Below are 144179 nucleotides of genomic sequence, written 5' to 3'. Positions count from 1 at the left end.
AGCATGACCTTTCCTGGAATTTCAGTGTATGCACTTCAAAACAGGACACACATTTTATGTTATGTCCAGGTAAGGGCCCTAGAAGCACATATAGAAACATATACATTCAACTGTCCCCCCCACTTACACCCAAGCTCCCCATGTTATTTACTACAAAATATTTCTCACCAATGAAGACTTGAGGTGTCTGATATGAGGACAAAGGTGATAATGGTGGTCTTCCCTGAACTCTTTGGAGCCTCAGGTTTTCCCCAGTCTAACCTCAGTATTTTCTGACCCACAGGGCTGAAGCTGGAAAGTGGGGAATTCAAAACAGATGGGCTTAACCTGCTTCTTTAAAGCTCAATATGAAATAATGAAAAGAAACAAGTGTGGTGGGGTAAACCCATAGTTTCTAATTTTCTTCCTGCTCCTTTTTCTTCCAGACATGGTTAGTGGCTCCACTTCAGGGAACTTCTGTGGTTTTTGGGAGCTCTGGGCTTATCCCATAAATTAAATAAATTGGATAGACCCACAATCAGAGTCCAGATTGGAGTGGAGACTCATGTAATTACTTACTTCACCAGACAGAGCTCTGGCATTTGTATTTTTGTGACTTGGATCCAATATTGACTTCAAAACACTCAGTAAATAAAGCTACTGTTTTCGAAGTACAACTTCTTCACTTGATGCAAACAGAAATACCTTTTAGGGGTGTCTCGGAAGAGGTAGCTGCTAATTTCAGCTCCATCTGGGATGACTGATGAATCATGAAAAAACGCTTTGTCCCGGATCTGCATTTGGAAGAGCTCCTCATCTCTGGTAGGTAACTTCTGGGGCCTCGAGCTGAGCGGCAGCAGCAGCAGCAGCAGCGGCAGTGGTGGGCAGCGCAGCAGGAGCATCCTACAGCAACGACAGGGAGTCCCACCTGAGGAGAGCTGCACCATGGGCAGCAGGAGCTGCCACCAACCACTCTCATGCTGGTGGGCAAGAGCCTGGACAAGCACCCACTTATTTGTGACCCGTGGTCACTGACTCGGCTGGCTGCACACTCATGAAGCTCCTGCCAGCAGATCTACTGCTGCTGGAGAGTTTACCACCACCTCCAGCAAACCTTCATACCTAGATGCATTTCAAAGCTGTAGAGCACAGGGACAGTTTAGAAAGGAGATAGGAGCCTGGCAAGTCTGCTCCACTGCCAAAATGCAGGCATAACTACAATAACACAGCATGCACTTTGTGCTTGTATGGCACCTTCACTGTACTGCCATACAAGCACTGGGAATACATAAGGACTAAGCTTGCGTCATCACAGCACATGCACAAAGTATGCAAATAAGATTTTTCCGTCTTGAACTGTAATTGAAAGCAAGCTTATGCACTGGTTTCAGATTGGTATCTCTCCCTCTCATGAACAAAGAGCAAAAGTTTTCCACATACTTCGCTAGAGCTACAGTTGGATGTTTTGCCATAGCAGAAATATTAATAGAACTCGCTGGACATGGGAGCTCTAGTAAGCACAGAGCAGATGGAGGCTACATTGCCTTCACTCTCCTAAGGAGATTTTGGTTGGACCTCCAAAAATCCTTTGAAAAGTAAATATTTCCAGTGAAATTGTTCTTTATAAAAGATAGTGAATTAGGAAAACGTGATATAAACACACATATTCAAAGCACATTGGTATTAGCATGCAATTCAGCAGGGTTTAATCCTCAAGTCTGATGGGAATTGCAAAACACAAAAGCAGAGAATCCTTTACAAATTAGGCACAATAATTCATAATCTCAACCTTTTATTATTATGTCTACAACTAGGTCAGTAATTACTACCCTAAGATATACAGTGGGACAGGCTAGAAATCTCCTTTCAGTACAGTAGATGATCTCATACATAATGGCTCTAGCTGGGGGGTTGGGAGGGAAACAAAGCCCATTTCTGGTATGAGTATTGTGAGTTTAAACTGCCAAATGATAACATTTTTTAAAATTAGAAAAAATATTTTAAGACCACTGCCTAAACTGTGTTAGCCACTGGCTTTGAGGAGAAGCACAATAAAAGCTGAGTTGGCAGGAACAGTTTTATCTTGTTACTTGGCTGAATGTGAAGTCATGCACCAGTCCTTATACTGCAGTATAAGTTGAGTATGGCTTTATAACAAATCATTTCTTTCTGCCTTTAAGATTAAATCTGCTGTTGAGATTGTTGGCTTTGTTTTATCTTCCACTCTGCTTGACCTTTCTCTAATCTTTTATGTAGAAATAGTAAATAGAAAGCTCCTTGAGAAGTGGCATGATGTAGTATAAGACAATAAAATTGCTCTTCCACTTCAGGCAGCTCATGAAAATATAACCAGGTGCTCCTGAGGGAAGCCCCAGCAGCCTTCTCCTTCCCTCTCCTGTGGCTTTACTTTCCAAAAACCCAATAGGAGCCACCTGCAGCAACCTGCTGGAGGCCAGTGTGGTCACAGGTTGGGACCTTCCTTCCCACCCCAGTTTAAGCCCTCCAGCCCTTCAGGATCTTGCAGCAAGATCCCCTCCTCAGCAGCCACAAAATTCTCGCGTGCTCTCTCACACCCTTCTCTTTCTGGCGGCAAGTTGCCAGCAGCCTGTCAGCCCCTGCCCCTCTCATCATCACTGTGTCCCCACCAAAACTCACTGTGGGTGCTGGTATTCCAAACGTGGGAATACGCTGCATGGGGTCCCATCTACTTTTTCACCCCAAATTTCTGACAAAAATATTCCCAAATCCCCCCTCTGCTGTCTCCAGCTCCCCTTCCACCATGTGCAGAGAAGAGGTCACAGCATCTGTCTGTCCCACAGCCCATCCTGCGCCCCACATGTCTAAACACAGCTGTTCAGGTGCAGGACAGCAGGTCTCCTGACACCAGCAAGGCCCACTGAGAGCTAGTTTCACCCTCTATTGCTTCCTTTGCCTATAACATCATCATTATTTAATTGCTTCTACCATCAGTGGGACAGGTTCCCCCACACTCACCCCCTTCCCTCCTCTCCTACCATCCCTGGCCCCGTTACTTCAGTTCATTCCCATCCCACTTTTGACTGTTACCTCCCAATCTTCTGTCCAGCTTGGCCCCTGTCCTTCAGCTCTGTATTTTCCCACACAAACAAGAAACTGCCAATGCAAGAGGGCAGAGAAAATATGTAGCAAATCCCGACAACTATAAGCCACCAGTGACACATACTGAAAACTCCCTTGCCAGAATGCAATTTTATCTTCACCTCCTTTTGCTTTCACCTTCCCTCACAACAAGGGCTGCTACACCTTCCTGAGCTTTCTCACTCCCTTACTCACTGCACATTTGCATCCAGATCCTTCCCTTCCTGAGTGGAAAACCACAGGAAAGATGGAAGCGAATGCCTGAGGTTCACCTGGCAGAGTTTCCCCTGCAGCCATGTCTCAGGTGGGCAGGTGACTGTGGAAAAGCCCCATGTCCCTAAGAGTGTGCAGCAAGCATGCCAGGGAGCCCCACAGCCAGCTCACTGGTCCCCATAGCACACCCGGCCCTGCTGTCTCCTCAGGTTTCCAAAAGTTATTTTGCAGTTCGAAAAGGCTGCATCCTTATTTATTCTGCAACAACCTCGCAACAGCAACATACAGCCGTATTCCCTCATTCATAGGGTTTGTAGTGCCTCATGTCTGGCACTCACAGGTCTCAAATTGTGCGTTTCATCGGTGTTTGGGATGTTTTAATAACAGGTTAGTGCAGTGCTCTGCCCTAAGGAAGGGAAAGGAGTAAAGGGATTTACCTAAGACATGCAATTGTTAGTTAGAGTTAAATACTGACTTGGCTCTCCCAGCGTTTGTCAAAACTTATCCCAACCAGGTCCTGGCTTAGCTTTTGATGACAACAGGCATATTTCCTCAAATTCAGACTGAAGTGTTGATACTTATCAGCAAAGTTAATGACATTTGACCTTTTGGAGCAAAGATCAAAATACTTGCTGACTTGAGTCACTGAAATCAGCAGAAACCTCCTCTCACATAAGGCAGGATGAGTTTTGTGTGCTGTAACACAATGTTTATTGACTTTTCAGGTATTATTGTTGGCCAACAGGGAAGAAATTCTTTCCAACTTAATCACAACAGTTACAGGAGATTATTTGGTTAGGTAAGAAGCACTGACACTTTCAGCAGACAGCATCCTCCACATGAACCCCTTGAAACTGCAATCTTGTATATTCCCATAGTCTGGTCCAGCACGATGTAACCTCTATTAAAATAAACGATTTTTGATTACGGGACTATCAAGGCTAAACTTCATTTCTTAAATAATTTCACTAGCTAATCCACTTTAAAAACTCTTGTAGACAGCATTTCTGTCCCCAGTAACAACTGCAGTGTAGCAACAAGGTACAGATGTGTCTCTGATTCCTGAATCTAATTGTAAAAACAGTTAAGCTTAAAAATAACCACAAAAGATGCATGAAGGTTTGTTCTGAGATCCCTGCCCAGCACCCCCAGCCCACTCCATACATTAAACAGCTTGCAAAATTGTCAGATGTTAACACAAAAGTTTTATAATCTTTGTTCCTTTACGAATTAATAGGATTTTGAGTGTTTTCATTTTCACACATCCAACCTCAGAGGCTTAAAATGGGTCCAATTTTCATGCACGACACTTCCCAAAGTGAGACACCTCAACAGCAAAGAGGCATCTAAAACTGACTCACAGGTTTTGAAAACCATGCTGTCAGTGTCACAACACCCTTTCACGGCAGTTAATAAACAGGCTTTTTTTTAGGTTTGGTTTTTTTTTTTCAGTGCACTGATTATAATTTGGCTGAGTTTTAATCTAAATCCTCTATAGTCTACTCACACAAAACACCAAGAGGAAAGCAAAAAAATAATTTATGTGTCCCATGTTCTTTTCTGGGCAAAGACTTTGACAGAGTCTGCCAGAAATGCCCTTGCTGGCTGTGAGCATATGAATTCATACTCTGCCACCCAGCCTTCGGAAACTTCCAACAAGCGATTTGTTGTCTCAGTGTGTCGTGGTCCAAGCTGGTTTTATTCTAGAAGCCAGGTACAAGCTGAGGCCTAAGCGCTGCCCTGTAAAGCCATACAAATTACGTGAAATATGCGGTGTGATTTTTTGTTCTCCAGACTATGCCACCTCCTAAATGCCTTTTACTCCCCTTTCTACAAGTTTGTCTTGTTTTCTTTTCTTTTAAACTCAGAGTCAATATTTTATTGATATATTCCTGCTGACTGGAGGGATTTGCCTGTTGTTTATCACTGAATTCTAGAGAGCGCCAAAGTAAACAGTCCTAAGTGAAATAATAAGCACCGTTTTCCTTCTCCAGGATTGCAAAAGTGCCCTCTAATGGCACATCTTTACCTCTCACTTTTTCCCCAAACTCTAAACCGAGTCTTAAACCTGAGCGGCAAAGGTAAACCTCCTGCCCTGTCCTACTGGGTGAGGCTGGCGCTTGCTTCAGGGTAAGGAGAGGGGGAAGAGCGGAGGATAAGGGACAAAGCTGGCAGTGCTACTGGTGACACCTGGCATGAGGAGAGGGACAGCTTCTCAACCTGACCATACCAGGACAGCGACCTTTCCTGTGCCGCTGAAGAGGAGGGAGATAATCGGCAGCAACCACAAGTGCATCACGAAGAGAAAGGTAAAAACCCGCCACAGCTTGGAGAGCCCAGGATGGGACCGCAGGCACAAACCCGCCACAGCTTAGAGAGCTCAGGATGGCACCGCAGGCACAGCAGCTCTCGACCAGCAACAAGGGCTACACTGAAAAACATCCTTGAGAAAATATGACTTGCTTGCATATTCTTCTGTTTCAAAAAGAAAGGAAAAAAGGGGGCTCTATTTTCTTCCTTTTCTACCTTTTCTATTTTTTCCCCATTCTCCTCCTCCCTCCTGCAGACAGACTGACTCACTTTGGGAAGCCAGGCTGTGAGCAGGGAGCACCCAGGGGTCCCCCTCTCCTCCCTGGCAGGGCTGCTCCCAGGCTGGCTTCCAGCGGGACAGGACACCTGGTTTTGCCCCACTGGGCACAGGGCCACTGAGCCTGGATAGGCTGCATGATGCTGGGGCAGCAACAGCCATGGCAAGCAGCCAGGGCTTCCCATCATTTTAACCTGGAAGGTGGTGGCACTGCCCCAGGGGAGCAGCTCCTGGGCTGCACTGCTCCTCTGGACACACACACCAGTAGCAACAGCCACACTTCGGAAAACGGTTACTTAATAAACCTACTTGTATTCATCTAAGAAGATCAACAGATCAAAAATGCATGCTGTACTTTTGGAGTGGGATACAAATTACTTTCAATACCTGAAAATTTACCACCTTGCCAGAAGTTGGTTTTGTCCTTCAGAAAATATAAACAAAAGCAGCAATCTGGTCATTTTTAAAATTTGAGCTATAAGTGTGTATGTGAAAATTATCATTAAATTGGATCATAGATTTGATGATGATTGCAGTTCATTCCTTCCTTCTGAAGGATTTATACTGGGGTAGTGAGCCTTCCTGACCCTTCCAAAATCCCAAGTACACAACCACTCTGTCTGGTCTTCAAGACCTTTGTGTAGCTGCAATTATAAGGAGAAATGGTGAATAGAAAGGCATTTGCAACTTGCTTAGTTTCCAAGCTGTGGGACAGGCAAATCAGCTGGAGCTGCAGCAGCACTTCACACCCTCCTCCCACAGGCTGTGGGATCAGGGAGGTGGGTGAATCCTCAACCACAGCCAGAAAAGGGGTGGCCTCAGAGAGAGCCTGCGGGGTGCAGGGTCTGCAGCAGCCATCAGGCAGGAGCACCCCAGCACATCACAGCACTGCCTGTGCACGCTGCCATTAGACCTGACCAGCAATACATACCTGGGAGTTCTGCTGCACTGTTTTGTTTGAGATAACATAACTTAATTTTTATTTTACCAATCAAGTCTTGGGTATTTTCTCTCTACTCTAAGCAAGCAGCTTTTTTTCCAGCAAAATACAGTACACCAAAGCTGATAAATTAAATTTAGTAGAAGAAGCTGACCTGTCAGCAGTTGCACAGGGTGTACCCCATGACATATCCGAGCCTCCTCACTTGCATCCCATCACAGAAATCCCACCCAGAAAGTTGAGAATCCATTGTTTGGCTGCTTGGAAAACCAGGAATTGAGTACTCCTGTTCAGATCTCATTCTGCACTTATTTCATGCACAGATGCATGTACTCACACAAAGGCTTCACGTCACTGAATATACCCACACTCTGTAAAAAAGGAGCAAGAATATTAGATTCACCCCTCGCAATGCCAGTACTATTCACAAGTCATCTTCAAGTGCCTTGATCTGTGGAAATAATTTACTTCTCAGCTGTCTGCAGGTCACAGAGACCTGTAAAGGATTTACAATAACAAATAATAATAATAATAATAATAAAAAAATCTGAATTTCCTTGAAGTAAATGCATCTGGAATAAATAAACCCTAATGTTTAATTACAGAGAGTGGAAAGTGCATGACTGTAATTTAGTGAGGATAATTTCAAGGCACTGCCTGTGACAGTGTTTTTGTGTTACATGTCTTCTATTTTTACTGTATGGATGGTTAACTTCTTTTCTTCTTTACATCCTGTTTTTAAACTCTGGTCTATTGGGGAGGTTTTGCGTTGTTCACATTACCTATGCTGCATCTCATAATAAGTCTGTAGAATTGTCGATGTGATTTAAGTCCAGCTTCAGAAATAAAACAGCACTGTGTGACTTCTTTGACTTATTATAGGAACACTATGAGTAAAGAAACTGTGAGATTTTCCATCATAGCCTTCATTTCTGGGGATATATAACACAAATATATGCACCTTGGCATAGAGTTATCACCTCAGCAACAGAGGAGTTTGAAAGCACCCTCCAATTTCAACTGTAAGATAATTAGTTATTTTTAACGTGTAAAGAAGTAAAAATAATGCCTTTGAAATTTTACATATTTACCAGGAGCTGCTCAGTTTGTTTGTTTAGAGGGAGGCCAGAGAGGAAAAGTGAAGGTCTGCCATTCAATATTTAATATTCCCTAAGGGATCTGGAAAACATTTGGTATGCCTTGCAGCCCACTTGAAAACTTCGTATCTGGTCCTGCAGCATGCCTGGGGAAAAGCATGGATGACGCTCAGCTGCGGGAGCCTTGCCAGGAGCCCTGGCAGCCCCTCCACACCAGCCCAAAGGCTTCCCCTATGGAAAGGGGGGATGAGGAGGAACGTAGCTGCGACAGGGACACAGGGGTGTTTTGCTGTCTCTGTGGACTTTAAGGAAATATTTTGGTGTAGCACCACAGCTGGTTTGACATGGCAGCTCCCACTGGCAAGACGCTAGGAGGACAGGAGCATTTATACCCCATCATGCCTGTAATCTGTGGATTACAGCCCCCTAAATACGCACAGACACGATGGACTATAATGGTGTCTTTGAAGTTTTAAGGTCCACCATGTCAGTAATCTGTGGATTAACTGACCGCCTCTTGCAATTCCAATTCAACCCGTGATTTTTCCTTGCTGGGGGTATTGTTTTAGCAAAGTAAATCTCAGTAGTATGGAGAAAAAATCCAACTACGTAAAAATAAGACAGTATGAAGAAATAAGGGTTCATTTCTACCAAATCTTAATGATGAGTAGTGGCAACTTGGGGAGAGGTTAAATCTGAAGGGATAACATTGTAAAATGTAAAACCACCTCAAGTTAGATATGTCCAAAAGTAAACATACTTGGGGAGATACGGTATCAAAAATCAAATTTTACATGGACTATTTTGTTTCTAAACTGAGCCTTATTTATTTTTCTACTTTTAGTGGAAACAGATTCAACTCTGATTACACCGAAATGGCTATCCTGGAGCTGGTGGTAGCTGGATGCTTCAAAAAAACAGCTGAGCCAGGAGATGCCATTTGGGACACTTGAGGAAATGCCAAGTAGATTTTCTTCTTTTAATCGAAGACCACACATCAGCACTTGTCTCCTTCACAGCCATCTCGACCCATGCATCTCGTCGGTGAGTGTCAAAACCAAACAAACAGCAAGCCCCCAGCAGTCTCCATTACAATGCTCAGTTGTTCTCTTGCAAGGGGATGGCAGTGGCACAGGAAGGGATGATGCGCTTGAACCCTGGGTGGCAGCCAGCTGCCGGCTCATCCCCCATGGCGTGCTCCGCTACCCTCTATTGCTCTGGCACAGGCTGGCCTGTGTCCTTACCATCATACCTATTCACCCTCCCAAGCCCCTACAAAATCCCTGGGAGACTGGACATTTGCTCATAGAGATGGCAAGCGTCACAGCATGGGTGACTGGTTTCAGCTCTACCACAGGAAACACTGATTTCAGATGCCTGACTCAAAGCCCAGCTCAGAGAAGGGGAATGTTTTCCATAGTTTCAGCAGGGTTTGAGCCCCAGTAGGAGAAATAAGATAAAAGGCAGAGAAATCTTAGTTTGCACAACTGCAGGCCATTTAAGATAACCAACCCTGAATGCCACGCAGCTCTACCACAAATCTTTCATCACAAGATCTGGAGGTGTTTTATAGTGGAGAGTAATTATTACCCCCTTGTTACAAGCAATAAAAGTGGGGCAGCGACTTTCCTTGTTCAAGGAAATCCCAATATAATCCCTTCCTTTAATCATAAAACAATAGCTACTTTCCTCGGCCAAGTCACTCCGCCTTCAGCACAGGTCTCTGAGTGCGTGTTGCTCTCTCTCCATAATGAATTTCAGCAAGGGGATTAGCAGGGAGGAAAATGTATGAACAATTAGAAATTACAACCAACACAAGTATGTTGGTATTTGCTATGAAGTTTCCCACTGTTTCCCTGGAATACTTTTGAATGACATTATGAGCAACTGCCCTTGCCAAAACCCACGAGGGACAGGGATGACTGAAGTGTCAGGGTCTGATGAAGAGCAGAACGGTGGTGTAAGAGTAGAATTGGGGTCCTCACATCCTGCTGTCACATCCTCAGACCACCAGGGCTTACAGCTGGAGGTCAGAAAGACCTTTGTAAAGTGCTAAACATAACAACAAAGTCATTAACTGCATTAACTACCACAAGAGTTTAAGTTGCTTGAGCAATTCCTAAGGCCTGGGGAATACCCCAGGTCTGGCAGCTGCTTGTGGCAGACAAGGTGTTTGTTACAGAGGAGAAAAGCCGGGGCTGGCACAGGGCAGGGAGCTGGGGAAGAGGCAGCAACAGGCAAGGGGCTGTGGGTCACCTGCGCACAGGCAGGCGCATGGGGGAGCTGAGCCCTCAGTGGCCCCAGCAACAACCACAGCACTCACATTCTGTGGAAAGCTGTGCTCTGAGCACGCTGGAATTGTTTGCATGCTTCTTCCCTTCTGCTTTTTGGTGTACAACTGAAAAAGGGAAAATTGCTGACTACTCTGGAACCCGTTTAAGCACGCAGAGGCTGTTTCCCTCAGCTTCCATCAGACATGCAGTTTTCTTCAGCGTCAGAAACACCACCACACATGTACATAGGATTACAAGCCACAGCCAGCCAAAATACATTAGTATTCACACCAGCTTCCCTACCTCTACACAAAGTTTTCCTGCAATGGGTGCTCAGAAATTCTCAATTTTACCATATCTTTCTTTTTACTGCAAAGTGTTTCTCAGTGCTCCCAGTCAAACCAGTAACGACCACCACCGCCAATGCCTGCAGCATCACGGAGGTAACAGCAGCTCTCCAGAAAGCCACACTGCAGCTGTGTGAGCAAAGCAGGACAGCTGCACCAGTAATAACCCCTATGATGGTGTTTGCACCCAACAGGCAAATCTCTAAGTTCATTCCTGCGCTGCTGGCAGGAGGGTGTCCCACAGGCACTTATAGTGCTGGGAGATATGTCGGAGCAAAGATACAGCAACAGGAACTCACATAGAAACTAGCAGACATCCATCACCAGAGGCAATTGTAAGGCTGGATTCTAGGCTTTTTCAATCCAGGAACATTCGTAGTTAACTAGACAATTTAGATAAACAGAGGAAAAACTTTTTTTCTGTTGTATTCTGTTCTTTCCTATATTTCTTCGATCTTAAACTTATTTCCCCTGCATTGCTTTCAGTTACATCCCAATCATGTAAAACACATCCTCAGCTGACTTCAAAGGAGCTATGTCTTTTTCTGCTAAATTGGGAGTCTAGTCCATATTACCTATGACTGCAGTAATACATGTAATGCTGACACATGATCCCCTAAAATTTCTACTTTCTTAATTATCATCAGAATTCATTTTTTTCTGATTGAATTTACTGTCCAAAATTAGATTCAGTTTTGACATTATCTACCTTCAGCTTTGAAGGCGTGCAAGGGTAATCTTGGGCCCTACAAGTCCCTAATGAAGCCTTAAGGTGCTCCCTCATAATGATTTGTTATGTATCACAGTAATTCACAGATGTTGGGTCTAATTTTCCCTAGTTGGAAAAGGGTTGCTGAAAACATGTAAACATTTGTCAAGTGTTTGAAAATGGAAAGTATCAAATGTAGTGCTAAAGATATTGATATTTACATATTTCTACTCGCACAGTGTGAGTTAGAGCTAGCAGACCTTATCCACAATTACAGCACCAAAGACTTTCTGAGACCCAGCATGAGTATCATCCCCCACGCTGATCTCCACCGTTCCTAGAAAGCAGCACACAAAGTTCCTTAGTCGCAGCATTAGCTTTGGTGACTTCCCCAGAGGCTGTGGCAGCTGAGAATACACAAGTGAACCACTTCACAGTGGGACGATCAGCCTCACCATGACTTCTGAATCTCACTGAGAAAATCAGCTCTTTCACACACTCACTTCTATACACTGCATGGGTTGGGAAAGGAAAAAGCAGGAATGTTCATGCCAGTTATATTTTGCCTACTGGCATTTATTTCCTTAGCATCCTGATCTAAAAGACACAGATTCCTGTAGAGGGCAACTCAGTAGATTAGTAAAAATTGTTAGCAAAAGATGTTAGCTGCTCCAAATTTCTCGATGTATCTACCTGCAGTGACCCCCTGCAGTGCCTGTCACTTCCCACCAGCTTGAGAGAAAATCTGAACTTCTCCTTCCCCCAACAGCCTGACCTTTACACAGAGAATTGGGCAGGATTCATCCTGCCCAAATCTGTGCATGGAGGCTCTGGCCCTCATTCCCTAATCCTCCCACTAGCCACAGGGACAAATGACAGCAGCAAGTGTGGCCCACACTGATGAGAGAGTGGGGCCCCTTGCAGGAGGAGAGCATCTATATGGTGTGGGATGGCTCCCAATGTTACTCAAGGCTGTTGTAGCTGCTGAGAAGCAGATGACAGATTTGCAACAAGCATGGCCAGGCACTCGAAGAGCTATGGACCCACACAGCCCATGTTCCTGCCCTGAGCTGCCCAGTAGGCACGGCAAGGGAGCGGTCAGCCAGAACCGTTGAACATCTCCAGAGCAAATGAACCACACAATGGAGAAAGGATTTGCCTCCAAAGGACGAGATCATACATGCACAGAAAGACGGCGAAGCATGGCCACAGAGATTAGCTTCTTATTGATTGCTGCCACAGGTGAGCCTATGGTCAGAGTGACACATGCATCTGTCTGAAGGGCTTGCAAGACATTGTGAATCCAACCACAGCTCGCCAGCCACCAGTCCATCATATTGAAGCAGGATAAGAGCGCATTTGGGAGCTGCCAGCCTGCAGGGTGGCTTTCTAATACTTTGAGGGATTTCTAAGTGGTGGACTTCTGCATGACAAAGCTGAAAAGTCTCTCCCAAGTGTGAAAAGATGGGTGCCCTGAAGGGAAGTGCCGCAAGGGTTTCAAACCTGCCAGGATCAACTGCTGAGCTGTGGTAAGGGACTTCAAACATCAGATTATTGAAAGGGTCAGTTTCAGCTCCACTCTACTGCTGGGCTGGTGTTTATTTGTCCAGACTGGCAGGTGAAAGGTTAGTCCTTTATCTAGTTACAGCGAACAAAAGCAGAGGGAACACATACAGGCACACAGGTCAGACTGTTATGGGTGAGTGGACATCCAAACAACCCCAAAGCCTTCAGACCTTCTTATGGTAACGATACCTCCTTGCTTGGCAGCAGGGAAAAGAAGGGAAAAGCAAGGAATTTCTGCACTGAGAGATGGCTGAAACACGTGCCAACGGCATTGCCTTTCCCAAAGCGGGGAGATGTGGTGAGAGCTGTGGTGTGGGACCCAGCGCTGCCTTCTGGGGCTGTCCCTTCACTAGTGACTGGAAATGCCTGTGAGATCCTTGGATAAAAGCTACTATTAGAGCACCAAGTGTCATTTCAGTATCACTGTTAATGTTGCATTATAAAGTCCAAAAAGCTGCAAATTCAGAAAAGTATCAGCTTTTCGGTGTTTTACCAATCAAGGCGTTTCAGTGAGCACAAAGGGTTTGGGCTGGAGCCAGGCCCAGGGTCTCTGCTCATGGACATGAAGCTCTTGGGTCTCACTTCACTCTGTGCATATGTGTTTCACCAAGGGACGCAAGTCGGAGTCTGCACAGTCCCCAGCTACACAAAACCACACTGAGCCCATAGTGTCTAGTGGGGGACAGCCACGAACCCAGTGAGCAAAAGATTGAGCCAGAGGCATGTTTTGGTCTCCTGGAAGAACATGTCACTGGCATGTTCAAATTTTGCATTTTCTAGTTCAAGCACTAATTGCCTGGATTTTCTCATAAACATCTTGCAGCTACTTCTGCCTAAATGAGTGGAAATTGGAACATGCTCCATAAATTAACACAGCACAGTTCTTTCCCTGAGCCTACCACCCTGCTATCACACACTTACAAGAGTTCTCTTATCTTCTGCTTTAAAATACCTGCTTAATTCAAATGCTAAATTAAGTTAAAACTTGTTCACATTATATGAAAGGCTCTTAAGACCTGCTCCTTTTTCCTGATATCTTTTTTTCACCAATTGTACTATAACAGGATTATAAAAGTTTTAATTGATTGACTCTAAATCTTCTCCACAAAATTATAACTTTCATACCTCCTAGGACTATTAAATTTTTATTTGTTTTTTCTCATTACTGAAAAATCAGTTTGAGAGGCCCTAGGGTCTTCCCCAAATAAGGATAAGATCCTATTAGCCCTACAAATCATACTCAAGTAAGTAATTCTTACTCAGGAGAAAAAGCCTGCGGGGAATTAAATGCAGATTTAGTAGCCAGAGGAAGAGAAAGACTGGGGACTAGAAACAGTTAATGCTGCTCACTAATGTTTTTCTTTGCATCCAGAGACCAGCTGGCAGCTCTGAGATACTTGGCTTTCCTGGACCATCATCATCTTGATCTGTAAACTGCTTAATTTCCATCAGGTTTCTGGATTTCAAAATGCTGAGACTGTTTGAACATAAACACATTTGCGGTAAATCTTCTGCACCTAAACAAAGTAGCGAGAGAGGGAGAGCGAGCTCACGTCTTCACGATATTCGGGTTGATTTGTAAAAGCCGTCTACCCTGGCCAGTCCCTGCAGACGTGTGCGAAGAGCCTGCAATCCCGTTGTGCCTCCCGTCTCCCCACCAACCTCGGCAGCAGCTGCTGATCTAGCACTGCTCTATTTTGATATTGAAAAAGTTAAAAGTGAGAAAGATTAAAAGCATCATTTTTCTCACACCCTAATAAAGTTTCAACCCCTTTAAAGTTACTTTTACATACACACCCCCAAAAAAAGTAATATGCTCAATTAGGAAAACAATGCTTTTCCCCTGTAAATCACAGCGGAAGTGTCAGCCTCAGTGGTGTGTCACGTTGTGAGTGTGCGAGGGTCACGCTGGAGGGGCACTCATATCCGGACTCGTGGAGGGGGAATGAAGTAGGAAAGATAAATTATTGCCTTTTGTTTTTCAGGTTTCCAGGTGCTCGCAGTAAGTACCACTGCTTCTTATCTCAGCTGTCACGCAAGCAACAAACATCTCTCCAACTACTGAATTTAATTACCCTAAAACCAGAACGGTCTCATTTGGTGTGCAACATAATGGGCCAAATCCAGGTCAAAACCCCAACAATCCTGTGCACTCCTGAGTAATGTGGGAAAAACACTGAAAATGTTGTGGTTACCTGAGCATTCGCCCCTGCTCAGGTGGAAGGACACGGCCCACTGAAAGACACCTGGCACAGGATTCACCTCCGTCCTTCTGATAACACAGGTACGTTTTTTGTTTATTGAAGCAGCCATGGACTGGGGGGCTGGGTTCTCAGAGCACTTGAATTGCCAATCACTCAAACAGCATTTAAAACCTATCCAGAAAAATGCCCCTGAGACAATCATCGCATTTTTGGTGAAGTCACAATACCAGCTATCATGCATACGAACTGAAAAAGACGACACTTTGCCTGCTTCTGACATGTCCTGTGCAACCAACATGTCCCTGGGGTGCAATCAAAGCTATCTATGCAGTCATGAGATTTTTGGTTGGTTCCTATTACAGCCCTGTGTTAGTATTTCTCTTTCTCCAGTTCAGTGGGTGTCCTCATATACTGCAAATTAGAAAATTAATTCTGAAGGAATAAACTTCTTTTTAATATTTGCTCTTAGTTTATTTCCAGTTTTAAGCACTTTCTTCTGCAGTTATGATTTATTACCCTGACCCATTTCCCAATGTGAGGGCAAATACTTCCTCTCCTAATGACATCTTGTTAAAGTTTTCAAACCTAACACGTCCTCAGCCTTCGAAGCTCCATCCATCCAAATTAGCTTGAGTCATTTTCTCAGGCAGAAACTATCCCCGTTCGATTTAACAAAGATTTTTGTCATAGAAGTAGTGTATTCTTGGTTGTAACATAAACATCTCCCATTATTTTAGCTATCACAAGGGGTTGAACTGGTAGCCCAGAGCAGCTATATAGTTTTCCACATTAATATCAGCAGTCCCTTTGAACACACTGAATAAGAAACGTGCAGTTTTCATTAGACTGCCCTTAATGCAGAAAACATGCATGTTCGGCAAGGTCGAATAGAAACCTGCCATCTCTAGTGTGGTCATCAGTATCGATTAGTAAATTTCTCTCCTGTGAAGGAAAGCCGGGGAGTGAAAAGATAAAAACCCATTTAGTAAAACAAAATAAAACCAGCTCTGGAAAGATGCAAGACCCTGAAGAAGGACTGAAATAGCCCCTTGAAAACAGTGAAGTAATGGGCTTATGGTTTTATTATTCGTATAAAGTTTAGCGACTTCAAAATGAACACGAAGCCATACAACACTTGTTATCCCACTAAAATCCATGCTGTAACTGAAGCCAGTACCCAGATGTTCTCTGGTAAAAATCCGCCACTCGCCTGCATGAAAGCAGCACATACCCTGACGTACAGTCCTGGCTTGCCTTTATCCAAACCTATTTAGGTTCTGGATTATTTTTCTAGCAATATTTTAAACTGTCATGGGAAGCATAAAAGGTGGTCTCCTACAAAACCATTTGATACCAGCTTGAAATGTAACCATTTGCAGAAATAAATCAGGATTTCTTTGTAATAAACTGTTTATTACCAGCCTTTTGGAACATAAATTTTATAAGAAAAAGCAGGGTCTGAGTTTAATAAACATCTCATCCTTTTCTACATATTTAGGCAGAAGACCCTGACACACTTCAGAGTGGAACGTCCGGCAAGCAGGCTCTATCCAGCCCTACCAAAGCCACGGGATGGGGAGTGGAAAGCCACTGCACGTCTGGAAGGCTCAAAACCACATTGAGCAGCCAAGGTGAACCCCTGCTCCTCTGGCTCCAGTAACCCACCCAACACTGGCTCCAGCTCTCAGGGCATCTCCCAGAAAAGGGCTTATTGTTTTGTTTCCTGAGGATTTCTAAGGCATTTTACATGCCTATTTTGTACATGCCAATTAAATTTAATTTAATATAAACTATCACCCCTTCCCATTACAAGGTAAGACAGATGACCCCCAAAGCTTCCAGCAAGCCCACACCACAGCTGAGGACAAACCAGACTTGAAGATACCGTTTCTGCCTCTACGCGCGGTTTTGGCTGATGAGCCGGGACGCTTTGGGGCAGCCGGGCTCTCAATCGCCTGCCTCCGAGCAGCACAGTGCTGAACAAGACCCAGGGCTCCAATTAACGGGTTACGGCACAAGCAGAGCCCCAGCACTGATCCTGCCTGCACCACCACATCCCCAGCCCAGCTCGCAGGAGGATGAGAGACGTGCTGGACAAATTGTGGCAGATGGGTCGTAGCTGCATGCCAAGAGCTTTAAACGTCGCGTGAACACCGAGTATGTGGTGAAGGCATTCGAGCCGAACAGGGAAGGCAGCATAGGCGTTACGTGATTTTGAACAGCTTGCTTGACAGTTTGCACCATATTGTATTTATAAACATTTTTGAAACCTAAACTCTTTTCCTTGGTGTATCCAAAGTAGTCATCCACAACAAAACAGGCACGCAGGGCAATCCTGCACAACTCTGCCTGACCTCTGTGACAACCTACTTAAAATCTGAAAAAAAAAAAAGGGCACCTGTTTTAATCTCTGCAGGATCATTCACGTGAGTAGCTGGTCAGCATCCTACGTGGTATTCTAATTCCCTCTGAAATTATGTATCTGATCACCAAACCCTGAACTCCCCCGGTGGGCTGTGGTGCGAGGTAACCCGCGGGCCGATGGTGCCAGCAGCACTTCACACGTGTGCCATTGCCTGTCACCAGGGAAGAACTGTCTGCTCTCACAGGCACCTCAAAGCATGATGCATCCCCAGGCAGGTGCAGGACACACACATCACCTTGCTGGCCGAATCGCAATAACACATTGAGGTGCCCACCCTCAACAGCAGAAAAATCAATGGATTTTCTGTCTGGGGCCACGCAGAAACAGGCACAGTGTGATGCACCCACAGTCCTCATCACAGAAATATGACAAGGCTGAAGTAGTTTTTCAGATGTATTACAAAGCTCTTTCAAATTAAGAGGGGGTCATTATCTGCTGATGCAGAAAGTCAGTCTGCAAGGAACAGGTATCGCTCTCCTCACAACAGGATGACACACAGCCACAGGACCCCAAATACATCCATACAGCACACACACACGATACACCACTGCACATTGTTGCTTCATCACATTCTTAATGGTCAAATAGAACATAAAATCTCTCAGTGTTTTTAAAAAGTCTTCTCTTTCAAATATTAACAAGCTTTACATTCTCAACATTACTCTAAGTACTCACAGAAACTTTTAGTGGTACTAGAAGGCTGACCTGGGCAGCTCTCCTCTTGCAGGTATGTGTTTTGCTACGAGGTAGGAAAGCGGGGCCAGGAGGACGAAGCATTCCTGACAAGAAGCAATCCAAAATGCCATTCCTAAAATAGCTAAGAATCAGCGATTTTCAAAGTAGGCTGAATAGAATCATAAAGTTCTCCTCACTGCCTTACAGCACGGCCAAGAGTGCTGCGGATGTCTAATGCCCAAGTGCTATTTTTATGGAAACCGGGTTATGGCCAAGCCAGCAGTGCCTTGCCAGGGTTACTAGCGTATAAATCACTCACCATCAGCTGCCCAGAGAGGAATTCACCCTCAAATTGCTCTCCTTTCTTCCAGTTTTACACAGATACAACTCCACCAGCTTGAACAAGCATGAAAACAGCGCACTTAAGCTGGAAGCCCATCGGAAGACAGTTCTGGGTGGGGCTGCCAACACAGCCTGGCTGTAGGATGCCCTGATGGCGACAGGCTGCCACGTTTATGTCACCGAATGTCACCTGGTATCTGTTCACAGACAGACAGCTGGGCCAGGGAGATCCGTGTATTTACACTGGCCTCCCCTCTGAGCTCGACTCCCGCAGCTCAGTCAAGCCACAAGAACAGCAATACCGTTTGTTTTAATTAATTATTGTAACTAAATGCTAACCAGATCCTTTGGTGGGGAGGGAAAGTCCAAGAGATGCTAAAAGCTTCACAGCCCACTCTCCAAAACCAGCCTCACAGAGTTTGTCTTGTTCACTTAGGTGCCCACCAGGATGATTTCCAGAGCAGTCCCGGGCAGCACGGCAGTGGCAAGGTCACGCTTATCCCTGGCACCAAGCTAACTGGCCAGAGGAAAGCCTGGCATATTAAAACTCAAGTGCTAAATATATCCAGGACAAAAACGCTCAGAGAATCACTGTTTTCCAAAAATCTGCACTAATCTACTAACCTACAAAGGTTTAAATACATAAAAGTTATATATCTGCAAGCGATTAAAGAACACTCTGAAACTATTGTCTCTGCACAGTTGAAATAAAAACACGACTCAAGCCACACGTAGCAAGTCTCGGCACTTACATCCCACTGCTGAGGTTTTCATCTACTTTTTCTGGTAGCCACTTTTTCCTTCTCCCTCCACTAAAACGAAGTGTGAAGCTAACGAAGACGGAACCGTCGCCTGCCTGGCACGCACCCGCTCAGCGGCAGCGCCCGAGCGCTGGAGGACGAGCCGGAGCTCCCGGCGGCAGCCCGGGCACTGGGCACGGGCAGCCGCTGGCTGCAAAAGGGCAAAAACGAGGAGGAAAAAAACAAACCTCGAAGGGAAGGGGAGTATCCAAGAGGAGGCTGAGGTCCTACAGACAGCATCCCGCAGACGCGCGGCAAAACAGCGCCGGGACGAGGGAGTCGGTGCTGGAGCCGCGGCCGAAGGGACCGTGCGGAGGACCGCGCGGCTGCTCCCCCGCCCCGTTTGGCCGCGTCTCGCGGAGAGGTCCCGCACCCGCAGAGGACACCGCGCCCCTCCGCCTGCACCCACCGCCCCGACGGGGCTGCCCCAGCGGAGCCCAGGAAGGGCTACGCGGGCGGCCCCGCTCCCGCGCCCCAGTATCGGTGACTTACCTTGTGGCGGCCGGTCCGGTCCGGTCCCGTCCCGTTCTGTCTCTCCCGCGGCGGGGGAGATGGGGAGAGAGCTTTTTTCTAGGAGAGCGGGTGTTTACCTAAGCCCCCGCTCCAGCGGGGACGGGCTGCAACACGGACTATGTCACGCACGTCCCTTAGCGCTTTATAGCTTCTTCCCTTCCCCACCCCTCCGCGCAAAAGAAAAATGAAAAAAAAAAAAAAGAGGAAAAAACAGGGCAAAGGAGCCGGACCCTCCCCGAGGGCACCCGCCGCCGCTCGGGGCGAAGGCACGGCCCCGACTTCGTCTCCCGGGAGGAACCGCGGCGCAGCTGAGCGCCGGCAAAAGTTGGCAGCAGCTGCGCGGAGCGGCGGCACCCAGCGCGTCTCGCTGCTGCCGCCGGACCGGGCGGCGAGGGGAGCCCCGCGGGCGCGGCCGCCCCGCCCCGCCACCGCGCCTCTCCGCGGGGGGCGGAGGGGCGGGCCCGCGGGGGAGCCCCGGCCCCAGGGGCGCCCCCGCCCCGCGCTGCCCCCCGGCGGCGGCAGCAGCAGCCCCGGCAGAGCCGCCCGGTGTGGTGCCGCGCTTGCCTCCGCTGCTGCGCTGCACGGCGAGAAGCGGCTCAACATCCATCTTGGAAGTGTTCTCCTGCCCGGCAGTCGGGACGGGTGACACGAAACCGCGTACGCAACCTCGCCCCTTCTTCCTTCTTGCGGAAAGAGGTAGCTTTCAGGCTCGGGCAGCGAGGGACTCTTTTCTTACTCTTACCTGGGAGCTGCAACGAAAAGGTGGAAAGTATCCTTTGCCGTTAAAAACAAACCCTTCTCTCTTTTCGTGTCTTTTTTGGTACATCAGTCATAAAACCGTCAGGTGCCACATAAGCTTTAAACAAGTTATTACCGGTTGCAGCTGATGGATAATTTCCCAGAAGGTAATCATTCCTTCCCTACTACTTCAACAAATCGGCAGAGGCACATATAAAATAAACCGCTCTTGTTTTGCGAGTCTGCTGAGCAAATCTGACAATGAAGCCTCGATGGACGGATGGAAATTGTCATATTCTGTAGGGTGACAATCAGTTTCACTGCGTGAAGACGCAACCCCCAAAACAGCTCATGTCTTCAGGGACGCGTAACTGTCCAGACCTCTGCTAATTGCCATTAGTTACTGCCACTTACCTCCCACTCTCAACTCACAACAGAGTAGCTGGTATATTCATTGCAAGTCAGTGAGCACTCTGCCCGAGGATCTGCACAAAGATATAAATTCACCAAAAAACCAAAAAAAAAACCAAACAAACAAAACAACCAAGATTAAGAATAAAAACCCCATGGGAGCCCACACCCAGTCATCCTTCTGTTTCCATGTCCCTAATGTTACACATTTCACAACTATATTTCTAATTTTCTGATACATTCAAGAGTAGGAGTTTGGGGAATGGAGGAAACACGCGGAAGTTTTGAACTAATTTATGCATATTTAAGGAGAACCTAAAAATACCTGGTATTTGCACACAGCATCCCAACTTCTTCCTCTCTCAACCTCCAACTGCAACACCTCAATTAAAAAAAAAAAAAACTGCAGCAAGCTACACGTGCTCTCTTCTGCTGCAGAAGACACAGAGGTTCAATCTTCCAGAAATGCAAGAATCTGACTACTTAAGAAAGCCAAAATTAGTAAAGTATATCCAGTGCAACATCACCAGTTTTTCCCCAAGCCTTTGGAGAGAGCGAGAGCTAGCAGAGAGGGATGTGCTCAGGTGAAGGGAGGCAGCTGTGAGGTCCTATTCCTGGCACAATGGTGTTCTGTAGAGCCTGCAGAAATGGTTGGCTTCGGTTTGAGGTCATTAGAGGTAAAATATTGCTACCCAGCCAAAGAGCTCTTGAGACTGTGTGCTTTACACACAGGCAAACCGATTATTTTTAACCCGAGGACAGTTTTAGTGCTATTGTTCTTAGAGGGTATTACTGTTTATGATTTCAAGGGAAGCGAGATGACATCCTTGGGATATTATTTACTGAGGTATGTGAATACTGACTCCTCTGCATACAGATAACTCTCTTTTGGATGCTTGCAATTCCAACTCTATCACACCTGTAAATCTCTATCATGATTTAAAGCAAAGCACAAAGCAACTCCCAGCCAGAGGAACCATTAAAACGCTTTAAGAACAACGTTCACCAGTCTTAAAATTTACAAGGTATAAAAATATTAAACACAGATATGGAAGGTGGATTTGGGATTTAAATGCTAAAAATTACATGAATAGCTGGGAGGCAGTAGGACAGCCAGTTAAAAGGAAACCAAACAATGAACGCCCAAAATATGGAAAAGTAACATGGTAGGTGACTCCTTTTAAATCCATTTATCTGTCTCAGGTTCTATCCCAGCACCTGAGAAATGGGTATTTAAATGCTGATCCCTGAATCCAGAGACGGTCCATGCAGGTCTCAGGCATGGCAGCATGCAACACTCCGGGCAAAAAGTCTTAGACTGTAAAATGCCATTCCCTATGCCAATGCAGCAAAACTGAGAAACTAAAGGACAAGGACAAAACGTCTAGATGATCTGGCTTTAGGCACTCTTCATCTCCCTGCGCTCCCCAAAGGCTTCCAGGAAATGGAGTTTTACCAGCAAAAATGGTCACAAGAACAAATTTCAAAAGCTGCATGCTAAATACTGATGAGAACCAAATTATTCATTTACATGTAGTTGCAATCTTGTTCTGTAGCTGTGGATCATTTACTTGGGGGCTGAAACTGTTTTAACTTCAGTGAGCAAACAAATATTCAAAATTTGGAACATCTGTAGCTGGTTCACAAAGGTGACTGTAAACTGTCTCGGCAACAATTGCGCTTTTCACAATTTCACCATGCTGGGAGACCCTATTAGCGTGAATGGATAGGTGCTACCAGAAAACAAGATGCATATTATGGAGAAAAAGAGGAGGAAATGTTTAATAAGCTATCCAGTTAATAAATCTGAATAACAAATCTTTCTAAAGCAAAATGGGCAATTGGATATTCTAGGAGCAGAGAGAGAGGGATAATTCATCATATAAATAATTCATCGCAAATTTTAGCACCCAGTGTTACTGTGCATTTGGCATGGAGGACAGATGACACTGTGTGCATGCATGTGTGTGTTTAATTGTGTGTATATACAATTTTTTTCACCCAATTATGTGGGTCGCATTTTGATGCAGATCTGAAGATCTGTTATTAGTAATCCATCAATTAACATTTGTTGCTAGGAGAAGGGTATTGTTATCTATTAACCTCAGAAATCGAGATGCTAAACCAGACTTATAAATCAATTGTGCCTAATAGTCTATGATGGGTTTTAGTTATGCAGCGTCACACAGTGACCACTCTCGGAAGAGGAATAGGCTGGGCAGCAGGGACCTCCAGAGGCATGTAGGAAGCATCTGGCTCAGTAGCTGCCGCCACCATCCCCAGTGGGGCAATAAATGAACATCCAGGTGGAGTCTCAGCAGATACAAAGATTTCAGGGACAGCGTGCTGGTAAGTGATAAAACAAAAATCACCTGTAAAAGCAGAGAAATGACCTTCCTACCATCTGCACGCTGATGTGGCTTACTAGGTTTTGCTTGCCTGAGGCCAGGCCACAGATTTCATCTGAGCAAGTGGTCAAGTTTTAACTCTGCCTGTTGGGCAGCACAGGGGTGCTGCCTGAAGCAGAGTGACTTGTGCGTGGGACATGACGGCCTTTCAGGGCTGGGCAAAGCAGGAGCCTGTGAGAACATCTTTCCCGGTGTATTGCTACTTCAGCAAGAGCAGCCCAGGCAGGTGGGGAGCGGTGTGCCCAGCACGCTTCCACCAAAACCCCAGAGTTACTGCGACCAGCAGCAGGGCGGTGAACATCCTGCAGGCACTCCACTGGCTCCCTTCTCGCCTCAATTACAGTTTCTTGTTTTAATAAGAGACATTTTCTCTACCCTACCTGGAGAAAAATCAAAAGCACATGCAGCATTTGGCTTGCAGCTCACAATTTAACTCAGTGTTTCCCCTGCATCACTTAAAAGCGCTGGTGGGAGGAGGGTAAAACAAGACAACTCAACAGCAGAGCACGGTGAGCACAACTTCACAGCACCCTGTTACCTGCCCTCCAGGCGCTACCCAGCTGGCGTGAACCGACACATTGCCACTGACCCCAAGAAAGTACACATTTGGGCTGCCCTTAACTCATTACTTGCCTGTTTTATCCAATTATGTTTTATTTATTAAACTAATATTTAAAATCTCTTGGTGTTGGCTGTTTTACACCCCCAGTGCATTCTTTTTAATCCTACTGTTTTATGAACTGATTAACAAGACATTTTGCTCCAACAGCATAAAAATAAAACACAAATCTAAAATATGGTGCTATTGAATGGAGTAGCCAGCATTGGCATTTCCCACATCATCGTTGGAAAACACCTGCTGTTAGACACCACTGTAGTACTTGTTTTATTTTGCCAAATTAGATATAATATTACAAAACCATACTAAAGATGAATGATTTTCCTGTAAAATCACAAATGTCCATGTGAAAACAAATGACAAGCAGAGCTCTCATGCTCCAAACATTATTTCTTAATCATAATTTTATTCTACTGACAAAAGAAAAATGATGTTATTTCACAAAATTTAAATAATCCAATCTATTTCCCAGATAAAATTGTTAACAAGCCACTGATTTAACCTCAGGTGCCCAATAGACCCCTTAAACTCTGATGCAAAATATCTACTCCACTAATTAAAACAAATTAATTTCATAAAGGAGAATCACAATATTACACACTCACATAACAGAACAACAAATTCTTTCCTTGGCAATAGGAATCAGCAGTTCAAAAATGATACTTACAACTAAAAGTTTTGGTTTGTGGGTTTTTTTTGCATTTAATGCTTCATGTGTCCTAAACTTCAGCTGAACATAAAGCTTGTGCAGGCACATGGACAAATAGAATGTTCTGCTCCTCATAAAACTTCATTGCAGAAGTAGTAATTGCAATTTTTAGGGCCAGTTTGAGGGTTCCATAAGTACTTATCTATCGAACACAGAAGATTGCAACTTACATGGCAGAAACTTAGAACTGGTTTGCAGAACTGACCTTGGATCAGACGCCTAACTGAGAAGGATTTACCTTCACACAGGACAGGTGAAGGGAGTCTGTAGTGTCCTAATTCTTTTCAGGACTCTGAAAATATCCATGGCATCAATTTCCTCCTCCTCTTCTTCTCCTTCCTCCTGCTAGGTGAGGACCAGCTCCCATTTCAAGACTGAGACTTCTCTTCTAGTTAGCTAGTGATAAGTAAAAAAAATTAAAACTCTACTGAGCAAAAACACCCAAATCATCCTCATGACAACATTTTTCCTTTCAGACTTTCCCAGCAGATCCAAGATCCCAGGATGAGCCTAACATGAAGATGCTCAGAATTCTTAACGTTTTTGTACATCTGTGGCACATAACATGGGTGTGTGCAGTAGGCATGGCTCTCCCTGAGTAGAATAGTCCTGAGTGAACATTGGCTCATGTCACCCAGTGTATTTAGTCAGCAGACAGCCATCATTCCTAGGATATCAAAAGATGCAATTTACTTAGTAGACAGAAACACTGAGAAAGAAGGAGCAAAATGGAAATTGTTGGTCATTGACCAGATGACACCTCTGCTGGAAGAATCTGAGGTATATCTGAGCTAAGATTTGATTCTCTGTAATTACTGATACAGACCAACAAGGAAATGAACTCTTAAGCTTCCTCCTCTGTGGAGCCCCAGGTTCCAACTTGATCCATTTTCAAAGTCCACACTACACACTTTTACAATACAAAAAGAGGTTAAATTAAGCATGGTACAACATCTGGCTACTATAAAACTACAGCTAGCCACCACAGAGCACTTAGAGTATACATTTAGCTACATTAGCTCATGTATGCTCTGTTTTTCTTATCTAAGTGTATCCAAAAGCACCTAGCAATTAGCAGCCTTGTTTTGTGTTGGCATTTGCCTACACAGAGGGAAGGAAAGCTCCAGGCAACAACACAGTGGGATGGTGAGCTACAAAATGGTTCCTCTGAAGGCATTATTGAAGGGAAGCTCATCCTACATGATTTAGAATAAAAGATCATCTGACCGTTTGCTTTTGCTCTCACAAACCCAGAAATACCATGGTACAAGGCAGTAGGCCCGCTTCACGTTGTCTGAAACTAGAGACCATTTGGTGTTTTTTGGTTTGTTGGTGAAGTTTAAATTCAATAGCAAGTGAGTCAAATTCAGCTTACGTTACCCTGGGATGTCCTCTGTGTCGTCAGGACAGCTATCTTGTGTTACAGAGAACAGAGGTGCCTGCAGTGACTCTGCTGCCTCGTTAGGAGGTGAAATTAGTTATATCTGTGCATTTCACTTTCCACGAAGAACATGGCTTATTACTACCTCACACTGCAAGGAGCAGGGTCTAAATCTCATCATTGCTCGTACCACCCATGTTGAAGATAAGCATAATGTCCTCATAGGCGGCATGTTTACATTGCTCTGTGATGTATTAGGGGAGTTGTTTGATTATATGAATAACAAATGTGCTTCTAAAAATGTTTTTTTAAAAGCTTTTGAGGCACAAATCTGAGAGGTGATGTGCATACCAAACTAGCGCGGTCCTGGTGGCAATGACGTGTAGCTCGACCTCTGAATTCACCGATTACGTCTTTCAAAAAACTTCACAGACTACAACATGCTTAATTCTGCTTTCTTTGCCACACTCCAAAGTTTTATTAGCTGTCTTTTAGGTAATTGAGTTTAAGGTTGAATACTTTTCATTCTCACACCCAAATCAAAAGGTTTTTTCCCTCTAAACTATTAGGCAAGTTTTCCAGTGCTTTGATTTTATATGGATTTAATAGCCAAAAGGTATAATTATTATAATTAAATATGGGGAGTATAAAAAGGGACAGAAAGATTTGAAGGAAAGAGTGCTAAAACAGTTCTACAAAACAAGTCGGCGACAAGAAAATGAAAACATCAACGAAAGCTTCAAGAACTTCTAACCACAAAAACACATTTCCTTTTTACACATCTTTAGCGTTGGATGTTCTCTGTTAAAAGCAAGTGCTTGGGAAGACCAGCTTGCTCAATTCAACCTCGCTACGTGAAAAAATCCAACAGAATCGAGGTCTATGCCCTGTTTTCCCAGGTTCTGCAGCAGCCTGCCGGAGCTCTATCCCTCAAACAAGAGCTCCATCTGGTGGACTTTCCCAAAACGTTGAAGCACCCATCCAGCCCTCGCGGGGCCAAATTCAGATGCACCAACGACACGTGGGAATTTCTGCCATGACCTGTATCAGGGGATTAATTTTGGTCCTCTGGGTCAAACCAGAGTACAGACCCCTCCAATGAGAACTGAGAGGACTGGCCAGCCGGTGTCCGTGCTTTGGCATAGAGTTGGTCTTGCTTTGGTCCACCCTGACTCCGTGTTCAAAGGACAACTAACCGAAAGCTCACCTTGGCTGGCTGTTCAGCTATCGCAAAGTCATAAGCAGACTTGTGTTACAGAGCATCTCTCACTTTCTGTGCTCCCAAAATATCTTATGTAGTTGTCTTAAATGCACTTTCCAATGTCAAACCTTTAAACATCCCTGTGCAATTAGTATCGTGGTCTTTACTGACAGAGAAAAGACACAGGGACAATAAAGGCTACTTCATTTTCCTGAAGAGAGGCACATAACACCCTCTGAGATGTCTCTGGGTGCCCTCTTTGGCAATAGCTGCCCATGCTGAAGGTCATAAACCTTCTATTACCCAGTATCGTACCTGCAGATGTTTTGGTTACCCAGTGGCATCTCCAACGGCACTAAGTGACTGCCTTTAGAGGACAAACTGAGGCAAGTGTGACTTATTCCTGGTCACATGGCAGACCAGTGACAGGAGTCCCAATCCCTAGACACCTTCTCCAGCTACCGCACTCAGCCACATCAATGAGAGACAGCACAGCTCAGGAACTATGAAGTTCCCAAATTTACATTTGAGGATGTTGCCATAGTTTTTAATCCTCTCTTATTAAACACCAGATCCTGTTAAAGATATGTTGCTAAGTAGGACATCTATTTCAAAGATCTATAATTGCTTCCTGTCTCAAGTGAATAGATGATAAAGACCAATATATAAGATTAAAAGTTAACAGTAATAAATCACATTGGTCAGGAATGCAAAATTTAAAACCACACAACCACGCAATTATGAGAAGCTTGAAAACCAACATCTTATATAACAGCAGAAATTTGTCTCTGACTAAAGCATACAGCATGTGGGAACACACGTGACTTGTTTGCTTTCAGAAGCACTTTCTGTGTTGTCTCCTGTAGGTGCCTCCACAAATTGGGCAGGGTAGCAGGATTCATACGACTATGTGAACAGCTTGCACGTAGCTGCAGATGCGTGTGTGCAGTCCACAAGCCCAACTAGTTTGTCTGTTTTTTCATAGGGATTACACGTGGTGAGGAGCAAAAGGCACAACAGAGAGCTTTCTATTTAGAATTTCCCTGTAGCTAAGCACATCAGAGCTATTCAAAAAAAGTTGTTTGTGATTCTTGATAAGCCCAAGGAGTGCTTGTTAGAAGATGGGCAATTAACAGAAAACTACAAGAAGAGAACTGATTGTGTGTGGTCCTAGGAAAAGCCCATGGGAAGAGTTTGCCTCAAGACATTAAGAAATCTGTGTAGATGAGCTTACTACTGAAACCATAACAGCCAAGGAGGAATTGATGGGATACATTTATTTACTCTTTCTTCTCATTTCTATAACACCATCTGTAGGAACACAGGGAATCAACTAAACGGGAGAGTTAAGAGTAGAAAAGGGCACTCCTGAAGTGAGTGGCTGGAAATACATTTGGGGTATTACTATTCAAAACGGAATTGTTTAAAGATAATTATTTTTCTCAGCAGCAGCTTTAAGGTTTTCATACAAGCCAATGAAAAATATTTTCCAATGCCAGTTTCTTCTACCACCCCTCCACACAGAACCAGCATTTATTGCCTGTAAACACCATGACCTGCTGTGTCGAAGGGCTCTGAGGCATATTACTAAGATTACCACTTAGAAAACTCTTAAACTAAATACAAGAAACATGCAGGCAAAAAAATTCACAAGCCCTCAGCTTCTTATTGGAATCTACTTTCTCCTGGGGTCCACAGGCAGCTCATTTTTTTTCCTTCCTCTTTTGCTGTGGCTCTGGGGATAATCAGAATCCAAATTTGCAAAAGGAGTTCCCTGTGGCAAACAGGTTTCCCCTAGGAGAGGAACGCTCTCCATCACACTGTCTAGTGAGTAGCCACACAGTGCTGACCAGCTAACCCAGGCAGAGAGGGCAAAGCCTTACCCGAGCCCACACCAGCACCGCATGAGCTGACTGTGCACTGGAGCACGTACCACTCCTTGAGGAATGCTCCTTAAACCTGGGGTACAAGAAACTGCACACACGGTCTGCAACAGCCCTGTCCAAGGGCGGTGCACTGTGCTGAGGCCTGAGGAGTTACTCCTGGGAGTGAGGCAGAAGCCATACTGGTTAACAAAGCAATGCCTTCCCCTACAACAAGCAGTTGATGCTACCAGTTGTCCCAAGGACATCTCCTACCTGGCAATATCACCAGCTTTGCTAAGAGAATAGGTCTTTCAAGGGTGCAGAGTTGCCTCCTAGTATTTAGGAGGAGAAAGGGAAAGGAAACAACATTTTAAAACCAAGCAAAAGCCAAATAAGGAAATGAACAGCTTCAAAGCCACTCATTTTCCCCATCACTATCATAATCTTTGAAAGCAGGATGAGATGAGATATATTTGTTTTCAAATGGTATTTTTCTCCTGCTAAGGAATAGATGGGATAATGGAGAACTAAAGAGGAAGACAGAATTAGCATCATTTGCAGCGGTGCAATGCTCCTTCAGTAAAGCTCCGTCACTATACAGGCAGGGCAGAATCCTTATGTACTACTTATTATGTCCAACTTTTCCAGAGGAGATAGCATTGTTTTTCTGTGAAACCATTACAATGATGGTGACCATGTCATGGCAGTAACTTGACAAAAATCCCATCGTCAAATAGCAGGAAGACCAGCATCGAACTGCTTCAGCTGTGCAAACTTCAGCCTACTGTCTAGAACAACATTTCAATTTTTTGTCCAGACTCACCACCAGCATGCCATGCAGTCATTTATAACATTCTCCTGCGTCGTTGACAGCATTACAGATTTCCTCTGAATTGGCCTGGATTTGGATTACAAATGTTCTACATTTCACATGCTTATTCCCTCTGAAGTCAATACAGCTACTTTCTAGCATAAAATTGCATTTGCAGCTGTTTGAAGAATTTTATGATTTCAAAAGCAAAGATGAATCTGTACAGCACTGACCATATTTTGACATTCCTACTCAAAGTTCCCACTGATGAAAATGGACAGGTTGGACTCCACCTTCTGAAACCACAATGCATATGGAATTATACTTCCTGACCTGACTTTTATCTATACATACATGAATATGCACATATATTACTGACGTTTTATGTTCTTATTTTACTGTTCTGTTGACATAAAATTTCATCAATAAATGACTGCTAAAAATAGAAAATATTAAACATAAAGCCTCCGTTCCCTAAATAGAGGAATGCACTGGGCTTAATTTTATGCCTGAGGTTACTTGTGATATACCTTCAGTGCTGAATACAGATGGAGATTTCCTTCACTGAAACACCAGTCCACTGGAAACACTGGAAAATGAACCTCTCATGTTACATGAGTGTAACCTTATGTGACCCTATCTTCTGTTCTATGACCATAATGGAAATAAAGATTGATCAACCTTACCCACATATCTGCCTTTTATGGCTTTATCAGACAGCCTTCTGAAAGACAACTGTCTCTACACAAAATGAAGAGTATGAAACAAAATACTCTAGTGGAAACAATATGTATATCAGAAAAACGCCCATACAGTCTGTAGCATAACCACTCAGGCAGAAGTTGATCACATGCCTAACTGTGCAAGATTCAGATCATGCAGACTGTAATATCAAGAGAAACATCACACTAATGCCATAATTATCTGAGTGTCCATAGTGCACAGTATTTACATCTGACATAATGTATGTCCCACATGTATTCATTATGGCCTGCCACTCAGAAAAATCTCACCAGCTCTGTGACCTGCAGGATCAGGGATGGAGATCAAACAGGCAGTGTGGTCCCGGGTTGCTGAAGTCATGTTCCCTCAGGACTGGCCTCACCTGGCTGAGGGCTTGTTTGGATTACCTGATGTCTATTAAGCCCTGAGTTCATGCTGTGATTTCCTTGAGCTAAGAGGTTCCCCTATCTTCAACCTGCCCACCGCTAGGAAGCTAACACCTTTGAGACCTCCCAGCTTTCTATCAAATTTGACCGGAACTGGTAAATGTGACATTTAATGGGCATTACAAAGTCACTTGGAAGGCCTGGTGGGCACATGCATGCACTCTAAGGTATCTGCATGCACACGGTCATCACAGCTTCATAAGCACTGCTCCGTAGGAAATCTGGCAAAGAGCACAGACCTGTTCTGTCTGGGTCTCTTCCGCTCTGTGCAAGGGTCAGGTGGACTTGGAGTTGTGTTCCGGAACTCCTAGAAATAATCCACTCCCTGTAATGAAGCTTGTGCCTTGCACCTTGGAATCCAGGTCTGTGAAGTGGCAGAATGGCCTGGGAAGCTTTTGGGAAAGCCAGTTTTTATACCATACTTTGTCTCACTACAAAGAAAAGGTGTTTAAATTGCCACAAGTGTTTTTTCAGCCTTGTCTAAAATTACATGATTTCAGACAGGTCTGACCTTCCTCTTGGCTGCAAGCACAGCCATGTTACACCAGCTCTGCTCAAGAGGCACCGACCTTCTCCATCCTGCTGAAACACCTCACACCGCTGGGTGAAAGAGTCTGAAGAGAGGAAAGGTGTCTGCTGCCCATCGCCCAGTGCAACTCCAGCAATGCTCACAGAGGTGCACAACAAGCCTTTCTGCAGCCTGTGGGCAAAGAGGAGACTGCTCTTTAGCTCTGGAGACCCCTAATCCTGAAAAGAAAAACAGAAATAGAACAATAGTACACTTTTGTGAGCAGGACAGCCTGATTTGGAGCCCAATTAAATTTGGAGCCCAGTAAAATCAGAATACTCTCATAAAAGAGTAAAAAAAATCAATGGATTATGCATTTTCCCCTCACTAGGGTGTAAATAAAGCACCAGTGCTGAAAAAGCAAGCATGGTGGCAGGGAGCGGACTCTGCCAGCCATGAATACAATGGATTTTTAACACAGGTGAAGCTTCTCAGGCTGGGAAGAGCTTAAAGTAGAGCCTGGTGAAGCTTGAACTCCAGGTCGAAAAAACATCTTCATTTTCTCTTACTGGAACGCTTTCTGCAGGGGACATCACATACTGACTCTGATGTGGCCAGGTTAAAAATTTAAGCAATCCTGCTACACTTCTTTCCTAGAGGAAGGAGTGTGTATATTTACATTTTTAGCTCTTACACTCAAACCTTCATAACTGAATAATTATTTTCTACGCTTATAATGTAAACAGGCATGTATGCACCTGAACACAAACTGGGATGTGTTAACAGGTACATGAACTTCACCGCTGGCATGTACAGTCCTTGAGCCACCTGGAAGAACACAAGTTATCTACACACATTTTCCTGCAGATCAACCTGTGCAGTTCAGCAAAGCCAGAATCAGTCAGGCTCTGTCAGAGCTGCACCAGGTTTCTGTGGATTTCAGAGGCAGAAAATTTCTAGAATTTCAGGGAATAATCTGGAGAAGTTTAAGTAGCCTGAAGAATGTAATGAGATTTATATGCCTGCAACTGAAATATTTTTGAGAATGACTGACCAAGATAAATGACAGCTGCTTAGTATTCATGGAACATCATGTCAGTGTTACACCATCTAGCATACATAAATTGAGGTACAATGTCTGTATCATTTTCTTTTCAGATGAAGAAAGGCTCACAGTCTTCATAAAATTAAGCTGTTCTAAACCAAAATTAAATGCTGCTTATAAACAGTAGCGACATTTATATACAGAAACTAAACAAAATTGGGCAGAGGAGGCTGAATAAATCAGAAGAAACATGAAACTCAGAAGGGATGCTCTTTTCTTCTTAATATCCTCCTCCTCCCCGGTACTACTGAGAGGGTTTTGTTTGCCTTTCCCACATCTCTTATCTGTGCTTTCAGACAGAAAGCCTCCCAACATGCTATAGCTTGAATGTTTGCATTCATCAGCGCAAAAATTTCTATTAATAAGAATTCAATTATTTGGAAAACTTTCCCGTTGGTACAACACCACCTTTTTAAGTTTTCTTCCAATGGGAATTCTACTTTCCACAAGCCTTGTTTGACTCATGAAATGCAAATAGATGCTTTGCTGTGACTCCAAACTAAAGGACTTCAGAGGAATGAGCATGAAAAGTAGAGCCTGTCACAAGCATCTGTGGAACAGTAGGAAGTTACAGTAAGCTTGTGAATAGTAGCACTGTCTAATGCTCTCCATGGGAATACTATTAAATTAACAGCACATTCAGATTAATTGTGCTTTTTTTTCCTGGGGATTTTTTTTCTGTTGCCCAACAGGTATCTTGTAATGCAAAATTGTGGTTCACAAAGGTCACCCTGTAATGAAGAGGGTTTGATTTGGTGGTGAGGTTTTCTGGTTTTGCAGCTTTTTCTTAGCTATGTTTCGAAGTCCTAAGTTATTAATTTGTCAGACAGAAATAGAAAAGCAACTACAGTGCTCTGGCCCAACCCCACCCAAATCCTCAGGGGAGTCAGATGTTTCTTCAGAAGTCATCATTAGTGAGAGCAACATCACACATACACTTTGAATTTTAATTGTCATTATTAAGGATTAGGAACAAACCCTGTGAGCAACCAATAGTAGGCCAGACTCAAGCCTGCTTTTCACTAACTATAAGGCAATATTCCTGCCTCAAACCTGATTTTAGTGAGTTATGTTCCCTCCTAGAGCAAGTACATCACTGGAGTTTCTGAGTTCCCTGTTTGGTATCCCCACTCTCATTAACTCTTGACCACAGGGGAATTATCAAAGGGAATAAAGTAATCCCGCCCTTGCTCCTGCAAATGTAAAGAGCATTGTTATAGTAGTTCATAAGTGACAGGTTTTCTCCTGTGTGGCCACAACATCCCTTCCTAAAAGAAAGCTGAAAGTATGGGGAAATTGACTATCCCTCCAAAGCTGTTTTGGTCTGAACAGGTAATTTATGCAGAAATAATTTTATTTGAAATATCCTGCTCTTTGTTATCGATGACCATGTTTTTTCTCATATCTCTGCTAGTCCTTCTGTTCAGCACAACTAGGATTGTTTCTTCTGACAATTTATTTCTACAGTTTAGATGTTGGATCAAAACTAGAAAGGACAGGCTGCTAATATGGCATTGTGGAGACAGGGAAAAAGAACACAAATTACAAAAAGACCAATTCATATCTCAATCTTCAGCAGGTACAGTTTTGTTCCAAATTTTATTGTAGGGAAGTAATCTAGCTGGTGCTTTCTGCCTAGCCTTCAGTAACAGTTTTAAGTGACGGCTACATTTAGTCAAAGAGATATCTGGTTTTGTGAATAACTTGCCGAGGAACTAAGCATGTGCCAGCTCTACAGGGTAATGTTATTTCTTTGAATGGATTAACTTGGGATTTACAGGACGAAGAACTAAGATACAGGGTGCCTGAACACAGAAAGGCACAAAATGAAAACTCCTTCCAAGAAAATCAAAACATCTTCCTTTATCTTCTCAACTAAACCAAATAATTAAGTGAAAGAAACCAAGAGAATGTCAACAAAGGAGCTTTACTCTTCCTTAAAGCTGTAACTTCCCTCTTAATCTATTTATGCTGTATAAGCATTAGCAACACACATCTTGCTTTCACTCCACAAGATTTCCCTTCTCCAAACCCTTTCCCTTAGCCATAGAAAGATCATCAAGCTCCCTCTGATCTGACACCTCCCGTTAGACCAACAAAGCTGCAATCTACAGTCTCACTCTTGCAAGACCTTAACTTCTTCAGCCATCAACAGATTGTTTCAGTCACCGTGCCCCATCATGTGTCCTTGTTGTCCTCAGCCCTGCACTCACCACCACCAGCTCATCACACAGCTGGTGGTGAGCGTGAGCCCTTTGCTCTCACATGAGGAGCCCTTGGTCAGGAAGCACCTGGGTGTTCCCTATTTACAGGGCAGGTGGAAGCCAGGCTGTTGCTGCCGTAAGTGAAAACACAGCATTAGCCAGCATCCTGGCTCCTGGGGGGAAAGTGTTTTATTAATCAGAAAAATACTTTCCACCCTGTGGTGTCTTATAGACCTTTCAACTTGCATCTGCAAAAATCAGAGAAATTCTTCCGTCATTCTCATAACAAAGTTAAAATACAGAAACCATTTTCAAATCTTGAGGTTTTGTTTTTTGGTTTTTTTTTTTTTTTTTTAACAAGAGAGAACTTCAACCTGAGTAGAAATACTCTCTAAGCTCAGCACAAGGTGGTACAGGTAAGGCAATGCCAGCAGAATTTCCAGCTCACTAGGGTAAGGCTGCCTTCCTAGCCTATTACGGGGGGAAAACAGGGGGAGCTGGAACAGCTGAGCTTGGCTTGACCAAAGGGTGTCACCATACACCACCAGCTTCTTCTAATTCTATTCTAGACTATAGAAAAGGAGAAGGGGATGAAGACTGGAAATTTTGGGTATCCCATGATCCTAATTCCCTCAAAACACATTGTAATGGAAAGTGAAATGCTGACAGAGCAATGATTGGCAGGAGTCTGGGAGCAGGACATGGAGCTAATAAAGTGCAAGTCTTTGGGTATGGGGAACCAGAGCCAATGCATTCCTTCACCTACAGAATTCACAATGCATTTGTAGTTCTACTATTTACATAATTCTTTTAATCTCAGAAGAAAATATTTTTGTAGATGATGTGTTCTAAATTTAATTAATGAGATTATATATAGAACAATGTAACACTTTGCATTGCTGAGAGTAATACACTCATCCCTTTTAGGGGATTGTAGAATGGCATTCCTTGGCAGGAGATCCAGAAAAAAAGCCCTGAACTTCTCCCAGATATTATTAAAACACAAATAAGAATGGTGTACTAGAGGAGTGACTAGGCAGTCACCAGCCCCGGAGATGTTTAAAAGACATGTAGATGAGGTTCTTAAGGACATGGTTTAGAGGTGGACTTGGCAGTATTAGGTTAATGGTTGGACTTGACGATCTTTAAAAATCTTTTTCAATCTAAATGATTCTATACGTCAACATGCATGCTCCCATTGTAAGCAACAAGGCTTTCCAAGGGCTGAGCACTACCAGCACCTGGACCCCCTTGTCATTTTAACATGTTGAGTAATTAGCTTCATGATGGGTCAGTTCTTCTTGTCACGTTCCTAAAACTTCACCACCTTGCAAGCATTTTTAACATGGTAGGTGAGACCTTATAACACGGTAGCACAGGGATGCGAGCCAAGAACTGCTGTTACATCTCTCCTGGCCAGCAGACTGGCCAGCAGCAAGGTAGGACAAATGTGGTCAGGTCAAATTATTGGATCTCCCAAACAAGTGAAAAACAGTGGCTGGCATGGTAACCTGCATTCATCATTCAGCAGGATACAGTGGGCCACAGTCAGAGCCCCGTGGTGAAACAGAAAATCTTGGGGCTGGTAAACATCCATTCAAATTGCTGAGAGGATTTGACAGAAGATCACTTTGTGATTGTCTTGTTTCCCCAAGCCACCGTGAGAGACTGAAGGAGTCAGGAGGGCACAAGCAATGGGTGCAGCTCATTATTGCTGTTACATGTTTGGGTATTCAGACAAGTGTCTTCTCTAGCAATGTGCATAGTAATTCCAGTATTCCCAAACCCTGAGCAGTTGTTACAAGAAAAGGAAGGAAAACAGAAAAAGCATTTCACAAACATCTGAGATTAGCACTTACTGTAAAATTGGCTCATTTGCCACCCATACACAAAAATACTGGAAAAAGCCAACTAGAAATGCTCAGATCAAAAATTTGGCAGGTGTTCGGAAAATAAAATATGTAGCAAACATTGGAAAATGCCAGAAGGTTCTTTAAAAGGCCAGAAGAAGAACCAGGAGTGCTGATACTCAGTTTTGGCAAAGCTTGAGGAAGGAAAAAAAAGTCTGTTATGAGTACAACAGGTTGATTTTAACTGAAATAACTCACCCTCTCACACTTGTCTGGGTCACTGAAGAAAGCATATCCTTTGGGGCTGCTTGAGTCTGACAATGCTAATTCAAACAGATGACAGCACCTGCATTTGGGAAACATACATCATTATTAGAAAATTAAGAGGAAAAAACTATAGGGGCATTTTATATGCATTTTAAAAGATACAATTTCTCTATCGTATAATACAAGGAATACCCCACACTTAGCATGATTCTGATCTATGTAAGGCTAGGTTTACAGTGTTGTGTCTAAGCCAGTTAAACTTTAAAAGCCTGTGACTAAACCAAGAAAATAATAATTAAAAAAAATAGATCCCTGTAAACTCTATTTTCTTATGGTGAATGGCTTGCACTGAATCATCTGCTTGGGCCAGATAATGCCTGCACAAGTTGTCAAATAATGAGAAAAGCTCTACAAATGGAAGGCACAAACCTTTGCAGTTAGTTGGGGAAAACGGTGGAAATGAGTGAAACAGGGGTTTGTTGCCTCCCACACCAGCTACACAGAAGCTCATCTGTTTTGAGGATTCACAACATCTTTCAGTGCGGGGTGCTCTGCCCACAGCATTGGTCACCTGCTGAGAGCTCGCATTGAATTAGGTTACATTATAATTGGATTTTCCGAAGGCACCACATTAGCATTTTCCATGATCTCACCCTTATTAGCCAAATCAGTAATCAGGAATAGTACGGTTATATTGTTTGCTAGTCAAACTATCTGCTGCTATAGTGTCTGTAAGCCAGCTCCAAATTCACGCAGAGATAAAAACCTCCTGTCTCTCTAACAGAGACTTGGGAGTTTATTCTGTAGCTAATGTTGCAGTCAAACTCTAATTTTCAATAGTTCATGAAAAAGCAATTTCTCTCCAGAGGCTGGTTCACTCAGTGCTTTCCAAGTCCGTATCACAAGTTAGGAGCGCTGTTTATTTGATCAGTGTAGGCAAAAGCAGCATGGCTGTAAAATTTCACGGCAGAAAAATCCTTTCCCATGGACTGTTCCCTATTGTGTTCAAAAATCAAACGCTGAATATGTTTTATCTTGTAAGGGTATTATTTTAATGCACAGGCCTTTGTGTATTGATAGGAATGGAAATATCTATTCTGAAAGCAGAAATGATGCATGCAGGCAATCTCTAACTGATCACATTGTATAGCTCAAAAAGCTGTTTGTGTGAGAACTTAAAAGCACACAAACTACTTCTGAGCTATTAGGAAAGCACATAAGACATCTCACACAGCTTCTTATGGTACAAAAAAATCTCAGTTCCTTCTTTCAGGTGGGATACCTACCTGAAGGGAAGAGTCAATCTTGCAAGTAAATTATCAGATAACGTTGGCTGAACAACCGTTCACCACAATTTTCTGAAAAATTACATAGTCTAAACACAACTTCATTTTAAAAGCTCAGTTTTATTGCCAGGTTAGAGGTTACAGAACAATGTTCAGATTCATTACAGCTCGATTCATTACAAGAATCATTTGGAAATATAAAGCCATTTTCACTAACAAATTAAACCCATGAAATCTTTCTGCTAAAATTTTACTGATACAAATAAGTACATACAGGAAAAACTGGTTACATTTTTCATATAATTTTGGAGCCAAAACAGAAGGAAAACTGGCCTTGACTCAAAAAGGCAAGTAGGCACCCTCTACCTGGCCTGGTATCAGTGGTGCCCTGCTTACAATTACACAATGTGTTGAAACGGTGAAGCAGTTTTCCTTTTTACTAAACAACCAAGAGAAAGTGTACAGAATTCAAGATGATACATAAACAAATCATTCCATGGAATCAAATTAAAAAGACTATAATTCTCAAACAACAATAAAAAAAAAATCACAACCCTACTGGGCTTAAAAGTTCCTGAATTCAAACCAGATGTGACTGTTGCTGAATCCCCAGCAATAGCTGCATCTTTTATCATAAGGCTTTTTAACTAATTCTCACAGGCAACACAAACAGCATCTTCAGAACAAAGGGCAATAATGCTTCCCAGCAGAGTTTAACTGGATCCTGAGGATCACTAGCCTGTATGATCTGCTTTTTCTATTGTCCTCACAGGGATTTCAGCGGGCATAAATAATGTGCACTGAAGAGATAAGGAGCTAGGGGGGAAAAAAAAAAAAAGAAAAAGGAGAAGGCAGAGCAAAGCAATAATGAAGTTGCAAGACTAGCTTGTAGTCTTTGGTCTACACTCCTCCAGGCCATAGGCTGTCAGCGATGGGCTCCCTTCTCCGAGGATGAATCTGCAAAAGTAAATTAATACAAATTATTTTGACACTGAGAAACACAACTCACTTATGATTAATTTCCCTCTATATTGTAACACACAGGCACACAGAACCAATATTGTAATTTATTACAAACCTGTAACCAGCACAAATGGCAGTAAGAGTGAAGCAACAACAAATGGCAGGGAGATTATAGAGTGCACTAATAGTCTCTTGACTTTCACCTAATCCTGATTCTTGAGACAGAGAAAACAGCAGGTTCTAATAACCTAAAGCCCCCATGTAAAATCTTTCTAGACCTCTAAAAAGAATAGCTGACATTCAGCAGTGCTCATAGGTATAATTAGCATAAGGTGCACCCAAGAGAGTAGGTCAGTATGACAGAGGGAAGAATTAGGTCATAGTACCTACTGTTAAGTAGGTGTCTGTGGTTCACAGATGTGTTTGACAGTAACTCGCTCAAGCTAGGAAAACAAAATAAAATCAAAGAAAGGAAATATATTATTGCCAGTGTAACACATACTTCCTTCCTGAAGTTTCAGCAGATTCTGGAAATGTTGTTACGTGTTGCTAGTAGCACACACACAAGCGCACACAGTACTTCGCTTACGAGAGAAACATCAAGAGCGAAATATTTCCAGCAGGGTTTTGCATTTGCCTAGGAGAACTGCTGTGCAGCTGCTACACAGTAACCCCATCATTCACCTCCAAACCCACAGTGCTGCTGGTATCCAAATATATAGGAAAGAAAACCTGATTGAAAAGGACCACGTTTGTAGCAAGCAGTACAGTGAATCATCAATTTTGGTGACACCTTTTCCTTGCAGGCAGTAAAATTCCTGTTATTTGTTCACGAACACCAGGAAGAACAACAATCAGCAGACTGGTTCTTTGTGCAAGAAAAATAAATGTAGGTATTTGTGTTCATTTCATTTCAAATAAATTGCCCTCTCTAACAGCAAAGAGGGTGGAACAAAACATTTCTAACAAGAAATATGCTTCCAAGCTTCACATTAAACGTTGCTATTTGTATCACAATATAACTTGGGAAAAAAACTAAACACCACCAAAACCCACAACACAGAGGACTATTCAAACACCTCAGGCAGCTATACAGTGGCAATGTCCCACAATAATTTTTGTTCTTTCTTAGTCCCACTGAGACACACTGAGATCACCCTGCTTATGCCAAGATGCTTTTGGCTCCTTAAGTGCTTGCCCAGCTGGTACAAACCAGCAGATACCACAACACTGCAGGCATGGTCTGCCAGAGAGGAAAGATTAACATGATATAACACACAGTTCCCAAAAACAAAGAGTGTCTCTCACCTAGGATGGCACTAATAATTCAGAAAACCTTCCAGATATTCTGCAGTGTAAGCAGGCTTCAGAGCCCAATGCACAGTACTTTTACACTTAAAACACATGCAATAGGTAAAGAAAGGTAGACTCCACTTGCTGCAGTATTACTGCTAACTTTAACAAGCAAATGGGACAGAATTAATTTTTACATTGCTTCCTTGGATGATCAATGAGGAACCAAGGATATTTCCAGATAGCAGACACATGTTTCATCAAATCACCAGGAGAGAGAATGAGCTAATGAAAACATCCACCATGTCACCTGTCACCAGAAGATCACCCTCAAGGTCCCCTTTCAGGTAATTCCCCGTGAATATCTCGAGTTTTACCTATGTTTGCTCCTCGAAGGAAAAAAAAAAAAAAAAAGGTGCAAAAAAGCCAGTGTGTGTGTGTGTGAAACCATTTAAAATCTAACAGGTAGTCAATGATAAATCCTGGTATGTTGTTTCATAGAAATAAAATCATCAAATCATGCAGGTTTTTTTAAATTACATATCCTGTTCCTCTTTGCATGAGTCTTTTCTGCATGGTACCTTGAAAAACTACATTTTCTGTGTTCTTCAGTTCACGTTGACTTTTCAAAGCAATAACTTTCTAAAAAATATAACTTCTCATGCTCTGAAGTTAGAAATTAAAGGTGTGCTAGTGATCTTTGTGTTACATTGCAGTAGCTGACATCAATTCATATCAGTAAAAACCTTGAAAACAATCACATTTTCATTCCCAGGGGGAATGGCAAGCTGCTAATTAAATTGCTGTCTCAACTGCTTGGGAGCACAGATAATTTCTAGCGTAATGTATGCACTGAGGACAGGCTAATAGTAAAATTGTTTAGGGTTTGGGATTTTTTCCAGGAAAATTAAGATGTCGGTTAAATGATTTTTTTTTCTGTCTGGTTTTCATTTAAGACCTCCATAAATCCATTTTTCAATTTTTCAGTTTTCACATCTCCCTACAGATGTCATTATTTTCAGTGGAAAAGCCCACACTTCTACCTCTCCTTCCAATTAGCTGTAATTATAACAACATTAGCAGCAGAGTAGGTACCTTGAGGGTAAAAATCTGGAAAGCGGCTGAGTATGGAAGGGAATAAGAGACTGTATTATAATGAAAATAAGCAGACACATCGCACTTCATGTCCTGATCTGGGCATCCCTAGGGCTTTGCAGGTTGATTTCTGCTTTCCCTGGGCATCCCAAGACGAGGTGGTGATCAACTGCTCTCACCTCTCCCACAGGCCTCCAGAGCTACCCCTTGAACCAAGAGACAGGTGACAGGCTATGTTTTGGCTTCTCCCTCTGCCTGGCATAACTGGATCCAAAACAAAAATGTACTGTTTAGGTTCTGAAGGTAACAAGGGGCAACAGGCACAGACTGAAGCATAGGAGGTCCCATCTGAATGTGAGGAAAATCTTTCCTTTGAGGGTGCCAGAGCCCTGGAACAGGCTGCCCAGAGAGGCTGTGGAGTCTCCTTCTCTGGAGACATTTAAAACCTGCCTGGACACATTCCTGTGCAATCTACTCTAGGTTAACCTGCTTTAGCAAGTGAGTTGCACTAGATGATCTCCAGAGGTCCCTTCGAACGCCAACCATTCTGTGATTCTGTAACTGGGGCTCTTAAATGCGTGTACTGAGACTCTTTCTGCCAAGAAAACAAATACAGTAAGATAATTTTGAAAGTAAAAATGGCAATACATGCCAGTGGTGTGTAAAAAGGTTCTTGCTCTGAGTAGGCTTTGAGCAATAAACCTATTTTCCAGAGAATTTTTCATTAAAAACTATATTCAGGGAAAATCTCCAAAATTGATCTTTTTTTTTTTTCAACTGTCTTTCCAATTTTGCACAGTTGGATAAGGAAGGAAGTCAACACTGCTTGCCAAATAAAATGACACTAAGTACACTTGCTGGAAATCATTCTGCTTTGCTCCTTAAAGAAAACAAACAAACACACGTGCACCTAACCAACTGAGAACAAAAAGATCAGAAACTGGTTCAGATACCAGTTTCAACAATGCTGAGCGACACAGCACAGAAAGAGTTAGGAGCCAATGTCCCTCCAAAGAAAGCAAACTGGTCAAACAAAGCTAAGCTTGGAGAATTTAAGCACAGTTTAGGACCTGCACAGCAAAGTCCCAGGGGAAGGAACAGGCCAGAGACGGGCAGGAAGAGTTATCCTCTTGGAAATGCACTGCTGGTACAGTGAGACAACATCTCTCTTAATCTCTACCCACCTCCCATTGCTTACCTTTGCATGTTGCCCTTTTCTCTTTATTGTCACCTTCAAGGAAACCCCTTCACTTCTGTGGAAGCCTGGCGATTTCCCCCTGATCTTGCTTTGCAGACAAGTGGTTCCCTCGTGAGGACTACATGAGTGGTCTTGCCCTGGCAGCCTGATCTCCCTTGCAGCCTACCTACAGAGCGTGGCTGCACACAAAACGTTCCTATCTATCCATCTCTGTGCCCTGTCTGCTTTCAGCTGGAGAACTTCATGTTTGGGAAGGTATGGAGAAGAAACATTTATGTTCACAGAGAATCTGAGCTCTTGTATGACTTATCCGAGGTTTGTAAGCAGTTTAACAAGAGCTGCGACATGAAACTTTCTGCACACAAATGGTAAGAAAATGCCAGTAAAATCCAGTGAATAAACCTGAATACAGCCCACACCCTCCTATTTACATCTACATTGAGTATTTCTGGATTCAGTTGAGATTCCAGTGGTGGTATGGAAAACCAAACTCTTGAAAAGATAGCAGCGTGAAAGAGCGAGAGTAAAGGATCCAGGTTAAAGCCTCACCTTCCTGTGACCAGGCAGACACACAGATGGCAGGTAATCGTACCCTGCAGTGCAGCCTGGTGTGGAAGTCAACCCAACCTACAGATACGTCTTTAGTACCTGCTGCATTGCAAATGTGCAAGGGTGTGGAATACATCAAGTTAGTAAACACATCGTCAGAGACAGAAATTTTTTCCCACCCTTTTTGGAAAACTATGTATTCTGCTGTAATTCTTCACTGTCTCATGCCACCCTTGTCAGGTCAAACTGTCTCCAAGCTCCTCTGTTCACCAATGGAGAGGCTGTGCTTTTCGAACTATGAAGCCTATTAAAACCATTTCTAGGGTTCCAAGGCCAGAGGGGCCTGAATGGTTCTTTGTTAACTCCCTAAAGTAAACTCCCCAAAGCCAGAGACATTTTTAAAAGCAAGTTGAGTGGTCTATATTAAGCAGCCAGGGGGATCATCAACCTCTGGTTAAAGAAGGCAATTCAAAAATAACTGTGGGCAACTCTGGACAGATTAAAAAAAAAAGAAAAAAAAAACAAAAACAAAAACAAAAACAACTTGATTAATGAATCAAAAACGTAAAGAAAGGCTAAGTCTTATCCACAGAATTCCATCCTGGATCCCAGAATGTCTACGTACAGACAGTAGCTTTTATTTTACTTTTTAGGCATATGGAGAAGTAAAAATAGTAAGTGGAATTAAACACGCATACCAAGATTACTAGTTGTGTTTTGTCACCTCCACACACACTCCTGCCGTCACATTTCCCTGCCCTAGGTGAACTAAGGCAGGGATAAGATGCTCGTGCATGCTCTCACATCACACCCTGAACTCTGTGTTCAAGAAGATGCTGACGTGATGCAGCAAACCTGTGGCACCTCTGGGAATAACTGCCTCTCTTCATGGAGCATCTTCAGCCTTACATCCCACAAGGGCTACAGACCCTTCTTTTCATCCAGATTAAACACTAAAATGGCCCATAGGTACTTAACTGTATAACACAGAGGCAGAACACTAAAACCAACTCCTTATGCTCAAGTACTGCAAGGCCTACAGACCTTTCTTTTCAGTAAGATTAAATCCTTAAGTGATCTGTAGACACTTACCTGCAAAACACCAAGACAGGTTACTTCACTGACAAGAAGCATTGGATAGTTCTATGATGCTTTAGTCAAAGAACTGAGGACTACCCAGCACATCACTGAATGTCACTTAACTGACACATTTCTTGGGAAAGAGGGAGCTGAGGTAGCCGTGTTTAAGCAACAAGTGATGTTCGCAACTCCAAACTCTGCACAGACACATAAGGTTTCTGCAAATAGCCATGTTTCGTTGCTGTAATCTTAGTACCTTCCTTTAGCTTTGCTCTCCTCATAAAGCTAAAATGTATAGATTTCATTTAGATAATTAAAATTGTCTTCCTACTGTGGAACAATTCTTGTTCATTCTCATCTTGCAAAAAAGGGTAGAACAGAGGGGTTTGAGTGTTTTCTTAAAATCCTTTCCCAGCCTGTTCCTCCTCTCATATTTTCCGCATTCTGATGAAGTTATTTCTCAGTTAATTAGAAAGGGCTTATATAAAAAAGTGCCAGATCCAAACCATCATACCACTGTGAAAGTTCAGTGCTGGAGATAACACTGCTCCTCAGGCTAGTATATAACTGATCCTCTGCCAACTACCAAAACATAGATTTATGGGGAAAATAACATTCTGGAGTAGAAACTTTGGGAAATAGGATCAAGTAGGATTGATCATATTTCTGTAGTAGATTTTTTAAATTTTTAAAAAATATTTCCATGATTATCCTTTTATTGTAGATATAGGAAAAGATGAATTTATTACAGAAAACAGAAAGACAAGCTAAGTCTTCACCGAGGCTACAGTCCTTTAAGGAAGCCTTCTTTGAACAGGGCAGCAGCTAAGAGAAGTGGTGCCAGTCAGAAGAAAAGTACAGACATGGTTACATAAGAAGCAAATAACCATGAGATTATGCCTGGTTACAGAAGAACCTGGAGATCCTAAGTCAGAAGCCCAAAGTATCTGGGTGCAAATACCTTCCTGTCCCACAAAGGAGGAAAACACAAATCTAGATATATCTGTATGAAACCACACACACACACAAAGTTCCTCCTTGATAACAATATGTCTTTATGGTCCCAAAGACATAGCAAACTAGATATCAAATTTTCGTCCCAAAGCTAGGTAGAGTTGATGTAGAGAGTTTCATATATTTCAGATGTCTTTAAAACAGACTTTTTTGGATGGCATATAATAGAAAATAGCAGTTTTCTGGTTCATTTCACTTGTGTGCAGCTCTAAAGTTGCAACCTGTAACCCATGTTTTGTAATTACCCCTTAAGAAAAAACACCCAGTGTTAAAAGAAAATTTGTTCAGCTAAGGAAAATTTAAAGGTTTTCCCTAGAAGCATAAATCTACTGAAATAGAATTTCTAAAGGAAAATGTCTCATGCCTGGGAGTTGCTGCATGATGATTTGTTTTTCTATAATGAAGGCCTAACTCAGAAGAGATAAGATTTATTGGTGAGTTTATGCCCTACTGAGGAAATGAAAGATGAGAAATTAGACTCAGAAATGTTGCTACACATAGTAGCTCATTTAAACCCACCATTGTAATTAGCACTCAGACAAAATAGGACAAAGAAATTGGAAAGAAGATCAAGAATATTTTCAACACATATTCTTAGAGTTTCTATCCTTCAAACCTTTCTCAAAACGATTTCCTTAAATGTCGATTTTATATAGGTGACTATATCAAATACATAAACCCAGGCTAGTGCACTTTGATAGTAGAAGCTGGACTTCTCTGTGATCAATGGCTAATAAAATAATCTTTGTTTTATCAGCCAAATTAGAAAGAACAAGAGCCCTGAAGATGCTTAAGCAGCCATCCTACACAGCACTATGATGAGACTAGCTGAGAATTCCTCTTTATGGGAACTAAAGAAAAAAGAGAAGGGAAAACTCTGTAAGTGTTCTACTTACTGTCTCACTGAGAGGAGGTATTTGGATATTCTGGACAAGAACTAATAATAAAAAGACAGTGCATGGATCTTAAAAACAGGTTTTTTTCAAGGGAGACAGAAGTCAAGTCATATAACCTAGCCGGCTAAAAGAAGGATTTTCTTTTCTTCAGAGCCCCTCATTGTACTGCCCTGGATCACAGCTGCAGTTGGTGGCCGGACACATTTAGTTTACTATTATAAACATCCTCTCTGTATTCTCTGGTGCAATAAATCACTTTAAGTGGGAGGAACTATAAAATTAATCTTCTCTCTTACAGTCACAGCACTACTCTCCCTATGACCACATCAGAACCCTCCAAACAGTTGCCATGCAATTATGGGAAGCTCGTCCTCCATTTGGGAAGATATGTTCCTCAACCTCCCTCTCTTCTGTGTAAATGTGGACAACAATAAACAATGGAAGAGCTCCTCTGCAGCCATCTTCTTCTTCTAGATGGTACAAAACAGTTTTGGTGATGAGCCCCTGCCAGCCTATATGGTACCCACTCACACTGAAATGACAGACACATGAAGCACACACACTCCCGTCGTGCACACCAGCAAGTTTTGCTGGTCCCCTTATGCAGAGAAGGATGATGTATCATTCATCTGAGATGGTATCTCTAAAAATGGGCCACCAGACTTTAAACAGAACAAACACGAAACTCTAGGTGCCAGAATCCTCAACCACTTTTGAAGGGAAAGGGGTAGTTTAGGGGAGTTTCCAAAAGTCAAGATCCAGAGAGGCAGATTTCCACCCAGAACAATGTCCTTTCTTCCCTGTCCTCTCTGGTGTCCATCTTTCAAGTGGTCTGAACCAAGTACTTCAAAACATCCAAGAGCTTGGCATGGATTCAAATCCAGGCACAGATATTAAATACTCCTTCCACTTTCCAAAAGACAGTTTGCACTCACACTTCAGCAACTAATTAACTTTGTGCATTTAAATGGTTTTATTTTCAGACCTGGCACCTTAAACTATCAGAGCAGATCAAACATAGCAATGGGTATTTTGCCTTTAAAGTGAAACAACATCCTAAAACCTGTATTTTCTTATCAAGGACTTCTGCCCCATCTTGGCCCTCAGGTTCACCACTTCATTAAATTTAGTCTTAGCTGGAGCAATAGAAGCTCCAAGGACAACTCTGAGGATATATTTTCTTCAGGACTCTTAGAAGGTGTTTAATGAGGTAAATGTGTGATCTTACAGTGTGTAATGGAGACATTTTATGAATTGCAATGAAGCTGAAAACCGTAATGTAGATGATATTACATTAGAAACCTCATCTGTGTTGCACATACATCAGCCTCGGCTCTCTGAGGCAAAGCTGTCACATAAGCACTCTACAGATAAATAGTAAGGTTTATTCCACATCCCTCAAAGGCCCTCATTTTAAAAAAGTACATTTAAAATACGCTCTGTACAGCTGTTGTCTTACCATTTGCCTTGTGCTGCACATCTGGCGGAAACTGGTCAGGAACATACCACTGATAGTCTGGCTGCACAGAACAATAAAACATTATTACAGCAATATGGACTTCATAGACACTTCAAACAAAAGAACAGTGACATGTTAAAAATATAATTGTGCTGTAAAGTTTTTTACTAGTCATACAAAAGTAGTTTACAAAAAAACCCTTATATTTAGCTTTAAATTTCCACTGATTTAGTCTTTCAGCTTGCTTCCTTTTTTGTGGCATGTGGTTTAGATGCTGCACTCATCAGAAATATTGGTGTAAAAACCTTACTAGATCTCACAAATCAAAACAAACATTAACAGAAACAAAACAGATTTTAGAAGAGCTTTATAATAAACTGTGGCAAAGGAATTAAGCACACTGCAAGATATTAGCCGACATCGCATATTTAACTGGCTCCATCCCCTGTACTAAGGAAGCCCAGAGAAGCGTGGTACACATCAACCTGACAGGTTAAACCATTCTAGTTTGAATATGTATAACACATGTAATACGTTTCAGCGTGATAGGAATAACCCATTTAATAAAGTTCTCTCCCCTCCTCCCCTTCCCCACAGGTTAGCATTAGTGTTACAATTACATTAGCTGTTATTGCATAACTTCCTGAAAATACTGTGGGGTAGGAAAACTCCACATCTTTCTTATGAGAGGAAGTATTGGGAAGGTTGTGTCCACACAAACATAATTTTGTCCAGGGAAATCCTGGAAGAAAGAAATACTGCATTACAGTTTATACCACACACAGTGGTAAATGAATAGCAAAATACCACTACAGAAAACAATTTTGGGACCAGACAGTTCCGTTGAAGTTGTATTAAACTGTCTATGTGGTTTAAATAGCACATGCAAGCCTGCCAAATTCCAGGTAATTACGGCCTCAAATTAGTTAAACTGGGAAAATAATTATTGTTTTGCAGAAATTACTCTGACAAAATCCTGAGTAGTCCCAAGGAGCATCTTACAGATTTCATCTTGTGGGAAAGAAATTTCATTGACTTCTAAAGAAGCCTTGCCTAAATAATGATGGCAGGATGAAGCTGTAGATACAGAAAACAGATTTAACTTTTATGTATGCTGTCATCCATAGTTACATAGCAGTAACCACTATCATATGCTGTCAGGGGAAAAAAAAGGAACTGTCCTATATTCACTGAAATTATATCATCCACAGAAATTCTTAACTACTTCTATGCTTGTGGGCTAACAAATTAGGTTTTGATACAAAGCAAGACTCTACTGTAAGCACAGGTAGTTTTTCATCTGATGGCTCAAAATATATTTATTTGCTTTTTTTTTTTTAGTTTCCATTGAATTTTCTGCTCTCTGTTCAACTCTTCTCTTTCACAGGTGCTTACACTATGCAAACTTGAAAAAATTTCAGAGACTAGTGTGTATTTCACATCAGACTAAGCAAAATGCTTTGACTAACAATGTAAAAAGGAACAAAAAGTTGCAAAATATAACAAGAATGAAAAAGCAAAAGCATAGACTAAACACACAAGATTACGTATGTTAACTCAGGACACTCATTAAATTCTAACACCTTTCTTCATTGCTAGCAAATTGCTCAGGGAGGTATCAAAAGCTCAGAGCAGCAATGCTGCACTCACACAGAGAAAGAATTTGAAAGAAAACTCAAAATGAAACTGGGAGTTACAAAGCAACCAGTCAAACTGACCCTAGCACTCTGGCAGGAATGGCAAAGTTGTAAACCTGGTGATACCTCACAGAATTAGAAACCCAGATGATGAAAGTTTAGGGAGAAGAGCCAAATAATCTGGGACAGTGTCCAAATTGCCATGAAAAACATTGTGCAATACTTGCAACTGATAAATAGGCAGATAAGCACACTCGTGTGTGCTTAATGGAAATTACTTGTTTGACCACAGCTTTTCCGGTGGATTTCTGCAGTCTAAAAGCATTTTGCAAATTCAGCTACAATTTCTCTAATAATGAACATCTTTGATATGCAACAGCTTTAGAGCCAGAAACAGATATTGTGTATTTAGAATGACATCCACCATGTTTAAATGCATACTCACTGGATTTGAACAAGCACAGCCTACTTAGATACACTTCAAAAGATATTTTTTGAAGCATTATTTTTCTTGAAATAGATAACTCTGCCTCACATAGCCTGCCCTAGTGCAAAGTTATTCTTCTTCATGCTGAGGAAGACAGAACCCTGTTGTGTGCCAGGAAAAAAAGATATTCCTAAAACATTCACAGCCAGAGTGTCTCAGTCTCAGTAGAACCTTAACCTTCACGTAATCCTGTTTCATAGCAGAGTACCAGAGGGAAGGTACTACTCAGTACAAGCAACAGCACCTGGAATTTTGCACTTGCAGGTTAATAGCAGCACTGTGTAACCGGTTGATGGCTTGTCTGCCCACCCCAGAGTGCATACAGGGAATGTGAGATTGTGCAGCCTGTCTACAGTGGGATTGTCTGACAGTAGGACAGTTATATTACCTACGAATGCAGAAGCTGCAAGTAAAGAAAGCATTTTCCAAAGACAGGGCCGAAGAAAGAAATACCCAGTGTAAGACATGGAAATAAGACATATAAATCAATAAGCTTTCCTAGACTCAATAAAGGGAAGTGACCAGAATAACGCTGACTACAGACAGTTTCTCATTTTTGCCACTATCATGTATGTTGAAGGCCCAGAAGTGGGGTCTAGAGAGCATATCCATATTTACTATATGGCTAGACAGAGCTCTGAATATGTGTCATGGAAGTGAAGTAATCTAAGAAATTAGTGAGAGTCCAATCAACCAACCTTATTTTTTCAACTAAGGAATGACCATCTGTATCATTAAAAACAAATGTATAATAATCCTTTTTTTATTCTTGGTGATAGTATGAATAAATAGCATTTTCCAAAGTAAATTTAAAATACATGAGAACATATACAACTCATCAACCATGTATTTAAATTCCTGTAATTTTTCCTCTGTGGGCACAGGCTTCTGTTGGTTATGCACTGATTTGCAGATAGCCAGGGAAGAGAGACTGTACAGAGATTAGGAAGGCTGTTCCAGACCTAAGGCTAATTCTAAAACCAGTACAAAAGTCTTTATATGGAACCAATAACGAACTGGGAAACAACAGATTTATTTACTGGTGAGGATGGCACTGTGACAGCACCATGTTATTTTCCTGTGGTCATGATGCTGTGAGAAAAATCAGTGCCCTTGTGAAACGGGAGACAGTGGACACCTTACCAAGTGCTGCTGCTGCTCAGAGGGCCTATGAGATGCTGCGTGTACTTGAGGATCTTGATAGGGAAGAACGAGTCCACAGCTCCCATAATTAACACACGGTGAAAGAAAGAGCGAAGGTGGGTAGCTGGGCCTTTCAGACTGTACTGGGAGGTCTTTTGTCTGTTAAAAAATAAGAAATTCATTAGTAGTGGGAGATTATGACCAGCAGAATATTGATGTACAAATTCATCAGTAAAAAGTAATAGGGAAGAAACCCTCTTCTCTCAGCATATGTCGTAATGCTATTCATTTAGCTCCATCAGACTGTTCATGATTTAAAAATATATTTAAGAAAGCTGACTTATGCCATGCCAGAGTCTTGACACTTTTTATATGAGAAAATATTGGTTTTAAGATACAGCAAGCACTTTTCTGGGTGTTTTCTACATTCAAGAAACATTTTCGTGACACATAGTTGTTTTCAGTAGTTTGAAAGAGAACTACAGGGACAGGCACTTGCATAATAAGAAAAATTAATAATTTTGGTAAAGGACCAAAGTTGATGGCCTCAAGATTTGCATCTGCCTTTTCTTTGACCTTCTGTCTCCCAGCAGTCAATGGGAACTTGCCTGAGGACAGAGCAGGGAAGGGTAAAAGAAGTGTCACAACTAAATAATTTGACTTTAGAAAATAAACTGATAAATATGGCTCCTCTCACATTTAAAATCCTTCACAAGCTCTGCTTAATCAAATCCCAAGGCAGGAAAAGACAAACAAAATTTCCAGTGTAAACTCCCAGCACACCAACTACTCGGCAGCGACTGCCTGTGTGTGTGGTGGTAGAGGCAAGGCAGCGCTCCGTGAAAAAGGAGGAATTGCACAGCATTAAATGCCATGGAGCATCTGAGGCACTGCAAATTCACACCCTCCTTGTTCTCTCTCTTCTGTCCATAGCCACAGATAATCTGTGGAACAAGTTTAGATCAGCAACTGCAGTTAAACGTGCACAGAGGATAGTTAAAAAGCCTGCTACTGAGCCTCCTTGTGCAGGTGAGCCTTGGGCACAACTCCAGCATCCTCCATCTCCACAAGAACACACCAACAAGTCCCAGCATCTGTCCTGCAGCTAATTTCCAGTTACAGAGCTGCTCCTCTGGCAGGCTAAGAGAGGACGAAGGAAGGAAGAAGGGCGTTTGTTCTCAAGATGTAAAGAGCTCAAACCTTTCAGGTCTTCCCACCATATCTACCGCCAGTGGTTTTGGTGACTGACAAACAGAAGGAGGTGCCAGGAGCAGTAAGAAATTGAGATAATGCCTCAGTGCACCTGAGGACCAGCATTTCAGTGACATCCAACAAACAGACACGGGAAAATAAAAGCATATCAGCTGCTCTAACTGCTTTTCTAGTTGTTGTTTTGCTTTCAAACAGGTCTTAATCTGTGTAGAAATGAAATATTCAGCGCGATAAATCAACTTCTCAAAAGCCACATCCAAAGCTGTTCCTGTCAATGCGATGCGGGGACAGTCAAATGGTATGTACACATTACACAGCACTTGTACAGCCCTTTGGGTATGTCGTACATGTGCATTGCAGTTGGCATTTCTCCTGATCTAGAGCAGCTGGTGAGGAGTGGGAAAGGCCTTTTAGCCCCATTTTTAGTCCTGCTCTCCACTGTCACTGCTGTGAGAAGTTCTCACAGAGTGCATTGACCAGTTGGAGTTGTTCAAGAAATTCAATCTTTTGTAGTCTCTAGACAATGCAAAAATATAGAGGAAGAAGGCATCTTTGTGTACTCTATCCCCTACAAAAAAAATTCTTTACCTTATTGAACCACGCAGGAGTGGGCTGGTGGGTGGAGGAAATATACCTACAGGTTATTGTATGCAATACTAACTGTTTTGGGGAGGTATTTCTGCAAGACTGGGATGCCCTGAGTGGCAATCATGGCATTCCCTCTTGTACCGCTATTTGTGTACTTGCCATGTTTCCAAGTAGCCTTAAAGCACTGACTAGCCTGAGGCTGTACTGCAGCAGTACCCAGTGTCAGCCAGGACACTCAACCTACTCTGCACTCCAGCTGAAGGTGATGGGACAGAGGGGCCATTGTCAACACCTGGACTCTGATCTGGATTCTGCAAGACCCTACTCTTTTCAATGCATGGGTTGGTTGAGAATAAGTCAGTACTGAAGTTTCTGCTTAACAATGTTGGAGGGCACAATAAATCATCACAGAACACTTTGGGAATCAGTTGTTCTCTTAAAATATTGCACAATTTTGTCAAGACAGGAAACCTCAAAATTACATCATTTTTAAAGGGTATTGAGAAAGCTCGGAGTTTTGCACGCCGTGATTTTGCTTTGGCTTCCTGAATGTCTGTGAACAGAATCCTGACACTACTGCAAAGAGATAAAAAGGATGTCGCAACAAAAAAAAAAAAAAAAACAACTATTACAGAGGCTGCTCAGCCAATTTGGACGGAGACAAGTTGGTTTTTTTTCCTCAGTGATATTAGCATTACTCTGTAATCCCAAAGCAGAAGTCAGAATTCATTACAGAAGCTTTTTATTTCAAAAGCTGGTTTGATGTTACAACTCTTACATCAAGTGCCAGTGAAACAACCAACAATCTTCTGGATTTGTTTTTGGTTCCCACTCCATTTTAGAACGTGTTTGAAGAGTTTTTGCAATAAACACTCCCTTCATCTTCTTAATTTGGAAGTAGTCTCTAATAATTTCTTGTCTTCTTACTACATTGCTTCGGAATGATTTCACCCCAGGTGGTGACCTCATATAAAATCCAATGTCAATTAATAGAAGCCAGAAAGCCTTGAGTTGTGTGGAAAGTGAGAAAATAAACATAAAATACATATGTGCCAGCAATGGAAACTTTCTTTTGATTCATACCTGACAGTTTCGTTTACTCAGTTGAGACTGTAATCTCTCATTTATTTTCTGCAATTCTTCTTTCTCCTCATTAAGTCGTTCTCTGTCAGATCTCTCCTTTCTGAAGTCTTCTTCATATATTTGTACCTGCAATCATCATGATAGAGTATGTGAAATTCAGCAGAGGCACAATGGAAATTTTCATCCACTTTGTTGTTTGGTTGTTTTTTAAACACTGGCCAAGCAGTAGGGTACTTTGCAAAAGGATCCCTCCTCTTTACAATCCTGCAATTAAAAGCTTCCCTCATCTTTTTAACGACCAATAAATAGTGACAAGAAATGGCTGTTCTCCAATGGCACCTGTCAGTCAAAACAGTCCACACCTTCAGTATTTATAGACCCTTGTAATTTAAAAGGCTGTCTGGCAGACATCAGTTTTAAATATTCTTATAAATAAGATAGCAAATACTAAACATATAAATCTTTTACAGTGACAAACAGTAGTAGAACATTTTACTAACACTTTTTTCCAGTTTTCTTTTCAATTATGAGCACTTTAATCTCCCCTCTGTACCTTGGATGCAAGGAGTTAGCATCTGGTGGAGATGGCAGGTGCTGGCACAACATGAAAAACTGACTTGTAGCATGCAGTCTGACAGACATTATCACCTTATCCAACCTAACGACGAGCCAATATGATCAAATAATGTCCTGTCTTTTTATAGTCTATCAAATACCAATGTGACAAGACTGACTTTAAGCCTGCTTTGCTTTACATTTTTCCGTAGTTGTCTGCAGCTTTACCCTACCTACTGTGCTCACTGTCTAACTAAGATGTGGCCCAAAGCACTATTCTGTGGGGAAGAAGTGAGAGTATTTAGAGACATGGTCACATATGAATGACCAGAAGACTGAGACTTGTCAGTATGGTCAAGGAATTTAGACCTTGGCTGTGAAAAAAAAACAAAAACAACTGTAGGAGGCTATTGTGCCCCAGATGTTAGAAACTACATGTGGAAAAAAAAATAATTAGCCCATCTATCTCTTGTCTGCAATACAGGACTTTAAATCATTCTCTCAAACTGCAGCCCAAAGAGTCTATCCACTGCAGTTTAGAAGCAGAGGGAAACATTATATACACAATTCAAACTGGAAATATAAAGGTTTAACCCTGTCCCTGAAAGATAAGCTACCTTCCAAATACTGAAGGATGCAATGGCTTAGCTCTTATGTCACCAGGAATCATAGTGCTTCATCCCATTAAAAAAATATCTGACCACCAGAAGCACAGGCAGCAAGCACACAGATTCAGAAGCAAACTACAAATCTGTAAATTAATTGGTATTAAGCTGACAGGCTTAGTTCTTTAGCTAATGGGCAGGCATCCAGCTGCTAAGAAGCTGAAGGTTGATGGTGCTTCTACTGATAAATAACAGCAAAAGCACATTGGGGTTGGAACCACCACCAGAACTTTCAGAGGTCCTTTCCTGTCCTCTTAATTGGTCACTAAATCTCACCAAAGAACTTCCTTGCTGTGGGTCATGCTGTGCTCATCATACAGATACAGTTTTCTTTCGCTGGCAGCAGCACTGTGATTTCACAGGACTAGAGAAATATTAATACCTCAGGGGAAGAAAAAAGTCAACACAGGGTTCTACAAATTATTTTCACAACTTACCTGTCACAGCTATTCCTGAATAACGCTGTGTAAAATGAACAAAGACTTTCTGTGTGGCTGCATGGGGACTCGGCTCCACAGCCTGTGCCTGAAGGAGACATGAGTGCCCCGACCCTTTGCAGAGGCAAAGCTGTTTGCCGAAATCCAGGTCTCTTGCATCCCTGTCCACCTGTATGCTTCTCCCCTCAGTATTTCCCCATTTCTTCTCTCCTGATTCCCTCTCTGCTGTCCCACCTCCCTCCCGCTTCCCAGCTGTATGATCTGCTGAAGCTGCAAGGGAACCAACTTTTCAGAGTTTTGCTGTTTTCTCAGTTGCCTTGAGAAAGAGGGGGACACCTCCCAAGGAATTAATGCCTTCATCTCTTCTGCAGTGGCCAACAATGGGCTGATGACAGCCAAGCTCTAATGAGACTCTGTCACGCTGTTGTTTGTCCCAAGAGTCCCTTCTCCATACAGTTAAAGCCTTCTGCTCCATTTCGTGCAGAAGGAAGTCTGGGCTCACTGTACCGATTTATACAGCTAGAAAAAGACATTCATAAAATGGTTACCCCATGAGAATTCTGGAAAAAAAAAATGGTTTACTCTATTTTATTGTGTAGGATGAAATTATTCATTACTGCAGAATCTAGTGCAGGATTTTATTCTCCAGCATATGGCAAGCATTACATTCGAGAACAAAATCTGGCTCCACTGTCAAACGTGACAGAAACAAGTATTTTATTCCCATTTTGATCACATCCATTTGTGTGTCAATAACATTAACCCTAACACTGTCCAGAATGACTGATCTAAAAGGTAAAATTATCTGAAAAGTATTGTGTTTTAAAACATATTCTTTCATATGGAAAGAAAAAGAACTTGAATTCCACAGTGGCTGCTATGCAGATTACAGATGCAAATGTTTTGCCTCATGCTTTGAACAATTGCCGTGCTAACACATTGGTTTTCCAAGACCAGGATTCTTAGATAATTCACTACAATTTCAACTTCTAAGAAAAAAGGAGAAGACAACACAGGCAACAGATTTGTCAGTAACTCGTGAAGTTTGGCGTTACCTCTAGATGAAATTCATCCCCTAGCAGAGAGCTGATAGGACATCTCTCCAAGAGTCCCAAGAGCCATTCTGCTGCTTCAAGTCCTACACAAGGCCTTTCTCCAGCCCTCTGCAAGGACTCAGTTTCACTTTGTGGATGTTGCTGTGATGACAGCATCTTAGGAAACATAATTTGAACAGGCAACAGCTCAAGAGGTTCTTCCTTTCAAAAGCCCTATATTATATCAAGTCTACCAGGCATGGTTCTTAGGGGGCAGGGCAAAATTGTGCTGCATGAAATTCATCCAGTCTGAATTCCAGCTGTTCTCACCTGCTGTCTGAGAACTTCAAGTTGGATTCTCATGTCCTCAAGGTTGTTCGCATCATCCTTCTCTGAAGGAGTCCCAAGAACAGGTGAGTGCTGCTTTTTCAACACATCCAGAAGGGCCTGAAATGTCAAATATCAACATTAGTAAACAGAGATTCACTACATCAAGAGAGTTCTTTTAATTTATTAGAATGTTTACTAAACAGAGATTCACTACATCAAAAAGTCCCTTTAATTTATTAAACTGTTTTCTTTCTAAATAAATAGATTAGATTGAGTCACAAACTTATGGACCAAGTTGCAGTTGCTTCAACTATGTACATTAGATATAAAACCCATTAATATCATATATGCATGACCAGGTCCAAATTTTCAAAGCACCCACACTATATTCATGAATTTGAGACAGTGTTGTTTAGAGGACTGTGCTTTTACTTATAACTTATAAACAACATTTACCTGTGAAAATCACAGCTGCAAATCTCATTCATAAACACCATTTCTCTGTGCAAGTCAGAATTTGGGAAAACAAAGACAGGAGTCTAAACTCAGTTGAGGCCAAAAGCAAGGAAACCAAATACCCAGGAACATAAAAGCAATATTCAAAGATGGTCTAAAAATGTGTCTATAGTAAGGTCAGGCTGACACATCTTTGCAATAAGCGTGCAAGTTTCTTCAACTGAAACTGAAGTAAACCCTCCAGCCAAGAGGAAGTTATGTAGTCTCTAAGGATCGTCACTAGAGGGAGTTATGAATACACACACTACACTGATAATGCTCTTACTCATTTTTCCATCAAATTCTACCATAGTTCAGGTTTTATTTACTTCTAGCGGTATCACACAGCTCTTCCTTGGACTGGAAAAAATTTTAAATCACTCTTAGCCCTCTGTCTATGACCACACGGTACACATATGGTATATTCTATTTTTAGACTATTCAGTACTTTTCAATGTCTTTTACATAAGATATGGACTCAATTAACATCTCCCCCTTGCTGGCCACACTCCATTCATGTCGTAAAGGAAGGAGGAAAGATAACTTGGAGGGGGAAGAGGCAGAGAAGGAAGTGGCCAAGCAGGAAAACTAATACCTAAAGTAACCCAAGGACTACCACATTGCAGTGCTCTGCACAAATAGTAAAATAAATGATCTAAACACATTTCACCTTGGCATTTCAGTTGGCCGTGGATCACCAGCAGCAGCAAGAATCAGCGAAGTCTGACAATATCGCGGTACGTGTGATACATTCCCTGGCTGACTGCAGCCCAGATCCTTTCCCAGGTGTGTGGTTTGCTAGGTGTACTACTCTTCTCCTTGCCTACATGGGATACATCTCGATCTTGCTGACAAGGACAGAGTTACGAGACTCATCTAGAACGCAGGGGACCTCTGGATGTCCAAGAACCTGCTCAGCACTGAGCCAGGGAGATCAAGTTGCTCAGGGCCTGTCAACTGAGTACTGAGCACCTCCAAGGGGGATGATTCCACAGCCTCTCCAGACAATCTCTTCTAATACTTGACCACTCTCGAAAGAAAGTGCTTCAGATGCCCTAACTCAAAGATAACTGGATGCCCTGCTTCCTTAACAACATGCCATTTTTCCAGCCATCTGCTGAACCCACTTTTTATACATGTCTGTCTTCTGTTAAAGTTCCTTCACTAGAGTGGGTGTATCTTACTGATCATGGCCATCCTGATATTACCAATTGGTAACCTGTCTTTACAGCTGAGGTATGTATATGAATAAGCTGTTGATGATTCTTTTGATTCTTGAACAAATGGCACTATATTGACTATTTTTCTTCTAGCTGACTTCCTAGAATCATATAATGATACCGACCTATTAGGTATTTGGGCAGTTCTTCAGGTTTTTTTGTTTATTCAGGGTGGGTTTTTTGAGGATGTTCTACATCTTACGATTGTGGAGGGGGGAAAAAAAAAAAAAGAAATCTAGAAAATTTGATCTTCAAAAGGTTAACAGTAGAGAAAAATAAGGTGAGGGTGTTCTTTTTTTCAACCACATTTGAAAGCAATATTGTAAGAAACCAGAGCACGAATACAGCTGAATTGATTCAGGGTCATACTAAAACCAGATCAAAATCATTAGGAAAGATTGTAAGAGACATTTTGAGAAGTACTAGATATGGGGCAAAAAGTAAAATTCTGTAATATTGCTATTAGATCAATAGCAAATTATTGAGAATTATATCATTATAGGAGACTTGAGGTCCCAAATATAAAATGGAAACTAAGCACTACTAAAGCTAGTAACTCAAAGATGTAACAGGAATATTTTTCTTTCAAAATTCCCATCACACTGACCTGACAAAAGTGAGGCTGTTTCAGAGTCATTTATGGAAGAAATGAAGATACTACTGTTCCCTGTATTTAAAAGACAAATGGGAATAACATGATCATGAGACACTTCAAATTAAAAGTAAATAAGCTATTTTAAACAGGTAATTAGGATTCTAAACTTCAAATGAGCAAATCTGAGAAATAACAAACAACTTCTAAGCACCTTCTGTAATGTCCTGTATGCAATTTTAGCAGATCTTTTGGCTATTCTGACTAGACAACTATTCTGACTAGACAACCAACCAACCAATCCACTCCAGCCCCTGGAAAATAATATCTCAAGGAAGATGAAAAAAACCGTTTAGGAAAGACTTGATGGGCAGCTAGATTCGTAACTGCAAGAAGAAAAATTGAAATGCCTTTAGGAACTGGAGAATGGATTTAATCCCAAGAAAAGCTATCACTTTTGGTGGCTTTTAGATGACAGCACTGGGTAAGAAAGACTGAGCTGTATGTTGCAAAACTATGTAAAATATATACATCTATAATATAAAATATATACATATAACCATAATTTTTCACTATACACATTAGTAGAAGGAGGAAGGCATTACTCAGGAAAGCAAGACTGAAGACAGTATTTCCAATAAGAAGGATAACACAGAGCACTGTGGCATTGGTAGGATGGCTGACAGCAAGGAAAACTTACGGATAAGAACTCACAGCTCACTGAGTTAAACTCAGCTTAACTTAATGTGGTGTTAAATAACATTAATTCAGAAGTACTGAGATCTGAAAACTGAAATTCCAAGACAAGCAGCACAGAGATTTTCTGAAATTTTCAACATCAAAAATCGAACGGTATGATTGAAAAATAACTAACTTGGTTCCTAAAGCTGTGAAAAGAACAAGTAGTCCATGCAGTCAGAAACCTCTGGATCTAACCTGAAGAGTGTGACAGGCTTGGGTGGAAATTTTCAACAGAATTGCCTTACAGACATGAGAAATGAGGTGAAGTAAAGCACTCTTCAACCTGATGTCTTTCATTTAAAAATAAATAAATAAATAAATAAAATAAAACTTTCAACAGGGAAAATGCATTAGTGCTTTTTATTAACTGATTATTTAAATATCAGCTGAGATGGCACTGCAGCAAAGTGATGAAATAAATCAGAAATTTGGCTTGAACTATATGGCGAAGGAGGAAACAGTCACAGGAAAGACAACATTCTTGGGAAATGGCATTGCAAACTATTATGGTATTGCAACATCACTTTCATGCTGCAGACATCAAAGTAAGATCAATCAGACTCTATACTTTAGTTACTCTGGATGTCAGGATCAAATTAAATGAAGCCAAAAGTTAGAAGATTGATGTACTTAAAGTAAAAAGGTTATTGTACTTAGAAACCAGTAGTAAAGTCTTCCATAAACTGAGAACTAAAGAGTTTTAAATGACTGAGATGAAAACCATCAATATTAGCAGGCATAGTTGTGAAGAGCTGGGTCAGCTTAGCTAAACTGTCCTCTGGTGAAAGTATGACTACTTACTGTAGCTATAGGGAAAGAACAAGTGCCCCTGAGAGCAACCATATTTTCACTAGAGGACAGTTCTGTTTCGCAGAGAGGACAGACCTGCTTCAAATGAGGCGTGAAGATCTGTTCAACAGCAGATCTGTTCAACACAGCTACCAAAAGAGCAAATTAATGTCATCTGCCCAGAATAAATTCAGCCTAATTGAAACAGATGAAAGCATCTAATGAAAGAAGGATTACAGTTCCAGAACAGCCTTCCAACAGAAGCACAGTAGAAGGAGCTTAATTATTTTTTAGGGAAATATTTGATTTTGGAGAACTTGTAAGAACTTCAATACACTGAATACGCAATAGCAGGAGACTAGACTTAAAAGGGCACAGAGGGTCCCCTCCAGTCTTATCTGCGTTCAGGATATGAGATTTGAAGAATTCAAATATACGGAAAATCAGTAAAGTATTGCTCATGGGAAAATATGTTACATTAAATTGATGTTTCATCGAAAAATATGGTCTGTTTACCCCCCCGTCTTAGTTACAACCACATGGTAAGATAGGACAGCAAAATAAAACATTGAAAATAGTTGTTTTACAAACAGGGCCTCGAAAGAAAGTTACACTAAGACTTTGAGCAAATCTTGTCAATGAAATTCAAAAAGAGCTAGAGATCATACATTCTGTAATATTTTTTAATATAGCAATGTTACTTTTTTGCCCTGACTTCTTCACATCATGCGCCAATAGATTGTGTATCACTTAGAGTTACACAGCAATAGTTACTGCAGTGCATTTCCTCAGGAAGTGTTTGTGGTTCACCATGAAATACAAAATTGCTAGAAAACACCCACTGCTTTATGTGATCTTTTCATTAAACAAAGTTACATTTATTACTTTCCCTTGGCTAAAAAAAAAATAAATTCCATTTATCTATTTTATGGCAATTTCCTCAATGACACATATATACACAAACATATGTATAAATATATATGTACATAAAAAGAAGACAGAAGCATGTCTTCTGAGAAGACACCATTATTCTCAAACACAGGATATATGTAAAACAACAGGGTTTAGATTGATTTTTTTTAATCATTATGTTTGGCTGGATGCATATGAAAGCATCTTTGTGTCATTTCCCTTTTGTTGTAAGGACGGAGAACGTAGAAGAGCTTAGATATGACACAAAGAGAGGTTTCACGGGAGAAGCCAAAGAGTATCTTAACTTTCCTCTATAGAATACAACCCTGAAGAACATCATGCACAGGCAGTAGCTAAAGTAAGTGCTTGCTTTTATCCCCAGCTCCCTAATGGTGCCCATGAGCTTGCTCCTGTGAACAGATTGTTCTCTCAGGGCAACTGGTAGTGCCACTGCTTGGCAACGGAGACCCTGGGAATTAAAGGAAGAGGTCCTGGTCAGTGGCTCCTTTTTGTTCATACCTTATTGAGACGACTTATTTCACACTCATAGTGTTCTTTCTTTCTGATCATTGAGGCATTCTTCTGCTTCAGAATCTTGTTCTCTTCCTTCATGTCATGAAGGGCTTCACTAAGGACCTTTGTTTCTTTCTGGGATGCAAAAATACAGAGAAATGCTGCTGAAATGCAGATGGAACCATTTTTCAAAAACAATTTTCAGCATATCTGCTGTCTGACAGATGTGCTGCATTTTTGTTGTCCCAAACACAGCTGGGAAAGGAGGCAACAGGAAGGCGGATGGTTAGTAAAACCCAGATATGATAAAGTCTTTTGAAATTATTTTGACCATTCACCATATGACAAGACAGAGACAACATACCAGACTAAATCCCTACTCTTTACAGTCTGCAGTTGCACAAAGGCGTGAGAAAGCTGGCAGGTCAAGCAGATTGGTACCATACAGATGATCATCCCGAACCTGCACTACTCTCACGTAATCATAGTGTAAGGCCAGGGCTAAACACCATTGAAGCCCCCGTTGTGCCCAGTATCATACAACATTAAAGACAAAATCAGATCTTGGCATCACAGTCTGAGGGCTTTTTCCACAACATGAGAGGTTAAGGCAGGTCTCAGCCTGCTCAAGAATTACCAAGCTACCAACCAAGGCTAAAAAATACACCGTCTTTGACCCCATCACAGCTGTTGTTGACTTGAGCTCAACCCTCCCTATTGTGTGTGCCTACACTGCTGCCACTGCAGCAAACTACTTGCAAAAAGATTTACACATTAGTCTTTCAAGAGAGTAATATAGGAATTACTAGGACAGATTTGCCAAACTTTGCCAAGTTTTATTCTCTTTTTTCTATTGCTTTCAGCCTGGCTATGTTCAACTTACAGTGAAGGGAGCTAAGATCCAAATGAGATCATGAAGCAAGTGACATCATATAAATTTCCCTCCCTTCTCTCCCAGGTTAATGCACTCCTCGCTAGTCCATTTTTTGTCAGACTGTCTTAGACAAAAGCCGTTTGGACACATGAAACAGAATGGCTTCTTCTACAATTAAAAAAAAAAAAAAAAAAAGTATTTCAAAAATTCTTCTGCAGCTCCTTTATGTGATTAAAAAAATGAGATCAAACAATCACAGTCACAGGCCACAATATGAATGTTATTTTCTGTGCAACAGGCATACCCCTTGTGCAGCCAGCTACTCTGGGCATTTACTGTTCGGGCTCATGAGAAGTGCATCCCTGCATGCTAACTGAGCCACTGAAAAACATCCTCTTACATGTGAGGTAGCTTTATTTTCCTTTGTTATAGGTTATTTAGAACATTTCATTTTCTCCCCAAACTAGGCAAGATTAGCAGAGTATCTCTGCATGAAATATAGGAACTCACCCAGAGAGCTAGCTCAGGCTGGCATGAGCATGTATGCTTTCAGATACTGAAGAAAAACAAAATATTGAAATTCACATAGGCTTTTAGCTATGTTCTTCTCTCCACCTTTGCAATCCGTTTTTCCAAACTCCTAGCACACATTCTCTTTCTTGGAAGCTGACACCTTGGGGATCGTGGCCATTTACAACATTTCCAGTTTATTCAGGTTTTTGAACCACCTTAATTTGTAGATCTCATTGCTTCTTATTTGACAAGGAATCTTAGGTGTTACGGCACCAAGACTTTCCAGTGACTATGCTGATCTTTGATTACTGTCTCTGGGTACACACCCATGGCTAGAAAGAACAACAAAAAAATTAAACCTCCCAAACAGTCAGTATACCTCTGTGCGCCTTGGAGGACACAGGGACAGGTAAGGTTCACAACATGATCATTCTGTGAGAGTTACGCCTACTGGTGCATTAAAAACCAAATGAAATAGCTCTGTAAGATAGCAGCAGCATGTAATCTGTTCCAGGATTGTTTGGTGCTGCTGTTTTTCCTGAATGGCTCAGCAAAGTACCCAGAGAACTGCCACTCTGAGTAAACAAATTTAAAAGGTACTGTCAGGCTGCTGGACTAGATAAGTGAGTAGAGAATAAACATCTTTTTACTTTGCTCTGACAGTTGCTCTATACAGCTCTATAGCTCCCTGGCTAGAGGGGTAAGTAAAATATTTAAAAAATAAAGAGTTACTATCTTTCAAGATGTTAAGGGTTAAGATTGTGGGGTGACAATCAAACCCTGGCAGATGTATTGTTAACCTCCTCTCCCCTCCATTTCCCCCTTTTGCCCCTCCCTCTCCCCCCTTCCCACTCAGGACAGGCGATTGGGAGGGAAAGAAGGACAGAGAAAAGAGAGTTGGAAAAATTAAAAATGTTTCACTAATGCTACTAATAAGAATAGAGAAAATAAAACAAAATATATAAAACCAATCTTGAAAGTCTCAGCAACTGCAGAGCCGGCACCCAGAGTCCTGGATTAGATTCTGTTACCAACCGGAGCTGGATTCAGTCTCTCACTAGGCCTCCGTTCGCAGGGACAACCAGCAAGGTCCTCTCCTAATGTCGTCCATAAGCAAAAGGGAAAAAGTGACGAGATCCTCGTGATCTCCCACTTTTATATGAAGTATTCATGTGAATGGAATATTATACACAGTTGGTCAGTTTCTTGGTCACCGGTTTCTCGTTGCCCCTCTCGCGAGATGTCCATGCGTGCTTATCAATAAATTTGCATTCCATTGCTAGGTTTACCAAAACATGTATCTGGTTCTCCAGGAAAATGCAGCTAATATGAAGGCTTTAGCTGACAGGCAAAATTCACTAAAAGAGAAACTTGTTTTTTAATAAAACCAGGACACAAGAAAAGAAAAAAATACACACACACCCCCACACACAAACATATATATATATATGTATATATACACATATATATATGTATATATATATATATATATATATATATATATATAAAACCAAATGCAGGTATGAAGAACATTAGTTGCTGCAAGAAATACGTAAATAAACAACCCATAAGTGTCCTAAAGCTCTGATCTTAATAGATCTGTCATTCTGGGCCCCTTCCACATCTGCTGAACTGTTTCTTCTTCATCCTGCCCCATGGTCACTATAGTGTAACTGAAGCTGGCACAGCTGCTGATATGGGTGTTAGAATCTATGTTGTTCATTCGAAATTCTCTACTTTTAGCAGCTACACCTGTAAAAGTGCAGATCTGCATCCCTGTATGACATCCAAAAAGTTAAGAAATTCATAGTAAATAGAAACACTTACTGGCTGAGTATATAATTTGTAAAGAAATCACTGATCTAAGGCTGACTTTCCATGCAGGTTGCTGTCCCCATAGAGTGCGGTTTTTTTATTATATTGTTATTTTGTTCATTATTCATGAGTGTAGTAAAAAAAAATAAATGTGAGAATGTACTGCTCATCCTTCCCTTTTCAAAACGGTAGCTAGGGCCATTTTTCATAGCTATCATGTACTTAAGAGCAGGCAGTAAAATCTTAGCAATATGAATAGGAAGATGTATTGTCTTGCACTGACTCCACACTCAGCAAATATAGGCAGTGATTCAGCAAGTACATAATGACATGTTTTACTTCAAACATCTAAACTGTCCTAGTGGTCGAAAATCAAGCATGTGCTGACCTAAGACCATATTATAACTGATAAGCAAGTAAGATGAATGGCTTGTTTAGGAAGATTTTTAGGTTTTTGCATTTCTTTTCCTGCAGCAGCTGATGCACATTTAATCTGAGTCTAGAAGTGATACAATTGCCACTGGTTTTCAGGTTTGTTTTATGTTATCTATAGAGGAGCCCAACCTCAACTGTCAGAGAACCATCCAGAAACTCTTCCAAGAGGTGATGAAGTACATGACACCATGAAACAGAATGAGAATAGGAGGTGTTACACTCTGTGGTGCTTGTGAAATGGGGTACAAGTTTTGTGTATACATTGGGCATATACATGCTGATCATTTGGATTGGTTGTTTTACTGTGCTGGGAATTTCGGTTAGGGATCTAACTTTAGATGTGAATGCCCACACAAGAGCCAGTGCCTAAGGAGTCCCAAGAGAGGTGCCCAACCACTCTCAGGGTGAGGCGAACACTGCTTGAGAGCAGCTGATCAGCCAGTACTGACTAAACGGCCAATATTTACTGGGAGCTGAGATAACCAGCCCATATTATCAATACCAAAACATGGGTGTCTGGAGCTGAATTCATTCCTTCAAGTATTCATTGCCAAACATTCTGTGTAACATCTGCAATGATGTTCCTATTCCATTTCAAATCACTGTAGCATTTTCATTCACAAAGAAATTCACCCTGAACTGAACAGTAAAGGAGGAAATCTCTGCACTATTCATATCAATCTGCTCTTTACTCCCCCGCACACACTAATGCTGTGTTCTCTGCCAATTTCTATGGAAATGACTGTCTCTTTATAAATAAGTTCTCTGATCAGACAGACAATCAGCCACTGCCTTGGGTTTGATATTGAAGAACACTCAACACCACAATCTCATCACCCAGCTATGCAACAGCCCATGCTATGCCACTCAAAAGAAGAAAAAGAGGAAAGGCAAGGAAGCCTTCAGCCCTGAGCATAAACAGGGTAACAGCATGCACCCTCCTACCGTGTCCCGCAGTGGCCTTTCTCTGCCCAGGACTCGCAGCCTCTCATTTTCTGGATGCTGTCGATGTCTCTCTTCCTCCAGCTCACCGACTCTCCTCTCTGACATGTCCAGTTTTGTTTTCATTTCTGCCAGCTGAAAAGCAAGTAACAAGACTGTGGTGGGTTGACTGGGGATCCTCAAAGGCACAGAACACAAAGGTGCCTTCAAATCCTTTTGGTTTTCAGCAGATTCGCATAAAGGTGTGAATCTGGTCAGGTGTAAGGTTTGCAGCTACCGACTTCCCTCTTCTTCCCTACAAGTTCTGCCAATGTGTTTGCAGTGGAGACTTTTAATGATCCTGGGCAAGCTGTCTGTTGGTGTTAACCCAGCTGGCTCTAGCACTGATTTGCTGCCAAAGGGCAGCTACCACGGGTCTGTACCTCCATACCAGTTCTCCATTTCAGTGTTCTTTTTGTTTCTTTCTGCAGTGTGGACTCCTCCTGCAATGCTGCACATCCAAACAATCTAGTCAGAAGCATAAAACAGGCCCACATTAACTGAGAAAGAGCCATTTGAATTTCTCTTCAATTTGGCGAAAGAAAAAAGAACAAAAAAAATCAAATAAATGATCGGGCTCTCAGTAGAGTTTACTGGAAAATAGTAGAGAGGAAATTTTCCTGATAAGAGTGACATGAGGTCACTCTGCAAACATCCTTTTCATAGAAGGAAACAGAAGATGAGAAGTGTCAGTCAATGAACCAACTTGGGTTTTGGAACAGCAGGCAATATTGTAAGCAGCCAGCTTCACTAGGCAGCTGATTATAACACGTGGAGCAAAGATACCACACAGCCACAAGCAAGGAATGAAAGCTATGCCAATAGAATCTTGACCAAAAAAAAAAAAAAAGTATTTATTTACTTTTTTTTTAAATGAAGAGCTTTTGTACAGCAAGTTTCTCAAAAGCAAAAAAAGCTCTCTGCTTATAGAAGGCAGCATTCATGGAGGGTTTATTCATATTACAATAGAAGTAGTCAACATTGTTACCTGTTTTTCATAAAGCTGTTTCATATTTCTAAATTGATGATCCCATTGCTTGTTCACCTCCAGAAGCTGTAATTATCAGGAAGCCACAATAAATAACTCTTATTTCAACATTGACAACAAGTAAAAAAATAGACTGCCATTCTAATCATCTAGCTATGAGTGTTCACAACCTTCTCATTATCTGGCCAGCTCATATCACAAAAAGCAAGGTTAAGGTTTGGCAAGCTTTACAGCCCATCTGCCAGTGCTTTGGTATTTCAGTTAAAGTGCATGAACATTCAGGAACTCACATTCAGGAAACAAGCAAATACACAATAAGCTACAGGTGAATCATTTGCAACACTATACAAATCCCAAGCTGCAACTCCTAAATGGCCAAGGACTTCCTGGATAGCTTGCTTCAAGTTATATAAGCGTATTTCCAATTAAAAGCTCTCTGGCTTCAAACAAGTGAATTGAAGACTCCTATTAACTGCAATTACTACTGGGTGCAAGCCCCACTTACCTTTCTCAGTATCACTAAACGAAGCAAGTGTATGCATGCAGGACCAGGAATATTGGCTGTCACTACGCATGCAAGTAGCAGGAGTGAAGTCAATGTGCATGCATTTTTATTGGAGAAAGCCAAATATGCCTCTCTGAAGCACTTTGCTTTGTATGATATAGGGTCACTCTTTAGGATGCTCAGCCAAAGAACAGCTTCCAGTTTGCTGCTTCCTGGGACACAGACACTACAGGCTACTACTCCCAGCGGTTCCTTGGCCTTTACAGAAGTGGTCATTAAGAAAGTTTGCCCTTTATACCGTATAAATCTCTGCTCTTCTAGATTCTTAGCCACCTTACAAAAAGCCATCATCTGTTCTCAGGAATAGTTCTCCAAATACAGCTCTGCCTAGCTTGGTAGAGAGAAGTAAGACTATAGGAATTAGATTAACCATAACACTAAGTACTTGCACACATCACACTATGAAGAAATACGAAGCAGAAAGTCTCCACATAGAAATTTTCTCACAAAAGCACAGGACAATGTCTTGCTGGACTGGTAGGTGAAACCAATTGCAGTGTAAACACAGTGTAACAGTGATAACACATTCAATGATTTCCTGCCCTGAACATATTACTGATATTGTGATGTTTGCCTTAGAGGTTATAACTATATAGGTTAAGGGTAAATTTAAGATTACCTCTCGTCTCTGTCTTTCCAGCGAGAGGATCTGTCGTTCCAGTGAACTGGTTGGTATTGTCTTCTTTTTAGTCACTAGTATGTGCCTTGACTGGAGAAAAGAAATCTTCACAAACGAATGCTTTAAGTATCCTCTCTTCAAGTCAAGATTATCACATAAAATTCCCATCCACCCTGCCATGTGCATGTAAAGAAACTGAAACAGCAACATTGTACTTGCATTTCAGTACCTTTACACCTGCTGATAGCAGATTCTGAATCGTACTTCAGCTTTAACCCAGTTTAATCTGTATTTTAATTGAAGCATTATGCAAACATACACTAAAAGGAACAAAATTGTGTCCATTTGTACCATCTGAGACATAAAAGACAAAATAGGATTTTAATTATCTTGCAGATGGTAATACAAACAAGTTGTACAAGCCACAAAAGTTAAGCATAAGCAGAAATGGGTATAAGTAGTTCCCTTCATTGACAAGAACTAGAATAATTAGTAGTATTGCCTCGGTAAGTGTTTGCAAGCCCAAGGCAATAAACTCTAGCATAATGTGTTCAAAACAAGCAATACAATAAACAAGTAGGCCATTTAGAGAAATTAGGAAATCATTCTGCAATTGTTCAATTTTTTTAAAGTGTGGTGTTCTGTCCATGCAGGACGACAGTAGCTAAACCCTCATTTTTATAATGGCAGTCTCATATATCACAATTTCCAGTAAGTTTCTATGGATTCTCATGAGAACAAATATGTGCTCTATTTTTTATAATTTTATATATATCAAGAGAACTGTACTGCACAAAATATATATATTCATAAAAATGAAACAACTATCTGTTCGGATATGTGGTCAGAGATTTTTTCTGTTCCCCTGTTCTGAATTTTCAACCAACATATGAGAAACTATAGAATAGAAGTGTGAGCACTTCTGAGATCTTAAATCTCCTGAAATAAATTTATTTTCTTCAGCTAGAGAATTTAGTGCCAAACACTAATGAAGAAGATCAAATCATAGTTTTGTTGTGTTTTTTCACAGGCAAAACTCCTGATCATTTATTTGCCCCTTGGCCAGTCCTGCCAGGCTCTAATGTGGAGTACTTGACTTCTATGCCAGAAAACACTTACTTAATCCCTCTCCCTGTGGAAGTTCATGAACATGTTTAACCTGAAGTATCTGAAGCAATGGAGCTAATAATGTGCTGAATTTTCTTCAGGATACAGGCCTGGTGCATGTATTTAAGTGCATGAAGAGTCCTAATAAAGTCAACACGACAACTCCACGGCAACTCAAAAACTGAACAGCTATAGATACATTTGCACCAACTATCACAGAAGCACAGAATGTTAGGGATTGGAAAGCCCAAACCCTGCTCATGCAAGCTGTTGGGTCACTCAAATTAAACAGTTTCTACCTTTCATAAAATAACAACTTGAAATGACTTTTTTAAAAGATCCTTATTTAAAAATAAATAAATAAATAAATAAAAATAAAGTATTATTAAAAAATACTTTTAGGAGGGAAAAAAATGCACTAAGGGAAGTTTCCTTTCTAAGAATGTCATATCCAAAAATATTTCTAACGTTTCCTTCTACTTTTAAAGTAAAGTATTCAGACAAACCTACTGGAACAGACACGCTTTCCCATTAATTGTCAGTCTGCAAAGTGACAGGCACGATACCGGCACCAGCTCATGCTGTTCCTGTTAATCAGACAACGCTTCAGAGGACAGCTGAAACAGTCACTTACTTCTAGTGGGTCTGCTGGGGCTTCCATGTCACTTACATCTGCCCATGCACATCCAGAATGGCCTTGCACATTTGTTTCTCCACAGGTCTTTGGAAGAAAAATAGCAATGAAACAGATATTTTACATAGGCTAAAGGAGTGGGAGAATCACATTCAGACCCAGAAGATCCGCGAGCACTGCCTGTGGAAGCAGCCAAGGCTCAGAATAGGTGGTGGAATTCTGATTTTAATCTTTTCCTCCTTCCTGGCGGGGGCTTCCCAGCAGAGTTGAAGGACACTGCCTATGACTAACATGCCAGGCAAGGCAGTACTCTGCCTAATGTGCATGTAAATCACAATCAACCAGCCTGTTCACCCCGAGAGAGGAAGTTGCATGTACAAGGGAAGGAAGGGTACACTTTTTCAGTAAATAAGTGGACAGGGTTTTCTAGCCTTGCTTCCAGTTGTAAAAACGGTCTTACGTAAGTAAGAGAAGTATTAAGTGACTGTAAGACAATGGGAACTATCATGACTGAAATATTAGTGAGTCATGCTTAGAAAGGAGTAACAGTGAAGTCTGTTAACAGCTATCAGGAAAAGCACGCCCATACAAACCCCAAGATGTTTAGGGGAAAACCATAACTGGAAAATTAATTTACTTTCCCTGAAGAAAAGCTGTCCAAAAATGTAGAATGACAGGTGTTTTTATTATTCTCCTAAGGACCTGGTATTTACAGTTACATACCTTTTCCAAGCATAGACCTATATTCAAGCTACTCAAGGCTTCTTCACTTGAATACTCAAGGTATCAAACACTTCAAACTTCTCTTAGTTTTCCATTTGGAAAAAGAGGTTAACATTACCAAGTTAAACTCACAGAAAAGATTAACAAAGAAAAAGCTTCCACAGACTTCAAATACAAAGTCAGGATGAAATAGAAAAGCACACAATATTGTCATCTTCAGTCTTGGAATTCCGCACAATGAGGAATTTGAAAAGGAAACGTGAAAGAACAGTACATTTTTCCTTATTGTGGAAAGATCCATGGGTCTAAGGCTTATTTGGTAGAGGATGCATATTTGATTTTCAAGGAAAGGAATTAAAGCCAGCTCATGAAAAATCAACACAAAATAATATAAATATGTGAGAGATCTTTCAAATTCCAAAAAAGGATTTAAACAAAGTAAAGTAATCCTGTGAAATCCTGGAGTTCAATAGCCACATTCCAGATCTCTGGTTCATCATGTGTCACTAAGCAATTCCTGGTTTGGGGAAAAAAAAAAAAAAAAAAAAAAAAAAAGAAAGCAAGCTACTGTTTTATAACATTTACGTATGAAATATATCCTCCCTAACCTGATGTTCTTTTTATTTTTGTGTGGTTTATGGAGCAGATGGAAAAGTTGTGGGGTATAAATAGGCAAATTTTAAAAAATGTTATTTTAATAAAGACATTTTTGATTCTGCATAGGAGTTATCCTACCCATCAAAAAATAAAAACAATTCAACTGTACCTACATCAAAACTAGCCTTTGAACAAATATCCCTTCCAGGTACAGCATTGGTTTAAAGAAGGAAGATCTACTGGCTGGTAACACAACAGTGGTTTCCACAATTGCATTTCTTGACATTTCTGTAGTGATTAATTCATTACAAGAAATAGAAGCCAGTAACTGTCAGGCAATGAAATAAACTAAAACTCTGTAGCACCTGAGCAAGGTTAAGTGAAAGGGGAAGGTCATCCTTGGGGAAACAGACACACGAGAAGGCCAGCTTCCAAAATGAATAAACACATCATGCTACCTGAGAGAATGTAATAGCAACAGTTAAACTGTATAATCCCCATAGTGGAGAAGGAAGAGAAAGCACCATGCATTTTTTAAAATGAGACCAAATATTACATTATTATTAAAAGTTTATGTCAAATCAAAGCCTACATTTGATGACTTCAAAGCCCTTTGCAAAAGTAGGCAATAACCCTATTATACACAAAGGGAAACACACCAACTGAATGCATTTATGAAAGGTGCCATTTATACGGATTTTAGCTAGTTGCACTATTGCTCATTTCCACCCTCATCCACCCAACCCCTTGTGATGCTGTGAGAGATCTGGGGAGACCTGGAGAAAAAGTGAAGCTCCAGGAAGAACAGAGGCTGAAACAGCAACAGTGTCTCCACATCTCCCTTTTTCCATGCCAAACCAACCTGTACATTCATCCATTTTCAGTCTCCGTGAGCCCACCATAGCGATCGAGCAGCCACAGCCATTACCCGTTCCCGCACTAGGGCCACGCACAACAAACAGCAAAACTTGAGTCAAAACTCTGAAATACCTGCTATGTGTATGCAGTTTGGCATTGTCAGTGAATGTAATCTATACTGGCCTCATTTACTGGGCAAATCTTTCACCAAACACTACTTTTTTGAAAGATGCATTGCTCCCTGCTCCGAAACAACTATCTCTGAACAAGACATGCCTGTGTAGAAGCTCTCAGCTTGGTTACTGGTCTTCTACCCTACATATACACATTAAAAAACAGTGCCAGGCTTTCTTGCACCATCTTAGTTTTTGCTTTTCACTACAGGTATTTTATACAAAATATGACAGCATAGAAATGACATTAAATGCTCTTCAGTGCCTAGCTAGGCAAGCATAGCATGCACACAGATAACAGTGATGCTCCTTCCCACAGTGCTTAAAGTCAACTGCCTTTTAAGAGACTTGACAGGAAATACATCTCAAGGGAGAGAACGTGCTGCTTAAGAACAACGGTGCTGCTCAGTTGTGTGGGTAGCTTGGTGGGAGATAGGTATCTTGTTTCCTACCTCACAAGTGTTTTTCTGTACTGATTGCCAAGTAAGATCAGTACAGGGTATTGGAAAGAGAAGGGTATGTCTAAAGTCTATAGGGATACCAGAAATACCAACAAGTACGGAATAAAAGCTCAAGCCCTTCTAGAGGCGATGGTCTTTTTCTAGTGATAACTGGGAGAGATTAAAGCAAAATTGTTGTCCTCCTCTGTGAAAACAGCTCATGGCACTGAAAAGAAGGACCAGGAGATGACAACATTTGATTTCTTCGGCATCGCAGAGGTAAAGACCCCACATTTGTTTATCAATCTACTGCTACACAATGAGGAATAACTTAGTTATACAACAGCACTTCAGAAATCTGAGATATATAAGAATCCTTGAAAGAAGAACTCTTTTTGACAAGTGTCAGACTTCAGAAGTTAATAATAATAATAATAATAATAATAATGGCATTCATATGTGGTTTGAAGCTATCAAATCAAATATGCAGTTTTAAATTGCTTGGAGAATTCTAGTTGAAGACCAGACTTTGTAGTCACAAAAGACTGCTTACAGATACAAGCAAACTTTCAAAAAAACGTTAAATTTTTCAGCCTGCAAAACAGAAAAAGAGCAGTTAAAGAGGAAAATTTGTCCTAGTGTTACACAGACACAGGAAGCTTCGCAGGAAGCAAAAGCGGCAGCTGAAGAAGGTGTCTGCAAAGTGTGAACAGGTCTGCACAAAATACTGTGAGAGTAAAGTTTGGAGGAAAAACACAGAATTAGCAGCTTTGTCCAAATGCATGGTAGTGTATGATTGCTAGGTGTTGCACTGTTTGGTAAATTTTTACAGAAAAGTAGAGAAGATATCAGAGAAGAAAACAAGTGTGTCTGCTTTGCACAGTGGGAAGGATGTGCACTGATGCTGATGAAGGTGACTGCCCCCCAGGAGATGTCTGAACAGCTCTACCAACCATGGACTGACCTCTGACCATATATATGCTGGACACTACCATGCACATTAACACCACCTCTAACACTGCAGTAAAGGGCTTGTGGGGAAAATCTAGTCATAGAATCACAGAATCATTTTGGTTGGAAGAGACCCTCAAGATCATCAAGTCCAACCATAACCTAACTCTAGCACTAAACTGTGTCTCTAAGAACCTCATCTAAAAGCCTTTTAAACTCCTCTAGGGATGGTGACCCCACCACTTCCCTGGGTAGCGTGTTCCCATGCCTGACAACCCTTTCTGTAAAGGATTTTTTCCTAATATCCAATCTAAACCTCATTCTCTTGTCACAGACAACTGAACACCAGATTTTACTGTGGTGAAATCACACCTGCTTTAGGCACTAATATACAAAATCAAGACTTGCTACATGTGATGTAACAGCAGTGACAAACTGGTCAGCAAGTTTTATAAATCTCAACATAATGCTTGCATGAACCTTAATTTCCCTGATTGTTCAATCTCTTCCTCTTTAAATGAACAAATCACTCCATGTCACAGCATTTACCGGTTACACTGAGGGAAAAAAAAAAAAATCACGAGAAAATAGACTGCAGGGAATAGTCTCTGAGTGGAGAAATACAAACTTGGCAACCTCTCGCAGCATAACTCCCTCTGATTTCTCCATAAACACGTGTAAAACCACATCACAGCTTGCAGTGGACAGAATTGTGTTAGTTTTTATAGCCTCCCTAAAACAGACAGACATATGGCCTTTATCTAGCTGGAGTCCACCACACACTTTATAGGAAAAGTGTAAGTAACGTACATTCCTTTTTCATTTCTTTCTCATCCCTTCTACTTCCACTCTCTCTCCAGAGTCACTTCCTTCGCACAGTCCTTCTAGCCATCCCAAACAAGGAAACAAAGTGTCATTACTCCTGCTGCTGGGCTATGAGGTGTAATTGTAGTATTAGCTACCACAGAGTGTAAATCAACCTTTCCTTAAATTTAAGCATAGTTTATATAAACATGGAAAAAAAAAAAAGGAGAGAAACAGACAGAGGAGCAAGTGGAGTTCTCTGGCTGTAGAAAATGAAGTTAATACAAAAAGAAGGATCATACTTTCTGTCTTTGAAAAGCTGGTCAGATCTGGCTCCTCCTAGAATAGTTGTTGATAATTTCTATCTATGTGTATTGTAAAAATGTTTCCTTAATGTCTGTATGAGCCCTTCTGTTCCTTTGATTCCACTACTGTATCTCTATTACTGTGACTGATCAAAACGTGAAAATATTAAGAAAATATTATAAAGAGCAAATCTGCATCTGTAAGTTTAGGTAATAGTCTGAAACCTTCTGTAATGTCTGTAAATCATAACTTAAAACATTTATATTCTCTTAATCAACTTGAATCCTTAGTCAGACCTTTACCCAACTTTCTCCCACTCTTCACACTCCTTTTGCTCTCCCCATCCATGTTCACATGGATGCCTATGAAGCATTATCCTTGGAATTTATTATTTTTGTCCGCACTACAGGCAATGGTGACAGAACCGGTCATGTGTTTTTCCAAAAACATCAGGCAGCTCTGGTCATTAAGACAGATGATACCTGTTTTATCTTTCATTGTTGTTCACAGTGGTCTTGTATTACTTTAAAGACTGGGTGAAGGGGGAAACGCCCTCTTGTATTGCAGTCAGTTTGAGCACAATCAGGGAAGAAAGTTTCAAACACTTTGGAACGTGCTGGCAGGGAGCTGGGAGACCAAACCTCCTGTAGAGAGGCTGCTGTGAGGAGCAGCAATAAGCTGGCCAGCTACCAGGTACAGAAAACACTTCCCAGGAAGCAAATGGGACCAAGGAGGATTTTCTGCCTCTCAGAAACTCACCAAGTTCCCTCACAAGTGGCAGCACACTACCCTGCCAGCAAGGGCAAAGTGGGCTGAAGTGCTTAGAAGCCCTTTATCCATTTCTACTCTATTTCTATTGTATTCTGTAATTTCTGTTACTAGCAGTTTTGAGGTTGGGTTTTTCCTCCCTGTTTAAAAACGAGAATTCTTTTCATTTGTACTCTAGGAACACCTGACCTTCCTGAGTGTAAAAGGCTTTTAGTCATCTTTGGAAAGCTTGCAATGGGAGAAAAATTGAAGCATTGGAGCCTTAGCCAATACTGAACCCTCTCACAAGCATCAGCACCACAAGAAGAGAGAAGTCCTCATTTTGGCAGTGTTGGATCTTTATTCTGGGAAAGGCTTCTGTTACAATATTACAAAATAGGCACTCACAAATTAAGATAACGAAAGCTACTTATCACTTCTGAAAATTACAGCTGTTCAGTAAGTGCAGTGAAACCAAAAACCATTAGAATGTTTGATTCAAATAAAAGGGAATTTTGCCTTGATGATGACAAAATGGCAAAATAATCTAATTATTTTTTTTTCTTTCTAGCTGATCAGGTATCTGTTGCAAGGTTTGTTCTGGATTTTTATTTAGTTATTGCACTGTTTGGTTGCAGAATTTTGGACGCTAGATTTCCTCTGAGATTACTTGGGTTAAAAATTGGTGGCCTCTGGGGAGCCCTCTGTTTGCTTACATTGCGGTTGAACTTCTCTTTTGGCTTTTTTCCTGTAGCTGTTGTTATGCCAGTAGTTCTTGCTGCAATATTCTTTGCAGTCCCTTTTCCCATTCTGGTGCACAGGTAAAATGGTAAAATCTAAGGAATTTTACTTGAAGAATAAAATCAGCTCTTAAACCAGAAGAAGAATCTACCTCTTCCTGTCTAAACCTGATCCATGTACACACCCAGCAAAGCGTGGTAGAAATGGATTTTCCCTTAAAATATGTACAGATGCAAAGTGTGTCTCTTCATAAGTGGGAACCAGATAAAATTAGACCAAGATGTGGTTTCAGAGTAGGTAAAACATAGCACAGGATTCTGTTTGAATATTTCCTTTATCCGACATTTTCCATCATCACCAATGAGACTAACCATAAGGGCACAGTTACTCAACTACCTAAGCATTTGCACGCTCAGGTCTCATGATTAAAATCCCAGTTTCATGGCACAATAATTGGATGACAATTTCTAGCTGTAGCAAACAGGCTATTTTGAGTTTTACAACTCAGTTACTGAAAGTACAGATAGATCTTAAATGAAAAATATTTCTTCCTCACTTCATACCCAAAGCAGTTTAGGTTCTTGAAAGTTTATTGTTGGGTTTTTGTTTGGCTTTTGTGTTGTTTTTTGTGGGTTTTTTGTTTGTTTGTTTGTTTTGTGGGGTTTATTTGTTTGTTTTACCAGTTGATCCCATAAAATATATTGTCTCTGTCAAATTTACCTTGACACACCACTACTTATTTTAGTTGCTACTCTTTCCTTCCTATTTGATACTCTTATCTGCCCTCACCTCTCCCAGAAAACACCCTTCATGTGTGTAAAGTCTTGATGAAGCCCTAAACATACTGAAAAAACTCTGCAAGACTACTTTTTAGTAATATTTGTGTTTTGGTCCATAGTATTTAGTCTAGCTTATTCCAGCTGAAATGTAATCAACTTTAAACTTGAAAAAAGGAAGCTGTCTTTCTGGTAATAGACGTGTTTCTTTGGTTTTTTATATTAAAATAGCAAATTGCTTGATCCCTTTGGCCTTCAGTTTCTCTCCTATAAAAGGCAGAACAGGGAGCCCTTTGCTTCCCAAGGCACGTTTTGAGGACATGCAGTTTCACAGACCGCAGCCTCTGCAGGACTGGAGCTTGCAGTCCTAGTTCCTACACACGCCTGCTGCAGGTCGCAGCAATAAGTGATGTTACAGAAGACAGGGGGAATAGATAAGTACACATGAATTAGAAATTATCAGTTGCTCTAATCAGTAAAGATTTCATCATATATTTCCCTTCTTTGGTTCATGGATCTAGCAAAAGTAAACATGTTTTATTAAACCAAGAAGAGCGTAAATCAGTGCAAAATAATGATGCCACACTCAGGTCTCACTTCTCATTTCAGTTTAACACTTAAAAAAACAGTTGAGACAGCCTAGATGAGCTACATAAACACAGGCACTCAGTCTCTCATATTAGATCAATGGACCACATTTGGGTGTTGGGGACCCAAGAACATCAACAGGCTCTCGTTACTGTGACCTGTCAGTAAGGATGTTCCTCTGTAATCTCCTTCCTCTTTTCCCTCTTCAGGAGGGGGGAACATAGCACCATGACAAGCTGCACTTAAAGTACTGCAGATGAAGGAGTCATGGGCTGAAGGATATGCTGAGAAATAGTTCATTCTGCAGACCTACTTGTTCTCTCTCTCAGATATTTGCCTTTAAAAACCACAACAATATTATATGGGTTTGTTGGTTTGTTTTTCTGGGGAGGGAATAAAGAAAACTTAAAAAAAAAAAAAAAAAAGACAAGACAAAAAAAACCAAAACACTGGTGAAAAAAGGAATTTGTTTACAGACGTTTCCAGATAACAGCCTCAAAAGTGATTTAAGCTCAGAAGGAAATGCTACTTTGCAGTGTGCAATTTAGTATCTTCACTGCAGAAAAAAAACGTTACAAAATAAAAATGACTTACTCACTCTGCCAAATTCCTTCCTGATAAACAACACTATAGGGAAGCATACATTTTTGTTTCATTATTAACTTTTTCCTATTTCCTAAATACAGAATTTTCCCTCATTTCAAGTCTAAATCAGCATTTCATTTCATAAACTGACATTTTTTATTTAGTTGTTGTTGGTTTTTTTAATATTATTTTATAAGCTTCTGAATTAAAAGTATACTAGGATTATTAAAAATATTACCTCCTTTTCTAAAACACACAATCTGATACATGTACTTGTAGAATCTTATACTGATGTTGTTGGATCTTATCACAACTGTCAAGCTGTCACCCAGTTGGAGTCCAAGTCAAAAACCAACCAAGTGATAAGCTGTTTGACTTAAGAGTATAAATAAAATATAGCTAGTATAGTTCTAGTGTGGAAATATCATAAGCCTTCCTCTCTTAAGCTATGAAAACCACACACACCTTACATGGGCAAACAAGTGCTATAAATGCAAAAAACATAAAAGTGCTACAGATGAAATACCGCCACAGTGTTCTGTATGAAGCACTGAAGCACCCTACAGAAAAGATTAGGGTGAGTATATCCTTTCTTTTTTCTCCCCACACCAACATCTCCCCTTTCCAACATCTCCTTCTGTTGGAGTGAAGCTAATATGCAGGACCAGGTGTTTCCAGAGACCATCTGTAGCTTGCTGTTCTGCCCTGTAATTTCATACTTCAGTGCTACTCAATTCTGCACTGACTTCTGTTTTACCACGCTTATTCCTTCCCTGGGGCTGGGAATCCCTGTTCTTCCCTCTGGCTTCTCTCTCACTGTTTCTAATCCCACTAGTCTGACCCTGGGGCATCTCCTTAGGCTCAGCTCTGCTTCATGCCTCAAGGTCGAGTCATTTTGGAAATGGCGGTTTACATGTGAAAGGACCTATGTGTAATTTTGTATTTCATAGAAGGGAGTCATCTCTCCTTAACCTCCTCACCAGTTTCCTGCATCACACCCCAGGCTGCTGCTTTCAGAGGTTTCCTTTCCCCCAGCAGAGTCACACAGACAGGTAACTGTGTCATCCCTTGCAGCTGGATGGCATTTGTGGCTTAATCACTCCTCTCCTCCAGATTTCTCACTCCTCCCTTTGCCAGTTTGCAGAAAACTGGGATTTCCTTTTGTCCTTCTACTGCACAATAAAAAGCGGCTAGCTGTTCCAGGGGAGAGAAGGGAAACCAAGAAGGAAAACTAGAACATGTTTCTGTCATGGTTGTTAACCACTGCTTCACTGCAAGCAAAGACAACCATCTTAGCAGATGGCTTACAACTTTCTGTTTGTAATACCACAGAAGTGTGGGTTTGAATCATCATTTTTCTTTTTTTTGCTATACATCTAAATGCTTTTCTGACACTCCCAAAGAACTTTGTCCCCCATATCTCTGTTCATCCTCAGTTAAATCAGAACTACCAAATGCAATAACCTAAAGAAACATCAGTGTTCTTTGGGTATGCAATTTTGTGGATCTGCATTGTCCAAAAGGCACAGCTGACTACAGAGGGTGGCACTTAAGCTAACCAGCATGTTTACCTGACCTTTTAAAGCACTATGAAAAGTGTCTCATCACTCAGACTTCCTTGTAACAGACAGTAGCTGTATTGGGAAAGCAGCATGTAGCAAGTTCATTGCATCATATCAGAAACCAAAAACTTTCATGCATGATCAAGCCACACGGGGAACATCCCCTGAGTGCTCTTCCCTGACAGACAAACATTCAAAAACAGACTGCATTTACCTTAAGGGAGCTCAAAATTCTCTGAGGATTCCTACTCTCTTGAGCAACAGGTTCAGGATCCTCACAGGACTGGGAAGTGTTATTCTTCTCTATCAGGTTCCTTATTTCAACATCAAGCTCTTTGCTTTCACACCTGCTTAAAAAGAAACAGCAACGTTATACTTTGCACAAAAACTTGAAGCACAGAGAGGGTAAATTTGTCAGCTGTCTTCTTAATGTGACGACACAGACAGAGAACTGGTCCAGCACCAAGCTCCTGCTGCCTTCCTTCCTGGTACACAATCAGAGGGCACTAGAGCAGTGTCACACAGGCAACCTCTAAGTGCTTTGTGATAGAAATCCATTTAAAATATTCAAACAAGCAGTCTTAATGAATTTTACCACATTGCATCTAGAAAATCCAAGTCAACACTTTTGGGCAATATACGAAGACTGTCCTGTGTTCTCACCCCCACCCACCTCCAATTTCAAGCATCGTCTTTAACAGAAATGCTGTCCAAATGGTTAAATTCATTTTGAACTCTAAACTTGGTGCTCGGCTCACAGTTTTTTGATGGTACACTTTGTTTTCTGTAACACTTCGTAATAGATACCTGTCATGCATTTTCTTTTCTTCTTTTTTTTTTTTTTTTTCTTTCAGTATCTCTGCTAAGCACACTCAGCATTTAAGTGCACTTAAGGGCTTGCTTCAAATTTGTAGAACTAATTAGCAATTAGGGCTGATTCACTTCGTACACTGTAATGGTGTAATGTGAATTTCAGAGAATGGACCAGGGCACTATTAAAACACCAAAAAACTCTAGACCCAACCCAAGTTTTCAAAAACTACTCATCTCTTACAAGCTCAGACTTCCATTTCCTAATCAGCTTAAACCAACTCTAAAACATAAGTAATGCATGACCAGAAAGCAAACTGCAAGGCTCAAAAGTATCACCAATCTGTTATAGCAAGAACACTTAGGCAGAAAATAATAAATTTTCCATTGGAACTACCACAAAAAAAAGACAAAAGCAGTAAGAATTTAACAGTTACACTTATTTCAGCTTAGACAGGCAATCCACAGGGATCACCCTGCAGGTTCTGAGGAAACTCTAGAAGGGTAACTGATAACATTATCCAATAAACAAACGCATCTATCCTAATATAAAAATAAATAAGTGTGGCAAATTTCGTACTGACAGCATAAAGTGATTCATTTTATTCTTCATATTTACAGAGACTGTAACAAAAATGTATTTTCATTAAGCATGAATGCAAAATCATTTGCAGAGGTATCACAGTATCACAGTATGTTTGGGATTGGAAGGGACCTCAAAAGATCATCCAGTCCAATCCCCCTGCTGGAGCAGGAACGCCTAGGTGAGGTCGCACAGGAATGTGTCCAGGCGGGCTTTGAATGTCTCCAGGGAAGGAGACTCGACAACCTCCCTACAATATAATACCAAGAGCAGGAAATAAGGTCAAGTAAAACTCCAGAAGGTTTTTTTTTTTGACTTGCCACCTAGTAATCGAGCAAGTGGGAATTTCATGGCAGTTTAGGAGCTGCCATGAAGCTTGACTGCACCAAAATAGGACTTTTACACAAGGAACCAAGACCAGGTTTCTCTAGCGCTGGAAGGTTCTGAAGCACTAGAAGACATCATGTGATTTTTATTTCTCTGCAGAAAGATATTTCTTTCTACTAACCTTTTGCTTTGCTTTTTTTTTTAAACCAGTATAGCAACTAGAACAAAGCAACAGAGTACGCAGCTGAAGAGAGTATTTTCTTTTGTTAGACCATTTTAACTGGCCATAATTCCCTTCCAAAGCCATGACGAGTAAGAGGAAGACTTGATGCACGTTTTTATGAGTGTCTCGGTGGCGCAGCAGGCTGCAGCTGCTCAGAACGCCTGCAGCAGTTTCCACAGCCCCAGCTGTGCGTGGGTGGCAGGTGAGCCCCAGCAGCACAGGACCACATGGCCACTCGTGGGGCTGGGCAAGCGAGCAAAGTCGCTCAGCACAGGACCAGCACGCGATCTCCGCGCTTCTCAACTTCCCTTTTGCTTCTAGATTGAGGAAACGAGCAGGACTCTGACCATGCACAGAATCAAGGAACCACCAGCCTTGTCAGCACAAACACGTGTACAGCAAGAAGAGAACTACAGAAGAAAAACAAGGAAACTTGAGAAAGAAATCCAGCCCTTTTCTATCTTGGTAAATATTGCAAAATCCTGGACAAACCAGTGCAAATGGCACTTTTTCTTTTTTAAGCTATTCTGTGCTAAGGTTCTCCAACAATAAATTCTCAAGCAACAGCATGACCAAGCACTCTGCTTCTAACCTCCGTTTTTAATCAGTTATGTAATGTGAACTTTGCAACCTATATAGCAACACACCTTCGTGCTCAAGTGCATTTCCCTGCAAGAGAGCATCTTCAGCTCCTTTCAACTCCCATGCCTGATCTCACCCGAGATTGCTTTGAGTAAAAGAATTGGATATACACTGTGCAGAGCACTCTGGGCTTTTGCAGATGTTTGGAAAAAAATGAAAAGCTGCATCATGGAACCGATCACTCATGGTGCAGTTTTGGAAAAGTGTGTGAAACTATCTATACACAGTAAGAGAGAAATTATTGCTGCAGCCTCCTTGGGGCCCCAAGAAAGTTGGCAAAAGGAATGGACAGGTTAAGTAAAGCAAGGTGAAACATTACTGAGCAGTACTGAGGCATTTAGGATGGAACTGCTAAAACCACAAGCCAACATTTTCAGACTAAGTTTTCAAAACTTCAGGTTTTTTAAATGTGTTTAAGCAACCAGCCAAATGTAGGTTAGTTTATCTCTTCTTTTCTTGCTCCACACACCTCCTGTGCGAGATCAGTAGAGTAACCAGCTTGCTCTTAGCCGAGAGAAACAACTCTACCCTACAAGTGGATTCTGGTAAAGACTATTTTGCTCATTGCCTGAGGTTGTGGTCACACATCCTGCTCTAGCAACAGCAAAGCCAGCCAAAGAGTTTAACTTGTCTACAGCCCCAGCCATTTTCCACCTTTGCTGCTTCTCTATAGCAAATTACCATCCCCAGCTGCCAGCACGGCCCACTCACCTGGCTTGGTCAAAGCAGTCAGGGATTCCTTAAACCCTTTTAAGTAAAATAAAGCAGCTTAGACCAAAACAACTCTTCAGTATAAAGGAGCAATGTTTAGGTGCAGTCTAGAGCACAGTAAAAGATAAGCAACAACCACTGGCAGGAGAACAGCAGCAAGTATTTAGGCAAGCTGCACTCATCTCTGCTGCAGGTTCAACCACAGAGAGGAGATGCATGACCACAGCCTCCTGAGATCACAGAGTGAATCAAGCTGGGAAATACCCTATGAAGGTGGTGGGTTGGCTTTAAATATTTCTTTTCAGACAGGAAGTGTTCATTCCTCTGCTCCCCACAGTCTGAGGCTCTGGATGTACGTGATGTTACTCCCAGCTGCTCCCATCCTGTCTCTGCATTCTCCTTTCTGAGCTTAGAGGTGCCTGGGCAAGAGCAGGAACCAGCTGTGCCTGGCTAAAACAAAGGGAACCACGAAAGACTCAAATTCCCACAAACTGATTGCTGCTCTGTAATACACTGGTGTTTTGGCATTGTCATGAAAATCAGAAAATCATTTCACTGACTGGAATTCTCAGTGCATTTGGCTTTCCCTCAGTTTTCAGACTAAGGTCTTCTGACCAGAAATTATTACTCCATTTAGCTGTATTTTATATTAACCACTTGGATAATTGGAGTTATATACTTATTGTGATGTAAAACGTTACAGTCCACATTTTTAAAGCATACAGATGATCTGAGTGCTGGTGATTAGGAGCTACCCCAGAACCAGACAGTTCTTGATGATTACCTGAGCTTCCCCTGCTGAGCTCTAGAGGGCACACGGCATTAGCTTCCACTTAAAGCAATTTTTTCAAAACTACTTCTGTTTTGTGAGGTTCACAGATATGTTTCCGCACCATTAATATCCTTACTGTACTACATCATTGGTAACATTTTCTAAGATGAGGTATTTCAATTTTTACTAATTAAATTATGGGTTTGCAAGGAAAGCAAATAGACAATCTGCTAGAATTTAAAACAAAAATCAGAAAGCTGAAATACATTCAAATTTGGAGGTAGTTTTTCATGTTTTGTAAAATCAATCATCAGAGAATATTAAAATAATTTCCATGTGGTCATATGAAGCAAAGTTATCCCTCTTCTATGTGTAAAAGCTCCTAAAGTATAGAAACAGGAAGATATGGAAAACATACAACCTATTCTACTTACACAGTATGTTATGATTAATGCAGAAGTCAGTAAAAGATTAGATTAACTCCTCTTTGTCAACTTTGAGTTACTTGTTAAACTTCCTTTTTTTGGGGAAAATTAAGACATTTCACACGGAAGCAAAACCTACAGATATTAACAGAGGAAGCTGATCTCCCTGCCTAAGTTTTAGCAGTTTATAGGAGAAAGAGAAAGCACAACCTTACTCATAATTTCCATGTCATATCTGAAAAGTGGTAGCCAATATCCTTCTAGCCATGTTCTCCAAGAAAAAGAAATTCCATAGGTCAGTTTGCTTCTGTTTGCAAGTGGCCACATACATGCAGGGCTTCACTGCTAGAGATTAACTGTGCACCAGATTACAGGTATTTTCATTTTTCCCATGTATTCACCTAGCTGCCTTTAAAATGGTTTTGACTTTTTGCTCTATGGTTTGTCTTTGCGTCATTTTAAGTTCTAGGCTTTGCTAGCTTTTTGTAATTATTTAAAAATGGTTGCATAATTTTAATAGCAATTCAGTTTTTCAGCTGAGAGTCGTGACATAACTGTGCCCAGCACATGCTTTGTACATTAATGGGACTGAAATTCCTACACAGATCAAAGCCACAGCAAAATAAACTATGCTGATCTGTCTGTCCTCACAGGGTTAGGCACTGAAGTGCTGGTTGTACACACACAGGGAATGATATCAAGTTATACATGTAACTGAGTCAGAGCAAACCCTATATTTGGCCCAAAAGTATCCCAAAAGGCAGAATATGATGGCACCAGAAAGGAAGCGCGAGCTGTGGACACCAATGTCTTCAAATAGCATCAAGGGTTCTCCTTGCAGTCAGTCTTTTCCTGGCTAGGAGAAGCAGCAGAAGACAAAACTGCCACCAATCCATGCTTTCAATAATGGAACAGAAACCAGCTCCCAATGGCCTGGCTCCATGCTCTTTTGATGAGACACATGCTTCAGGCTTGTAATAGCATAGATTGATAGCCAAAAAATATATGTTTACCAAATAGCCTGGCAGGAGGCCCATGCAGAGTCCCAGTTCTGCAGCTGGTACCATTTGTGAACTCTCAGCTCTCCCTGGTTTTCACTGGAACCAGCATTATTGCTTACAAATAGTAGTTATGTGGCAACAATGGACATACCTACAATGCATCTTTAGGCAATTATTACCAAATGAAAACAATACGGAAGACATATCTATTTGAAATAAATATTTCAAGGCTGTTGTGCTGGGGTCATTCTCCTCTGGTGAAAGGGCAAATACACACATAAACAATTGTGGGGAAAAAAACAACAAAAAAAAGGTTTTAGGCCAGGATTTACAGCCAGACACCAACACCACAGAGTCATATTTTGACGGGAAATTAATTCCAGGGTGTAGGGGTTAAACACATGCTTCATCCCCTTGGGTGGGCATTTGGAACATGTAGGATTCTTACTTGGCTAAGTCTGAAATGCTGGTCCACATAAATAAATTCCTGCATTTGAATTATGGAAGATTAGCTGGTTTGGATAAATTAAAAAACATGGCAAATTTCAAAGCAAACCATTTCAGCTAATATTTCCCTTATTATTTCACTTCAGAAAAAAAGCCTTTAGAATATGGGAGAGAATAAGTCCTATATTACAGAATTTTTAATCTAATTTGTGCTGGAAACAGACTTAAAATAGGAATAAAATTAAACATATAATTCTTAAAAACTACAATTTTACTGTTGAACTAGCCTATTCCTTTATGTTCCATCTGATTTTACAGCATTCATGTTCTCTTTTAATTTAGTTTTGTAGAATTACATTTTTTCATGTAAATACATTGGGATTTTTATATTAAAATCTTTTCCAGTTAAGTCTGAATGACAAAGAATTTCCGCTCCAACAAGCAATGGGAAGAAATTTTGCCAAGAAAACAAAAATACTTTTGTTACAGAAAAAAAATTTTGCAACCTCATGAACTCTTACGAGTTTAGTAGATCCTGAGCTGACAGACAATAGTTACAACGTGGTGCAGCTCCCTAAGAATCAGTGGTGCTATTCCAGTACTCAACACTCAATGAGCAGAGCCCTGCTTAGAGTTTAGGGTTAGGAATTTGAGCCAGATCTCTTCAAATTGAGCTCCACTAGTTCTGTGTTCCCCCTCACAACTACCACTATAAAAACCAAACAGCTTATTGGGTACAAAGTGTACTGCACTGATGCAAACACAAAAAGAACATCTCCCTTTCATGATTATGAGAATATACTTTAAAAGAAAGGGGGGGGGGGGGAGGGCACAACAGCAAAGAACACTAACCACCAAACCAAAAGCAACATGTTATTTCAAATTATTTCCAACTTAATTCTTTAACTCCAGTTTCATAAAAAATTAATTCACCCTCTATTTCAAAAGCATAGCTGGAAAAACAGCCACCAGCAGCAGCTGAGATCCACCTAGCAGAAGAACTGCATTGTTTTTGGATATGTCCCAGGTGTTAAAAAAAAAAAGTGCTGGCACTATTGGTTTGGGACATATGAGATAAGAAATAATCTCACTGCAGTCCCAAGAAGAGAGCTCCATAAAGCAAGGTGCATGATAGGGGTTAAAACATGTACGTACTGCGACTATAGCAGAGAAACCACTTAAACTTTCGCTCAAATCTGATTTAGCCAAAACATCTGCCTATCACCCCATAAACGTCCCTACACTTCTGCTCCCCTTATGACAAAGGAATGGAGCTTTTAAGGCACATTTAACAGCCAGCAGCTGTTTGGCTGTTAAATGCCACATCTGGAGAAGCTGTGCGCTGTTAATGTGAACAGAAACAATTATTCTTTAATAGTTTTGCTTAATTTTAAGAATTACACAAATCACAACAAAAGGGGTGAATGTTCTTAATGGAAACACATCTGGTTTCTCTGAAAATAAGCCAAAATAAAACAAAAAAAAAAAAGGCTCAATGATTAAGTGAAGCTGTACCTATAATCTGTCACATCTCAGTGGAGAGAGAAGTAAAGCTACTGATACATAGACACTTAGCATCTCCCGGTCTTTGACTGATCCCCACAAACATGTAAAATGCAAGAGGATGACAACTAACTGGTTCGTTTTAAATAATATGCTACTTATCACAAAGTGCTGCACTCCTCCGTGCTTGCAGGTTCCTGTCCTTTGGGACTGTGTTCCAACGCGGCTGCCTTACTTCTGTACCCCAGGCACACAGCCTGTACATCAGGACAATAGAAACATACCCTTTTCACTTGGATCTTCTGCTTAATTATGCTACCAAGACAGTACTTGAATTTCTTCCTGATGGATGGCATTTGGGTTGGCTTCAAACCTCAAGAAAGCCAATTAAATTAATTTTCACTCTCTTTCTTGGGCTTTAAATGAGCCATGAGTGAGTGAGTGACAGATGACTGTAGCTGCATGAGGATCACTGGTAGAAAGGGAATTGAAGTATTGCCATGAAAATGAATCAAATGGAAAGCCAGTCAAGAAGAGCCACCAAGTAGCATGTGTTTTCTGAGCAGATGAATTCCCCCACCAGAATGCATTCATGCAGAAAGCTGGAGGAAGACAGCAGAAAAGTGTTGAAAGAACTGAAAACTAGGAGCTACAAAACAAGAAGGGAGACAGGTCTAGATGTTTTCAGGTGCCTGCTCTTTTACTAGTAAGACCAATAACTAGAAAACTTGCACAACTTTTAGGACACTGTCCTAGCCTCTGTAGGCACCTTTTTGAAATTATCTCCCTCCAGCAGCCCTTTCTGGACTGGCTGCTTGCTCCACAGCTATAGCTTGAGCACCACGAGTCTATTCACACCTTACACACACTCATTTCTGTGGAAAGCTGTGATTCTGATGCAATTACATGGTTGACATTTTTAACTTGTACTTTATACCACTATTCTTTCTTGTTCCAAACCAGGCATCACCACTAATTGAACAAGATCTATGCATTGGCTCTTTTGCCACCTGGTTCAGCCTTGGCTAGAATGTGGATGCATCACCAACACCTTACTGACATGGGCTTACAGCATGGCTGTGCCCTTGGAGGAAAGCACATCCCTGATTCATCTGGCTTAGTGTCTCCCACAGGGATCTAACATTTTCAGTCACTTACTAGCAGTGCAAGCAGAATAAACAGATGAATACCATTTGGAAATTCGGCCAGGAAATTTAACATACAGTAGCTGACAGAGGACAACCGGCTCTGTTAAGTCAGGCCAACTTCTTGCCTGCAGTAGCTGTTAGGCAGCCAAGCCAAAAAGCAGAGGAAGCTCATTGCATGGCTGTCTGTGTTACAGATCCAGGGCTTGAACTGCCAGCAACTGGCATCAGTTTCACCAGAGCTGCCATCGCCAGACAGGAACGTGGTGCCTCCTGCCCTCCACAGAGACAGGTTAGAGTCAAACTACACTGGCAGCAGCTCACAACGTCTTGAATAAGTGGGAAATCCCAGCCCACAAGGGACTTCAAATCCAGTTACTTCACAATAAACTAACCTGGAAAAAATGCAGGAAGAAGGGTAGGGTATTATTTCTTAAGCTTCCCCAAACAATCTATCTTAAAACAATTTTTCTTTTTATCTCTCTATAAAATCCACACCCCATACTTAGTAGTTTTTAGAGCTACCTTTTAATCATTCTCAGCTGCCTGGAGGTTTGGTGCTTTTTTGGTTTTTTGGGTTTTTTTTAAGGCAGAGTTTATCTTGCTGCCTGCAGCGGTATTCACTGAAATACTCAGCACTATTGATTTTCATAAAGCTCCTTATTACTCACTGACAGTCTTAGAAAGGGGCTACCATTATCACAGCCTCATTAGAGGCTGTAGCCATAAAACCAGCTCTTTATCTCTATATCATACAGTACAATCTCTTTTACTGTCGTTATCAATAGAACTAACATTAGTTCATGAGGAAGCAGGTGCCCGAAGAGGTTGTGAAATCTCCATGCTTAGAGATAGTTGAAACTCACCAAGACGGACCCTGAGTAACCTGAACTAACTAGCCCTGCTTTGAGGAGGAGGTCAGTCCAGATGACCTTGAGGTCCCTTTCACCTACACTGTTCTCTATGATTTTGCCGTTCTGAGCACAGAAAATTTCTGTTTTGCTCAAACAGAACTGATACAGACCTCCACAGGACAGATTAAAGTGGAAGAAAAAGTAGTAACCAGGGTCTCTGGATGATAAATTGACTGTCAAATGCAGGAAACACTCAGTTGTATATTTCCAATAATGTAATGTAAATTGCTTTTTAAAAAATAAAAACAAAAGAAGTCTCTATGTGTAAAATTAAGATAGTAAATACCTTTCCATCTCAACATTCTGATGGGGCCACAATTCTAGATTATCCTCCGCATCTTTATTCTTCCTCCTGAGGTGCTCGCAGTGAAGCTATTAGAAACAGGGAGGTAAAAAAAAAGAGTACACTTAAAGGGGAAATTAAAATATTAACTATATGGGAAGAAAAAATTGAGTGCGCAATTACAATGAGAAGAGATAACCAGGTCTCGCATGCATTTCTATTTTCCTTTTCATATACCATAAATGGCTGACAGGTAAGCCAGGAATCTACTTTTTCCCTCCCATCACCATCATTCTCTTAATTCCACCACTCTGTCAGGTACAGTTTTGCAAGGGTAGGAGCAATACTAGTCTCTGGCTGCAGTGGCAAGAATCTCTCCAAGGAGAAAAGCTGTCAGCAGTGGGAGGAACATTGGAAATGTTGCAAAAAGGACTCATATTATTCATCTTAAAATAATCAACTATCTTAAATACTCTAGAGATCAAGCATGTCCTCATGTTGATCAGAAAATTCATATGCTTCATGGAAGCATTCAGTAAAGTTACTGCTCCAAATTCAAGTGAATTTGGGTAATGAGTCCGATCTAGATCACTTGGAGAGAAAAAGAGCCATGCATGAGTTATTGTGCATTAGTGCATTGTCCAAGAACTATATGTTAGGGAATAGACTGCTTTAGCTTACTGAAGTATTTGGTATACTGCTTCTTATAGAACTTTGTTAGAAATAGCTTATATAGAAATCGCTTAGCATAAGTAACTTAGGCCACAAGCTGTGAACTTCCGAACTTTCTGCCTTGTTAAGCAAAATAGGACCCCAGAATTTGTTCAAGCAAGAAGATAAAGGAGCTTTTGATCATCAGCATGAGCTACATCCCTAGAGATAAGTAAAGGAACAGAACGGCGCATCTAAAAGAAAATGAGAAACAGAAGAATGTTTTGGTTATTGCCAAGGACTTTTCTCCCCACCTGCAGGTCCAAAACAACAACTAAAGGACAGGCTTAGGCTGACATCTGGTCTGAGCACTAACAGACAAACAAGTACTCACAGAGATAAGAAATAACCTGCCTGATGAAAATTGAGGGATCTAATGAACAATGGGGAGACCCCAGAGTCTAATTTTACAATTGGCCCAAAATGATGCGTAAGGAGTGGGAAGCTTAAATTGTAAGGATATCATCACCCAGGGTTTTCTTTACTAGGGGTCCCTCTTCTGGAGGCACCCAGCTCGAGCTGCTGTCTACACCGTGCCTTGCAGATCAGTTATTTATTCAAGAAGAATTTCTGGAATCCATGCCTGAGTCTCTGCTTCAGGAAACCTAAGGAAAAGAAACTTCCCAAATGCATACAGACTTCAAACGAGCTTCCCTCTGGTCAGGGCCAGCTACTGGCTCAGCACTGCATTTCCAAAGAGAAAGGAGAGAAGAAAAAACACACCTTGTGCAGAGAAAAGGACACATATCACGGTAACAGTAAGCAGTCCTCATTTATATATTTCCTTTCAAACTACAAACAGGAAAAAAAAAAAAAAACCACAAGCTTTTAAAATTTTATGAGGTACCAGCACCTCTCCATCACAAGGGAGAGAACAGATGGTACAGAGTGAGCCAATGCTACCTCATCCAGAGGAGTCATTCTGCTCCTGTGCTGTCAGCTGGTAAGAGCCCTGGGTACATTTCTTCAGGCTATAAGAGACATCTTTAGTTCATCAGAAAAAGAGACTAAAAGTCTCATTCTTCTCTTCAGATCAAAATGACAAACAATAACATCATGATAGTTGCTGGAATTAGAAAACTGGTAGGCTACAGCTAATTTTGAACTAAGCCATTTCATGACACCTATCATAAGGATAGCAATGTGACCACCAAAAAAAAGTGAGAAGCCATCAAGAGCAAAACCTGCTATTTATAACCAAACAAGTTTTAAGTTACAAGTCACTCTCTTTATTGGTACCATCGACTTTATGTGAAACCACAGCTGAACATTTTATAGAAACCATGCTGTTTCATCTATGTGCAGAGCAGAAATTTAAAATGAAAGGTTGCCAGGAGAAGATCTGAGGTGTTTGGCATCCCTCCCCCATCTTAATTCTCATTCCTGCAGGCATTTCACACATTTTAAATGCATCTGGTAATCACTAATTACAAGTATCCTATTAAGAAAAAACGTCAATTCAGTTTAACAAGAAACTTGATTCCAGCTTGTCTGAGTTTTATGAGTGTATGTTTAATCATAACAAAAACATGTTGAAGTATGGAAAGCTGTATTTGTTTCATTTCAGTGGAAGCTGCAGACACTGTGTACCAGTGAGAATTAAGCCTTATTTTGGAGTGCCTAAACTTGACTTGTAGGTGTCTAACTTAAAAATACAAAATTTGAAGAATGTTGACTGAGAATTAATGCTCCCAGCCCCCACTGAAACAAGAAGAAATAAAATGAAAAGTCTACATGAAATCTGCCCATACTTATCTGAAGAAAAAAAAACAACAAACAAACAAACAAAAACAAATCAGAGAATCCAAACTGCTAGTCCATCTCTAATTCATTCAACTGGGCTTAGACATTTCAACAGCCTCAGATGCATTAGTCAAGTTATGCACAGTATTACAGCCCATGTGCTGAAAAATAGGCCACATTAAAGGGATACAGGTTAGATGTTACTGAAAAGAAAATAGCTATGTTGGTAAAATTGATACAGCAAGAAGCAAAGAAAGTTCTGAAAAAATGAAAAGGAAAAAAAAGACATGAAAAACATAGAAAAAAGTGTTTCTCAGGCATGTCAGCTCCTGGTTCTGCAGTGACAGAAGAGCAAGCCAGGCTCAGGAACAGGCAGGGAAGAGGCGCTGCACACCCCCTGTTGCTGGGGAATGCTCTGGGATCACAGAGTGGGTGCTCTGCGTTCTCCCCGGCCCTGCTCTGCCAAGCCAGAGAAACACATGGAAAGAAGCTGCTAAAGCTGACAATTCCCAAATCACTGTGTGGCCCAGCTGCACACCCAGCTAGCATAACTAAGCAGTTCTCCAGAAGTCCTACTGCTAACATCTGCTGGGGTGGGGGGGTCCCCTCCCCTGTGCCTCAACATGGTCTGTTGTACATATCTGCTGACTCTTAGTCATATGCAGATTTGGCAACGTGTCCTTCAATACTGGGCACCTTGATTTAATACACCTATACAAGCCAGCCCAGCTATCAGAAGCCATTTCGTTCTTGTAGCATGGGAGTGCGTCCTCCCTTTTCTATTCAAGCCAAGATAAGGGGTAAAGTAGCAAAAAATTATCTGCAATGAAAACTGGCATGATCCACCCAGCTGAGCATGGTCAGGCTAGTGCCAGCTTAGCATCATTGCAGCATGACCACCCACTTGGATTTGCTTTCGCTGTTTCCCAGACTGTTGATGCACAAGGGACTATGTTGATATGGAGTAATGGCTTTGCCTTTCATTTCTTATGGGTTTTTTTGGTAAAGCATGTCAGTTCTGGAAGTCTTTTTTTTATTGTTATTAAAAAAATAATTTCAATTATTCTTTACAACAAAAAATTTACTGCAATGGATCTGATTTTTCTTGGCAGCACAAGTTGTGCGAAAGCTACAGCTATGAATCTGGACAAAAGAGATGCGACTAGGTTATCGTACCACGTGCAAGTGTTTGGTTTTAAAACAGCTGTAAGTTTTTACAACTATAATATGCAATTTAATGCTGTATGTTTTTATTACAGACAAATTGAAGCCACGATGGATAAAATTCAGCTACTTCAAAGAATTAAGGCTCTTTAGAAAATAGGGGACTATAATAGTCATGTAAAAAATTGCTCAGAATTACATAAATTTTCTGTTTTCTGTCAAGGCTTTTAAGAACCTGAATACCCTGAAGTAAAACAGGATCAGTTTTGCTCATAGATTTATGGGGTTTTTTGAAAATAGTTGGTAAAAAGCATGCAAAATTCCCTTGGTGCTCACCCACCAAATTTATAACTGTTCCAGTAATAATCTAAGCCCTAAGTACTTCCTAGATACATTCAAATAGGCTGAAAACAGCACTTTTTCGTTGGATTATCAATTTGTATTAAAAACAAGGAAGTTTTCCAGATACAAAAATCACGTTTGGAGAGGAGAAAGAGAGAAAAAAATCACTCAAGAATGACAAGATGACTTACTAATTCTAATAAAATCTCTATTATAAAAATGACCACAGACAGAAAGACACTCATGCTGGAGTTTAAGAAATGTTATTCAAAATGAACTTCACAAACATCTGTATTGTAAGTGTTAAATCCTGCATGGCTCTTGCACCATTCTCTTTTCTTGCTCCAAGTCTAGTTCCAGCTTAAAGGCATCCTACTTTTCCAAACAGTTGCTCATTTTCCCCAAACCGCTCTGTAATCCATTCATTCTTCAGTAGTAACAAAGCAGTATTTTGTTGGGATGCAATGTAATATGGATGTCAGAAATGAGTCAGCCTAAAAGAGGCAGAGAAGGGAAAGGACATTTTTGTTTTGCTTTGTCCTGCCTGGATCACCTCAATGATTCAATTTTACAGGCCACCACCACATAAATGGATATATTGTCACAGTGGAAGGAGCAGAAAACAGTAGTATGCCAAATAAATGGAAGTATATACTAGCAAATGATACATAAGGAACAAATCCATTAATAAGTTACCCTTTCAGTGATACTCATTTCTGTATTGCAAAAGATCCAGGGCCTGTCACAGCCCCACCAAGTAAACTTTACCTCATTTAAGTATTATCCATACTGCAAAATAGCACCGAAACAAAGTGGAACATATATAATCATAAATGCTGTTGATAAACAACCATCAGGTTTTACATCTTCTGTGTGTGTGGCTGTCATGTAGGAGGAGTGGGAGGGAGAACTTGATTATTACTGTAAATGTGATCAAAATGGAAGAACAACCAAAGAAATTTTAAAAAGCAGTTAATGAAACTGATCTTGAGCAGCACTCACTGAAACTCATCTGTAACAGCAATAAAGCCTTCAAGACTTTTTGCTCCGAAGAAGTCAAACACAAAATATTTCTGTGGCCTCCTCCTACCTAGATATTTCCAGGTTTGGTATTCGTAATAGCAGTAGTCTTCAGTACAGTCAGCCTTGAACCAGCCATTGCATTACATGTGCTTCTACTTTTGCTTCCACCACTCTCCACTAAAAATGCAGCTTCAGTCATGTAAACGCAGCACCAGAAAAAGCCACAGACAAACACAGCAAGATCTGCCAGTTCTCTCATCCTCCCGGTTATTTCCTGATAAAGTGCTGAAACTTCAATAGTACACAGTTTCCAATCAAAATTTTAAATGTGAGGCTTGATTTTTGACAAAATAGAGTAGTTAGGTTCCTTAGCTCTGTCTTGCTCTATTTGGTTCAGATAAAATGAAAATGGTACCAGCTCTGTGTGATGGAGGAAGATTTAACTTCTAATACTTAAAACTGATCTCACCATTAAGTACAATTCTCCTTGGTTGGGGTAACAGTGGATTCAGAACACTGAACACCCCCAAAAAATAATTCACAGATGCCCTCCCACAAAGCTGTGATATCCACAACTTGATAAGCAGTCCATTTACATTTCTTGAGATAATCTCAAACTACGCAGCAACTGAAGTAACTCAAAACCCAAACCAGGAGAAACGCCTTGAAGGGGATCAGACCAAGGAATGAGCCAATTAAAGACTGAACACACTATTTCTACCTAGAGCTGAATGCCTGGCTTTCAGCAGAGAGCAGATGGGACTCCAGGGAGTCTCCGCACTGTGGGTCCTCTGGCTCCAGTCCAGGAAAGGAAAACGTGCAGTGTAATCTCTGCATTTGCTTTCTCATACTGGAGGTAGCAAAGTGACTTCGCACAGATAAGACTGCTGCATAGCTCTTTGGTCCTACAAGCACTGGTTCACCACAGGGTGTCTGAAAATACTTCTGTTGACACACACAAACTAGTTAAAGTGGTGTGTACAAAACATTGTTTTAAACTACATAACCTTGTTAAAAATCAATATATCACTTCTTTCTTAAATCAAAACAGAAAGAAAAACAACTTTGCAGGCATATTTTTCTCTTTGAAAATCGGTCCATTTGTAGACATTTTTGTATTAAAGATCACGAGAACTACATCTAGAAGTGTGAAAATTATTCCCCAATGAGTATAAATCCCTTCTTCGAGTAGAAATCAGTGGCACAAAACCAAAAAGCAACCACAGTCATGCCCAGGGCTCAGGTGATACAAACTTTTGCATTTGAGCTTACCATGTAAGTCACTCCACATGGACATCTGCAGAGATGAGTTTAAAGCATATAGGCTAATTTTAAAGGCTATGAATCATAAGTTCAGTGCCAAAAATACCTTGACTACACTTCTAACATGCAAAGCAGTCACATAAGAAGTAACTAGAGGAAGTTGTAAATATCAAGCCATGGAAGACACACACAGCATACCTCAAAACATCCTCGGTACTTCTTTGGCTTTCTTTAGTCACCTTCTCTCTCCTATCATCTGAGACTATTTTTAAAAAAAAGATGAAAATTCTAGCCTCTAACTATTATAAGGTTATGAGTTCAGGGGATTTAAGCTTTTCTGTTTTGGGGAGCTTTACAACATGTTAAGAAGTTGCTAGAAAATTTATTATGACAACTAAAGATGTTGCCTATAGAAAATCCTATAGAAAATTTTTCTGTTGTTTGAAACAAATTTTAACTTCGAAGTTAGTTGAGTCCCTTCAATATTTAAATGCAGCCTGTCACTAATTTTCTAGATACTGCACATGGATTCCTGATTTTTAATATGTTTAGAAGAGAATATTTCTTCCCTGGAAAATGTTAGGTTCAACTAAATCCAATTATTGTACACAGAACTGGGGGCAAAGGCAATAATACTTTGAACAATACCTATTGTACACAATTTCTGTGAAAGCAAACTGTTGCTAATGGAATACAAATAAGTTCTGGAAAAGCATAAAACATATTGATAAAATAAATCCCCCAACAATAAATATCTCTGATTTGTTTAGAATTCATTTCTCAAGCAATCGTAGATCTGTCAAATACAAAGAAATCTGTCAAGTACACAGATCTTCAGAGAAACACTTGCAAACTAGGCATATTTCACAGAATAGCACTCCATGAGTCTTTCCAATGGTATTTTCTCTTGTTCTGTAACCAACTTTAATTAGCATGACAAATTATTTGGAAGTGGGCAAGATGGGAAGAACTTAGGTATTAGCTAAATATCAGTTTTGAATTGTTCAGTAAAAAAATGGTTCTTTATTATTATTCACTGCCAAAATATGGACAGGAAACACTCAAGAGATAAAATCCAGAAGTGAAAAGGAAAAATGCTTCAGGACAACAGCAGGATTAATAACTATGATATTCATCGATAATGCCCAAGATGATTTTTCTAAACAATTTTTTACTAAGATCTCACTACAGTGAAACTGTGATGCTATGATAAGAAAGAGAAATAATGGAACTTTCTCGTGCGATCCAAATCAAGAGAGAAAAATTTAAGATCTCTCAACTCAAATGACTTCAGAATCGAATATCTAAAGTATAAAGAGTTAGCACATTAACAGTAAGGAAATCACTCCAAGAATGGTGCCCATGTGGTTGGGAAGGAAGGGAATCTGTGAGAAAAGAATTCAAGATCTAGGTAGACCTCCCTACAAAAACTATGCAACTACAAGAACAGAAGTTCAACAGTGAGAAGGGAAGAAGCATCTGACCTAGATGAGAAGTGCAGCTCCATTTTATTTCAATTTCATGCTCTCCAGTCAGGCTTCGTAATCCCAGGACAAAAATCAGAAAGAAGAGCCCATAGAAATGTAGGAACAATCTGACAAGCTAGCTGCAAAAAACCTTGGTATTGCTTGGCTGGCAGGAGCACCAGTCTTAAGCAACTCAGAGACCTGTGAAATGCAGGTTGCTTCCTATACATTCTAGAGTGCCCATGCCCACACTTCTGGAAACACAATACTGCTGCTGCTGCTGCTAGAAACTGGGACTCTGCCAGCAGCATATGACAGTGTACTAAGGATCCAGAAGCAAGTCAGTGGAAGATGATCCTTTAAGAATAAATCCTTCCCCAGACTTCTAAATGGCTTGCTGTGCGCATTTTGTAATACTCACAGGAATGCTGACAAATTTTGCTTCAATTTGAGAGGTGGGAGGTGGAGTAACCTGGAGTTCCTACAGCTGCCCTAGCACAACGGGTACACATGCCTTCTGGCAGCAAACACTGGCTCTGAAAACAGAGGGGTTACTTCTCACTACAATGGATAGAGATACCGTAGCTTTACATTTCATCAAAGAATTAAAACACATTTGTTTTCTTCTCCCTCCACACAAACCTCATCTCAACAGTCCTCGTAGCTCACCTCATTTATACTTACTAATCCAAAATATACCACTTGAAATTTATAATACTGTGATGACAAGTATTCCTTACTCAAGATTGCAATGCATCAAAACTTTTTTCTGAGACAAAGCATTAATGCCAATTTACAGCAATAGTGCAAGTGAAAAAGAAAAATCAACCAGTCCAGAGTCCTGGCCCAACCTCAGATGTTACACGGATTATAGAAAACAATTTGTACCGGATGTGGCTGGAAGGCCCTCCTGTTCCCTAATGACATACCCAGCTAAGGGAATCCTGTGCCTGCTCCAGTCAGTCAGCAGCACAGGGAATACCCCAAACTCTACAGAACAGGTTAAATTTCCAAAGATCTCGACAGAAGCATTACCCAAGGAGGGAATGAGAGTCTAACCCAGTACAAGTGCAGCAAATCTTTGTATCGCTAGATTTACCCTAAAATAACTATTTAGTCTTAATGCTCTGTATGACAATAATCCTTCACTATTCCTGTGTCTCTCGTTGTCTAGCTTTGTGCAAGAAAAGAAAGTAAAAGAACTCTGCTACAGTTATTCTATACAAAAATTATGAAGAAATTAAAAAGCTATTTAGAAAAATAAACTTATTTTAAAATAGTAAGTTTTGGATTTGAGGTCTCTTTGGTAGAGAACAAGAGAAAAGAGGCACATTACTTCATTCTGAGGCCAGGCAGAGACGCACTGATATGAACTTCAAATTAATGTAGAAGTTACTCACCATATTTAGGGAAGGTGATCGTCTCTGTGCTGCTAGGTTAGGACACACTAGTCTCAATAAAGGCCTCTGAATCAAATGAGAACTAAGTGGTTTGGAGGCAAATATATATATATATATATATATCTACCTCAAGGTTTAACCTACACTCCAGGCTTAGGGAAACCCCTTTCTTAAAGTCATTCTAACGTTGAGAGCATATTCATATCTCTCAAACACAGCCCACACAAATATACTTGAAAGCACCGCTTGTAAGAGACCACAGAGGATTCCCTCTCGTTCTTCAGATTACCATGGAACAGTGACACAATGGTACACCCACGCGCCAGCAAGAGCCACTCTGTGGGAAAAGCAGCGGTCTAGCATGGTGGAAAAGTTGCATCAGCTCAAAAGGTATAGAACACAAGTATTAATCTAGAAGCAGAATAATTTACTGTAAGGAGTAGATAGGTCAGGGACTCATTTCTAGGAATGCATTTTAATTAGAATTTATTCTAAAGGTTTCCCTACAGAATCAGTGCTCAGTTCAGCCAGCAATAGTCTCCTCAGCAGAAGAGACATTCAGCTCTTCCCCCAGCCAGAAACACTACATTATCATATCTGATTTTCTCTGAGTAAGAGGGCGTATAGAGGTGGAGACTTGCTGAAACGTCTTCACTTCACCCAGATGAGAAGTGATGAAGCATTTTCAAGAGTATACTACTCATTTCAGACTATAGTCCACTGCACATAGGGAGTTGATTAATCAAGTTTCACAGATGATAAAAAGTAACCCAGTCATGCCTAGAAGTGAAATACAGGTATATTCAGAAAAAGATTCATATGTAAGGCTGATTTTTGTGTTGGTTTCAGTTTTGATGATAATGAAATCTGTGCATCAAGGAGTATTAAACCATTCTGACATTTTTAGGAGATTCCTGTGAATTCTGGGTTGGAAATACTAGTGATCTAACTACCCTGAAATCATTTTCACCCTCCTAGTAGAAATAATACAGCTCCTCAGTAGTGCACAGCGGATCTTTTTCTGTCAAACCATTTACCCGTTGTCACTCACATGCACATAGAGAGTAATCAGTTGCAAATTCATGTTCAATTCACAGCTGTTTTGCTGAAACAAAACTGTTCTGGAGGCATTTGTAATTATAGTGGAGGAAACAACAGGCCAGGGTCAGGATGTGGGAGACCAAGGATCAACTCTTTCCCCATCTTTCCCTGAAGGGAGTTTAACTGTGTTCATGCCTCCTGGATAAACATTTTAACTGCTGGAGGTACAGGGTGTTTTCTACAGTTTTTGCAATAATTGTCCTCCACTACATGTTATTTTGTTGGAGAAAATTTTAGTGACTTCAGTTTGATAGTTCAGACACTTACACCAGACGCAGCACCAACACCTTCCTTTTCTCAGAACAGCATCCTATTCACTCAGCTTCACATCAGCCACTTTGTCTTACCCTGATCTCTAGTTCAGTTTTATATAAGCATTTATAAAAAGCAGAACAGCCTCCATGGGGGAGGTTGAAAGAAACCCCCCAGCAGACACGCAGTAGCACGCTGCTAGAATACTGTCTCGGGAGGGAAGTGGCATGTACTCAAATCCTTCCAAGCAGCAAAAGAAACTGAAGGCAAGACACACACCTCTGAGGAGGGGAAATGCTTTTCCCACTGGATGACAGAGTAATAACGGAATAGCATTATTACTTCTTCAGTAATGCATTCACACAGAGTACAACTTTCTATGTTTTTGGCATTCACTGCACACAAACACAGCTTTTAACTTTGGACTGACCAACACATTTGATTTCTATGGGAGTGGAAATAGTTCGGGGTGTTATTGTCATTTTGTCATCATCTGTCAGCTCAGCAACAATGATGGGACTAAATTAAAACTTGCATGTGTGCTGTTCCTGGGTTTAATATCCGTCACCTGTTCAACTGCTTCACTATGGTTCCAGACAGGGAGACCAGGAATAATCAGACTTCTCATTCTGGACCAAGCGAAGCCAAGACAGTTAAGCCTTCAAGGTCAGGTGCCTTATCTGAAAGGCAGCATGCCAACCCGTAAGTTAAGAGAAGTGATCAAAGATGCTAATTAATTCTGGGAAGCATTCCTGAATAAAACTGAAAATTAATGCAAACATTTTAACTGGAGTCATTCTGAGCCGCGCATGTTTACTGTTGTGCTGGGCTACTTCTAGCGCCTCTCAACAGCCATGCATGGAAGACATGTAGGGAAGGGTGCGCTGTTCTGTCCACTGCAGCAACAGCTGCCTTGTGCAGAGACTGATTGGGAACAGCATCCTTGCAGCTACCAGAGAAGGGGAGATGAAAACACGGGCTCTTCCTTTCCTGTTAACACCGCCTTAACAGCCACCTTGACTCAAACAAATATATTGTTTCAATTTTAACTTGTGTAAATGTTAATAGTATGAAAGTAATGACATTTTGATCGCAGTAAAGCAGGTACAACAAAATGTTTTGTGGAGGCAGCGAAAAGTAGTCAATGGAAAAACTGAAGGGGGAACCCTTTCTCTTAACAGTGGAAAATTGTGGGGGTACAGCAGAAATCACATGTGTATCTTTTTACCTGACCTCCCCACTCCCTCCATTCATAAAAGGAAAACCCCTTTGGCTACACCATACTCAACTGAATAATAAAAGTTTCATTGCTTCTTGTGCATACCCAAGCCACTTTCTAGAGAAAATCCAGATTGGATGGCTGCCATTCAAATTATTTTATTGTTCACTGAAGGACTGTTTGTTTAGGGGCTTTCCATAGGGGAAAAATAAGGAAATGAGTTAGAGAAAATTTAATATAATACAAAGACAGCAGCTTAAAGTACCGGATCCTAGGTGACTTGTAAATGGCTTAATTGCCATGTAAGTATTATTCAGGAGAGAAAAGATCACTACAAGGAAAAAGAGACTGGAAAAAAGGCAATTTTGGAAGTGCTCAGAAACATTTTGGAACTCCAGTATTCTGGAGAGGAAGCTGAAGGGAGATTTGCTGCTCAGGAAGTTTCTAAGATTTAGGTTTAAGTTATGCTTTGATACCACACTTAGGGTGTTAAGAATTCTTTCTGCTGAAACAAGGCAGCCCTCTGTTCTCGACATGAGTCTCTCACTGACTGTCTACAGCTGTCCTCCTCTACTTTTGCTGCATGAATGAGAACTGCTCCCATGCACTTGCATTTTAGTCAAGCCAAAATACTTTCTTCTGCTTCACTGGCAGAAATACATTGGCTGCTATCCTTATTTCCAGTTGTCATGTTTTTGAGGTCAACAAAACAGTTAATAGTGTGGGTACATCTTATCTACACTTGAGATAGAACTGAAATACATTTTTATGCTCACAAGTGACTTTCCCAGAGAAGATGCTGCTATGCAGTTCTACCCTAAATTTTAGTGAACTGCTTTGATTTTAGTTTGAACTCAATCAATTTTTGCCTGAAATGTACTAAATGTCAAAGCACTTCCCACCCATTTTGTTCCTGGTCCCTCTGTGGTTTACTGCTTAGCCATGAATGAAAGACCACCCAAAACAGTTTCTCCCTTCCTTGCAGAAACATTGGAAATGCCACAGCTTCTTTATGAGGTCTTGGATGGTGTTTCAACCAACGCTTTACTACTACTCAAATACATTCTTATGCTATTTCCCTGGATTTTCAGGAAGATGTTCATGAAGTTAATACAATAGCAAGTACAAAGACAGGCTATAGAGCAGACCAGCAATGGGTTCCACTAGAGCATCACTACCATCACATTTTTCAGTTCCACAAACTTTAAATACACATCTCAATGTCAACCAAGTTTGACTTCAAACCCTTCCTCTGGCCAATAAGGCAACTTCATTCTCCAATTGGTTGCCCACCCATTGGTTTCTACCACTCCTTTTGTTTACTGAAATATTGCAGTGTTTAAATTCTGATCTAAACAGGAGTTAAATATAGTTTTAGGCAAGGTCTGAGTCCTGCGTGAAAGGGGTTTCTCATAAGCTTCAGAAAGATTTCATTCCTATCTACACATGAGTTAACCTGCTTGACAGTTAACCAGAGAGAAAAGCCAATGCTGAAGCCATACTAAGTTTCCTACTTTATACGTCAGTGAAATTTGAAAGCCACATCTAGTGGTTTGACAGAAACATGATCTTTGCCTCATGGAGACAGGGGTTTTTTGGATGAGGCAAGGTATGTTCACTGAGATTCAGGGACTGTTGAAAACTGCAAGCTGCAGACACTTTCCTGCCTTCGCTATTACATGACTGAGCTACAACAATAAGACGAGGCACAGAGCCTAGAACACCTCATACTACTACAAAACAGTACCAAGAATTTGCTCAGTGAGATGATCTACAACAAAATCAAATTCCTCGTCTTTCATTTTCTTTTCAGCAGCAGAGTGGAGCAAGTTACTATGTTTACCTGGAACAGTGGACACCTCGACAGAAAATGTCAAGAACAGATGGCAAGATATTCAAAGCTGAGTTCAAGGCGATGGAAAGAATGAAGGAATATCACAAACCACATCACCACACACTCTAAATGAAAGGCACACACTGTTGACACTATCCGGTCTTTCTAAAATAGATTATGCAAAAATGTGTATTTTAAAATGTCAAAAAATCTTAGAAAAACTACCCATTACATTTGTTTGTCCCCCTGTATAGACACTGTGGAATGTAAGCATAGCAGAGGTTTTGGTCACATTAACTAAGGCACTATTAGAAGCTAATGATAATGGTAAAGAAACACTAGAATGATACTGAATAGGGTAATACACAATACCAAACAGCATTGTACAGAAAAGCCACTCCCTTGAACAGTAAGCTTAGCCTGCCTTCGACTGCTACCACCAATACTATACATTGTAAATTGTCACAGACAAGAGATAATGAGAGCCTGGCTTAAAAATCAAAGGACAAAGGAAATAAGGCCCAGTGTACCCAGTAAGAGTCAGTGTTTGCTGTCAGCACAGGTGGCAGAATAGCAGAAGGTACCTCCTCCTGGATTTGCAGTTGACCAAAGGCAAACAGGGGAAGCAAAGGCATCTCGTAGGAGGTATCCTGGTTGTTGGTGAACAGCAAGAAAGGCACTTTGCAGGAGAGGAGGGTGGTGAGGGATGACATGTCTGTTACGTTTCAGATGAAAATTGTACTCATTCTTGGTTGCTCTGGAGGATCTGATGACCTCCTTTTCACAACCACTAATACTCAACAGACAGCAGAAGGTTTTTTCCCCCTCATAAAGCATATGAATCTAATTTTCCCTTTTTGTAAAATCAAGAATAATATCTGCTTACAACTTTGCTATATGGTTGTGCAAGACATACAAGTGTGTGGTGAAGCTAATAACCACATTAGAGAGAGTTCTCTCATTGTTAGAAGCCAGATCTAAACATTTCTAATGCAGCTTTCCGTCACATAAGCACGCAGACACACACACACACACAAAAGTGTAAGGGCAAACATTCCTATATATCATCCTAGAAGCAAACTGCCTTTGCACTGTTTCCTGTTACCAAAAGAAAGCACTATAAAAATGAAGGAACTCCTGTTCTTAGGCTGCTATTTCCACCTCATATGACCTTAATTTTATGGAAACTGTACCCTTGTGTTATTCAGACTTCCCTCACAAAACATGGACAGAGGCAGTGTGTAAGCACTGGGGAACAATCAAGAAAAATGTAAAAATTCTTTGAACGGTAAAGAAAAATGTTGTTAAAATGATTAATTTTTATAAATTATGTAAGGAAAAATGAATTGCTGTAGTGGAGATAAGGTGTCTCTTATTTTCTTTCTTTTCTTTTTTTTTTTCCCAAGGATAAAGAAAAGAAAGAAAATAAGAGACAAGTGCTCGAAGCACTGGAATGTTATAGCAAATGTACAGTTTTACTTCCTCTATGTACTTTCCCAGTAATTAAAATCTTGAAAAAAAGATTAAGTACTGAAGATTATTTTACCAAGTAGGGCTACATATCCATCCATTAATTTTACTCTAAATCTTTGCAGTAGAAGTCTTAAACCACCACAGAGAGCCAGTTAGCCTAATAAATATCCCACTACTACCTGTCTTTTAAATGTTAGCAAACATCTAAGTTTAGTTCATCTGAATTTCCTAAAAAAGCATATTAATCTTTTGTACACTAAAGATGGATCTTGAGAAGTGACTGAATATGTATGAAAGGATTAGTTAGAAACGACATTCTACCACAAGAGAAAAATAGTAATCGTCACAGACATTAAAACAAAATATTTGACTATTAGCAGTTCATAGTCTAACTAAAGTGCCAAGGTAACCTTAATTCTCTATGTAGAGATCTCACTGCATAATTGATGTGTTATTTTCAAAATTTCTATAGGGTTCATGGAAAATTTTCCATTTTCAGAAGCACTCATGTCCAAATTTTCCAAACCAGCCCGGCTCCATGCTATGCACCTAGGTGCCATATGGGACTGCCAAGGGCCCACTCAGCTCCCGATAGCCATGTTTTATCCAGCTTTGAGTCCAAACAAGACCACAGACACAGATTCCTGACACGACTCCCATGAACAGCTAGCTTGAGCCGCCACCCAACACAAATGTCTCAGTTCTGCAGCCAGGCCTCTGGACCTTGGAGACACAGACAAACCACTCCATCCAGAACTGGCTTTGACCCATGTGGGTTTTGCACTGTGATGGGTTTAACAGTTTCTGCTCAGCATAACATGAGACAAGTCTGCACTGCTGGACCCTGAGACACCCTCATGGGAGGAACGGTGGGAAGCCTAGCATTAGGCACTGGTGATCTTCACTGGAGAAGGCTGACCTGTACTGGCCAAGCCAGTCAGCTTCCAGATCCAGAGTGTCTCCACAGGGACCCACTCTGCACCACAATGCCCCCATTTGCAGTATATGCAGTTCTGGAGGACAGCCCAGCTCCTTTGGTCCTGCTACCATAAGGGGATGGCAGCTAAGCACATTTGACATTTTAGGGCACTGCTACATGATTCTGATTCTTAAGCACTCAAATACCTTTGAAGAAAGGTAAACCCAAAAACATTTTGAGGGTTGAAGGATAGAGCTGTCTGTGTCCTCTTGTTCATCAGCACAGATTCTCCTCATGCTGTTAGGAAATGACTGTTTCCTGAGGTCACTGGTTCAGAGCAAGACCCCTTAAAAGTAGTTTTCCTAAGGAAATCCCCTCACCTTCAGTTAAGAGTGTTTTTTAAATGTTGTTTCTCTTAAAACATTAGTGAAAGGCTATGGGAAGTAGTACATCTTTGTGGCTTTTATTAACTTATTTCCTTTACAGCAATAGCTGTAAAACCAGTAGTAAGACTCTTTTCAAACTTGAGCGTTATTGTGGGGCCTTCAGCCACCTCGGGGTCCTTTTCAATGCTCAGTAACCACCACATCTCTATATAAAACCGTCATCTTCCAGATCTTAATACTGAAGACGCTGATACAACTTGCTTTCAAATGATGTCTTTTGAGTATGATTTTTGTTGGGTTTTTTGTTGTTTTTTATTTGTTTTTGTTGTCGGGTTTTGTTTGTTTGTTTTTTGGGTTGAGGTTTTTTTGCATTCCTAGACGGCCTAGAGTAAAACTGTATCTGCTGAGATCTTTTTAAGTGACAGATAAAACCAGAAAAGGACATGGAAAAAAAACATGCCAGGAGGTCTTTCAGTGTCCAAAAGCAGCAGAGAGCAAGTTGTCTCACCTAGTGCCGAGTACGGAGGTAGTTGTCACCAGCAGAATGGGGGAGCCTGGATTACAGCCTGTAGAAGCTTTCAGGTCAATTCTGAAAATAAGGAAGGAAATTCAGAGCTGAAAGGGAAAGGCAAGTAAGCATTTGGAGAATACACCTGGATTGTCTGTTTATCTCTGCAGGCATGAGAAGGCAGAACCAAAGGCTACTAAAACTGAAATTTCCATCTTCTGTGTGCACACAGAGATTTTGAGATGTGATGAAAACTTCATCATGACACACAGTTGCAGCAGTCACTCCAGATAAAAGAAATCAATAGACCATGGTTTCAGATGACAACTCCTTAAAGTAACAGGGGCTAAACCAACAGTAATGTAGATACAAGGATAGTCAGATTCATAGTGAAAGAAAGAAATTCAAAGCAATCTTCCATGCCAGAAAGAAACATTTTCAAAGCAATTCAATTTTGAATCCATAGCCAACACACAAAAGAAGCTAAACCAGACTGTGCTTCATACTGAAAAAAATCATAATATTCATTACTGGGAAGACATGAATGATTATGGCTTAGGTTTGTTGTGGATTTGATTTTGGTTTTCTTTGGTTGTTTTTTTTTTTTTTCCTTTATTTTTTGTGTGTTTTCTTTTTTCTTTTTTTAATTTTGTACAGGACTTCAGAGATACATAACTGCTGAATAATATTTTCAGTTTAAGATTGGTTTTGATCTATTAAACTTCTAAGCTGCTTACTTCTTACTGGAATTGCCATTAATCCCCAAATTAATAAACAAAAGTAGCAACAACATTGCTTGCTTACCATACAACTCCCCCGAGCCTTTCTCTGTTTTAAACTACAACCTACGCAATGGAACAGGATTATATTTTAGCAATAATACAATTTTATAGTTGGAATCCCCTTCAGTTTGAAGCAAACAGCAGCAGTGACTCATTACAAGGTATTTAAAAAAGGGGATTTCCTACTGAAGTAAAACACCAATGAACGTTACAGAAAGCAAAAATCAGCTAAGACAACAGCAAAGAGGGAGCCCAAGGATCCACTAGGGAGGCAAAACAATTACAGAATAAAAGTAATAGCTTTTATTTCAGGCAGAGGTACGTGACCCAGACTGGATTTGTTATTCTAAAACTGAAACCAGGAGACATGCCGAAACGCGAGCCTTCGCTCTGAAACCCAGCTGAGGCAATGCAAGGCTGCTTTCATCAATCTGCAGAAGTTTTGTAGTTTTTGCTTCATCCTAGACTCTGGCAGAGACAGAACCACCATTTGCATTGCCTATTATATTGTGTCTGACACAGAACTAGGCTTTGGTTTAGCTGTTGCACAAGACAACTGAGAAATGGATTATCAAGAAGCAAGCCATTACCCAATACCTGGGCTCACTCCATGAGTCAGAGCAGAGCAGTCTACCACTTTCAGTAAGTATGAAGGTCATTTTTGCAATTACTGTTTCTAGTAAAGATAACTCCCACATACAGTGAAAGCAGGAGGATGATTACAAACTACGGGGGATGTTTCATACGTAGGCTGTTTGAACAGGGGACACCTTCTGCCTTGAATACGAACACAAGGAATTAGGATTTTTAGTAACGGGTGATTACCAGTGCGTGAGGCTCTCACAGAGCATTGGCACGCCAGTACATCCACTGAGACATCATGTTATTGGGGGAGCAGATCACCAGCAGGCAAAGGATAAAACCAGGGGTTGTTATGCCACTGAATCAGTGTTACCTCCGCAAGTAGTACTATTTGTCTACTTCTGTTCGGAAGGCATAAGCAAATTGCACAGCTTAATGTTCATACTGCACTCAGTCTTCCAACAAAAGATATTACTGCTGACTGACTATAGTTGTATTTAGGTATCATTTTTGTACCGAGTTTAGCTACATAAATTCTACTTCTTCACTACAGATATACAGGAACAGCAGACAACATTAGGAAGTCAAATTAATCCTCTGCCTCCAACATCTACCTGTGCTAGCAAAAACTGCACAAAATTAAGCAACAATTAAAAAAAAATCTCAATTTCAAATAGCAGGTATAGAAAGCAAGAGGTGACCAGGCCATGTGCATATATGCTAACTAAAAGGAAACCGATAGGAGAGGTATCGAACAGCTTCACTTCTCCAGAGCAGTTGTTGCAAAGAACTGGACCAACAATTCTACCAACTTGTTTGTGAAAATTTAATGCCTATATGAATTAGAAAAGGTCACTCACCCTTTTGTAGAACTATTATTCTTTCATAACAGAGTTTTGTGGATGTTTTTTATCAGAATGAATCCTCTGCATTGACTTCTAGGTCCAGGTATTAGAGATCCATTTTTATTTTTCTCAGGCTCAGATGGCTCAATGCTTGCATCTAGAGAAAAGAGGTGAAAACAAAGAAAACTAGTGATAGAATCAAGGGCATCAATTAAAGGACTGGGGTGGCTAAGGAAGGAAGGGAGGGATGACACAGGCACAAGAAAAAAAATCAGCATAGCAGAGCTATGAAAGAATTCACAGCATTCTCTTGAAGTCTCTAATTCTCCCTTTTCAGTCAGTAAAGGACCAAGCTAAATTTACACTCATTTTATTTATACACATGCAGATAAAATATTCTGCTGGGCAATAAAGAAACAGGAAATCTTTTTCAAACCTCTTTTCAGTCTGCTTTTCCAATCTCTCTTCTTCAAGCAGTTTATCTTGCTACATCTCCCCCCACTAGTGTCCTCACCTGTAGGCCCAGCAATAAAGCTGGTTGAAAATTTTCTGAAAACTGGTCTGTTTGAAAATGATAATTCATTAAAACCACAGCTCTTCTGCAGAAACATGAAAAGGGGACAAATACTTGGCCAAAAGGAAGGAGTAGGACAAATAACCACTGGCCTCAGATCAATCAAATACGCAGATGCTTCAGGCACTCTAGCTCAGATGACAGTAGCCTTTCCTTTTGTCTGTCTTCGCACCCACTGGTCAAGTACTTCAGTTTTCCCCTTGCAGAGAAGTACACCACGAGCAGTGCTCCTGCTTTCACGTGAGATGAGGCATAGGAAAACAATGGAACCTGCTGTTCACCCATTTGCCCTCCTTCCAGTCCCCTACACAGCCAGGTGCCCTGACCTCCCTCTTCCCAGGCACGAGAAAAGGCAAGTTTTGAGGTGCAACAGCCTCACTCCGAATTTGTTGCTGCTCCTGCTGCATTTGTCTCTCAATCAGCTGCTGAACTCCTACAGAGCAGCACCTGAGAACAGCATCTTCCTCACTTCAACCTTCCTACAACAGCAGCTCAGTCCTCCCTTATTCCTCATTAGACCTGAGAAAAGAAATTTCTTCATGGCAAGGGACAGTGGAACTAGCTTCTATTATAACAAATCAGCAATTTTCTGCAAAAATATCCCCTTAAAAAGGTCCCAGCTATTACTACAATTTTGTTAAATCATGCAATCCAGATAAAGACAACTACTCTCCTTCACCCACCACAACAGTTGAGATTTATGTATACAAACTTATCTACTCCTCTTTTTTTTTTTCCCCCTCTGGAGTTGTATTCATTCTTTCAGTGCCTCCCTGGCTCTTGAAGGCAACAGCACCGGTCTTCGTGATGCTGAAACATGAGGTGGGTATTGCAGCTTATCAGCAACATCCCAAATTCTTCACTGGGAGGAGTTCATCACAGGTGTTAGTGGTCCCTCTCGGTTATATTTATATTTTCTTAACACAGTCAACTCTCTTTTATTCAGCTGCCAGTTTAAGTTTGAAAATTACAACACAGTCCACCCCAGCCCCAACTAACACAAATGATTGATGTTTGTTAAATTACTACATCCAAGTTCTCAAGTATTTACATAAGTAGTTTTTACAGAACAAAGCTCAGATAAGTTAGGAATAAATAATTGCCTAGCTATTAAGCAACATCCACAGCAAAAGCAAGCTCAAGGCCAAACGAGCCCTGAGAAAATCCATTGCCTGGCCAGTACAACACCTGTAGCCTTTTACTACTAATTGCAAAAGCGCTGTTTACCAGGCTACAGAGTCTCCATTCAAACTGCCTCTGTAGCAACAGCAAAATGTTTCTTACAAGGCAACGTACTCAGCATATTAATGGAACATATGCCAACCTGCTAAGTCTGTTGGAAGGCCCAGCTACAAGACCAGACAATTTAGGAGAGGAGCACTACAACAGATGTCTGCACAGACTTTGTAAGTGCATAATTAATAGTGCAGTCCTGCCTTGTACCTGAGGAAATTCAAATCTGTTTCTGGACTGTAGGAATGAATGTGAACATTTTTTATTTTAAATACTATCATTTGTTCAGGAAAATGGAGAAATCACTTTGATGATATTTCAGAATGTCTTGAGGAGGCAGCATCAGACTTTAAACTGAACTGGTTAAAAAAAAAAAAAATTAAAAAGCAGCATGCAAATATTTCAGCTTTGTTTTCATCCAAAAGCAAGTTTGTATGACTATCTACTTCTAGCATCCAAATTAAAAAGGTATAAAATGAGAACTTACGCTGGAATCAGAGCATAAATTGTTCCAAGAGACAACAGTAGAGAATATTAACAACAACAAAATCAGTTAAGATTAGGACAAACAGTCTGATACTGTTTTCTTGTAATGTGTAAGGAAATGGAGTTTCTATAGCAATGAAAATCCTACAAATTGCTAGATTTCTTCTTAGCTGATTTGATTAATTACTTATTCAAATAATTTGCTTTGTCTGTTCTGAAATCTCAGTTTTAAACCGGAAGTTTTGGCCGATAAGGATGTAGTTCCAGAAACCGTACAGTAGGAAAATTGAACAGTTACCGTAAAATCTGACAACTAAAGTGTCATCTTTCAGTTCTCTGCTGTCCTTGGGTGCCAAGTAGCGTCTTTGATGTTGTGTATTTCATTCTGCCTACTAACTACATGTAACAAAGATAATCCTGAAAAGCTATAGACTGGTGCACAATTTTAACCATAACCCATGCGGAGTATTTGGGGCAACTTTTTGTCGAATAAACCTTTCAGTTTATTTGTTCCTCAAAAGTGAGCTATAGAAGATTCTGCGAAACATCCCACAAGGTGTCACTAAAGTTGCATCAGCTACAACCCTCGAACATCCTCTCTTGTCTTTGCTTCCGCTTCCTATGAAGTATGTTACAGCCAGTTTTGAAAATATGAAAAAAAAAAAATAAAAATAAATAAAGGAAAAGAGTTAATATCTGGGCAGAAGTGCTTGTGCAGCACTATCCTTTAAGTTGGGGCCTATAAACAAGCTAGGCAATAATTAAATAATTTGAACAGGGAATGAACCACATTCTTTCACATCAATGGGAAATGCAAATCAACTCTAGGCATCAACATTTAGTGAACTGGCTCAAAAAATTTGCAGCAGGTTTTACATTTTACACAATGGGAGTCAGCAGAAGATGTACTGCTACCCTATTAAGATTTCTAATATGGAAAGAGGAACAAAAATCAACCATCAGCTCTTCCTCAGTTCCACGTTAATCCTAGGAAAGATGTTTTGTCTTGTCTCACTTTATTTTCATCATTCGCAGCTTTATACCCATCTTTTAACAATCACACCTATCCCTCAAAGCTACACAGATGTTTTGCAAATACCTATTGTCATCAGACATGATGGCACAATACTACCCTCATATTCAGTGATCACTTAAGGCCCTTTTTATTGAACACTGTATGAACAAATTATTTACTTAAATCTAGTCTGCTGGAGAAAAAAATATATTCCTCCTTCCTTCTCCCCCAAGATTTCCCTATCCAGAAAAACACACCTCACTTAAGATGTAGGTTAACTAACATTTGAAAAATATCTTTGACACAGAGCTCTCAAGTAGAAGTTACTTTCAGTACCTAATTGTTCCTGTTCTCTGAAAGATTAATATGGTTTACAGCCTTAGTAGATGACATGTTTACTCACAGATGAACAGCACTAACCTAGCACTCACCTGCTCCAAAAAGACTCAAGTACACCAAGTGTAATGACTTACATTGCTTATTGCCCACTAGCCAGTACACTGCAGTTAATTGGTGCAGAAATTAATCGCCTCACCCCATCCCTGTTCTACATTTCACATTCCAAAGAATGCCTCACGTGATGCCAGCAGTCAAGGTCTATGTGCCCGTGCTGTGATGTATAGAACTGACCTAAGCTGATTAATTTTTAGCTTTTAAGGGCTGTCCCTTGTGTCTTTGACAGGATGCTTCAAATGATCGCTTACGCCTTATTTTACTCTTCACAAGTAGCAGGAAGGTTACTTGTGAAAAGTCATCTTTGCAGAGTAATAGCAGGCAATGTAACCATGAGTGAACCATGTCGTCATTACCCAGTCCAGCTTGGACAAGGGGCCCTTAAACAAGAATGGAAGCACAAAGGGGGTTTTTGGCCATTTTGTCATCACAAGAACACGCTGAATTGCACATCTAAAGTAAGAATTAGGGCTGCGGATTCACGCTTTAGGCTTAAGTCTCCCAAATACTTGTATTCTGCCCATTCACATTCTGAAATAAAAGGTTGTGCATGGAAGATATCTCTAAGGGGTCATATCTGAACAGCCAATTTTGCCTTCTACAGGGTCTCATACAGCTTAGGACAATGGCGCAGCAAGTTATTTTGTGCAAGGAAGACCTTGTAAAAACAGGAGAAGGTAAGGTCCTCATGGCATATCCTACTATAATAGATGTTTCTGGGTAGAAAACCTATCACAGCTTTCTAAAAATTTTCATCCAAGTTCAGCAGCTTCTAAAGAAAGGAAAACTCAAATGCCTAAGGGGTTTTCTTTAGCAACAGCTATGGAGACCTATAGAAGAAAGCCTTTGTACTGGCCATGGCTGGGGTGCAGTTAACTTTCTTTATAGTAGTGTGTATGGTGCTATGGTTTGGATTTGTGATTAAAACAAAGCAGGTAACCCAGTAATGCCTTGGTTAGGGCTGAACAATGCTTGCACAGTGCCAAAGCTTTCTCTTTGCCTTACATTGCTCCCACCCTAGCAAGTCGGCTGGGGATGGGCAAGAAGTTGTGGAGGGACCCAGGCAGGACAGATGACCTGAATCCACCAATGGGATATCCCACCTTACAATGACATGCTCAGCAATAAGGACTGATGCAAGCAAACTGCAGGAACAGATCGAGCAGCTGTGTAGGTGCTTAGCTGCTGGCTACCCACAAATGGCTTACAAACTTGTGACAGAAGAGCTAATGCTGCCTTTATGCTTAGGATGTCAGCTCAATGAAAGATCAGAAGGAAAGCTGGAAAGAGGACATTCCCAGAGCTCCCCATGACTGTATATGAGAGTGAAGAGACTTTCCAGATAGAAGCAAAGAGTTCAGACCAGCTGAGAAAAGCCTTTTGAGCACTCCTGCAGGGAGGCTGCTGGCTCACTCTCAGCTGACACCAAGTCCCATGCACGTGACCAAAGGAAAAAAAAAATCTACATTTATGTATAACCTTTAAAATCAAATAATTTTAAGTGACATTAGAGATCTTACATAGAGAGGATTTCTGCTGCAAGCTAAAATATTTTTTAAATCAGTTTTAAAATGTTTCCAATCACTTAAATTGTGAATATAGATATAACTAGTTTATATATATTGGAAATATGAGAGGTCTGTACTCCATCTTTCTTATAGGCCAAATATTGACCTTATTTGTAAGTTCATAATTTCAGAACTGAGATTTCACCCGATTGCTAATAAAGAAATATTTCTCCTTTCTTTTCCCCTTGGGCTTCCCCACAGTACATCACTAGATTTGAGAAGCAGGATGTCTACAGCTATGGGCCTTCTATTACACTCCAGGGAGTCTGGAAATGAGTTGTCCAAAGGATTTAAGGGAGCCTTGATCTCTATTTTTTTGTATATCCATTCACTAATTTATGTTTCATGCACTCAGTTTCTAAAACAAGAGAGAAACATGCAACCATGGTATTTGTTTGGTTTTGAAAACAGAAGATTTCCAAAGCAAAAGGCATGATCTTTCAGATATTTTTCTCACAAAGGCAAACATAAAACATCTCAATTAAGGCTTTAAAAAACAATAAAACCAGTTTCTATTGTATTGTTTATATTACTGATCCTTGGTCAATCATTAACTCTAACTCCTTACCTCAAGTTTTTGTCCTCCCCCTGTTTCAGGCCATAGCTAAACCCAAAGGACCTCATACTGCACCCTCCCTCATATCGGAACAGACCCATTCCCCTTTCTGACAGTGACATCATCTTTCTGCAGGCAAAAACATAATTTCAAAGTTCCAAGAGTGGATTTGGATGTTTAAGCTGACAAAATCAGAAAAATGTAAGCTTTCAAATTCAGTATCCTCCACATTATGTCATGGCTATAATAGCCTTGTTAGCAATGTCACAGAATATATGACATAAACCCCAAAGCTGAAAATAAGGAAATTCTCTAAGAAATACCCTGTCACACGCAGCTCTCACCGGGAACTGAAATAAGAGACACAGTCTTTATTAGCACCACCTAAGAGAAAGAGCTGTGTATTCAATGTGTTTCAAAGCATCATTGCACAAAGGAGAAAAAAAATATATATACATCCAACACTTCTCTTCATGTTTCTCCTTAATGTGCAGTTCTAGGGAGACAGGAGCTCTATCAACCCTTCCCAAATTCGAAGAGCAAGCCCGTGATGGCTTTTCGTGTTCGGCGATGGTGCCATCTACAGTCCGAGACCGGTGGCAGCACATCCCCACGGACCTGCTGTAGGCAAGGGATTTTTCAGATGTTTTTGCCAAAAATAAGCTCTTCGATATTCAAATTTGAACGAGGAAACAGGTTTAATGTAATATTTAGTAGCATATATTCTTATACTTCACCCATGGAGCTGTTATGTGTTTTCTAGCTATTTGTTCTATGACTGCAATGTCTTTAAGACCCTTCAGCTATGGACCAAACCTACTAATAGTTAAGTTGCGCACTTAACAGACGTGCCTATGGAAGCCACATGTTAGAGGCAAGAACTGAGAAGCAGAAGAACATTACATTTCTGTTGTCATGCACACAAGATGCTACTCAGAACATATTTTACAGACTCCAGGAAGAAAGTTAGTGAATCTTTTTATAAGCCATGGTTCAGCTGTGTACAATCAAGACAGACATCCACATTTGTTACCTGAGGCAAGAAAACTCAATTCTGAGTGCCACTGGCAGATCATTGAGAAGCCTTACTTCCTGGAAATGAGAAATATGTAGTCAAATAAAATAGAATATGTAAATAGAAATACGTCATTAAGTAGAATTAGAAATAGAGTGTCAATAGAAATACGTAAAGTCAAATTCAGAAATAACAATACATAGTACATGTAAGCTACCACAGAAAGAGAGTATTAATAAGCAACCAGAAGCTTGAGCTGGTGGAAGCTGCATTTTCTTCATGTACTAAGCGGACCAGATGGAAAGGCAAAAAATAGCTCTTGTTTACACCAACGATGTCAAGTGGAGCTGATCTATTTTATTACAGAGGCCTCAATAACTCTACCAGTGCTGCCTGGCTCAGCCCACATCATGCGTTGCTGCTCATCTCGCCACCTTCACTGTCATTACAGCTGCAGCCAGGCCTGATGCCGACTGTCTGTCTGACAGCTGTATACACTCCTCTTAGTGGATCTGGAGCTTCCCTAATACATGCAAACCTTTCGTTAGATAAGTGCAGGTGTCTCAATAATTTCAAGATTTCCTTCCATATGCAAGCCAAATGTAACCAGTACAGTGGGCAAGGTCTTCCCAAGGGTGCAGACAGCCTGAAATAAGGACTGAAAATGCAGTTCATGCATCTGATAGTCAGCTTTGATGGAATATAAATTCTAAAACACAAGACTGTTTCACTTCATCACCAAAATCCATTGCCTGGTTACCCTAACCTGTAGAAAACAGAGAAAGGGGTCACAGGGGGCTTGGACTAGATGATCTTTCAAGGTCCCTTCCAATCCCTAACATTCTGTGCTTCTATGACTCTATGAATTGCTTCAGGGAAAACAACAGAGCTGGTGAAAAAACGACAGAGACTAAGTGGTGAGGTAATAAAAATAATTTAAAAAAAAAAAAAAAACAACCATGATGAGGTGAGAAAACGAAAAGGAGTGAAGCAATAAGCAGATGTCAAATCTCAACTTCAAACCAAATGAAGTTGATTGTTAGAAGTGATCTTAAGCAATAGATAACTGCAGGGTTCAGTGACTCTATGAAAGCACAAGGTTCCCATGCATGTCAATGGAATACCAAAAAGCAGAGTACAGAAAGAAGCTCTCATACACATTGAGAATCACAATTCAATCTCTTGACTGAATGAATCCAACACATTCCAGTTAGCAGCTTTCTCCTCCTTCACAGAAGAACCTGAACACTAGGGAAACACATCTGAAATGAAAAGTAGACAATTCATAAGCTCGTCAAAGCCGATTTGTGGAACAGATCTTTCATGGTACAGCAGAGTTTATTTTGTTCTTGATTAAGTTTGGGGGATTCTTTTATATCTATTACCCAGTTCTATGTTATCTATCCAGACATTTCATTATGGATAAACATTTCCATGCAAAGAGACTGCCTCCATCTAGATCCCAACTCATGTATGTTCGATAAGACACTTAGCTTACCACAGTTATGCCCCCTTCTCCACCTGTCCTGAAATCAAATCTGTTCCACAGCAGAAAGCAAATAAGCTCCAACCTAACCAATAAGCCTCCCAGTATTCATGCTGCTAGTCTTTCATCGCACCTCTCTTGAATGCTTTACTTCAGATTGTTCTGCAAATAGTAGTCGTTCAGGTTTGTTTTATACGGGAGTTTCTGTAATTAATAAAACTTTACTTCTCAATCTGAAATCAGCAGAAATTTTGCTCCTGACTTTGTCCACGAGCAGTGGCTTAGGTGTCTGGATATTGTTAAACAGAGGCCTAAGTTTGCAAATTGTCTTTTTGTGAAAACAGGAGAAACAGTCAAGCCCCTTTCTCACTCTCTCAAACTTGACCTCTGAAGAAAATGCTTATTATTTATGATAGTAACTATAACGAGGCTTTAAATCAGTTCTTGAAGTTATAAGCACAGTAAAAAAATACCTTCAATATTCACGATACAAAGAGCTTCACTGCAGTTTGACCAAGAGCAGCTTTGCTAGGTGACTCACAGCTTCAGGGAATAGTTCTGAATGAGTACAGACTAAAAAGGTAATTAAAACCCCAAATTATATAATTTTATTAATAAATTATTTGACCTTTTTCTTTTACAAATAGATTCATAATAGTATTCACTTTTCATAGATAGTGAATAGTCACAATACAATTATTACTGTTGTAACTTCATCAGCAAATATCTGCCTGCAAAATGACTGGCTTGCACAAAATTAGAGCCATCCAAACCCTTTTCCCTCTCCAGAAAGACAGATGTGTAGGTCATCTTTATTTATTCAATCAAGAATTCATTCTTCAGTGCTGGAAGATACAGTTCAATCTTGCAGAACTTTTGCTTGAACAAACTGTTGAAGAAAAAAAGTGTACCTGTGATACTACTGGAAAAGTGTCTGATCACATAACAGTTACTCGTACATACATTAGAATATATATGAAGGTGGCATAACTACAAGTAGCAAGAACACCTACTTCAGATGAGAAAATGAAATGGATTTACAAATTAGTTATAAGCACACTGAACGTATCTGAAATTCTTCTCACATATTTCAAAGACATAACAAGAGAAATGTGGACACCTTGCCTTAAACTTTAAATGATTTAATTAAGGCTTTGCTCCGAAGCAGGGCGGAAAGACAGTCCAAATGAGAATTTGAATGTGATTAAAGATAAAAGTTTAAGATGTAGGAAAAATCACCTGAAGTCTGAAAATTAGAATTTCCAGTTTGTAAAGACACATGAAAGTACCCACAGTCACACACCGTAAATTCCGTACAAGGAGACAGTTAAGCATTCAAAGGCACTTGTATTCTGGCAAACAGAGGCAGCAATGATATAGCTGTCAGAAAATACCAATATTCATTCCATGAGGCACTGTTAAAGCCTCAGCTGAAACATTGTGTACAATTTCATCATGCATATTTGGAAAAGATGAGAGATGAAGAAAAGAAAGACCATGAGCAAGGAATCAGTAAACTTGCCTGACAAGAGAGGCTCCCACGACACCTTGCTGTGAATCATTTAGAAAAAGCAAGTCCTGCCATCAGAAAGAGAAAACAAAAACTAGAAAGCTATAAAGAGATTTCAACCAGAAACTCTGAAAGAAAAAAAAAAATGTATAAGGAGCACTGAAAAAAGTCCTTCAATGTAAAGAAAATTCCATAAGAAGCAACTGAATCCAGTGAGTTACAACTCTAGACTCACAATATGAGATGGTATCAGAGAATAGTAATACGTTATTTTCAATATGATTGCTCTCCTCCTTTCCTTCATTCTAACTTTGTATTTAATTTTAACTGTTACCATCACACAAAGAGAAATTTATGAAATCCACAACAGTAAAAAATTCCAAGAGATGTCATTCTCTAAGTCATTAATAATTTTCTAGTAATAACTGGGAAAAAAAAAATAGCCATCACACCCACAAGAATTGCTTGTGCGATGGGAACAGAAAGGTTATAGGCCAGGGTAATATGTAGCTGCAGACATTTATTTTGGATGAGCAGGGAAGAGTTGTGATCAGTGTGTGTAAGAAACAGTTTAAGGCTTTCTGAATGTGAATAAGATATTTGAAATCAATAAAAACTTGGTCTTCAGCAGTTGATCTTAATTACATGTTTCTATCCAGGTGCTAAATAAAAGGACATTTGTTTAAAAATCTGGCTATGCTCCACAAAACAAGTATCTTCTGTTAACAAGAGAAGAAATTGATGAACTGGCACTGTGCTGGTGTGGTGTTTAGGCCTGAAAATGGTAACCCCGTAGGTCAGCAATTGTAGAGGAATGAGTACCTGAGGACTGAAAAACTTCAAATTGACATCTCTTGGTCTGGACCTCGATGTCCCCCTCACTCAATATCACAAAATTCTTACAAAAGCTTGTCAGTGCTACAGTGAACTGCAAGCTCTCTGTTCAGTTCTTCATCATCTTCAGATTATTTAATGCCGGCGTAGCACCCTGTTAGCCCATAACAGCATCAAGTGTCCTCAATAAAAGCATAATTCCCTGTCTATTCACCACAAAGTATTACAGCTCAGCACCTATTTCTAGTTTAAAACCAAACCACAAATCAATCCATCTGATGTCCTCTGAAACTAATTCCCCCCCAAAACAGAAAAAATAATTCTGTCAGGAAGAAATCTCACATAATATTTATCCTCTTTTTTTTTTTTTTCCTCCCAGAATAAAGGGAATTCTGTAGTAGTTGCACTGTTAATCACTAAAAGGGCTCACTCCCTTCTACTCACTGTTTTCCTTGTTTATGTTCTCCAATTTCAGCTGATTTATATAAGCAAGACCATACACCTGACACTTTCTCCTAGTCCATTAAAATTTCTAGAGTCTCTGTTCAGTTGAATGTCTCATTTCAGACTCCTGTCTTCATCCACATGCCAGTTCCTGGCATCATCTCATTGTGACTTTGAGGCTCCACTCCTTATAGCCAAGGAGGGAAAAAGAAAAGAGAAAAAAAATCTCTACATTTTGAGCAAAGTCTAAGAAATTAGAAGCCTTTAAGTGATTTGTTATTAAGATACTATAAAGTACACTTCCTGAGGAAGCCTTTTTCCTCAAAGAACACACCACTTTTGACAAATGCTCTCAGTTCAGAGATATGAACATGGTTGTCTTTTCTGTTCACCCGTTAAACCATTAGCCAGAAATTTTTCTGATCAGACTCACCATGCAATTCTGTTAATATAAGATGGGAATAAGTAAGCAAGCTGGGTGGACAGCAAGGCTGTGGTTTCCACAGCAGTGCTACCTGTCTCTGGTTTGTAGTCCTCAGCTACAGCCACACACTCAGAAACACAGGATATGTACCATTGCAAGACAGGCTACCAACCAATAGAATGATTTGTTTTGTTAGTTAAATCAAAGCTGAAGCTGTGACAGATTAAAAAAAACACACATTAGCAAAATCTTGGTTCTGCTTAAGCCAATAAAGGGTTTTCTATTCCCTGCAGCTACGACTTCTTCACAAGATTATAGGGCTCTGAGAAAACAATTGTGTCAAAATGCATAAATAACAGAGTTACTATTAAGGACAGTGCAAGAACTGTCTTTGGTGGTTTGGTTTACATTTAATCTAACCATCTATCTGTGCTGAAACATTTATCACTTCTACCAAAAGACTGCAATTTTTTTTCCCCCCTCTCTCTCACCTTATTCGGTAAAGTCCTTTAAATCACATCTTTCACGATGGCAGCAACAGCTGGTACCTGAAACAGGTATGGAAAATAACTACAAAGAAAAGCACATATAAACTGATATGGATGTTTAAACAAAAAGGGACTCAAAGAATGAGGTTTATAGCAGATGCGCCCAGCGTATCACAGTACCAGCAATGACAAAAAAGGAATTTTAATTAAAAAGTTAATACAATACTACAACAGTTACTCATTGACATAACATTGTATAAGACAATAGAAGAAACAGATAAGTCAAAACCATAAAATACTTACAAGTTTTTGTTAAATACTTGTTGAAACCCATCATCAAAATTAGCAGTGCAAATAAATGAAAAACTTTAAGTGTTTTTCAGTTACAGAATCTGTCAAAACCTGTAGTTCTCATCAGCAGCTTGATAAACTTTACACCAAGGAGGAAAACCATAACAAACCTCCATGAGCCCCTGTTCTCTAGGGCAGAAAACTTCCAGTAAAAGACCACCGTCTAGAAAGATGAAATACGAACTACGAGAGAAATGGTCTTCAAAGGAAACCACAGTTGTAATTGCAGGCAAAAAACTGTGACTGTTTCTTACAGCATTATTCAAAGATAATGGACAAGGGCATGACTGCATGAGTGTTTAAAACAGAAACTGAGCTCGCTCATGTTTTACCCAGACATAGCTCTCCAAAATCACTATTTTATCTAATACATATGTTTATTTAAATAAGAGTGGTCTGAATTACCGGTTATCAGAACAAGTCAGGAGTTGTCCCCTGTCATTGCATATGAGTATATCATATGCAGTCTAAATAATATATATATGTAAATAAAGGGTAAGTCACAAACCATCATCAGAATGCCTTATTCAATTGAAATTTGCAAACATTGTAGAAGGATCGGATGATTAATTCCAATTTATACAAGGATAATTTAGACTAAATTTTCAGTTACAAGGACATGTAAGTGGCAATGTAAAAGAACCTTAAAAATTACTGCCAAGGAAGCACCAAAGTCCCTTAGATGAGACAAAGAATGACAGAAAAGAGCACCAACATTTCACAGCAGATTAAAGGTCCAACCTAACCTCCGCTGGTGTTGCAAGTTATGTAAAGCCCCTTTTGTGGGATCTGATCATAGTATATCACTCTGAATCACACTTCTTCCCCAGTCCCACACTTGCAAGAATCCTTCGATTTTAAAATTCTTCAGTTTGACCCACCAAGATAAAAAAATTTTAAAATTTTTACGGATTTCAACTCCAGGAAGCCTAAAAATAACAGCACATTGGCCCTGTTCTTAGACAGTAATTAATCCACTTTGAAGACGTGATGGAGAAACAGAAAAAATTGTGCATGTCTGCAGAGAAGTGTCTAGTCAAAAGAGCACGATATTCAACTCGAAGTCTTCTGTTGAGTCCCAACAGGCTCTGGATTTGGCCCTTATATGCCTCCAGAAGATGGCAACACCGCATGTTCACCACACTTTCAATCCATAAGTCTTATATCCAAACATGACTAAGTTAAACTCAGTGCTTATTATATAGATCACACCTCCAGCATCTGCAGACCCTTGATTTGTACAGCACTTTTTCAATTTCAACATTTTTCAGCAAGAACAATGCAGTTAACAGGGAAATACACTAACATTTGATTTTGTACCCAAGAATTAACCTGTATAAACAGTCATTAATTATGCATGCATTGTTAATTTCTGATATGCTTCCTGTTAACAAAACCTGAACATATATGCAATGTTTAAATCTTAATCTTTTCAGAGCCAAATTCTGGCTGGCTCGTTCATATACTTTGCCAATTAGAATTGCATCTCAGTCTGCATTTTTCCTGAACTCGGATCTGAAGTTTATCTGTCTTCAGAGCTGCAGAAAGCAGACCTTACAGACGATGTTGGGAATCTAACGTGAGTCTAAGTTACCCAAAGAAAGTGTGCGTTTTTTTCTGTAGTTCCTATCCTCAGCTGTGTATGGTACAGTACTGTGCCAATGTCCAGACGCAAAGTAAACAGAGGAAGCAACAGCTATTTGGTTTACGTAAAGGAGAGGGCAAACTTAAGAAGAAAAACGTTTGTGGGATTTTTTGTTCGTCTGTCTTTGGTTTTTCTTTTATCTCCTGGAGATCATACAGTAATATTGTTTTCCATAGTCTTAATCCTCCTCTTTGTAAAATATATTACATTTTCTCAACCATTATCATAATCCACAAAATATTTTTCCCCTCATTTCAGCATGCAGAGTAGAAAACTATTTTAAATGGTTTATTCAAAATTATGAAATAAAGTGAATGTTTTTTCCATCCTCAAAATCTTTGTGATGCTACTGTCCATTTCCTAATGCAGAATGCACAGTAAGCTCAGGACTGAATAAGGCAAGGTGCCTTTTCAAATTCCTTTTTGAAGCTGGCTGATCACAGAACTTGACTTCAATGTTGCCATCGCTGAACGCCTCCCTCCTGGCTTCATCTGAGTCAATGGGATCTCTTTGAGAAACACTCGCCTTTTGCTGTCTCATAGTAATCCCCGAGTTCCCAAATTGCCTGGTTGGTGATGCATTTTCTTTGACAACGCAGAAGCAGATGGCAGACAGAAAATTTTTCTTAAAGTTTTCATTCATGAAAGCATACACGATAGGGTTGCAAATAGAATTGAAGAATCCTATGATTTGGACAATTGCAAAGATCATTTTCACTGTCACATCATCATGTTCCTTTTCAAAGTTACCTGGAAAGGAAAAAGGAAAGATGCTGTAAGCACATAATGGCATAAATACCCACTACTTAGCCCATTTATATCCAGTCCAGCATCACAAGCTTTTGTTTAACATCACAAAAGACCTTGCTGGAGGTTCTTAACAATACGATTTTATCAGCAAGGCAAGATCAAGATCTACCACGCAGTCCTGCTCTGTATATATGTAAAGAAGGACAAAATAGTGCAAAAGAGACAATTTATGAGCCAAAAACTTGCCATAACACCATAAACACCAATCCCTATCTTGTCACACATTGCTTCTTTCTGTATTAGCACAGGCCACCTCAGAGTAAAACTGCATCTGCTTGGCTCCATCTCCCACTTTTTAATCATTCTTATCACAGAAGACCATGAATTGCTTTAATTCAAACACTTAGCTACCAAACTTTTAATCAGTAGTATCACACAAAAGTTTACACGGCACATAAAATAAAGACCTTGCAGCACCTGAAATGATCCCTGAAATCAGCAATGAAAAGAGAAAAAAATATTATATAAACAAAGTTTGTGGAGTGTTACGGACAATCTTAACATGGGACAATCCAGACAACTTTAATAGTTACAGCTTCTGCATTTCTGATTCTGACAAGGCATCAGTGTAATTTTGTTCAGCTGACTGGCTGCAGCACTACCAATTTCTCTGCTATGACCTTGCTTCTGATAGAAGGTAAAGAGGCAGGTGCTGTCTTTTGCAAGTAGAGTACAACAGCTATTTTGAACTTTCTACACATTGCCAGCTGCATAGTCCAACATACTATAAGAGTCTCCTGGCAAGAGATGGGAGATGAACAGTACAAGACCCCAGACAATAGGGCACGTAGCAAAAAGGAAAGATAACAAGCATAGAGGACATTTCCAAGCTACTATGCAGTCCAGAGCATAGTAGTTCAACTGGATTAGTTGTGTATTATCACTATGATGTCCAGTATTTAAATTTCCAATATGATTACCTCATTAGATCCAGCGTAGGTGAAAAGACAAATATTTCCTAGCAGTTTAACCCAAAACAGTATGGCATCTTAGGTAGATGTACATAGAAGTGCTCATACATGAAGTTAAAACTAAATTTGAATTTAAAAGTTACTTGTTCAAGAGGCTTTACACTTGGTAATAACTTTTAGCTTCTGGTCAGGTACTTTCAAACTTTCAGCTAATGAGGGTAGTATGACAGACATAGAAAGAAAAAGAATCCACAGATATATCCTCACTATCCCAGCATTCAGGTCTTGCATTTTCCTGAGTCTTACAATGCCTAGTAAACCTCCTTTACAGGACTGGATTATGTGCTGTACAAATTCAGAAGTAATGACAATCTCTGTTCTGAAGGGTTTACGTTCTAAAAGAGCTCATAAAGCTTGGATTCCCTCCCATCCACCCTGCAATGAAGGCCAGTAAGCTTTACAGCCAAACAAAATTATGGTTTTTTATTCACGGAACAGAAGATGTGGCTCACACACAAGTGTATCTCAGCTATATGGTATCTCCCGAACAATACATCCAACAAGAGGTTTTTTGAAACATAGTCATTTTCTTACAGAAAATGCAGATCTGTCTATTGCAGACTTCAGCATAATTTATCTGTTGTTGGCTACGTATCTATATTACAAAACAGTGATTCAGGACTCATAAGCAAAACATTTGCCTTTGCTAGCAGAAGGTGTTCTATAGCTAAATGTTGTAGCAGCCTCAGTTTTTCAAAACCCGTAGTTCCATTATAAAAAAAAATTAAGAAAGGTTTTATTGTATGACACATGGCAGATACTCACTGTATTCTATCATCATGTGGATCACGTGGAAAGGGGCCCAACAGACCGCAAAAAGAAACACCACTGTTACCATCATTACAATCGCTCGCTTCTTCTTCCTGAAATTGCATCAAGACATTCCATACTGAAACGACTGCTAGCTATATATGTCTCATCAAGTTAGGTCTGCAAATGTGTTCTGATGGTTGCAATAAAACCCCGAAAGAATGCTCAGAAGTACACAATTCCATTTTAAACAACAACAACAACAAAAAAGCAGCATCGTATAAATCTAGTACGTAAATTAACACCTTTTATTTCTCTCTTTTGTGAAAGCAATGCACTTTGCAGCTGTAGCAAGCAATGACATCTAGCATATCTTGCCAGACATTTTCACTCCATTCAAGCAGACACAATTCCAATACAAGGGGGTGGGTAAGGGAGATGGGGATACAAACCAAAGCCACATGAAATTCCATTAATAGCTCAAAAAACAAGAGTTTTCATAGAACTGGAAGCACTGACCACACATGCAGCACCCGATGACATAGAGAATTTCACAGCAAGTAAATGAAACTACACCTGAAACATCCAGCCTTTGCTGGTGGGTGAAAAGCTGGAGTAACAGCAAGAAATATACTCCCTGCCTCCACTAGCATATCTCACAAATTCAAGATATACATGAATTTATTGGCATCATCGGATATATATAATTTATATAACTGCATTTAAAGATCCCAAGATGGATCTCTCACTTTAGCTAAAGTAGCAACACATCACTGGTAGCAATTACAAGATCTTCTCCCCACTGTGTGAAAATAAGCTGAGGAGTAGCCCAAAAATTACATGTCACCTTAACTCTTGTGAAATTGCACCATCTTTCAGTTTTGATTTGCAGGGTCCACTTCCTTAGGCACTTTGTTAGACAAATATCTAAAGAATCACTTTAAGGAGAAAACTGACAAGCAGCTTAAAGTCAATGCTTAAGGTGATACTCTCCTCAATGAGCAAAACTGTCAGAGGTTTCTAGCACATCAGGCAACAGATCAGTTTGCCAAATGAAAGGAAAAAACACGAGGCAATATTAAGGGTAGAACACATTTAGTGCTAAATAGCAAAGTAGATAATTGCTGATTTTTATAACTTTTCAGAGAGTTACCATCTGGATAGTCTCACACAAACCTATCTGAGAACACTCAAAACTCTTCAGAAGCTATATAAACTGTATCAAAGTAGTTTTTAAACTAATTCTTTTTTTTTTTTTTTTTAACTTATAATAGGACCATAAAGCAGTGTGCACAGTCTCAGAATTATAAAAGGAACTTTCCATAGAACATAGAGAAATAATGTAGCAGCATTTTCCCTAAGTCATCTTCTAACTCATCGTCTACACTTTTTAAAAACAAGCATTTCACAATGTATAATTTGAGCTTTATGGAAAGGGTTTGAGTTTCAAGGTGTGGCTACAATATACTTTGAAGAAAACAACTTGTTTCAGTGGTCTTAAATTGGATATCTGAGTGTTAAATAACTAGCTAGCTTTAAAAATCTGGTCCATGTTTGTAGGCTTCCCAAAGGATAAGGTTAGATCTTTTTTCTTTTATACTGGTTTTCAAGAACTGCCAGGGAAAAAAAAATGCTTTATAGAAGTCAAAGTTCCAATTGTATTTTACTTTACACACCTTGATATTTTAGACATTTCATTCCCATGAATGGTCTGAAGAACTGAAGCATCTCCTACTCTTTTCTTGATCCAGAGTTCATAACCAATCTTAGTGTACAAAAAAAGCATCAATATCAATGGAAGAAGAAAGAGTATAACAAGAATAAAGGTTGTATAAATCTTCTGATAAATCGGACTGGTCCATTCTTCTAAGCAACAAACATAGACTTTTTCATACAGAAAGTCATATTTAACCTGTAACAAGTATAAAGGATGTGAGTCAATACAGTGTTTACTCCAAGTGTAAAAACCAAGCACAGTCAAATATTCCTTGCTCTTAATACAACAACCAAAGCTCAACAGAGGGACTTATCCAAGTGACAAAATTCTTCCAAGCATTTTCCATATCAAGTGTTGGGTGATCCAAGTTGACAAAGAGAGGTCAAGAAATGTTCTGATTTGCATTCCTTCTCAAAACCTTTTTTTTTTAATTTGGATTTTCAAAAGAGACCATGGCTATGTACTTTGCAAGACGGGTATACAGAAACCTCACATATTATTCACTTTAAAAAAATATTTGTTAACATAAAAATTCACAAGCAGTTGATTCTGACAAGCCTTTTTTTTTTTTTCTCTCCAAAAGCATACAGTAACTGCTTAAACTATAATGGGCAGCTAATTAGATTTTAAACCAGACACTGTTCAAAATCTCAGGAAACACTATGTCATCCTGAAACACTAATCTAAGCCCTACACTGCTGTGTGCCAGTGCACCTATAAAGCAAGTGTAAGCCACAATAAAAGTTAGAGGTGCAATGAGTGCTCTTTGACATAATTGGAGAGGGTAAACATGACTAGTTGCTGGTGGTAGTCGTCCTTCCAGTGCATGGAAGTCCTAATCCTTAGCCTTTCTCATGCTGTCACACAGAATCAAAGCTTCACTTCTCTTATCCCACTCCCATTTCTCTGGAGTTTATTCAGTCTCATTACTAAAGGCACAAAAAGGTCCAGCAAGGACTGAGTTTAAAACATGAATTTCCATTTCACCTAACATACCTCAAGGCGTTGCACATGCCACATCGGTGATCCAACAATAACTGCCAGCAACCAGACTACACCTGTAAACAAACACATTTTTAATATTTTGTACAACAAGCAGCATAAGTTCTGGTATGAACTGTTTAACAGCTTCATCTTTAAAAAGTCAGGCAAAGTAGACAATTTGAATAAAAAACAAAGTTTTGCATATAAGGCATACATCAGTCAACATTCACATCAATAACAGCATGCTCTTTTGTTATCAGCTTCTTTTGTTACAAGTTACCTTCGTTTATTGGTATGCATGCGTAAAAGCAACTTAATTTGCATGAGCAACACTATGTACTATATATTGTCTTCATATCACAATGGAAGGACCATTTACAGCTGTGACATTCCTTTAGCAACCTGGCAAAGGTTTATCAGAGTCTTGTTTGAGAAAATGAGAGGTTTGGTTAGTAACTACTATGCACAGAGGCACTATTTTATAAACATCACAAGGCTTACCATTAACTCTCCCTCTGAATCACTGGTCATATCAACGCCTTTTGTTCTGTCAGGTCTACATTGATGATTATTTCTCTATACACATAATTACTAGAGATACCTAAAATCTCACCTAGCATCGTGAAAGCTCTTTTATTGGTGTACTGCCATTTCATTTTTAGTGGATGCACAATTCCCTGGTGTCTTTCCACAGCAATGCAGGTCATCGTAAGAATCTCTGTTACAATAGCAGTGGATTGAACAAATGGCACCATCTTGCAAGCAAAGGCACCTGCAATAGTCAGAAAGTAAGGTATGCAACTGTTGTAGTTCATGAAAACAAAAATAGACTTCATCACTAAAGTGCTATTGTGCAAGAACAGATTACTATTATTCGATCTATTTTAACAGCTAAACTGCTAAGTCACCTATTTAAGTTACTAATCAAATGCAGCTTTGACAGTTATTCATCTGTCGTACACACTACATCTGCAAAACCAAGACTTCTAAGGACATACTTGTTGGTCTGTATAAGTCTGAGACTTATTTCACTTTTCACCCAGACTTCCATCAGCTAGTTCCAAAAGTGCCAAGTTACAGGGATGCTTATTACCATTTTTACCTTGGCAGATTATGCTCCAGTTTTATGAAGGTCTTCATGTTAACTGTTTAAAAGTTTACCTCTTCTGCTGTTGCAAATACATTCCTTTGCTCGTTTAAAATACCACTCTATTTGTACACTTGGGCACTTAAAGCATCATTCCGTCAAATGACATCTATAGAAGTCCTCCAAGAGACCTAGCATAAGTGGAAAAATTCAATATCTTCATCATCTTTCCATTCTCCAAGTCTCCCTCTTCCCTGATTAACACATTCTGTTAATGACTGTGTGCAAATTAGAGCCAATTTCCTGCCTGTATTTCCACAGATGTATAGGTTCTTACAATATTTATGCACAGCTAGCACAGATCTGCAGATTTCATTGTTGCTATAGCTTCACACCCTTACAGTTCAGTATCCATTATTCACTTCAGCAATGTCTGGGATTATTTCCCTTACTTATCATTAATTATACTTTACCTAGGTATAATCCATAGACTCAAAATAGTGAAAAGAATATCCGATTCAATTGTAAGTAAACCTTTAAGCTGCCATAGGCACCCGGGGGGGAGGGGAATAAAAAACATAGAAAACCAAAAGAAAATAACAGAAAACTTTGAAAAACTAATCCTACCCTCCATGAAGGGAACAAGGAACAGGAAAACTTCTGTCCACTAGGCCAGGCTTTCAAGGAACTCTTGGGAAACAGGTAGTGAAGTAGTGAAGTCCAGTTCCTGATCCAATAATGTATGTACATTTCATTTAATATTTAACTGCCTTGTATAAAAAAGCTTCACCTGCAGCAAGAAGAAACTGATGTGACCCCATTCTCAAGTGCCTGCTAGCTGTAAGCTCATTCTGGAAAAACTGAGGGAAAAAAAAACTATTTTTACTATAAGGAAGACATATTAAGTTCTGGAGGGAGGCAGGGAAATACGCTGCTGGAACATAGTTTAAACAGTGAAAATAAATTAAGACTGAGACAGGTAAAAGAAACAGCTGTGTGAAACACTGATACATTAAAAACATGTCAAGCTACTTTCCACTTTTGTGTTCAGACATATCACGGAGTAAGAGAAGACTTTAAATGAATATACTATTTTATGCCTTTTTTCTAACCAAGCTGATAAAAATGTAACTGTTGAGCACATGGTTTACAGAAAATATGGTTTAACAGCTATTATTATTCAAGTCTTCTTTCCATCCACTAACATGGCTGCTAGCCACTTCAGTTATTTGTATCAGGTACTATGTCCTTGCCATGATACACTTACCTATAATAAATCAACACTGGATTAAGAATACAATGAAATTCCATATCTCCCAACCAATCTGAAAATAAGAATGGATTTTCTTTTTATGATAAAGGCACTTGAATGGCTTTATTTTGTTATTAATTTATTAATTCTTTAAGGCATAATTTTACATCCTAACTAAAGATGACAGTTAGTGAAAGAGTAACATACAAAAGTAAGAAACAAAAAGCCCACTTAAATGAGTTTCAATGAAGATTGATTAAATCTCACTCCTTATAGTGTTTTTTGAGTTATTAAGCTAATCAGCATTTGGTTAAAGGGAGCATTTGCCAAAGAAAGTCACTTCATTTTAATGACAGAGGAAAGGGAATGTGAAGTGTTTCTTGGTTCCATAGCACTGAAATTACGCTGAAAAAGCAAGTATGGTTTAAGAAAAACTTTTAGGAACAATGTTTAAAAGCTATATTGAGATATATCTATCATAAACGTAAACCTACAGCTGCTGTCAAGAAAACAACACCCTAAATTGTAATAATCAGAAGAAGTAAGTCGACTGTGAGACGGAAAAAAGCAATTTGAGCTATTTGTCTTTCAAAGGTGAAAAACAATAAAGAAGCAGAGAAGTATGCACTCTTCAGATCTATGAATTAAATATGAGGTAAGAAAGGATGAGATCTACTTGCTTCAAATAAATCTGAGAGATACATCAATTTGAACAGTACAGTCATTGTCTACAGGAAACTGCTGAAAACAATGTTGTCCTGCATTTCAGTTACACTGCGACTACCAGCCAACAACTTCACAATAGTTAGTAAATTACAACCATATAATAAATTACATAAGAAAATAGTGATTGTTTCCCAAAAGAAAAAAAAATTTAAAACATGCATACATTCTAAATATCCTCTTACTTATCAAAAGTAGTCTCCTACCTTGTAAAAGAACTACATTTAAACAGATGCCTCATATTTTTTAATTGCTGTCAAGATGCAATCCCTTTGTAGAAAAATAGCTATGAAGTGCAGACTCCAGACAACATTTCAATTTATATAAAACAGTGCTTCTTAGCTGCTGATTTAAATCATTAATTACCAAAGCCACCTTCAAGAGAAAGAATTTGAGAAGCTGGATCATTCACTTTTTCCAAGCTAATCGTCTTTTTCTGTCTTTACTAATTCCTTATCTTAAATCCATACAGCCTTTAAATCACTGTTAAAAAAAAAAAAAAAAAAAAAAAATCAAGATAATTATTTGCCTCTTCTTTCAATGAAGAGAAGTACAATAAAAGCAGGGGGGGAAAAAAAAGAAAAAGAGAAAAGAGAAAAGCAGGCAGAACATACAGTTTGTGAAAAATGCAGTTGTGATTCGTGCTAAGATGTTTAATGTTTACAGATATAACCAAATGAGGCACGGACTCTGAACCTGGAAAAAGGAAAAAGGTGATTAAGTTCTATGTAAAAAGTTATGAAACTTGTTTAGGAAGTTATATTGATAGACGGAACTAACATTTTAAGGGTTAAGCAACTACATAATAAGGGCCTACTAACAAGCTAACATTTTAAGCCACGTAATTAATGTTTAGTTTAGAGCTATATGTAACCAATTGTGCTAAAAAAAAAGCAGGACTTCATTAAATGCTGAGATAAGAAGTTTTACAGCACCAGCTGCAACCTTGAGGAGACAAGATAGCCAAGATTTACAGCAAAAAGGGGGTACCAGTCCGGTTTCAGTCCGTTTGGTAGCTTGGGTTCCAGCCAGTTCTTCACAATGAGCAAAAGGTAAAAAGTCCACTGTGACGAAGCTGAAGGAGCCTTCATCCAAAGACCCCTAAAGACCCTCAAATTCACCAAGTGACATTGCGCAGGCACAACAGGGGAGGGTCAAGGAGGGGAATATGTAGATGGTTATATGAAACTCATTTTAATAAAAAGCGGGGAAGGTCATGAATATGTATAGGTGTTCCTGGGGTCATTATGAATATGTAATACCTTACTGTATTTAAACACACTTCTTATTGTTAAGAGTGTGCATGTTGGGCGGAGTGAATCCCCCGCGCACCCAGCGCTGTTTTGCTTATGCTCTAATGAACACATGTTTAAAGAATACAATCAAGAGATTGGATTAAACATTGTTTATCCATAGAAAAAACGTAAGTTATTTATTTCAAGTTCCAGCAGGATTTGGCATCTAAAGCCCACTGACACAGCAACGTTGTATCTCTGCCATCCCAGTTGTAGTCACTCACTCGCAGAATATAAATCAGCCTACATGAACTACTCTTTTCTCCTATGTATTACTGTTAATTGACCCAAATTAGATTTCTTCTCTCAGGCTTCAAAATGATTGATCACTTGGTAAATGCAATATACAAGATTGAAAAGTGAGTGACTTCAAAACAGAAACTCTTCTATTATCTGCTTATATGCATCCCAGCCTTGAGTTAACCAGTCATTTTCAGAACAAAAGGCATTTTCCTTGCCCCTAAATCGGAATCATGACATAATGATCAAAATCCAGGATTAATGCAATCACTGACTTACTCTTGAAAACAATGTTTACTAGTCTGATTCAAATGAAAAGTCTAACTAGATCCTCACTTAAATTGAAGTTTAAATTCTTGAGTCTGACTCCAAAATTTGTGTGAACACCACCTACTCGGGGTCATTACTGGATGTTAAAAGAGCCAAACTCAGGTCCTAGACACATGGAGCTCAGGGAAAAAGGTGCCACTTCCTGCTCCCCAATGCAGAGCACACAGGTAGACTTATTCCATGTCTTTGAGAACACCCAGGGCATTTTTATACTACACTGCGCAAAATATGTAACAACTACCTAACTACTCCAAATGCAGAGACAAACACAGCTCCAATACATTAAACGTTCTGATAGGATCCCAACACTGAAGTCTTCTTGTGCTAAAACTAGACATTGAGAAACCTTTACTTTGTTTCTCAGATTCTAATTAATTTCTTCAGTTTCCTGTGGCTATGCTGAATGTATCAGATTATATTATTTTTTTTCAGGTTTTTTTTTGCAATCTGTGAAGTAGTTATAGGCATCTAATATGCCTAAATCAGAAATAAACTGATAAATATTTTTCAAATACTTTCTAAAAGCTGTTTAAAACCAAGTTATTTTATTGGAAAGACTTGCTGAAAATATATCTCCTCTTTTGCCTGTTCATTTTTCACTTGCATTCTCCCAGTAGAGAAACGTGTCTTTTGTAAGATTTTAAAATATACATTACCTAATGTCTTAACTATGTATCAAAATCTTCAAGTTTCTACAAGGTAAACCTTCCAACAAATTGTTAGTGAAGACAGCACTGTAGCGTTTAATACTGACTATTTCCAACGGGGAAAGAAAATAATTTGCAGAGGATTATTGGGAATGAAAATAAGTAATTGCTTCTATTTTTCAAGATGCTAAGATGTTCCCAAAAGTACTCCTCATGCACTGCTGGAAACTGCATAGTTTATTCAAGCAATGATTAGTTTCCCCCAATGATAACACATTCAGAAGGGTGCAGATATAAATGGTATTCCTTCAAACAATTCTTCATGCCTCGGTTGTCAGATGTTGTGACTATATGTATAATTTAGCCATTTCGTTCCTCACTTAAAAATCCGATTCTCTTTTATCAGGATAACAAAGGCAAAATCCCAAAGCCATTCTCTGATATCATCATACAGATTATATCCTTAAAGGTCTTTTATACTTCAGCAATACATTTTTTTTATATCCATTCTTGGGAATACAGGCATTTTGTGTTCTTAGTAGTTTGCTATCCATGGTGCATAAGTCTCTCATGTGTTACCTATAGAGGATAAAGAACATTATATATATACATCTGCCCAGAAAAAGGTATGAGTGCAGCACTGGATAGTAGACCTATGGTAGTTTAAGTCCATTTATAGTCAATTCCAGCAGCTGAGGTAAAAATGGTATAATATGGGATGAGTACATGCAATTAGACCATGCACCTCAAGTAACCTATACTTTATTTAACAGTGCAAGGTGGAGTTCACTTTCTTGAAACTGAAGTTGCTAGACTGCAGGTGAAGTTAAAACATATTAATGAATATACTGTGGAAAAAGTCATGCCAGTACTTCAGTTTTTCCCAGTTCTGTCAGAAATTAATCAAGTTCTGATAAGTGTACTGCTGCAAATGTAAGAAATCTTCAGTTTCTAAAGAATCTTGACAAATACTGTCTATTATAGGAAGCACTTTACCATCCACAATTTAACTTACTTTGCATCACCAGCTATCAACATTTTCCTTGGAGTCTTATTCTAAACTAGGCACACTTCGAATCCTTTGAGGTAAAAGTGTTTCATCCTTCACTTTAGAGGGACCAAAATGATAATTAATCCTTTCTGATAGCACCCCATAATATCTTAAGAAATAACAGCTACTCTGAAACTTTGGCTGTCCAAATCAAAGACAAGTTCAAAGCATACACATCTCAGTTCACATCTCCTAGTACAGATGCTTCTTTTAGCGATGCAAGTGCAGCTAAGTCAAGGTGAAGTGACTAAGTGCTCCAAAACATCTCAGGGTACATCACTTTTTCCAATAAGGGTATATTACATAGTCAAATCACCCTTTTCTTAACAGATTTGGAGCTTGCACTGCTCAAAGATGTTGCATTAAGGTGGATAAGAATAAACTTTTTCAGACTACAAAATCAAAGGCAAACAGAAAATTAAATCAGCAGAACTAGCAAGGAAAAGACTCCTCCCAGACTGGCAGGTTCTGTTTTGAGTATAACTGTAATCACAATTAATGCTTCACAGCATAAGCCTCATGAATCATATACCCTTGGGATACCATCAATTTACTTCTGAATTTTATTTCCTGAATTTTACTATATACACACACACACAACAGTGAAGGGTAACATACATCAATTATGTTATTTACTATGTCCTCCTGATACTGTGTTAGTTAAAGCTAATTATCTTAACAGGACCACAAAGACTGCTATCAAAGTCAATGGGACCTATGGATCTGCTTGTACTGAAGACAATCTACCATAGCAATGAGAGTAAACAAAAAGTACAGTAAAACACACAAAACAATATACTTTAAAGTATTCAGCTACTAAATATGTGAAGATGTTTGTTGCAACTATGCTAGACCTTTTATGCTTAGTACTTCTAGATTTTTGTCAAGCATCCTCAGTAACAGAAGGTAAACAAAAATGTAGTCTCCCCATACTGTTCCGCATGTCTGTGCCATATCTCCCATAATTCACCTCAGGTGGAGCCTTCATCCCACATAACTTTCAGTTGATTCTGATCAGATGTGTGGTCAAACTGACAGACCAGGGTCTCCCTTACAAGTAAGAAGAATCACACCTCTTATCTTTAGGGAAAGTTATCCAGTCCTCATCCATGTATGTGGTATCTCTTGATGCCACCAGGAACTTTCTGCTCTATTCTTTGAGCAAGAAGAACTGGAACTACCACCATCTAAAGGAAGGCATAACAGTATAGCGATCAACTTATTTTATATTTTTTATTTACAAATACTTATTAGTTCTGGGGTTCAACATCTGTGCTGTCTTAAGGTAGTGGTTACTTTCCCCAAAAGACAGATCATAAGAAAATGAAACAGTTGTCCTTATTATCAGTAGCTCCTAGAGTTTTGTATTCGTAACTTCTCCCAGGGAGTTCCTGTTTTTCAGACCAAAAATGAATCCAAATTTTCATTGGATTAGGTATCCATGTGCTTTTCAAGTCTCTTCTGACCTGTCAATTTCCATCCTGCATTCTAATCCACAAGATGTATTAGAATCAAATCTCCATGTTCTGAAGGTAATCTCCTTCACTGTCTCCCAACAACAGAAGCACAGGAAGCCTTGGAAATTGAAACATGATGGGGTCACTTTATGAACATCCTTTCTGTTCATACTGAAGTATTCTGAAAAATATTTCAATTTGTGGTTGTATAAGATGATGTTTGCTGCTTGCTGCAAAACTGTCCCTTTTATTTTTCCACTTAAGCCTGTCAAACGTTGTTTTAAGACCAAGAAAAGGAAGAGAAACACGATTTCTAGTGTTACTTCACCTTTGACTTTTTGCTATGTTACTAATTTGGAACTGAGATGCATAAAAAAGAAATAAATAATAGTTCTTTCTAGGCATCAGGAAGGTCTTGCCCAAAGCTCTTCAAAAGGAATACAACATAATTCCCAGGATATGAGCATATCTTAAAAATAATGCATCATTTCAACATAAATCCTGCATGTTCTCTCACTCCCTTAATTCTCCAAGGACACATTATTTTTCCCCTCATGAAAGATTAAGGAGGTCTGACTCCGAGTGGACTGCTCTTGGATGAACTTAAACTGAATAAAGATTGAACGCTCTTTCACTTGCCAGACAGATTTCATTACTTCGAGAAAAAAGAAAAGAGACAGTACTGCAAGACTATGTCTTCAGCACCACACAACGTACAGCTTCTCTCACACACACACATACTGCAACTTCTAACGAACAAAAGCATGAAAGTGCACTAGGTTGAACATAACCCGAGGGAGCGGTATAGAGTTATTTAACCGTGTGGAAAAGCAGCTGACGGCAGGCTGAGGTTACTGAACTACACACCTGGAGAGAACGCCTCAGTCCTGAGATAAAAATACACCGAACGCGACCAGCGGCTCTAGAGAGAGCAGGCGTTCCAAGTTTCCACCGAAGACTTTTAGCGCTGTACGAGCGCGGAGCCCAGTGCAGGACCAGCCCCAACGGCCGAGGCTGCCCGGGGCTCACGGCGGGGAACACCGACACCCCGGGGGTCCCTCACGAAAGGGTGCGGGGCTCCTAGTGGCTCCATGGTCACAAGCGCAGCTCCACCGCTGCGCCTCACCGCCCGTTCTCCCACCCTCCCCCGGCGGTCGCCGAGCCCGTAACGACCCGGGACCGCCCGCCCCGGCCCCGGCACCCACCGCCGAGCCAGTTGGAGGAGATGTTCTGCAGCATGGTGAAGGGGACGCAGAAGAAGGCGATGAGGAGGTCGCTCAGCGCCAGGGAGCAGATGAAGATGTTGGTGACGGTCCTCATGGCTTTGCTGCGGGTCACCACGTAGAGCACCAGGCAGTTGCCGAAGAGCGCCAGGGCGAAGATGAGCACGCAGATGAGGACGAAGGCCACCTTCGTGCGCCCCGGCAGCTCCGGGATGTACACCAGAGGCTGCAGCCCGTAGAGGGCGATGAACTGCTCCCGCGTTACGTTGTTGTCCCGCAGGAGCTGCGCGAATTGCTCCGGGGTGATGTTCAAAGACGGCATGGTGCCGCCCGCCCCGCTCACCCTTCAGCGCCGCCGCCCGCGCCCCGCCATTGCCGGGCCGCCTTGCTCAGACAGGGCGCAGGGCGAAGCCCACCACGGGGAAGAAGGTGCAGGGGCGCGCAGGGCCGTGAGCAGCCCGCCGGGGATGGGGGTGGGGCAGCGCCACCAGCCCCGCCCGCTCGCCCGCAAACTTCACGGCGGCGCCCGCAGCCTCCGCCGAGTGCCGCGGCCAGCTGGCCGCCGGGCGGGGCGACAGCCAATCACAGTGCAGCGCGAGTCCGCCTCGCCCCCCTCCTCGCGCGCGCTGCTAACGCGCCCGCTGTTGCGGAGCGGGACGACCGTTAAACGGTTTTCTGCGCCGGGGCGGGCGGACTCCCGGCGGCGCCCTCCGACACCATCCCCTCCGACACCCCGCGGCCGCTGAGCGTCGTGCCCGGTGGCTCGGAATGCCCAAGGTGAGAGCTGAAACTGCCCAGCCAACCTTGTGTCAGGCTGGGATCAGATCCTGAGGGTGACGGAGCACTGGAACAGGCTGCCCAGGGAGGTTGTGGAGTCTCCTGCTCTGGAGACATTAAAAACCCGCCTGGACACATTTCTGTGTAGCCTCATCTAGGTGTTCCTGCTCTGGCAGGGGGATTAGACTAGCTGATCTTTCGAGATCCCTTCCAATCCTTAACATTCTGTGATTCTGTGAAATAAAAGAGCTTGTGCAGCAGGTGCACGGCTTTCTGCCTGAGGCTGGGCTCCTGCCGCACCCAGTGCGTCCGTGTTCAGCCAGGACAAGGCAGCAAAGGGGGTGGTATCTCCCCTTTCAAGCCCCCTCTGCATCAATGCCACTGCAGGCCCTCCCATGATGCTGAGCCAAAGCTCAACCACCTGAGAAGTACTTTTCCAAATTTGACCATTGTGCTTACAGGACCCTCATCAAGATACCCCTCTCCCAGGGAATATAACCAACACTTGCTGGAGGAGGTTCAACAGAATCCCATCCTTCTGCTCAAAAATGCACTCAATCTAGCAGGTTAGGTTACTTAGGTAAGGTTACATAGGCTCATAAGGTGTGCTTAGCGAGTTGGCTACAACAGGAGTAGAGAAAATGCCACAGCAGTTTAAATGTGGATAATAACAAGAGTAATAACAGATGAAGAGTAATAACAGATCAAGTTGGAAATATGCACTGATTTGTCTTCCAACCTATTTTAAATAGCCCAGTACAGCTTTCTCACTAGCACGGGTATGACCCCGTTGTACTATACGATAACACAGCAACAACTTTTTTTTAAATTGAAAAGGATCCAGAGAAGGCAATAATAATATAGAAAACTGTTCTGGCAAGAATTCCCCCTCCCCACCACAATAGCTGTGGACACAGACATAAGGAAATAACATCAACTGGGAGAATGCTGCAAAATTATCTTTTCTACAGAAAGAGTGCACCTTGCCCTGGGTACATGTCCTTACCTGTACCAGAGAAGTACAAAACAGAATGAAGAAATGTCTAGCAGAAGCCATCTATTTATTAGGTGTTATTTTGCAGGCTTGCCAAGGAAAATCCGATATGGAAGAATACACCAGCAAGTGGTTCTCAGCAATATTAATGTTTTCAATAGGAGATACCTTGTATGATATTTGAAACAAAGTATTTGTGTTAAGTGGAAATCAACGAAAGCAGTTTCTGTACCTGAGCTGTTATATATATATTCCAACCTGCACAAGTCAGTCCTTGAAATGCTATGATGACCCTCTTTTAAGATATAGCTCAATGGCAAGGAATTAGCATTCTCTTTATTACCCTGTCTTGAAAGGGCCCTGTCACCCTTCCTTGGTGCAGTATGGCCCTGCATTTTCCTATTGAGATCAATGTAACCAGGCTCCCTTTCTGACAGGCTTTCTAAGCCTTGTTTTGGAAAACAAGTGCTCATCAGACTGACTTAGTTCCCAACATTCAGGCAGCCCTTTTACCTTCTCTGAGGCATGCCCTGGCCAGAAAAGCTTGCTCTTTTAGTCCTGTAATGATCCTGCTGAGCTTATGCTCCATAGAGCACTCAGACTCCCGGGTTCAATTTTCCCAGCACCTTCCCTTGAATTGTACGCTAAATACACCAGGTGTAGCCTGAAGACACCTTCATGTACTCTAGTAATACACTCTTTTCTATACCTCTTTTTTTTGTTTGTTTTTTTTTTCCTCCTCTTCTTCCTCTCCCTTGGGTGGATAACAAACCTCACTTAGAAGCTCTTCTATTAACAAACAAACTGGATTCATTTTAACAGATTTCATTCCTATTATAAATAATGAAAGACCAAATACGGAGAAGGCCATTCTGTCATCACAGACTGCACTGTTGTGTTATTCATTGCAAAACCATCAGAGTGTATCAACAACTTAATAAACAAACAAGAATAATCTCTCACCTAAATACTGCAAATAATCCATTTTTATGGTTGATATGGACATGGTTTTGCATCGATCCTTATTTTATTGTTACAATTGCTCATTGCAAGTAATAAAACAACACTAAAAATGAAAAACATCTGAATGGCTAGCCTACAAAATATAAACAAATCTTGAAGCTGTAGGCTATGGAAGTGTGTCATGACATCAGTTGCAGATTTAGCTGGTTCTTGCATGCAAATAAAGATATGATGCAGGTACTTTTACAGATGACATTTAATCACATGGAGAAGATAAATGTAGGATTTAAAGAAATTTCCATTCTGTATGAGCATTATTGAGCCTCTTGGCTGAAGCAATATGAGCATGGGCATCATACAAGTGATATGGCAAATCACTACTAACCATGTTACCCAGCTCCTTGACCTGAATGAAATTATATTTGGAGTAAAAAGGGCTGAGTTAGAATAGGTGACCTCATGTAAAGCCTGCTGAAATTACTGAAATGACTTCTCTGCTTCCCTAGGCTACAAGTGATTGGTAGATAGGGAAAAGCGCTGCTTACTTTTCAGGGCAGGCAACTAGTGTTCTGCCTTACCCTGCACCCAGTAGCAGCTGCTGGCTCCTGCTGCTTCCTGAAGTCAACAAAGCAAAGAAATGTGGGGCTGCTCTGGCTCTCCCCACTGTCATTCAGCTCTTCAGTAAAAAATGACCTGTCATGTAAACGTGTTTTCTCAAGAACTGTAAAGAGAGGGTGTACATGGTTAAGAAGGCAGTCCTGCCTTGGTTCTTAACAGAAGGCTGTTCTATACACAGCCCTTTGAAATGAATGGGGGTTTTTTCCCTTAATTTGCTTTCATATTTTGTAGATTTGAGCAACTTCACTGCTATCTCACATGAGTATATATATATATATATATATATATATATGTATATATATACACACACATATATAATATTCTCCTGCCTGACTTGTTTTGGTTTTTAGTTGAGATTTTCTGTATCTTTTATCATCTACCTCCAAATCCACTCCCGTTTCCACTGAAGTCTGTGCAGTTTTGCTATTTACATCAATGGGCAAAGGTCATGCCATCACAATCTTTATGACACTTAACAAATTAATTTCTGTTTTGAATTTGAGAAGCTGTAGTCTTCTGTAAAATAAGAACCATTATTAGCCTGTACACACCTTTACAGAAAATAATAAATTAGAAGGCACCTTTCTGTTCCTCCAATTATGATCTGTGAAACTGGTGTCTTTACGACTATAAAACACAGTTTGGAAAAAAAAAAAAGTATTCCAACACATACCTGACTATGCAGAAACAGAATTTTTAGTTATTCTTAAATGACAAAAATTAAGCCTCTTGCTAATTAAATGGCTAGAAATATTTTACCTCTGTATTGAGAACACCAGTGAAACCCCCTTGCAATTTTACTTCAGCTTCAAATAAATTATATATTATTTTGTCACAAACCTACAGACTGATAAGCATGAAAAGTGGTGAAATACGGGTTGTACCAGATTGCACCTTGTCAAAACCACTAATTTATTCATGCTACTGCATGCTATTTTTTTTGCCTAGATGATTCATCCGTGTGACACTTTCTTTTCATTCAATAAGGAGAGTGAATTTTCTGCATACTGAAAAATCCTGCCAGTCAGTTTGTGCACAGGTGGTAACCTTTTCTCTTACAAAGATAAAATAAGCTATTTTGTCCCTTTTAATAGCAAGCAATAAGATGGCTGCTGCGAAACAAAGCCAAAACCAAAGAATTTGCATACATGATTTTGCATAAGTTTTGTAAACTGGGCTTGAAGTTTGTAACAACTGTGATCATCACACACTTTTAATATTGTGAAAGCAAATACTTGTTTCACAATCCTAAAACAGAAATTTTAAAACAAACTTTATTCCTTCCAAATCTGTACTTATATTGCCTAGTACAGGCAAAAGAAATAGATTAAAAAACTACTAACAGAAAAAATCTTTTTCCTCCTCTTCTTTGACTCCCTTGAGATTCCCAAAGACTTTGGAAGAGAAACTTCCTTTCAGATCCACGTTACGAGCTTTTAAATAGCCACTGCAATTAACGCCTAGTAAATCTTATTAGCCTTGGATCCTTTAGTAGATACGTTGGAAATACACTCACCTCTAATCCATATTAGTACTGCAGCTTTTAGGATCATTCTTCAAAGGAATGGAACAGCTTACCATCATCATTAGGTAATTTTAGGTTAAGTAAAAAATAACATAGCTATTAAAATTGTCAACGCAGCCTCTGAAACACAAATTTAGCTAAAGCATTTGCTGTTTTTTGTGAACATATGATTGGGGAGAGCACTGAGGCTAAATCCTTATCTTTAGTTTCACATGCTTTTATACATTTGGACAAACAAATAATAAATTCTCTTAAATAAAGGAAAACTCACCACTAATTGGCCTAGAATCTTAGTCGGTAACTAAGGAGACAGCTGAAGGTTGGTCTTATCACTGTATATCTACTTCTGGCTTTTGTCTCATCTTCCTGCATGCTTCTCCTTTCCATCACTGGTGATGACAGGGAGCTTCCACAAAATTTATCAAGAAATCCACAATATTTATCAAGAAAAATATCAATATCTAAAATAGCGTTGCACAAAGTTGTAAAGTATGTTGGTGTGGTTGAATAGAAAATAAATTACATTAACCTAAAGTGTGGGCTAACTCCAAAATGTTTTGTCTCATACTGTGTGACCCTGCTGATGAACAATGCTGGCTGAAAATCTTAATTCTTGTGGACCCTTAGATCTCCAGGGCTGGGTTCACATACATCTCTAGATTTAGTAATCGTCAGCTTTATAACCCAGACTCGTCCGTCAGTGATAATAATGTATGCTGTGTTCATGAATATGTGAGAGAGACTAACCTTACAGCCCCAGAAAGCTTGCTAGTTATATATGATGCAGCAATTAAGTGCTGATTAATACATGCAGGAGAAAGTCCCTTTGCTTGAGTCGGGGAAGCCACTGTCCCTGAGGAGGAACCGCAGATCCACCCATGCCTATGACTGTGGTGTGCTGCACAGTCCATGTCTCCACAATACAGGGTGCTTGGTCGAGCAGCTGCTGCACGCCTGGCACAACTCCCCTGCACACTCTGCTAAGGACTGCAGATACACCAACAATTCACCATGGCCCCATGCAACTGTAACATCTTGAAGAATTAACTTGGAGACTAACTTTACATCTTATGGAAACAGTAGCAGCCCACTGCAGTGCAATTCTTTTTGACCCAAACTATTATTTTGTTGCTAAAGCTATTTTGACATTACTTGCTTTGCCATTTCTATCCTCTGCACTCTCAGACACTCAAATTGTACAGC

General features: G+C 40.4%; 3 protein-coding genes across 8 annotated transcripts in view; all 3 read right to left on the bottom strand.

Moving 5' to 3' along the window:
* NDNF (neuron derived neurotrophic factor) overlaps positions 1–20182 on the bottom strand; it is a 23619-nt gene extending 3437 nt beyond the window's left edge. Inside the window, exons 1-2 of one of the 3 annotated variants that reach the window (XM_065837954.2) lie at positions 19767–20182; positions 685–882 (exon numbers count right to left, since the gene is read on the bottom strand). In XM_065837954.2, the coding sequence (XP_065694026.1) occupies positions 685–881 (197 nt within the window). In that variant the 5' untranslated portion in view covers position 882; positions 19767–20182. Of the gene's footprint in view, positions 1–684; positions 883–6990; positions 7219–19226; positions 19276–19766 lie in introns of those variants that run through there. The other 2 variants (XM_071808095.1, XM_071808094.1) reach the window with 2 other exon arrangements.
* Positions 20183–38438: 18256 nt separating this feature from the next.
* TNIP3 (TNFAIP3 interacting protein 3) lies at positions 38439–116446 on the bottom strand. 4 transcript variants are annotated; one of them, XM_065837200.2, is made up of 15 exons: positions 116399–116446; positions 109496–109637; positions 107272–107352; positions 90471–90556; positions 80896–81031; positions 70831–70917; positions 69090–69179; positions 67906–67971; positions 66882–67013; positions 62306–62434; positions 57038–57154; positions 54017–54142; positions 51134–51292; positions 47867–47927; positions 38439–39276 (listed from the first exon to the last, which is right to left on the bottom strand). In XM_065837200.2, the coding sequence occupies exons 4-15, from the start codon at positions 90476–90478 to the stop codon at positions 39245–39247; spliced, it is 1143 nt and encodes a 380-aa protein (XP_065693272.1). In that variant the 5' UTR covers positions 90479–90556; positions 107272–107352; positions 109496–109637; positions 116399–116446; the 3' UTR covers positions 38439–39244. The 4 variants fall into 4 exon arrangements, with proteins under 4 accessions (XP_065693272.1, XP_071664194.1, XP_071664192.1 ...); XM_071808091.1 differs by lacking the exons at positions 38439–39276; positions 47867–47927 and adding an exon at positions 48067–48608; XM_071808092.1 differs by lacking the exons at positions 38439–39276; positions 47867–47927 and adding an exon at positions 48068–48608 and having other exon boundaries at positions 80896–81028.
* Positions 116447–121752: 5306 nt separating this feature from the next.
* QRFPR (pyroglutamylated RFamide peptide receptor) lies at positions 121753–138656 on the bottom strand. The gene is made up of 6 exons (XM_065837772.2): positions 138082–138656; positions 129408–129566; positions 128807–128868; positions 127770–128005; positions 126109–126206; positions 121753–124312 (listed from the first exon to the last, which is right to left on the bottom strand). The coding sequence occupies exons 1-6, from the start codon at positions 138419–138421 to the stop codon at positions 123909–123911; spliced, it is 1299 nt and encodes a 432-aa protein (XP_065693844.1). The 5' UTR covers positions 138422–138656; the 3' UTR covers positions 121753–123908.
* Between the last annotated feature and the right edge of the window lie 5523 nt (positions 138657–144179).

This window comes from Patagioenas fasciata, chromosome 4 (genome assembly GCF_037038585.1).
Source record: "Patagioenas fasciata isolate bPatFas1 chromosome 4, bPatFas1.hap1, whole genome shotgun sequence".
NCBI classification, from domain to species: Eukaryota; Metazoa; Chordata; class Aves; order Columbiformes; family Columbidae; genus Patagioenas; species Patagioenas fasciata.
The sequence above is the reverse complement of the archived record's forward strand: the minus strand, read 5'-3'. Positions and strand labels throughout refer to the sequence as shown.

Coding starts and splice junctions, on each gene's coding strand:
- TNIP3 (XM_071808091.1), bottom strand. Junction 62,435..66,881: donor AAAGGCCACTGCGGGACACG/GTAGGAGGGTGC, acceptor TTTGCATCCCAG/AAAGAAACAAAGGTCCTTAG. Junction 54,143..57,037: donor TTGAAGTTCTCAGACAGCAG/GTGAGAACAGCT, acceptor TGATGATTGCAG/GTACAAATATATGAAGAAGA.
- QRFPR (XM_065837772.2), bottom strand. CDS start 138,421: ATGCCGTCTTTGAACATCACCCCGGAGCAATTCGCGCAGCTCCTGCGG. Junction 128,006..128,806: donor GGCATGTGCAACGCCTTGAG/GTATGTTAGGTG, acceptor TACTTGTTACAG/GTTAAATATGACTTTCTGTA. Junction 126,207..127,769: donor GAAATGTCTAAAATATCAAG/GTGTGTAAAGTA, acceptor ATGCAATTTCAG/GAAGAAGAAGCGAGCGATTG.